The sequence below is a fragment of the Amblyomma maculatum genome, chromosome 11, assembly GCF_055883805.1.
Source record: "Amblyomma maculatum isolate TAMU_Amacu chromosome 11, ASM5588380v1, whole genome shotgun sequence".
NCBI classification, from domain to species: Eukaryota; Metazoa; Arthropoda; class Arachnida; order Ixodida; family Ixodidae; genus Amblyomma; species Amblyomma maculatum.
The window spans coordinates 47,513,182-47,657,360 of NC_139354.1; the positions used below are offsets into that span (position 1 = coordinate 47,513,182).

General features: G+C 44.3%; 2 protein-coding genes and 1 long non-coding RNA gene across 3 annotated transcripts; all 3 read right to left on the reverse strand.

Annotated features, from left to right (window-relative positions):
- Positions 1-4,005: 4,005 nt before the first annotated feature.
- Positions 4,006-66,192, reverse strand: LOC146173758 (venom metalloproteinase antarease-like TpachMP_A). Its single transcript, XM_084585260.1, has 10 exons — positions 66,105-66,192; positions 55,652-55,788; positions 54,572-54,643; positions 49,343-49,464; positions 37,798-37,844; positions 28,220-28,328; positions 21,493-21,660; positions 14,350-14,485; positions 13,274-13,387; positions 4,006-4,105 (listed from the first exon to the last, which is right to left on the reverse strand). Exons 1-10 carry the CDS (start codon positions 66,175-66,177, stop codon positions 4,058-4,060), a joined length of 1,026 nt encoding a protein of 341 aa, XP_084441386.1. The 5' UTR covers positions 66,178-66,192; the 3' UTR covers positions 4,006-4,057.
- A 4,600-nt stretch (positions 66,193-70,792) lies between these two features.
- Positions 70,793-78,693, reverse strand: LOC146173759 (uncharacterized). Its single transcript, XR_014701743.1, has 3 exons — positions 78,570-78,693; positions 77,179-77,280; positions 70,793-70,869 (listed from the first exon to the last, which is right to left on the reverse strand). It is a non-coding gene; the product is annotated as an uncharacterized LOC146173759 (long non-coding RNA).
- Positions 78,694-80,085: 1,392 nt separating this feature from the next.
- On the reverse strand, positions 80,086-117,371 carry LOC146173760 (uncharacterized). Its single transcript, XM_084585261.1, has 8 exons — positions 117,177-117,371; positions 112,642-112,768; positions 99,174-99,310; positions 95,091-95,162; positions 92,028-92,050; positions 89,760-89,806; positions 87,235-87,343; positions 80,086-80,257 (listed from the first exon to the last, which is right to left on the reverse strand). Exons 1-8 carry the CDS (start codon positions 117,369-117,371, stop codon positions 80,086-80,088), a joined length of 882 nt encoding a protein of 293 aa, XP_084441387.1.
- Positions 117,372-144,179: the final 26,808 nt, after the last annotated feature.

Sequence of the window (144,179 nt, forward strand, 5' to 3'; positions counted from 1 at the left end):
ACATGTGTAATACCCCATTTTGAACGTTTATTGATCTGAATGCATATCATAGGTTGGTCACACTGTCAATTTTAATTGCCACGGAGTCTCATCTTGCATGGCTGAATCATGATTCCCCTATTCAAGCTTTAACTATAGCTTTAGCTAGCTTTAGGTTTTAATGAGCCAAAACAAAAATAATAATTTATTATTGATTTCAAGGTACCATCGAATATTTTATGTGACTGTGTTTGCTTACTAGAAAGTAAAAAAAAACTATCTATAAGTAATATAATTGCCTGCCGTACACAGACATGTCTTCGTTAAGCTAGTTGCCTGAAGCTGCGACTGTCAGCTGCGTCTTCTCCCCACAGTAAATCATGTTGGCAAAATAAACATGTTAACAATTAGCACCACCCAAATATGTATCAGGGCTTACTGTCAGTGACCATTTAAAATGCCAGCGTAGCGTCGGACGCTTAAATCATGATTAAAACTCAGCGTTTGCCTTGAGGCGTTAAACGCCATAAACCTACCTAGTATCATACCAATGCTACTACCACTAGTACTACCACATCCACTACAACTAATAATAATACTATTAGGCCACAGCACTTTGCAAGCTGCAATGTCATATTGGGCGGCGACTTTGGTGAACAAAGTGGAGGCCATGCAAGAAACATTTATTGTCCCCTCTATGGTTTTGCTGTACGCCTTAATTTATTGTAACGCCATAGTATTCAAGGCCCTTCGCTTGTCCAGGCTGTTCGGTGTTGGCGTTGTTGGCGCCGGTGTTGAAAAATTGTTTTGAAACAGAATACAAGACGGAGTTCTTCTTTCCCCTGTCTGATTCAAACCACCTCGATCGCTAGACCAGAAATCGTAGACATCGTTGTGCAAGATGAAATTCATTCCTCCCATTCCGAATCAAACAGATAAATTAGGCAAGTTTTTGCGGTTAGTCTACCTATAAATATAGTTCAAAACAAATTTCTTCATATTCTGTGTTAGGACTCGTGCGGTTTTTGAATGCATAGAAAATAATATAAAGTAGCGAGGCAAAAACTGGGCAAGATGCAAAACAAATAAAACGCGCAGTAAAAAAAACAAAAAAAAAAAACAATGAGCACCGTTCTATAACCCCACTTTAAAATAACGATGCTTTTTTTATACCTTGCAAGCAAGAAGGATGATTATGTGCAAAGGGGTCGAGTAATGCGCAAGTCTATTTGACTTGTGCACATGCGAGAAACCAGAAAGGAGAAGCATTAAAGCTGAGCTGGATCCGTTGCTACTAAGACCGCGTAAGAGCGCCTACAGTTTCCAGTGAAAAACACTGGAGTCCTCGGCGTTGACACTTTTTGCGTCGTGTGCCCTTTCGGTATAGACCTAATCACAGCATTTGAATCGCCTAAGTGAGCCTTCACTTTGGTCATGTTTGTAAATTATCATAACAAGTGCGTCCAGCATTACCATATACAAGTTTTGCACTGCTGAACTATCAAGCGAAGCCTCTTTCGGATTCATCTCAAGTCGTCTCTGATTTCCCTAAACACCGCAGCTTGGTGGCCCAGATGCCGATGCTCTTCAATGCGTGGAGAGTTCGTATTCTGAATTCCTAGTGCGCTGTAGATCAGTTGTAAATTTTGAACTCGCCGAGCTTGTGTTTGATATTCTCACTATGGCATCTGCAAACGCTGCCATGGTTGATGTTATAGAAAGTAAACAAAACAAAACCAAGAAGCACGGGCCGTTATTCTGTAACTGCCGCTCACGGAGCGTGCTTTGAAAAAAAAACACAAAAAAAACTAGTCGATGCAATATGACGCAATTGCAAACTGACAAACTGACAATTGCCGCTGACAACCTTTCATTGCAGTTGAAAGGTTGTCAGCTGATAAGTGCGTCAATTTTCAAATGTTTAGAGCTTAAGATTTTTCTTCTCACTCCCTCCATGTGGCTTGTATTGCACCCCAGAATTTTAATTTATTCTGGTGAAGTTAATAACATTTTTGCTGCTGCCCTTCGAAGGGGTTGGACAGCCGCGATTACTGCATGAACATCGCTGTCAGGCTTAGAAGCACAACCACTGCGTTATAAACGTTTACCTAAAGGTATCAAGCCCCTCAAATATTTAAGCAGCTAAATTGCGGCAAGATGAAATCTAAACAGACATTCACCAAGACCTTTCCTAATCTTGAGCTTTTCACAATTTGATGAACCGTAAGACGCTGGGGAACATAAAAGGCCGCCGTAACGCATGCTAATAATGATTTGTGCGGCTGTTCATTTAGTTGTGAGTCGGTATAGAAGCGTCGGTCTACGGTAGAAGCGTTTTCGATTGTGGATTAGTACTCCCCACCGGCAATTCCATGAAAAAAAGATCCGCTGTTGCCACATTTTCTTCTCGTCCAGATCAATTAATGGACGATAAAATTAAAATTCGGCGCTCAATTTTTTTGCCATTTTCGTGTTTTTTTGCCATTTTCGCCAGTTTTTGTCAACACTACTTCCTTGCATGCATTAGTATTTTATATATCTGTGTTACTTGCTTGAGATTTAGATCCCGCTATAGGTTGTAATTCATTCTGTGCCCTTTAATTTTTCAGTTTTTTGAGCATCGTGATTTATTTTGTTTCCCTGCATTTGGCAATTTATTGCTCGTAGCTTCCCATTTCTGTTTTTATTGCATCTGCGTTGTTCCTCTCCCTTCGTGTTTCTGAATATGGAAGCGTCGGGCTTCTTGGGAGGGCAGTTGCCGGCCGTAATTTTTCACATCTTCTGCGGGTACGATATTTCATATAAAATAACGTAGTTTTAAAATTTTGCACTGTATAAATGGCTTATAGCCACCCGCGCAAATAGAAACTTTCCAAAGCAAATATACGCCATATTGCGCAGCCTCAATGCCTGGGGGGGGCGGCTGTGGGGCGCTTACCTGAGTTCCCGCGTGTACGTATGTGCGCGGCCGCCGACGGGCCCCACGCGTTCGCGCCGTACAAGGAAACGCGTCTGAGTCCGGCCTGTCCGCCCCTGAGTCAACGCAGAGACCTTGAACTTAGCGCCGCTCTGCAGCCCTCCTTCCCCTGCTGCAGTAGTCGCCTCGCTGTACGCGACGGATCTCGGACAGCCACCAAGCTGTGCACGCTACTGCTTGCACTGCTGAATCCTCGCTGTCACGCCCACAGCGGAGATGTAGGAGACCCTCGAGCACTGCCAACCTTCTGTCCTTTCTGCTTGAACGCTACCAAAGCACATGCGTGCCTGCGTGCGTGCGCATGTGCACGTGTGCTTGTGTGTGCGTGCTTGTGTGTGTGTGTACGTGTGTGTGCTTGCTTATGTGTGTGTGTGTTGGCACGCTCGGCATGTCAGGCACATGAATCTGCGTTTAAGAGCTGAATTGTTTTTGTGCGTTTCATCATAGGCGCATTTCTGTTTCGGTATTTTCCTGCTGCTAGTCCATGTTCCGCATCTCAGTTCATATTCTTTCGTGAATGGAACAAGTACACCGCCTGCTTGCTTCTCCTAGTGCAGGTGCTAGCCAGGTGCTTTGTGCAAGCTTGCCATAAGGCATATTATGTGCACAGAAACACTACAGTAGTGCACAGAAACACTACAGAAGGGCTCTTATAAAATAGAAACATTTTCTGCGAGAAAATGTTTTCTTCTGCTCAATTCAGCTTCAAAAATGGCGCTTGCAGCGAGAAATTAAAGATGATCCTTCCTGCTAGATTGCATTGCGCAAAAATTATTGCTTCTCTTTGTGTTGATCATATCATGGTGCTGAGCTAAGAGCGCTCCGGATATCTGCAGCAAAACGTCAATGCTTTTGAATCTGGCTAACAGGACGCGTCCATGCACATGACTGTGCGCGCAGTATGGCGGAAGCATTTAGACTTTGTCCACAGGGTCTTCACAACTACTTGTTTAAGTAAAAATGTTCCGGGATTTTATTGACATTTTATTAAAATTATGTTGGTTTTCGTTGTTTCGTCTTGTTTTCCGTGTTGTCGCTTTCTGCATGAATGGTTGTTTTTTCAAAATAATATTTGCGCTCCTGAAAGGCACAGAAGCATCACTAGGACTCATCCCAGTTGTGCACTCCGCACACACCTCGTTTGCATGTCTGTGAACAAAAAAAATAAAAAGAAATACTTGAAACATAAACCTGCAGAAGGGCTAATAACACAAGCCGTTTAAAAAATCTGACATAGTGGCTTTTTCTCGAATTTATTACTACATCTTACCGGCGTTCCGACGCATTTCGCCGCTCTATAAATGATTAATGTATTTTGTAGCGTTGGCACATGCTTGGAGGTGCCTCGTATTGTGAACATTTGTTCGATAAGCAACGCCCTGTGAAAGCACTGTAGTGCCTAAATCAGATTGGGGTATGCCTTGTCTCTTTACTGAATAATTGCAGTTGATTTTAATTGTGATACAATAAAAAGACACCCTTATCATATTGCCGCGAACTGTTTGAATCTTTATTTGTTCCTGTGCGACAGCCGCTCACATGCGGCCTTATTGTGATTCTGGCGCGCTTATCAATTCTGTATTTCCTGTTTGTTCATGCTCGTTGTCGCGATACGACGCGTTATCATTTTCTTTGTCGCAAACGATGCGCCGATATCTGTCTCGAAGATTCCAATCACTCGCGTATGTTTCTACAATGTTCCAGCTTGTGCTGGTAGCAGTTTGCGACGTTATCTAGATTGTTCTGAGCAGCCTTTAAATTGAGCGTTGACGAGTGCGCCAGGCATTCTCTGTGGTTGCACAGAGGCTGACTTTTTAAAATTGGCGTGCTGAAACAATAGGCGTCACATTCATACCTTCCGTTCTCTTATTGTCATTGCACTTATTTTTAATTTTGAAGGAAACCGCATCATAGACTCAAGAAACAAGGTGCGATGAGTATAGAGCACTGCGCAATATATCAGCACGCGCTTCATGAAGCGCGTAAACGCCGCTTCCTTGGATCCGCATTACTGCAACCAAACGGGTTCTCTTTCACTTGAGTGAAATATGTGGATACGTATGCAAAACTTCTTGTCCCGCCTCAGTGATTATACGTCACCGCCAGCGATTATGACACGCGGCGAATGGAGCGAAGTGGCGAAATGGAAAGCGGATGCGTTCCAAATCAGTCTTTCGTGGATTCGGCCCCAGTTCTCTGACCTCGTCTTACTAACGTCTACCTGTGATGTCTCGCTGCCTTCTTTATGCCTCGGTCTTAGTGCTTGGTATAACTAATCATCATGCTGACTACAACTGTTGCCGGACTAATGGCATCTCCCATAGCCATCCAGGTAATCGTGTACCGTGAGAGCCGCGGCGAACGTCTCGTAATTCTTCTAATATAAATCTGCGCACCTTACTGCATGCGACTACATTCTACGTTCGCATCGCCTTGGAATCCAGACAGTTGTCATTAGGAAACTTTGGTTGTACAGGCGTTGAATTAAATGTCATATCCATGGCCACTTTGTCCTAATATGTAAATAATATTATTATTCCGCTGCTGTCATGTGATTTATCGCTCCTCCCGACTCTTAACTGATCTTACCATTATCTTAGCATTCCTGACTGCCTGTGTGTAGCTCTGGATATGCACCCACATTCCAAGAAAATATTGTCACGTCTCGGTAGAAGACCAAGGAGAACCTAGCGATAGATGGTTTGAATGGTCGACCAGAACAAGTCTTGTGTTCAAGCTTCTTTCACCTCCAGGCTCGCGCTTGTCGTCATCTTTTGCGTCGTCTTCTATGCGGCATTTGCCCCCCTCCTTAGGAAGCATCGTCCCGATGAGAACAAAAGGAAGTAGGAGGTTAAGGTCAGACTGAGTGGTATGGCTTCATACGCACGACGTGGACGACGTCAGCTTGGTGCTGGCGTCGCTTTGATGTCGACACCCCGTCTGGCATCACCTCATAAGTGACGTCGGTTAAACGTCGCTGAACAACATAGGGTCCAAAGTATCGTCGCAATAGTTTTTCGGAGAGTCCACGGCGGCGAATAGGTGTCCAGACCCACACTTTGTCGCCAGGTTCGTACATTACATGCCGGTGTCTCTGATTGTAGCGTTGTGCATCGTGCTCCTGCTGATTTTGAATCCGCACACGAGCTAGTTGGCGAGCTTCCTCTGCACGCTGAGCGAATTCCTCGGCGTCCTGGTCGAGATCATCGGTGTCGGCATTCGGGAGCAACATTGCATCCAGCATAGTTGTTACTGGTCGCCCGTGAAGGAGGCTGAATGGTGTCATGCGAGTGGTGTCTTGGCGGGCCGTATTGTAGGCGAACGTAACGTAGGGAAGTATTTCGTCCCAATTCTTGTGGTTTACGTCGACGTACATGCAAAGCATGTCTGCGAGGGTCTTATTGAGGCGTTCCGTCAACCCATTGGTTTGAGGGTGATAGGCAGTAGTTTTACGGTGACTGGTACCACTGAGGCGAAGAACGATTTCCAAAAGTTCGGCCGTAAATGTAGTTCCTCGGTCAGTTATAATAAGTGCCGGAGCGCCATGCCTCAGGACAATGTTCTCAACGAAGAACCTAGCTGCTTCGGCGGCGGTACCCCTTGGCAGAGCCTTGGTCTCCGCGTAGCGGGTCAGATAATCAGTGGCGACAATTATCCATTTATTCCCGGCTGTAGACGTCGGAAATGGTCCCAGGAGGTCCATGCCAATTTGCTTAAAAGGTGTCGCTGGCACTTGAAGAGGGTGGAGTAGGCCAGCTAGTTTTACAGGGGGTGATTTACGGCGCTGGCAGTCAATGCACGTACGTACATAGCGTTTCACTGTCGCCGGCAGTTTTGGCCAGTAGTATCCGTGCTGTACTCTAGCCAACGTGCGGGTGTAGCCTAGGTGACCGGCGGTTGGCTCGTCGTGGCACGCTTGCAAAACTTCAGTGCGGAGAACCGATGGGACGACGAGCAGAAGACTGTTTCCCCCAGGACGGAAGTTCTTCTTGTAAAGGACGTTGTTGCGAATAAAAAATGAAGAGATTACTCGGGCGAAAATCTTCGGCACAACCGTAGTTCGCTTCTCCAAGAAATCAATAAGAGGGAGCAATTCCTGATCCTCTCGCTGCTGTTGGGAAAGCGTTGCGTCATCTATGACACCTAAAAACGCAGTGTCTTCATCGGTCATAGTGGAAGGTTCGACCGGCGCTCGCGAAAGGCAATCTGCATCTGTGTGCTTCTTTCCAGATTTGTAAATAACTGCCATGTCAAATTCTTGCAATCGAAGGCTCCAACGCGCGAGTCTCCCTGAAGGGTCCTTTAAGTTCGTCAGCCAACAGAGAGAGTGATGGTCGCTGACGACTTGAAAGGGGCGAGCGTACAAATAAGGGCGGAATTTCATAACCGCCCATACCACTGCAAGACATTCTTTTTCGGTTGCCGAGTAGTTCGCTTCTGCTTTAGATAGGGTCCTGCTGGCGTAAGCAATTACCTTTTCCACACCATCCTGGCGCTGCACTAACACAGCACCTAAGCCCACGTTGCTGGCATCCGTATGAAGCAGTGTAGGGGCGTCGTCATCAAAGTGCGCCAGGACAGGTGGTGTCTGTAGACGCCTCCTCAGCTCATTGAAAGCTTGTTGCTGTTCTTCACCCCAGCGAAAGACAGCGTTGTCACGAGTCAGTGAAGTTAATGGCCAGGCTATTCGTGAGAAGCCAGCAATAAACCGACGGTAATAGGCGCAAAGACCCAAGAAGCGCCGCAATGTCTTTTTGTCCGTAGGTGTTGGGAACTTGGCGACTGCGGAGAGCTTTTCAGGATCCGGCCGAACACCTTCTTGGCTGACGACGTGGCCTAAGAACTGCAGCTCCTCGTAACCGAAGTGGCACTTCTCGGGTTTTAATGTGAGGCCCGCAGATTGTATGGCCTGAAACACAGCTAGCAAACGGAGTAGATGCTCTTCAAATGTAGCCGAAAACACTATCACGTCGTCAAGATACACCAAGCATGTTTGCCACTTAAGTCCCGAAAGCACAGTGTCCATCAGTCTCTGAAATGTTGCTGGCGCCGAGCATAAACCGAACGGGAGGACTTTAAACTCATACAATCCGTCGGGAGTGATGAATGCTGTCTTCTCCCGATCCCTCTCATCCACTTCGATTTGCCAATATCCACTTTTCAAGTCCATCGACGAGAAGTAACGTGCATTTCGTAGGCGATCCAAGGAGTCGTCGATGCGAGGGAGAGGGTACACGTCTTTTTTGGTCACTTGGTTGAGCTTGCGATAGTCTATGCAAAATCGTAAGCTGCCGTCTTTCTTTTTAACAAGTACCACGGGGGAAGCCCAGGGACTCTGTGACGGCTGGATAACGTCGTCTCTAAGCATTTCGGCCACCTGGCGCTGAATGGCTTCACGTTCTTTCGGAGCCACACGGTAAGGATTTTGTCGAATCGGGCGAATCGAGTCATCCGTGATAATTCGATGTTTTGTCAAAGGCGTTTGGCCGATCCGCGATTCTGAAGCAAAACAGTCTCGAAATTGATCTATGAGATACAAAAGGCGGTCCCGCTCTGAAGAAGACAGATTTGGGCTCACATCAACGATGGTTACGGGTGTCTTGCACACTGATCCTCTCTGTTGCAGTAAGCAACAGTGCTGCGCATTTGGGAGGCTGTCGAAAAAGGCCACAGTTGTGCCTTTCGGAATTTGCTGACGCTCATCGCTGAAGTTTGTCAGCAGCAGTTCGGTATGCCCATTGGTCAAGTTGACCAGCCCTCGAGCTATAGAAACACCTCGGCTGAGTACCAGGGTAACTGCCCGTTCGGCGACGCCATCGCCTGTATGCGGCACGTCGCATTTCACTTCAACAAAAGAACATGATCTCGGAGGTAATGTCACCGTCTCATTGGCGACGCGTAAGGGCAATAGTGGTACTTGCGCATAACCAAGGTCTTCATGGTTATTGGTGAAGGCAACGATGCTGTCACGGATGCTGATTACAGCCCCATGAAGACGCAGAAAGTCCATGCCCAAGATGAGGTCTTTGCAGCAGTCAGGGAGAATAACGAAGCTGCCAACAAACACCGCGTTTCCTATTCCTATCCGGGCAGTGCATTTCCCTGTCGGTGCCAGTAGCTGACCCCCAGCACTTCTTATTACTGGCCCAGTCCATTCAGTTTTTACTTTGCGCAGGGTGTCGGCCAGTTTCTGGCTAATAATTGAAAAATCTGCCCCGGTATCCACCAGAACATGTACCGCCAGCCCATCAATGGAAACGGCGAGGTCAGCGCTAACAAAATTATCTGGGTTGATCGTCCCTTTCGGCATTTGCGGCGGAAGCGCGGCAAGGTCGGCGCTGTTAGCTTCGTCGTCATGGCTGATCATCTGGTACGGCATTTTCGGCGGTAGTGCGGAAATGTCAATGTTAGCGGCGGCGTCAGAAGCCCGGGTTGTCGGCAGTTGCGGCGGTGGTGAGGGTTTCGACACTTTTAGACTGGTTGCAACCTCCCCTCGCGAGGTTGCAGCTCTTAGTTTCCCCGGTGAGGGCTAGGAGACCGCCGTCCGCTAACGCCAGTAGTGTTGCGACGCGTCGGCGAATAACGCTGTGGCGATGGGGAGGAGCGGCGGCGGAAGCCCGGGGATTCGGTTTCCCTGCTGACCGGAGGGTCGTCGTCGATTTGGGCAGAATCAGTGTCGAAGCGGCGGCGAGCAGAAGCAAGCGGAAAGGACTGCCCCTCTTCGCGGTGGCGGCAGTACCGATACACATGGCCAGGTTGTCCGCAGTAGAAACAAAGTGGTCGGCTGTCATAACTGCGCCACCTGTCAGTTCGGCGCAGTTGAGAGCGCCTGGGAGGCGCCCACTGAGGCCCCTGGAGGAACCGAATCTCCTGACGGTTCGGTGAGCTCGGTGGGGCGTGGTCTGGAGGTGGGCGACGAAGGACCGCAGCATAGCTCTCGGGCTGCGGCTCGAGGTAAGCTGCAGGAATGTTGGCCGTGCAGCTGATCGGTTTTGGAGCGTGGTATGGTTCGGAAAGGGGTGCCGCGTTGTGGACTGGATGAGACTCGTTGCATGGTGTAGACGGTGATAGGGCGTATCGAATTTCATTCCTCACTGTTTCCATGAGGGCCCCTGACGACTGAGCCTTCGTAGTCGTAATTCGCTGCAGCTCCTCAAGGACAATGCCTCTAATGATGTCTCGAAGAGTGGTCGTATCTGTTGCAGTCAGCGCCGCCGCAGTCGTCGGGGCACAGTTGACCGGTCGGTTGTACTGGCGGCACCGGTCTTGGAGGGCTCGTTCGATAGCCGTAGCGTCCTTAACGAACTCACTCACGGTTTTAGGGGGGTTGCGGACCAAGCCGGCAAACACCTGTTCTTTGACGCCATGCATGAGATGCCGTAGCTTCTTTGGTTCACTCATATCAGGGTCGGCACGGCGAAAAAGGCGAGCCATGTCTTCCGCAAACATAGCCACGCTCTCATTTGGCTTCTGGATGCGCACTTCAAGCAGGCGCAGCGCATTGTCCTGTCGGTCAGTTCTCGCGAAAGTGTCGACCAGCTGGCAGCGGAAGTCATCCCATGTGGATAAGCTGGCCTCATGGTTTTCAAACCACGTTCTAGCATTATCCTGAAGGGCAAAATAAACATTACAAAGCTTCTGGTCTGCGCTCCACTGGTTGATCTTTGACACTCGCTCAAACTGGTCGAGCCAGTCTTCCACATCTTCAAACGCTTCCCCGCGAAAGCACTCTGGTACCTTGGTGTTCTGTAGAGTCACCGGTGTAGGATTGGTATGTGCCATGGCTTGAGAGGTCTTAGGAACTTGGGCGTTTGAGGAGTCGTTCGGCAGATGAGTGTACTCCGGCGCTAGGCCTAGAAGGCGGCGGCTAGCACGATGGACAGGCGTGTCGATGTTTGGGATCCGCTGTGGACTGCGGGAAGGAGTCCTATGCATACCCCAGCGCGCTCCACCAGTGTCACGTCTCGGTAGAAGACCAAGGAGAACCTAGCGATAGATGGTTTGAATGGTCGACCAGAACAAGTCTTGTGTTCAAGCTTCTTTCACCTCCAGGCTCGCGCTTGTCGTCATCTTTTGCGTCGTCTTCTATGCGGCAATATGCTCAATTGTTTTTTTTTTTCATCTCCCACGAGATTGTACCGCAATAAATTTTGTATCTTTATTAGATTTTACTGTAAATCTAGCTTCTATTTCAAGTACTATATATCTGTGGCACGTGGAATGGTTAAGTACATTTAGTATATTTTGTAATATTATGACCAACAACTACTCTTTACTCTTTTTTTTTTTGTTTCTGTTTATTGTTTTAGTAATATGTTCTCCAAGGCTTCTGCAAGACATCTTCCTCATTGAGTTCATTTTCGCCTAGACTGCTTTAAATGAGTGTTCAACCTTTTTGTGTTATTTAGTAATACCTTTTTTTTCTACTTGTAATGGAAGATTTTATGTGCATTTTCGTTCTTGTTTTTGTTGCTGGAGCAAGACCAGATGGCTATTCCTGTGGAGATTAAAATAAAGTTTTTTCGATTATTTAATATAATATTATTATAATTGCTACTACATAATCTGGTGCACCCGCTTCGTTATCATTGCTTCCGTGCATGGAATAAATACGATTTTAAATCAAGTTCATGAAGGTTAAGTTCCTCTTAATATCGATCATGACTGTACTGCCTTGGAGCAGTACAATCATGATTGCGGATGTAGCCAGTGATGAGACAATGTATATCTATCATTCAGCATGAGGCATGTATAGATAAGAGCTGTGTTCACGGCAAAAACGGTTTGCTTCAGCGGACCTGAAGAACTCGACGTGCGTTGTGCCAAGCCAAATACCTGCAAAAAATAGCTTTAAGAGCGCAAGCTAATACCACTTTCGTAAGCATATGCCGCGTCCGTCCGTCTGTCTGATACACCACGTGAACGAATTGCCACAGCATTTTATTCTTAGTGCTGCTGTTGTAGCGACGTTACCACGTCACTTATAACGTTTTCACATCATCGCGTAATTGGGATATGTATATAACATGACTAGGGTAGCCATGTTGTGCCGCCATAACGTAACAAGGGTACCCGTTATGGATAATTACGTTCCGGCGTCATCACGCATATCACATGACTATGGTAGCCATGGTGCGACGTCATCACCTAAGTAGAGTATGTATAACACATGGGAGGGGGCAATGTCGTGACATCCCCGCAGGTTCCTCCCTCGCGCGCATGCGGCCGCCGGGCCAGCAGATAACTTTGCGGTTGTTCCGCTATATATATGGAGCCGAGATTAGGCCACTCAGAGCTACCACAGTTCTCAAAAGTGTAGCCTACACGTTTGGTGCTGAGGGCTAGAAATGTGGTAGACCATTCATTACAATATGAAGCACAGAATTATTTGTCGAATAAAGACCCAGGTTATGTGAGGGAATCGTAGCGACCACTTTTAGTCTTCAAAACCGTAATGGGGGCGACTATTGAACGGCCTTGGCGGCCGAACCAGTGGTCCCAGAGGGAAGCCATTTCGCTGTTTTAAAGAAAGTCAAGCAACGCGTGAAACTAGCCGTCACCACATGCACGGCGATGGAGGCCCAGGCGAGTTAATTGAAAAGAGTGAGCTAACGGTCTTCAGTACACTGCCGAATATGCGGTTCTGGTGGTTTCATTTCCACAAATCGAGCGTTCCGTGCCGCGAGCGACCAAACGGAGGAAACTGCAACGCGGATGAAGGTGATGACTGCAAGAGACAACTTTCTTCGGATGGCAGCACAACTGCGATGGCTGTGACTCATTTTTCTGCCACTCGTCTCACTTTGCATTTTGAAATGTCTTCATTAAACTGTCTCGGAGCGCATCCATTTAGACAGAGCTATTAACCGAAGCATTAGAAATTTTTGATCAGAGGCACGCATACTGCATTCTTACCGAATGCAACGTTACAGGAGTTTTGCGGCGTCCCTTGCTGTGAAAACTGATCCGTATGCAAGAAGAAAATTTGCAGGTTGTTTGTTTAATGTGGTGTCCTTGAATATCATGCCACTGCTTGTTCAGGTGCTCTAGACTGATTAAAAGGATTCTCAGCTACGTATAGATTTTTTGACACCATTTGCTATCTAGAGAGAGTGAGAGAGAGAGCAAGAAAATAGAATAGCAAGACTCGGAGGTTAACCAGGCGATATCCAGTAGGCTACCCTGCACGTGGGGAGGGGAATAAAGGTAGAAAAAGGAATAAACGGCTATAAATGGAGGGAGGGTTTTGCACAATGAAGAAAATTTCAAGATCAAAGATTTATACACTTATTTGCTTTCCTACACATGTTTTCTTACCATGTTCGAGGCACATTTCATTCCATCTAACATATTGTGCTCTGTGCATTTGGGTCCATTTATATTCCGTGGAGGACAGCACACTAATTGGCACTCCTTGCCGGGTCTCGCTTTCTGGTGGCAAAGAGATGAGAGGTAGACAATATAAACTCAGAAGCACAAACTAGCATTCGTTTAAAGGAGTTCAAATCTTTCATCACATTGTTCTTAAAATTAAACATTAGCCCATCAAGTGATGCAATACCTTATTATTGGGGCATTTTATACAAACATATTCAGTGAGTAAAGCAATAAACCAAATAATAAATAAATAAAGAGTAAACAAGTTAAGTACAGTTTAGGGTGCTGGCCGATAAGACAAAAATGGTTTATTTTAGCTTTGGGCTGTTGTTGAGCTGTAATATTCAGGCTGATACATAAATGCAACATAACCTTGCGTTGAATGACTGCTTTGTTTATGTGTGGTACAAACTACAATAACTGTAGACTGATAAATAAAGATCCGAAGATAAAGATAAAGATAAAATCAGGTTATATACTTTAGTGTTACGAAATACAATAATAAGAAGTGGAGAGTGATAGATGAAGATGGCACCAAATCACGTTATGTATTTGAGTGTTTCGCCGTTAGTGGTCTGAAAACTTGGAGGGAGTCAGTAAAACATGGTCGCCGTCCTAAAAGCGAAGAGGAAAAAAGAAGAGGAAAAACAGAAAGTAGTGTAAGAATGAAAGACCTAAAAGTCATTTACGCTAAATCAACTTGCTCTTAAAAGCCATTTCTTCACCATAAGGGTGACCTAACAACGGCGCAGCTGGTAGAAAACTACTCGAGGCTTTAGCAGGGGTTAGGCTCAGCTACCGCCATAAGCACGCGTTTGTCTTCTATCTAAGAATCCATGAAATTCATGAACTGGTTAAACAACTAAACGTCCGGCCTAGTCATCATCAGACAACAGTAATATCGTGGACGTTTTCGTTTGGATTTACGTACTGGTGGCTTATTTTGTACTCCTCTCAGTAGAGAACTACATGCAGGGCAATTTAGCATTAGTATGAACGTAGATTATAATACATACTGTGAAGATGCGTTGCGTGACTCCTTTTCCGAATACGAGCTGGCAGAATTCATTAGCTGTGACGTCCTGACCAGGATATTTGTTGCTTGTGTGACTGGGTGGGCTGTGAACATGAACACAACCTGCTTTAAGGATTCTAAAGAGAAAAACAGAAGGGATTGTATGTTCATGAAATGCTAATTTACCAATTGTTAGACTGCTTATTTTAGCTTGTAATTTTCAATGACACCCCATTCGCTTACTAAGCATAAAAAAGAGACAGACGCAGTAGGAAATTTGCAGACGGGAGTGAGTATAAATACACCCGGGAACATAGAGCCAAGGGGTTTTGCTGGTCGAAAGCAATGTACAAAAATATTGATGCCAATCACTTTAGATTAGAACAAATCAGTGGCTTAGTTTTCTTATTGAGAATTTAAACCAACCTACGGCAACAGCAGATGTATAAATAGTATTTCACGATGATCGTTCAATAACCTAACACCGAAAACAGAATGGTCGGCTCTCAATCGAGAAACTTCCTAATCTAGTCCCATGGTTGGATGTTCCTCTGAATAATGTTACAGATCGTCTGCCCATGGACTCGACTTACACTACGCAAAAGTAATAGTTGTTAGCTTTGCGGTTACGCCGTTTCTCGTGCGACTAACGGGCTATATTTTAATATGCCATTCTTTTTGTTCATGTTCCCAATTTACATGAACAAAAGCATACATAGTTTTTCAGGAGATAAACCTTGATTAGAAGGTAAAGCTAAAATTGAAAAAAGCATGTCAATAAAAACGTATATACATCTCTTATTATCTTGAATAGACGAAGCGAAAGCATTGGAACACGCAAAGCCATCATATTTTTGCGGCGCGAGGACAGAAAGGGGCGTAAAGAAAGATCAATTTCGCTCTTCACTGCCTTCCATCCGCATTTATTGCTCACATCCTAATGTATCGCGTGCAAACAGGCACGCAGGAGAGATAGAAGGCTATACTGGCAATGCCGGCCTTTTGTCGCTTCTTACGTGATATACGAGTCGACTGAGGATTGTGGAGTAAGTTACCGTGCCTGTATATTTTTGTCACACTTGATCACCAAATATTGTACATCATCATCTCTCACGAAACCTCCTTCATGTACTATCCTTGTCCCCGGTACAGAATAGCACGCCGAATATAGTTTTCTGGCTGTCTTCCCTGTGTTTCGAAGCATTAAACGCTTACATCTAAAAATGGAAGCGCTTATCTCTAATAAAAGATATGAAAGAAGACGGGCGTCTCTTCGTCATGTTTTAACTCGGTGTAAATGTAACTTTTTACGTGATACTTACATTAAAATAGTGTCTGTAGTTTTGGGGCTGATAATACTTGTTTCAGTTTCCATATGACGCCACCTGGGAGCCGCTGCTCCAAATGATGGAGATTTAACCTGTTTATGATGCTCTGTGGCGACTCAGAGGTTTCAAGAGCAACTGTCCATGTTAAGGTAGCAGCATATAAAACGTTAGTTAGGCCATGTTTGGAGTGCGCTTCCTCTCTGTGGGACCCCTTCAGTGACAAAAACACAGCCAGGCTAGAAAATGTCCAAAAGACAGCGGCTAGATTCATTTGTAACAAATAGAAAATAACTGACAGTCCTTCAGAAATGATCAGGTATCTCGGCCTAGACACACTTAAAGCCAGTGGTAGTGAATGTCGATTAAGGTACCTATAGCTCATGTACAATAACCAGATCCTAATGAACAATCATAATTTCATTACCTTTAACACCTCGCGCGCAAGCTCCCGTTTCGATAACGGTAAAATGAATAAATAGTAAGCTTAATAACAAGTTTAAATTTCCTTTTTTTTTTTTCTATAGAACCATAAGGGACTGAAATAAATTTTTGGAACACATCGTGTATAGCCCTAGTGTTGATGCATTTATTTCAAGTTCGAAGAACATGCATGCGTGATGTTCTTGTACTCCTGCGTCCGATTTCATTTGCCTCTATTCATACTCCGATGTGAAGTAGTTGATGCTTATTGCGTGTCGTAACCTTTATTATATGTAATGATTATCCTGTGCTGATTCCGGCTTGGAGTATTGGTATTAATAAATAAATAAATAAATAAATAAATAAATAAATAAATAAATAAATAAATAAATAAATAAATAAATAAATAAATAAATAAATAAATAAATAAATAAATAAATAAATAAATAAATAAATACAGTTGCAACCCAGTTTAACGAAGTTGAGGAGAGACGTGAATTATTTCGTTAAATAGGGAATTTCTTTAAATCGATTGAGGCATTTCTCGGTCCTATAATTTGGTACATTCGATTAAAAGGTGCGGCGGCAAGCAAAAGGCTACCACGGCATCATACTTGCGAAGGCTTAATGCTCCCATGATGAAATGCGGCCAGAAAATATGACCAGGGCCGTTAGCGCACTAGAAACAAAAATTGTTACTCATCCAGAAGAGCCCGGGAGGACAAATTTATTTCTCCAGCAATCAAGTCGCTGATCTTTACGTATGCGCGCTTTGTGAGCAATGACCGCACTGATTTCTCGTAGGTCTGAAGTGCTACGTATAGCACTGTAGGCCTGACAAGCTGAGCTTGAGAGAAGCGTGCACTCAAAGGTACGGGGAAATACTACAACTCTAGTTTTGAGCCGCGCAGTTTGAATAAAAGCGGGACGAAAGTGCTTCACACTAGCTGTTACCTAGGCTCACAATCAATAAATTTCGGAGATGCTTTCTACAAAATAGACCGAAAAAATACGGTTCGCTAAATCGTGACATATCCCGGAATTCATCTCGTTATTTCGGGTTATTCATAGCATTGGGTCCTGTAGGTGTCTGAGGGGCAATTACAATATCGTCGTTACATTGGGACGTTCGTTAAATCGGGTTTGGTTAAATAAAGTTTTTTCTGTAAATAAATAAAAAAATCGTGCTAGAAAAACTGGCCACCCTGTATAAGCAGTGCCTGGTGTCATCGACGGTACCGGAACCATGGAAGAATGCAAACACTATCCGCATTCACAAGAAAGGGGACTAAGGACCTTAAAAATTACAGACCAATCAGCTTACTGTCTGTTACGTATAAGGTATTTACTAAGGTAATCGCTAATAGAATCAGGACAACCTTAGACTGCAGTCAAGCAAAGGATCAAGCAGGGTTTCGGAAACGGCACTCTACTATCGATCATATCCATACCATCAATCAGGTGATAGAAAAATTCTCGGAATATAACCAGCCCTTATACATAGTATTCATTGATTACGAAAAAGCATTTGACGCAGTTGGAACCTCGGCGGTGATGCAGGCTTTGGGAAATCAGGGGGTAGACGAGCCGTACGTGAAAGTGCTGGAAGATATATATAGTGGCTGCACAGCAACCATAGTTCTGCATTAAGAAAGTAACAAAATTCCCATAAAGAAAGGTGTTAGGCAAGGAGACACAATCTCTCCAGTACTATTCACAGCTTGTTTAGAGGAAGTATTCAGAGACTTGGAATGGAAGCAGTTAGGGATAAGGGTAGATGGAGAATAACTCAGTAATCTGCGATTTGCTGATGACATTGCCTTCCTAAGCAACTCGGGGGATGAACTGCAAATAATGATTGATGACCTAGACCGAAAAAGTAGAAAGGCAGGCTTGAAAATCAATATGCAGAAGACTGAGGTAATGTTCAACAGCCTCAGGAAGGAACAGCAGTTTACATTAGGCAGCGAAATACTGGAAGTAGTAAGCGAATATGTCTACTTAGGACAGGTAGTAACCGCAGATCCGGGCCATGAAAAGGAAATAGCAAGAAGAATAAGATTGGGATGGAGCGCATTTGGCAAGCACTCGCAGATTATGACTAGCAGCTTACCGGTATCGCTCAAGAGGAAAGTATACAGCAGTTGCATCTTGCCTGTACTCACCTATGGGGCTGAAACGTGGAGGCTAACCAAGAGAGGTCTACTTAAGTTGAGGACAACCCATAGGGCTATGGAACGAAAAATGGTAGGGGTAACATTAAGAGATAGAAAGCGTGCAGAGTGAGTTAGAGAAATAACTCAAGTTACGGACATTCTAGTGGAAATTAAGAAGAGGAAATGGACATGGGCAGGACATGTAGTGCGAAGAGAGGATAACCGATGGTCGCTGTGGGTAACAAACTGGATTCCAAGGGAAGGAAAGCGTAGCAGGGGGTGGCAGAAAGTTAGGTGGGCGGATGAGATTAAGAAGTTCGCAGGGGTCAAGTGGATGCAGCTAGCACATAACCGAGTTAAGTGGAGAAATATGGGAGAGGCCTTCGCCCTGCAGCGGGTATAATCAGGCTGATGATGATGAAATAAATAAACGACGCTCGTTTGCTGAACCCGGTTACTCGGGGCGAACCCGACTGTTTAGAATCCGCTCTGATATCATTTTCTAGACTGAAGGTGCTACGAAGAGTCATGTTTAGTCATTGTTTAGTAATAGCTTGCATCAAACTCTGTAGGCTGGTGAACTTGAAAGACCCGTCGGGGAGGACTTGCATGTTCAAGCCGCTATTTGGACTATTCTTGAATAACTCGAGTGATGTCGCGTGGTTGTGACCTCAATGACCAACTTAGGCAGCCAAAGTGACGCAATAGCAAGATTGGACAGGATTCTTTGTTCACGAGTGCTTTCATGCTAATACATGTACCACAACATGTTCCACAGTGCCGTTTAACAAGCTTCAACCAGCCTGATATGCAGCGCGTGCCCGGCAAGGGATTTGGTTCGAATTATAATGTCCACATTATTGAATTATGTTTGAAGCGAATGCTTCCCTGGGCTAGCTGCGGCGCGTTTCGCGCACACCGCAGTTTGACCATCATCCGAACTTCAGTCGCGTGGATCCGCCCGCTTCTGCTTCTTTGCACATGCGGTGCATAATGTGGGGGACACTTCATTCTTCTGCTGCTGCTTCGCTTCTTCTTTTACATAAAACACCTCCTTATTTCTCTTTTAGTGACGATATTTATTGCCTAAAGACATCAGGAGGGTATGAGATGAAGAATGAATAAATGATTAAATGAATGGAAAAAGGTTGGTTGGTTTTATGAAGTCTAGGAGTGTGCGATGATGTGGTCCCCTGTTAATTTATTGGTGCCAGTAAATATCGCCGATCTCCGCAGAGCGCCGCTCGAGACGTCATCACTTAGCTATTTGCTTCAATGCGCATGCGCCGTGCTCTGCCCTTGCTGCGCCACAGCAGCAATTACTAAGAATTGCGGCGAGTCTGCAGTGCTATGCCATGAAAGAGGCAACAACGCTTAGTGCTAACGTTCACTACGCTCGCCAACAAGCAAAATCTACTCATGATGCCGACATCGCACGTCGTGAAGAAGCGCACATATGGAAATAAAGCTTACGGATCTAAACGAACGATGGAACCTAGAGCAAGAAGAGAGGTTTTAAAGCGACGATCCAATTAGGAGGAGAAGAAGGGGCAACGTGGACAACAACCGAGTAAAGATTTTGTCTCATCCACTACTAGTACTGCTTTTGCTTTGTATATCCTGGGTTACCTGAGTGAAGCCTGTCAGTTTTTTTCGGCAGTTGCCAGTCGATGGCATATTTGTATAATTGACTTTTGTCCACAACGTTAGCAACTAAGCTACTAAAACAACTATACCGTCAGCCGATACACTTAATACCGCCACGTAAATGAAGCTGAATAATGACTCGCCCAATGCGCAGCCACGACGGCTGCTCTCGAATCATTTTCGAGGCGTTCATGGTACGCAGAAAAATGAGTGCGTAAGTATATTAGTGAGGCAGTGGTGTGGGCGAACCTGCAGTTCATCCTCATTTCGAGAAGAAATATAATGTGGCTGCACTAAGTAATTTAAAGCACTAATTTATGATCGATTGTGCACAAGGCTGAAACACAACATAATTCTCAGATTTTTGGGCCGTTTATTTAAAACGTAAATGAGAAGTTTTCGTTTCATATCGGTAGCACTGAGAAATCTGTCAAACTTCCTCGTAAAAAATCGAGCAGCAACAACAGATTGTGTACGCAGAGCTACGTCAACATGCAGACGATTGAACGGGTTCTGCACCCCGCCGACATACTCTAATATTGGTCGCGCATTTGCCTGATACGCACCGGCGTGCTTTAGCTCAATAAAGAAATTAATAAATTGTTTTGTAAAAAGCGCAGTGCATTTCAATTAGCATTTTCCCTCCCACTGCTCCACTTTGAGGGTGGCCGATGTGTTAGGTTACGTAGCGTGCTGAGGCATACGGTCGGCGGTATATATGTCGTCGGTTGGAACCCATTTTGCAAATTATCTCCTTCTGTATGTAAGCTGATATACGCGAGAACCTTACGCTAAATGTTAATCACACAAACCGCAGGGTTTCGGAAGGACGATTGCGCCAAAAATAGGATACGTAGGAGAGGAAACCAGTCAACATATCAAAATATATAATAAATGTCTACAACCAACGTCCTCGTTATGGGTCAATTATCTTGTTGAAAACTATCACAAAAACTGCAATAACAACCCCTGACGTATTTTAAGGCGAAAGCGTTTAATGAATCATATTGTCGTGGGCAAACTGTGTCCGCTTTTGCGGCGGCTCTGATTGGCCGAGGCGGGATGACGTCATAGAGGTCTTGACCAATTACAGATCACCACCTCAATATGCGTGCCTTATAAGGCCGTATGCCTATCAATGACCAATTAATAATCAATGACTAAATAATTAATGACCCAATTATTCATTAAGTAATTGCCTACTTAACAAATCAATAATTAATCACGAAGTAGTGCCAGTTGCGTAGCAGAATGAGGCACTCAGGCTTCCGCCTTTCACTACTTTAGTCCCTAAAGTCCCTCGTAATTTTTCGCATGAGGGGGCTAGCAAGGCTTCACGATAAAACAATGCCTCATAACCGACTACCACGAGCTATAATGGCAGTCGCATTTTGGTTTTGTATGTCGCATGTGTTTTGCCCTATGTACACCTGGCAAAAAAGAATCGCTGCCGACCTTGAGATTTTTTAAATATCATTAAAAAAATACTAGTTAATAGAAAATACGGAACGGATCTAATGGCAACGTCTGCCAGTAAGGACCTCTAGAAAAACAGCTCACGCAGACACTAAAGAAAAACAAAATTTACAGTACCTGTAATGCGCACGAATTTGATCCATAGAGCAGTTGGAAAGCATGTACTTTCTTTTGCCAAGGGTTCCGCTTCCCATAAGGTATCCCTCTTTTAGGTCACACCGCTCTGCTCCAGGGGGCTTATAGGTGAGATTAAGTGGAGCTGCGCCGTCGTGAGTAGCTCCTAACCTGGACAGGGAAGCAACATGTCATTCTGATTCAAACGAATAAGCTCTTGGCCGGACAAAAATAGGGTTCAATTTACAAAAAAATAGAATCCACCGGATGCGAAGACATAAAAATCATGCGAATTTACGATGTCTGACTGATATTGCCAAACTAAAATGTCGGGCTGTGTTCTCGACCGGGTTCGTTTAAAAAATTGGGCTGTATTGCGGTGCCAAGTTCAAACTTCGGTGCCTATTGTGTCACGTAATATACCCTAATTTCCTTCCTGACTTCATGGAAGAATAGAGTTTGTTCCTGAGGGTGAATCTGTGAAGTTATCACCCTTTTCAAAAAAACCTTCAGCGCCCGTTTACGGAATATCTGTTATGTGCCATTAAGAAAACACGATCACGAAAAAAACTAATTAGATGTTTTCTTGGCACAACCTTGGCTGAAAGGCCTAAAATTAAAGGCACATATGCATTCCCTTAATTTCCAATAACAAGCTGCTTCTTACTTGGACAGCAGATGTAAACTAAATTTGAAGCGAAGCCGTCTGAAGGCGCAGTATGCTTTGGGTGGATACCACGAAATGATGGACACCTCAATTTCTTTAGTTCACGGTCACATTACCTTTTTGCAGGCAAAGCGGCCAGAAAGCTTTACTTGCAGGGACACATGGTATAGGGAACCTTTTTTTTCTTTCAAAAAGTTTGCCACAAGGCATAAGTTGAGAAAGGGGGAATGGGATGCAGGAGATAGAAAGTTAAAAGAAGGAGTGAAGTCCAGTTGCGCTTATGTATTCGAGAAGGTTGGCAGTGTAGCGATTGTCCATTGTCCATTTCTCATAATCACAATCGCGATTCCACCGCAGGCCCACCTTCAAGATTATCCGTTGCCTAATGTGAGTCGTTGATGGACACGTCCACAACAAGTGAAGCACATCGCAGACGTCAGGTGGAGTGTCACAGTGAGGGCACCTGTCAGTCACTAGTAGATCTTTTTCCCGCCATCGATGTCGAACAGATGTGGTCAGATCCGCCCCTGCCAGGATCCGGCGCACTGTTATCTCCTCCTGCCGTGTAAGACTACGGGGGAGAGGGTGCCAACACGGAGGAATGAGAGCGCGTGTTCGCTGGCGCTGAACTTGCGAATCGGAAACGTGGGAAAGGAACAGATCTGGGGGAAGATGGGAAGGTGGTTGATCACCTGATGTGTTTATGTGCGTCACAGCATCCGCTTGAATATTATGTGGATCGCGAGCATGGCCACGAATCCAGTATATGCGCACAGGACATGGGTACCTTGAACAGAGCAAATGTATGGACTGTGTTATTTGAAATGTGCGTCGAACGGCCTTAAGCTGTTTAAGGGCAGTGAGAGAGTCTGTGTAAAGATGAACTGCATTGAATGTAGGAACTGGCGGAAGGGAATGTATGGCATTGCAAATGGCTTGAAGTTCCAGTGCAAGAGGGGTGCACGTATCCGCGGTATATGTCACGTGAGTGTTGAGATGCGGATGGGAAGGACTATACGCAGAAGTCCCTCCTCGCTCTGCAGTATGTGATGCATCGGTATATAATATGCACCCTGCAGGCAGATGTGCGGATGATACCGACGGGGAAGCAGTGGGGCGATTGTCCGTGAGCTGGCAGTACGACCATGGAGGTAGTGTCTTTAAATGATGTAGTTGTAAAGACTTTGCGAGCTCTGTTTGCCATCCGCTGATCAGCGAGTTCAGTGAGCGTATTTGGCTGGGCATACTCCTGAAGTACTGGTATGGGTGTTAGGCGGGGAAGATATGTTTATTGCACGCATAGCCTCACGATTGATGGCCTCAAGGGAGTCCCACTGTCTGCGGGTGAGACGTTGAAATTGTGTCTGGTATATTATACGTGGCTGGAGAATAGAGCGAACAAGCTGGCGGGCCGTGTGAGCACGCGCGCCGCAAGAGTGCATAGCTATGCGACGAATCAGACCTAGAGTAACGTGAGCGGTCTTACGGATGGCTATTCAGCCACGGGGTGCCAGTCCCAGAGGAATGAAGAAGACCAAGAATGCGAACGGTTTGTGCCTGAGGAATCGGGGTATTATCTATCATAAAATTTATAGTGGGAGCTTTCCGTAAGCCAGCTTTATTTCCAATGCGAATGAAACAGGATTTTGTATGCGAAAGAGTTAGACCCAAAGGAGGGAGGCGAAATGTCAATACATCCAGCGCATGCTGGAGGGCCGCCTGATGGACAAACGTATCTGGGTGACAGCACCATAAGGTTATATCGTCGGCATACGCAAGCACGCGTATAGAAGGGATGACGTCTAGGGCTCGAACAAGTGGAATGAAGGCTACATTAGATAATGTAGGGGCGAAAACGGAGCCCTGGGGCACTCCTCTGTTTTAGGGGAAGTGACCAAAGGGCTTTCCATGGACACGCACACTGAAAGTTCTATTTCTTAGAAAGGCGTGAATGGCAAGGAGAAACCTATGAGGGAGACCAAGGGTTTGTAGGGAGGCAAGAATGGCTGAGTGAAGGATGTTATCATATGCCTTTGTTAAATGTGTAGTGATCACAGTTATAACAAGATGACTGTGCGGAGAGTGGTGAAGCACGTCAGCAGCCAAAGTAGCAAGACCGTCCTCCGTTCCTATTAGCGGGCGGAAGCCAATTTGGGATTCTGGATAACAATCATGGGATTCCAACCACCACGATAAGCGAGTGGCGAGAATATTTTCGTAAAGCTTGCAGATTGTTGGCGTCAGGGAAATTTGACGAAGGGCGGAGAGAGATACTGGAAGATGACCTGACTTCGGTATTGGAACAACAACAGAATGCTTCCACTCGTGCGGCATGACACCAGAATGCCACACGTCATTGAATGCATCAAGCAGGGCCTGCAAAAAAGTCCATACCAAGTTGCGGAATAAGGAGTTAGGTATGCCGTCGTGCCCGGGAGCAGAGTTAGATTTGAGGCGTTCAATGGAGGCCAGCAGCTCTGCCATGGCTAGGTCAGAAGTACTCGCATTGGGGGGTTCGGTAACCGGTAAGCAAGGTGGAGAAGTCTAGGTGGAATCATAGTGGGGAAAAACCTGTTTGGCTGCCTGTTTTGCAAATGTGTCCTCATCTACATTCATCGCAAGGCGAATGCTCTCTGTGTAATCAGAAACTTGAGAAGAGCGCTCCATGGCATGAAACACTCGCCAAAGTTGTCGATTACTCTGCTTGGAGGACAGGCGCTCACACCATGAAGCCCAACGTTGCCTTCCTAGACGCTTTTCATACCGCCTCGCACGTGCGGAGCCCGGTGAAGAGCGGTGATTGCCGATTGGTCATCGGGGTTGCGAGCAGCATAATGATCTGCCTGGCGACGCAGAGCCCAAACATTCAGGAGGTGGATGTCCGGGTTTAGCTCGTCCTCATTTACAGTGGTGGTAATCATGTGGGACGCGAGAACAGCAGAGAGAGTAGACAATGCTGATGATGGGGTGAAATCAGATGAGCGATTGTCTGCGCGTACAGAGTCCCATGATGTTATTCGTATGCTACGGCGTATTTTACGTATCCGCGAAGGAGTGAGAGAGATAAAGATAGGACTGTGATAACTACCCCAGGTATCTGGTTCAACAGCCCAACGAGGGCTACCAAGGCCTAACCACCAAGTCAAATGAGGTGAATAAGGCTCACCTCGTGGATGGGTAGATGTATGCGGGTGGTTTAAAAGATGAAAAGAATTATCTGAAAAGCTGCTCTGGACGTGTGCACCCCTGGGAGAATCTGATGGGTAACCCACGAGATGTGTGCGCCGTTGAAGTCTCCACCGACTAGAATAGGGATACCTGAGTAGGTAGAAGGTAGTAAACCAACCCACCCAAGATTAGGAGATGCGGAACCAGGACAGCCATAAAAGGAAGCTAGTATAAGTGGCGTGCGTACAGGCTTAACTACAAGTGCCACCACCTCTTGGCGTGTGTTACACCCCCGTGAAAGGTCGATCGGTGCGTGGGGAACTGAAGTGTGAATATAAATTGCAGATTTACATGGGCTGAGAGAAGAGGTGATACAACGGCGATCAGGAATGGGAGGTGAATGGTAAGCGCAGAATGCTGAAAGGCGAGGAAGTGAGTTATGCTCTTCAAGTAACAAGGCCCACGCCTTTAGCTTTTTGTCGCGAAGACGGATGTTCACTTCAGAGGCCTTATTCGCAAAGCCTCGACAATTCCAATGCACCACCAGAGACAGTGCATTATCCATTGCGAGGCCGAAGAGCTTCTACGATGAGGGAGGTCATCTGCTCCATAAGGGCTAATATTTTATCCACTGTCGGGGTATTCGGGGTTGACGGGTTGTCTGCACGTAATTGTGGTTTGATGCTTATTGGAGGTGATTCATCTGAAATCTTATCACGAGGTATACTTTTTCGAGAGGGGTGAGAGCGACGCTGTTCTCGGAGCTGGGTGAGTTCGTCTAGAGGTTGGCGAGCCTCTGCAATGACATTGTCTAAAACAGCGTCTTCATCTGCGGCATCCACATGTGATTGGTGCACTGGCTGCTTTGGTGTACCATTTGATCCGCGAGGATCAGTCGCTTGTGCGTATGAACGATGCTCAGAAGACGTATGATGAGCAGGTAGGTCAAGTAAAGGAAGTGCAGGGAAGTCGGTTTCGTCACATGTAAGAGCAGCGAAGCGATTACTTGTAGGAATATCTGCTTTTCCGGGCGGCTTGCGCGACGGCCTCGTTCGTTTCTTCTTTGGACAAGCAGGGGAGCGCATGTCATGATCCGCCGATTTGCATAGGGCACAAAGCGCTATTGGTTCATTCATCTCAGCCACAGCTGCCGGATTAGGACAGGTATTTTGCACGTGCCCTTTTTTATGGCAGTAATAACAAAATACACGACGAGATCGGAAGGGCTGTGGTTTGATAATCGCACCATAATAGGTTAGGTACTCAGGCGAAGTCAACGGGCCTTGTAGGGTGAGTAGGTATGAACCCCGGCGCCCCAGAGGCCATGCTTGCAACACTGCGTGAGTTGAACAGCGAATGTTTGCTCGCCCCTCCTCAGAAGGACTTTGGTAAACGACGCAGCGGGGACATGCTCATTCGCATCGAGGGAAATTTTAGTAATTGCACACATTTTCTGGGCGTCCACCAAGGATGGCAAGTTCACCGTAATGGTGTTCGATGGGCGATGGACGACAATTCCACAGTAGTTCGTAGAACATAGAACTTGGTCAATTATGGCTTGGACGCACCGGGGAGGGATAGTCGTTATATCAAAGCGCAATATAGGCTTGATGGTGACGCGGAACGCGTTAGCAGCAAGTGGAAACGAGGCTCGACTCACTGGCGGCATCTGTGGTGGTGTCAGGGGCTGACTTGCTGTAGTTGGCCTTGGAAGGGAAGACTGAAACGGTGCGACGCGCACAGTTCCTTGAGGGAGGGTTACAGGCACAGAGACGGCGGAGCAATCCATGGGACAAGCCGAAGTCGAAGCAGACTGGGGGCATGTAGGCGTTGATGACTGCGTGGACGTGGATGCTGCACCATGTTGTAACACAGCGGAAATCCACACAGCTGTCGTCGGCGGAGCAGAATCCATGCAGGCGCGTAGCCCAGCCTCGCTTGGCAACGCCGAGCTAAGCCTAGTCTGCGCCTGAGGGATCCGGTTGGACTTTCTTACTTGAGAAAGGGCCCACCGAGGCGGAAATCGCTCCACAGGGGCGTCTTCGTCATTCGTTCTCACAGAGGGCACTGTCCTACCCACACAAAACGACAGTATATAGGCGAAACAAGATAAAAACACAGAGCTCTAAGCGGACACGTATCAGCTCAGGCGCTTCTTCTTTCACCTTTTCCTTCTTTTTCCCTCAAGAATTATTTTTTCCTGCAATTTTTTTCCCTCAATTTACTTTCTTTTTTTTTCTTCAAAAAGAATTTTTTTCCTTCAAGAATTATGAAATATCTCACAATCCAATTCAGAATATTTTTCATTCACATACTGTGCAGGTTAGAGATGTCTGAAAGGTTTCTAATGCCGGATAGTTCTATAAGAATGTTTTTCATAAAACGAATGTAGTTGTAACAATAAAAAAATGATTATTTTATATCAGTTTAGCTGGCTGATATATTGTTACAGACTAGATGGATGAATGAGAGGAGCTGAGAGTGTAGGAGGACGAAGAAGAAGTGTGTGGTAGCGGAGTTGCTGTCTGACTCGAGTGTATTGTTGTTTGGTCGCAGTAGCGTTGCCTTACGTTGTGCCATCAAGAGTGCTACATTTTGGTGGAGGTGCGGGGTTTTATTCTCCTTTAACAAATGAGAATAATAGTTTCTTCCATGTTGTATAGGTCGAAAGGCATGACATTCCTGCGGCGAAAATCAGATCACTCAAGATGTTCTCCCATAGGGTACCTGGAGTTGGCTGCCATACCGCAAACATACATAAAATATGATTTAATCAATATAATTGCTGAAATAATGTGGTTTTAATGAAGTTATTTATTGAAGACATCTTGGAATATTTGCGACAAAACGCCTTGAATTTGCTATGATCATCAATACGATTTTCGACAAACTTACGTATGAGCGAGCTCATGGGCTAAAGTTCGTGAAGAGTTGTATGAGTGCGGCATATCGTGCACGACCCCGACTCTCTTCGGTGTGCAAACTGAAGCAGGAACTGCAGCCCCTGAAAAAGGGTTTTGTTTAGTTAGATTACTGTCGCAAGATGAACGAACCAACTGCCCTTTCTTAGTGTTAGATTAGTGATGTCAACAAAAATATACTAACATCAGCATTTTGAAGCACGATTCAAACTATTATTAGCCACTCCGAAAAAAAGTTTTGGGGATAGAAAAAAGAATTTATAGTAAAATTTTCAGGACCAATGAATTTAGGAAATGTGAACAATGTCCTCGGCGAGATTTAAATCGAGATGTGCATTGCATGTAGAAAAGGATGAACGCAAAGAACAGAAACGAAAGATTTATATTGTGGTCCAGATAATTGTTACGTAAGCCACCATACTGTGAGATCCCCGGCACGGAAGCAGCGTAAGCAGGGGCACCGTTGGAAATGGCGCACATTTTGACAATTACAGGGCCATGTATACCGGAGTCAGAGCATCGTGCGGTTGCCGTGTGCAGCCCTATGGTATACTATAGTAACGGAAGCGTGCCATCGTCCGCACTGATAAATGAGGCAAGATATCAGCCATGAGCTATGTAAAGCGCAGAAGGAGCATAGAGTAAGAGGGCGGTTGTCACTTCGCTCGCGGAGCGAGGAAAAACGCTGTGGTGTCTTGTTCTGTATTTCGTTTCATGCTTTGTTTTCTGAGTGTCATGCTGTTTTGCTGTTGTGTCAGCGTGCAATGTTAAAGGGCCCTGAAATGCTACGTTATGTAGTATTCTAATGCAAGAAATCCATAGAGGTAGTCCTTATGAGTATTCGAGTCAAATTTGAAAGGTTTTGCGTTGATCGGATAGTTTACAAATAATTGATAAAGAGTGCTTTTGGTGACCGCTCGCAACCGAGTGGGACGACACATCCCTACGTGCACAGCGTGTTTCGCTAATGACGTCACGTCGGCTTGGTGAGCACGCCCACTCTTTGGAACCTCCCAAGTTAGGCAGACTGGACAGGGCGAGATGGGGGCATTTTTGACTTGTTTATTTCATTTTTGTTGCTCGCCGGCTTTTGTTGATTCGGGGAGGAAGAGGTGGAGCGTCATTTTAGATCACCCATATCTTGGTGCTAATAAAGGTAGCTTAAAAATGTTTGCGTTGCTGTGACGTTTGATGAAATACCTATTGTTCGCGTGCGTTTTATAGTTTTCGTAGTGAGCATTTTATCACCTCTTTAATTGAACAGAAAGGGGGAGAAAGGACGCAACAAGATATATCGCACGAGCTTAGTAACACGCAAGAGCTGTTGGTGGTTGCGGCAAGAAGCGCGCTTCGTCTTTGGGACAACGCTAGTTGCCCATTTACGTGAAGAGTTGTCATAGTACATGAAAAAAGGGACTACAGTTTTGTTCTGTACTGCTGACAGTTTACAGGCAATATCAGTAATCTTGAAGGGGCCGAATTTCTACTCATGTGAATGTTAAATGTTAGCAAGCTCTTAATATTTTACTTAGAAATGCCCAGACCTCTTTGCCCAAAGAGAGTTGACAGGAGGATTGGAAGTTTGAAAAAAAAGTTATAGCACATTTCACCTATGACCCATCGGTGCACCTGTACAATCTGTGCACAACATGAATGAGCAGCTTCCGTTACTCCCTACTTTTTCTGGGTATGCAGCCGAGTCTACGGTGGCGGAGCTTCCGTCACGGTGTTACGACACCGTTTAGATCTGGCTGCAGTTACAGTTTCGATTTCAGTTCAATCGTCGCTCGAAATCGGCCAACGAGGCATAAATACCTGACTTTATACTTAGGGCTTAAGTGAACATAAATTTGCAGGTTATGTACATCATTCGCAGCGTACGTTGCCGAAACAAGCGCATTGTGAAAGCTGACAGACACCAGTAGGTAGACGCAGCAGCAGCAGCCGACGCACAGTTCGGGAGATTTCTGATAGATGGCGCAACTATTCCGTTTGCTAGGCGTATTGCGCTGATTTGAAAATGGATTGCACTGACGTTGTGCTGGCTTGTGCTGCAGTACAATAGTCAAGTAATAATAAGGTGTGATATTTCAGCAATCGCATAATGTTCCGAGCACGATCCGCGAAATGTATGAATGGACTATATTCTGCTGCGCAGTGAACTGATGCCTTTTGGCTCTTTTGCTTCAGCGGCCTAGCAGGAAAATGTCAGGTCTACTTGAAACTCGAAGTCTTCATCGGTTCATTTGAACATGAAGCGCGGTTCTTTACTGCAGATGTGTTGAGAAAGGCTTGGAATATAACAATTTAGCAATACGGTTTCTTCGGCAATAAAGAAGCGGTTTCCATTCCAATCGCCTTTCTCATTTTAGTGGTTTTCTCCTTGCTGATACCGAAGCACAGCAAACACTAGCTTAGTTTCCAAAGTACGTTTTATGCCTTTTTCTGTGTCCTGAATGTGATGTTGAGGAAATAATAACTACAAACCAGGATTAGAAATATACTGACAGTATAAGACCTAGCTAGAACTTAACATATGTTTCACTTTCGTACAACACTGATATTTTTTTTAAACCCCAGAATTTCTTTACACGATTTCACTAATTATTCATTAACTACCATTACATATGGAACGCTCTCTGGACCTGAAGCAAGCGGTAGGAAGGTGCCTGCCGCAGCTGTTTCCTATTGCAGTGCGTGTCGTTTTTTATGCGTCGTTTTTAAACCGTAGTGTTTCTTCCATTTACTTTTAGAAATATGTACTTGTTGCTGAGTAAAATATATGCAACGCAGAGCTGCGAAACAGAACAAGTAAACTACCTAAAGAGAAAAGGTGGAGTTAATCGCTGTTGCGACAAAACATGCAGTTGTCTTATGTTTGGTGTATAACGGTAATTTGTTTCTGGTAGTTGTCCATTATCACGTCATAACAATAAGATAAATTAATTTGAGAGAAAGCATGCACCAAACCAGAGGTTAGCGCAGGCAGAAGCATTTCATAATGAAAAAAAGTGGCGGACGCGTGACCGGGAAATGTTTAAGAAAAATTTAATTAGACAATAAATACAAAATGTCACAGATGACAAGTGGGAAAATTGAGCACAGATGACTCAAAACGTAATCATTATGAAAGAAAAGAATAAAAGAAAACTACGCTACATCCAGCGTGCCCAGAAGCTTAACATGTGCTCAAAGGGGGCCAGGACGAAGGAAGGCGCGGGGAACTGTGGGAGAAAAAGGAGTCAAGAAAAAAAGACGAAGGGGAAAAACCATGGAGGTGGAGGATAAATGGTTTCAATAACGGAGAGCTTTATTAAAAGACAGAAAAAATGTCGACGGGGTAAAGTAAAGCGGGAAAAGTAACCGGAAAGAACAAGAAAAATTAGGCATAAACAGTGAAACAAAGAAAACAAAACGGAAGGGTGCCGTTGCAGAAGCAAAAAATATCGAACAACAAAAAATAATGAAAACTTTTCATCTTAGTAGCCATTACAAACAATTATATTAGGAACAAAAAAGGAAATAACCTTAAATAAAAAGAAACATATTTACTATGGGCACACACAGGGCGAGTGAAGCATAAAGTCCCATTGCCACATGTCAGGGTCAGGCGCGGCCCCCTATGATTGGCCATTTGGTGCTCCAACAACATAATTGACAGATATCAGACTGTCATGTAGGCCTACTAACTGTTGTGGCGGGATCGGATGTAATTGAAAAGTGGGAGTGAAGAGAAAGCACGAACAACGCAAATAAGCAGTGCACGAGAACGAGGGAAGAAACTAAAGAAGGAACGTCTTCAAGGGATGAGAATGTCATTAACTCGAATTATTTCTCTTATGAACTCTGCTCGCTTCCAAACTGTAATCTCAGTGGTTGCCAGTGTTGATGCGGAACTACTCGGGGTCACAATGTTTGACAACCCACTTCAAGGCACTGGCAGAAATGGATCTTGCATTGGTTACATCTCTGCAAGACACGTAGATGCAACCAGGATGAACTATCTGACTTCAGTTACCAAATACCGTCACTCGGTCGCCAATAGGAGAGCACGCCTTATGCGCGAATAAAACTAAATTGTCTCACATCTGAGTTTTCTGTATGCCAACAAAACATGGGCTAGCACGCATGCATGGCTGCAGTGTAATAATGTAGGCGTATTATGGATTAGACCGGCAATTTCTTAAGGCAGTTTAACAACGTTACACATTACTACGCTGATCAGAGTTGTTTTCCTGCATGCATCCTCAATTTATTTCGCGATCATGAGCTACGCTTGTAAATACTTTTATAGTTCGGCGCGAATGCCACGGTCATTACGGCTGTTACAATGACCATCACCTATGAAGATAACGGTACTTAATCTTTAAAATATTGAAATTAGCACCTTCGTAAGCACGCCAAACACTGTACTGGGACAACGATTTCATCAGAAATGCGGTGATGGAGACTGCTTACCAAGCAGTGTGCTCTGCGCGCAGCACTGCTTTTAGGCACAGTGTCTTCTCGTCGCTTTCTTTGCCTTAAGACAGCACACATATAGTATTGTTGTACATATAGTATTGTTGTACACTTTACTTTAAAATTTGAATACTACCAATCCGCGTCGAGGTTAACCATTTATACAAATCATTGCTCTCTCCAGAGGAAGCAGAGAGTTTTTTTTTTTTCCAGAAATGGAAGCCTCATGCGCTCAGCCTAACTTTACAGCAATATTTTTCTTTCTGATGCGTTGCACAAAAAGCAGTCTCAACGGTAGCACCATGGGCTTAGGTTGGAAGCTGATAATGCAGGAATGAGCTTAAAAATTTGCTCGCTACTGGTTTTCTCACTGAGGCAGGATGTAAATTAAATTACCTTGGTTTAGTGTTTCAAAGCGATGATTTACTTTCGAAATTAATTTAAAGTTTGTGACGCGTTCTTAGTGCTGCTGGACTGAGTTGCTGGACAAAGGAGAAGCCTAGCATTGCTTAATGGAGTTCGTTTTGAGCTTAACTGAGAAGCTGCGTTTTTTATCTCGTTGTAACGATTGCTATAAATGAAAATAAAAACTCTTCTTATGTGATTTTAGTATTCTTTGTGATCCTGAACGTGAAACATAGGGACAAAGAAGGGTGTCCCAGGCCCAAGACAAGCACAGTGCCGGCGGTCTTCTGTTCAGAACATAATCGCGCCTCATTTCTTTGTATAGATCATTAAGTTTTCAGCCTATAGTGATCTCGTTCCTCTCTTAGAACAGTGTCGCGCTTTGCCATTGTCATGTGTTATCGCTCTCGCGGCAGCAGCAGACTAAGTGCCATCAATCGGGGCGGCGGGCGTGTTGCTCTTTTGTGAACTTTGCGGACCAGCGTCCGAGGTTTACTACGCCTGGCCTTCCCTGGGTGGCATATTGTTCCAATGCCATTGCCAGTTGTCTTCTTCTTTGTTTACATGAAAGCTTGCAAAATGGCAGCGCTCGGGGAATGTACCACACCCGGCTGTAAGGCGAGGACCTTTTGGCGGTACCACCGAGGATGCCAGAGCGACTGCAGGCCCGTAAGTGTTCGGTAGACCGACGCGTGTGCTGCTCTGATCCTTTGGCTCTTAGCCTTTCGACGGCGAGAGCATATAAGCGGTAAGCGCTCCCCGCCTGTGAAGATTTGCCGTCAAGAGACTACCCGCTCTGTTAGGATGTCTTCTTTCTTTTGCCTGCTTGATGCGCTAAGCAAGAATAAACACGTGGTTATTGATGTCAGACGACGCCTTGTCTTTTGCACGGATCTTCAGATGCTTTCCGCTTAGCTTCGTGCCGCTAGCCGAACGCTACAGTCGGAACTCGGAAATACCTTGCGAAACTCATATTGAATAGGTTGGCGAGCCGCTGGGCGAGGCACGATATTTCAGATTATACAATTCTTGTGTTGAGAAGGGATCTAACAAATACTGGCAAGAAAAGCGCAGAGGCATTAAGGAACTCATTGCGAAGCAGATATCTCGCTTTAACTGCCATACCATCGAGACCTTATGTATCTAAACATAATATCAGCATCGAGCTTCATAGAGGACTGGACGTTATGAAAAAAATGTTTAGCTTTTTAAGTGTGCGCAAACCCTCTCAAATGAAAATGATCTGATCAAGAAACGTAGAATTTTCAAAATGCTAGCCTTACAAGTTAGAAACATTGCACACATATAAAACTTATTCAAGAAATGTAAAATAACCAACATTAGCAAGGTAATGTAAATGGCATGAAATATGCTGTAAAGAAAGGCGTAGTGTATAAGCTGTGAGGAGACCCTCCGGCAGACGGCGAAAATCATATGCACATGGCTGGTAATCTCATTGCCTATAAGAATAAGGTAGTTAATCCTGCCGCAGAGTTATACATAGTGTGGGGCCCTGTTCTACGGACCTTTAAAAGCAGCGGTGCACCGCATTGTATGTGAAGGGCACGCTGCTTCCCGGTATCCCCTCAACTGGCGAAAGGAAACCGGTCCTTGATCGGTCCCCGCTCGGAACCCATAAACCGAGGCGCGCGGGCGTCTCGCTCCCTCTTCGCTCTCCTGCTGCCCGCTCCCTGGCTGCTCTCCCGACCTGACAACGGCACGATCCCGTCACTCTCCGATCTGCCTGACGGACGTGCCTTCCCCTGAGTGAGATAAAGATGTTTGTTCCACTTTCTGCTGCGTGTGTGTCTTGTGTCTCTCTTGGGTAGAGGAATCGCCAACACTACGTGTATCTAGGCGGTATCCAACATGATAGGGACGACAACGACCGCATTGCTATACAGACCGATCACGTTTTTTTTGGTAACGAGGACAGAAGTGAAAATGACCACAAGAAAAATGACAAAAGAAAACCTCCTGATGCGGATGAGATAAAAAAATAATCCAGTGACAGACTTTATGGAGTCCGTGCTAGGGAAAACAGGGTATTCTGCACGCATGATGTTTGACGACCTCTAGGAGATCGGATTCTTTGTGACGGTCTACTGCAGGCATGAAGCGGCTAACTTATTGCCTGAAAATATTATTCTCGACAACTTCTCTTTCTCCCTCTGATATGTTAGCCATACATTGGAGTGTAGGGGATTAGGCTTAAAAATCGGCAGTTTTCTTGTCTTATAATTGCACGCCCTGGCTATGGTCATTCATTCCTGATTCGTATTAGGATGCCATCATTCGCGTTCACTAACCCCTTTGTTTTTTGAAGCGAAAAGCTTCACTAAGCGGGTCAGAGCTGAGCTTCGCGTGAGCCGAACTGGTGAGTTACGCGCATGCGCAAAACTGAGTTACGTCACGAGCCGCGCAGGTGGTCGCTCCTCGCCTCTGCCGCAGCCGTCGCCGCCGCTGACTCCGTCGCCTGACCTTCGCGCGCAGCCGCACGCTAACACGCATGTGCGTCGCCTCCTCGCTGCGCTGTTAGCGCAGCCACGACCAAAGGGAGCCTGGACTGAGGGTGCCCCCCCCACCCCCTGTCCTCTCCCCTTCCTCGCTGACTAAATAAATATATTTTGTCCTCCTCCTGCTTGCTGTCGCTACAAGTGCGCGATTTGGATCCTCGCCCACCATGTGACGTTTCGTTGCAACCGCGTATTTACCACAGATGCGCTGCTCGCTAATACGCATGCGCAAGGAGACTATATAATGCGCTTCCCATAGAATAGGCGTGCACAATCGACATTGAAGGGAAGGAGAGTGCGGCTGCTGCTAGACTACGCAGAAGAGCTGAGAAACTAAATTTGTCCGATCCAGAAGTACTCGCTTGGAAGTTGGCTGCACAACGGCAAAAAAATGATGAAGCCAAAGCTAAAGTCGTTAACATATGCCATTGAGTAACGAAGTCTATGCCTATAGATAAACAATGTATGCAATACCAGCTAAGCTGCAAAGCATAACCATGACGTCAAACCAAGCATAACTAAAGCTTTTCGCTTTTATATCTAGGATTAACCAGAGCTAAGTCACTGCCTAATTTTTTCTCCTCTTATATCTGGATGGTAGCGCGTGAGGTGTTAGTATGAGGCTTTTCATCTATCAGCCGCTGTTTTTGGAAATCGTTAGAAAATACCTTGAAGGTTAACCTGTAAGCCAGTGTCAAGCAACCAAATAATATCGAAGAAATTGAGCCGTCGTGATGTAAAACAGTAATAAACTATGAGGAACAGCAATTTGTGAAAGTTGCCTCAAAAGTAAGTTGCAATCATGAGAAAAAACTGGCACCAGCCCTCATTATTATATATTGTATTGACTAAACAAGAACCTTTGGGTATGGTCATTTGTTACGATAAGAAGTGCAGTCTTGACCATCCGTGTTTTTCAACTTTCACAGAAATATATATATTTTACGTAATATTCGTACGTCATTTTAATACTTTTAAATGCAGTTGTTACGCTATTATCTACGCACAAAGAATCTTTTAGTTCCTCCATGAGTTTTCAGAAAACGATTGTAATATGTACAGGAACTGCTTTTTCCAGGGATTTTGTTTGAAATGTTTTTTTCCGCTTTTTTATAAAGATCCTGTTGGCTAGACATTTTGTTTGCTTCCAACTCCGTCACATGCTTATGCGAAGACTTTCCGCTTGCTTGCCTTTGCGTGCCTTCTCTGCTTCGATTTTTCGGAGCTAGAGAAATATGCTATGCGTGCACTAAAATATTGCATCCGGTTTACAACCACAATTGGGACGCCATTGGTTTTATGTCTAGTGTCTCAAGGGTAGCGGTTTTGAGCTTAACAGAAACACATTGAAATGCTCATCCTCCATAGGGACTAACATGTGGCCTATCCTTAAATTTTCTCGAACTACAGCTTCAGGCAGGATACATATGTTTTTAACTTCTTCAAACAATGCTCTCATCGCCGCACATGGTTTTTATGAGGACTACGCGAAATATTTTTGTGAGAATGTGAGATCCTTAGCTAGAAAATGCCTCCAAATAATTATCAATAATAAGCAGTATGGCTGAATTCATGAGTTGGTATTTGAAAAGTTTGTCGGTAGAGAAACAGTTTTTTTTTAGAAATAATACAGAGCTTTAGACCTGCCGTTCCAGAGTTCATTTGAAGAATGTGTTAGCATTTTCAATGAGCCGTAAATCTTCCTGATTTCTCGCCATCCCCTTGAAATGCTAGATAGAGTGGGGTGCATGACTTATATACTAGTTAGTGCCCACCAGCACACGTAATCCTTCTTCGTGTCACACCAATATAAATATATTGAAAGGCCCCAGTTTGCCTCATAGCGATATCGTTCATGATAATGCGATAAGGTGTGATGAATAAGCGATGTGACAAACTGCTTTTATATTGCTCATTAAGTACAGCACAGCACCTGGCCATATGTCCCTGTAGGATAGCTTGTAGAAACTCCTTGTAGACAGTCAAGGCCCTACCGTAATAGTCTGCTTTAATCTTGCTTTCTTGAGGCAAGCCTCTCGACGTATTGCACGAGCGTCACTTCACCTTGTCGCCCGGATGCCTAAAATCGCTTGCTAGGGGCTGGTTAAGCTTTCTAGTGATAATGTTTGCGCCTTCGTGGAAAATGAAGTTTTTGTATTATGTTGCTTACCATGCACTCCATCGTATTTACCGCTTCGCTTAAGCTTCATTGGATCCCTGCGAATAAATACAGGATTACTTGTTACAATCAGAAATTTTGCGATGATTTTGTTTGCTTATCTGTCTAAAGCACTGCACTGAACGAGACCTAAAGTTGAAGTACAATTCGCCATTGAAAATGCCTCATTCACGTTCAAGTGGTAAAACATCAATTATGCCACCTCTGGAAATCGGGGAGGAATACCCGCCTAGTAAAATAGTGAGGGGTTTAACATTTCGCTACGTTGCAAGCTTTAGGATGCTCTTCCTACGCAAGGCAGACATTACAACTGTATACTGGTTTAGAATACGGCCATGATGATTGAACATTTCTAAAATTACTTTGAATGGACTACTTTGACTTTTTCCTGATTACATCAATATCGAACGGGTTCGCACGGCAGTACTCAAGCAGACTATAAAAAATTGGAACAAAACTACAGAACACTGTACAGCAAGCTGCAACTGCACACCAAAATGTGTAGGTTCAAAAATCAGACCCAAGCGTCTTAAATTGAAATCAGTAAATGCATTCCTTTATGAATTGAAACCGTCAGCACGCAACCTTCTATTTTATAGCAATGAATTGAAAAAAAAAAGAAACGTGAACACCATACTTAGAAGTTCTCATCAATTGAATCAATTGATTTGGTGGCGTCCAAAAATAATGAACTACAAAAAAATGTGGGAAGCACGTAATTTCCGTCATTAAAGGTGTGACACGATAGCACAGGCTCAGATATAAAGCTTCGCACTAGACATGCACTATCAATTTGCCTGCGTTGCCTAGGGCTAATGCGAATGGAATGCAACTGTCCTGGCAGGCTGATTCTGATATGACGTTCCCACACGAAACGAGAGGCCCGAGTTCGCAGCTCCTGTCATTGTAATATCAGGAAACCGTACCTTCACTTAGTTATCGGACATGTCAGCTGCCAGCTCCCTCCTGCCAGTGCCATGCACGTGAATGTTCACTCACAACACCAAAGCAGGTAGCCGGCCGCCGGCACTGCTCACCGACGCGGGATTTTCTGTGAACGAGGACTTTAAATCTATCGCGTTAAAGTGCTTCGCAGACATTGCAAAGATACAGGTAAATTTGTATCTTGGGTTCTTTATCTCCACGCTCGCCTCATAATCCCGCTATTAGAGTAAGATAATACATGTTGCCCCAAGCTATGTAAGCAGGGCCGCAACTGGCACAAACACAACTCTAACCTTCCATACTTGGTACTCAGGGCTTGTTAAGCGTCGCAATGTATTACATATAAACATTATGTTGTAACATTTCGCACATTGCTAAAGTATAGTGAATGAAACCAAATTAGATTTTTAGGGCTGCTCATGTTGCTGGCACATCTGGTGTAATTGAAGAGAATGTTACTTTTAAATTCATTAGTCGTTTCGTTGTCCTTTCTTTTCGTTACCCTATCTCTGATTGCAGTGTCCTAGACTAATCAGAGCACTAAAATCGATTTTGAACTTTAAGTGGGAAGGAACCTCCGGGAAACGTACTTTTCAGTGTCACGCTATCAGAAATTCTAACGTGTAGGGTACTGAAAAAAGAACATAACGTCTTTTAGCATCGGATTTTTGTTTACATATTTCTATCGAGCAAGTTTCTGGTGGCCAGGGTGTCACCAATTTCTCTGTTGTTGGTGAGGTTGTCGCAAGCCAGCTAATCACCGTATACGGAGATGAATAGCTTTCAGCAAGCACACGTGGTACCCCTGGTGAAAACTCTCTACGTAATAAAAATGGTTATACCGATTTGTCAAAAAAGTATTTAGCAAATTACAGATCAGCGAAGGTCCCTATAACACGCGTCTAGAGCGCAGGTACGTTTTTAAAATGTGTATAGGAGTAGCGGGGCAGATATATCATAGACACGTGTGTGCAGTTTTTTTCCTGAAGTCATCTCTACAGGATATATATGGAAATAGGAAAGGCATGAATCCGTTCGGCTATACGCATAAAGAGAGATGGTGGAAATAAAATAGAAAGGCAAGGACGTTAACTAGGCAATGCCCAGTACGCTACCCTACACGTGCGGAGCGAAACAAAAGGATAAAAAGGAAAGAAAGACTCCTAGGAAAGGAGTCTGTCACATGTCCAGTGATCTATAGTAAAAGAGGTTAGAGAGCCTACATTACTTTCCCAAATTGGATGGGGATGAGGAGTTCGACACAGGTTTGAGTAGGACGAGCCTGAGCTAGGTTAAATTTTCCATTGTTAGCCCGGTAAAGAATTGAAGTGAGCGCCAATTTCAAACAGATCTTGCAAATGTGCACCATTTGCCTGATTGGCCTCATGGAGCCAGATAATGATCGGTTTCAAATTAAACGTTAGCTTTGTTAACATGGCAAGAGTTTTGAAACCATTTGAGGTAAGAGCGGAGAGTATTTAATTTCAAAATGTCAGTTACTCAAATGCGTGATTACCGTTAACACAGGATAATTAAGAGTGTTCCACTACGAAGGAAACTGCAGTTAAAGCTGTGGCGGGAAGGTTTTGCGCGCTTTATGAGATGGTGAAAGTGATGCGCACTTCAGGAAATGCAGCCTGTCACGAAAAATTCCTGTTGTCAGTAGTGATGTTTAATTTTATTACATTAATAAAGAAAGCTAGAAATAGTTCAATATCGAGCAAACAAGACACCCGATTATACAGGAGGAAGATGAGGAGGAGGAAAGGCAGGGAGCTTAACCGGTAAAACAATCCGGTTTGCTACCCTGCAATGGGTGTAGGAGTTAAATGGATATAAAAGTGATGGGTAAGAGAAGGATGGGTAAAATCACTATAGTCACATCATAGCCACCTCACGTCACATCCCGTCACAGTGATATCACGTCACATAACAGCAAAATCACAGCCTATCGATCATGCCCGTCGTTTTCATGAAGCGGAGCAGGGCCTGGCAGGCCTTCAGCCCCGACGATCGCCGCGGCCAGTGACCTATAATATCCTAATTTCCCTCAGTGGGCGTCAGTCTACACGCTCCAGTGCACGGCAGAGACGCCGTCTTTCCGCACTGTGTATAGGGCACTCAGAAAGAATGTGGCATATAGTCTCGTCGCACCCGCAGGTTTCCCATGCAGGGCTATTTGTATACCTATCACAAAAGATAAGAGTTTGTGAACACTACACCAACCAACAAGAGGCACAGTACAATTTCTTCACTTCGGGGTAGGCTGGGTGGAAGTCTGAGCTTCAGGTCAGGGTCCAGGGATTTAAGTGGCAGTTTTCAAACTGGCAAGATTTTCACAAGGTGAGCAAGTGCTCTCGCCAAGTGTGTGAAGCCTGCCTGCTGCGTGTGTCCTGGAAAAGGGGATCAACACACAATCGCCATCTTGGTAGGTGGTTCGCGCGACCTCGCCCGCACGGAGATTGCCCGGTACGCCGCTGCGTCCTGGAAGCTATTGGTAGAGGATTTCATGTCCTTTATTTATGGCACAGTGATAAAGTTCTCATATTGTTGCGAATAGTTGCTCATGGGCTCTACAGCGAAGAGCCGCTTCTAAGGTTTGCAGGGCTGCTTTGGAAATTGTGAATATAGATTACTGCTAGGGGCTCTGCTGATTGATATGCCTGATTGCGACACGAAGAGCGGTCAGCTCTGCAGCTTTAGAAGAAGTCTAGTGAATTGTCCTAACTTTTATTTCTGTAGTCCTAGCGGGGATGACCATGGAACCTAAAGAACTCATGGCATTCACTGAGCCGTCGGAGTAGACGTGTAAATGGTTTGCATGGTACTCATGGAAGTATTAGAGAGCTACTGGTTCTAGTTCTGTCGGCGATAGCTCGGCCGTCTTCCTGAAGCGGGCATTGAAAAGAGGCACACGGGGTTGATGCAGGCTCCATAGTGGAGAGGACGGCCTAGAGGCGGGTATAAACTGGGATGGCAGAACAGCGCGATGTGCATCAACCGTCTCTGTAACCGGTGTACGTGGCCTGGTAACAAGAAGACTGGCCAAATGATGAGAATAAACCCGGAAGATGTGTCGGCCTTGGGCCATAAGGGTATGAAATGTTAGATATATGTATTGATATGATGCTCCTGGTCAAATAATATGGTAGCAGCCATAGAGGCACATTTTGGAAATTCCAGGCAGGTTCACGAAGCTTGAGCTTGAACGCGCTGTAGAAGTCTTAAGTTGGTTTTTCTGATACCTTCAAGTGCAGGTAAGCATATCGATTATAGAGAAGAAGAGAAATTATCACTGCACTATCGAAAGTATGCAAGGAACTACTATTTTTCAGCTGAGAGGTGAAGTGCTCTATTATTTGTACAAAGTTAATTGAGCCACACTAAGCGAAGCCTTCAGCAGATATACCGCAAAGACTTGCTGCGCTTTTTTCATAACAGTGCGGGTGATATGTCAGTTTCAAATTCCTAAAAGCAGGAAAGATCCCCAGGTGATTGAAATTACTCCAGTACAAAAAGCTCTCCCCTGAGAGGGGGCGCCGAGGAGTGAAGACGCTGCCACATCGAGCTCTACTGTTAATGGCCTTTTTCGGCGGCTTTTGGGTGCACCCAGCAACATCTCACTTCGGACCGATTTTCGGAAGTCCCGAGGATCAAGTGGAACCAACTCTCTAAAAGGTGGGACCACCAATTTGGTCTTTATGATACTTTGAAGTTCGGAGCAACAACGCCGCCAAGTTAAGCCTAGCGTCCGAGCCTAGCGTCGGCCTAGCCGCCCTCGAGGGAAGACCCTCGGAGCGTGGACGGCATGGACTGGCAGGGCGAGGAAAATCAGAGCTACCAGCCGACCTCTGACACTAGTAAGGACGGAAATATGGAGGCGGTATAGGCCTTAGAAGAAAATTCATGGTTCCGCATACAAGGAGGCAGATATGTGAAGGAATGCGACACAGCGTCCCAAGCGAAGAAGGAGGCACCCGTGAAGGGGAGCGAAGGGACCGAGGCCGCCAAATCGCGGCAAAAAGCGATAGGAAGGTCACTCGCCGAGAGATCCGTAGGCGCGGTCAGATCGAAAATACCGAAGGAGATGTTCCGCGTAGTGCTGCGACCGCACGGTGGCGCCGATCAGCTGACAAGGAAAGCGGGACCGAAGCTGCGCCAGGTCCTGGTTACGGCTGCAGGCCTCAACCTCAACGGGGAAGACAGATTCATCGCCAACCCGAAGAATCAGTCCCTACTAATTATGACCCCGGAGCTCGGCAGGGCAAAGCGGTACGAGCAAATTACGACCATAAAAATCGAGCCAGTTGAGATAGACGCAACTGCTCACGCGGCCATGCCGGAGGGCGGCAAGGGCGTCATATACGACGTTCCGCTGGACGTCACGGAGGCGGAAATTCGGCAGGGACTCAGAGATAACCCTGGCTACATTGGAGCGAGGAGGCTCGGGAAAAAGTCTAAAACCGTGCTCATCATTTTCGAAGACCAAGAAGTCCCGCGAGAGGTGTGGTTCAACGGATTGCTATACCGGTGCAACCTCGACAAAAAGAAATTCGATGTGTGCTACGCATGCGGCAACCTAGGACATCGGTCTGACGTCTGCCCGGACCCCACCAGCCCTCGATGCCGAGGGTGCAGAATGCTTAATCCACCGGAGGGGCACGAACAAAATTGCGAGCCGCAATGCCTACTGTGCGGCGGCTGCCACCCCCTGGGGCACAACCGCTGCAGAAGCATGTACCGGACCCCGCACATTCTCAAAGTCCGACAAGCAGAGAAAGAAGCCACCCAGGCTCAAAACAAGCAGCAAGAGCCAATGAAAACCCGGGGCAGATCGAGAGGAAGAGGCGACGCCGCGGGCACAACGGGCCGTGCGAGAGACTCCAGCGCATCCGTCACCAGAGATGAGCCCAGATCCAAGAGCAAGAACAGGGGGCCGCCACAACCACCGCCACCCAAGGACGACAAGAACCACTGGCCGAAGCCCGGGGAGACGCCGGCCGGACAAGCAAAGACGAATGAAGAAGTTAACGCAGGCGGTAAGTCGGTCAGCTTCGCTAGCGGGGTCTCCAAAGAAAAAAACTTGGAACTTTCGGAATTACAACAGACTCAAGCCGAGCATAGCAAATAAATCAGAATCATTAAAGAAGACATCAAAGAGATTAAAGAAACCCTCAAATCCCTAGTCGAGGTAATTAAAGAGTTAAAAGAGGCAAAAGCTACACCTGCACCGGCACCTCCGATGCTCAGGCCGCCCGTCATACGGGGCCCCGGTGGGGCAAGCGAGAGCAATTGTGGCAGGGACAGTGACGACTCAGATGAAATGAATATCGATCAGGCTAGACCCGCGAAACGCAAATCAGACGACACTAGTGTAATTGGACAAGCCAGAAAGCACGTGGCTTTCAGAAAATTAGTCAAGGATGAAATCATAGACTTCGAATTGAACCTGAATAAGAAACTTGAGGCGAGATTTGGAGTGCTGGAAAAGATGCTTCAAGCCCTTTGCAACGCATCGGGTATACAATATCAAAATCATAATGGATCCCAAAACGTCTAAAATTTGGCAATGGAATTGCCGGTCGTTGTCAATGAAGCGATGGCTCTTGCAACAGTACGTAGCTAGCCAGAACACACAGCCTTTGGCAATGGCTCTGCAGGAAACGCGAGGTGTATGGAAGCTTTCGGGGTACAAAAGCTACGATAGCGGGAAGGGAAGTAAAACACAGGTCGTGACGTACGTGAAAAACAACGTCGCCGTCGTCCAGCACGAAGTAGGTAACAGGGAGACCGAAACGGTCTTTGTGGAAATCCTGACCGGTAAAAAGAACAGAGGCAGCATATTTCTACTCAATGTGTACAGCTCCCCGAAGTGCACGAAGGCGAGGTTTGGCCCGATATTTAAGAGAGCGATTAGCCTGGCAGGTAAGAACCCACTAATAATAGCCGGCGATTTTAATGCCAGACATCGAGAATGGGGTTACACGACCAGCAGCCCGAAGGGTCAAACGCTGTTGGAAGATATCACTGAGTCAAACCTCTACATCGCTAACGACATTAGATGCCCGACGAGGGTGGGCAACAGTGTGTCAGCGGACACAAACCCGGACTTGACTCTCTGCCATAGAACTGGCATAGTCAAGTGGACGAACAAGCATCAGGATCTAGGTAGCGACCACTACGTGCTAGAGATAGAACTAAGTAGGAAAGTGAGCGTTAAGCGCGCTGTGTGTCGGACGGAAACCCAAGTGGATTGGGATAAATTCAGACAGATCAGAGAACGGGAAGAAATTGGAGATATAGAGTGCATTCAAAATTGGGCCGCCCAATTAATTACCCATGTCAACGAGGCCACCGAAGAAATTAAAGGCGAAGCTCTGCCTGAGGCGATGGATAGCAGGCTATTCGGCATGTTCAAAAAGAAAGAAGAGCTAACGAAGAAGCTCAAAAAGCAAAAGTGGAACCGCAATCTCAGGAGAGAGATAGCTAGACACAATGCCGAAATAGAAAAATACGCCCGGAAACTCGAGTCGCAACGTTGGGATAACAAATGCGACGAGATGGAGGGCACCATGAATGGGGCCAAGACGTGGGAACTGCTCAGGTTCCTGATAGACCCGACTAAGTCCAAAACGGTCGCCAATATAGAACAGGTCAAGGCGAGGTATAACTTTAAGGGTACGGACAAACAGCTCATTGACAAGCTCAAGTCCATGTACGTAGCTCCCCCCGCCACAGCGCATTACAGAGATTACAACGGACCGGCGAACAGTGAGCTTGACGCGTCCATAACAGTGGCAGAAGTCAGAGCGGAGCTGCACGGCCTAAAAAGACGCTCGGCCCCCGGGCCGGACCTCGTTAATAACAAGATGCTCGCAAATCTGGACGACGAATCGATCAATGCCCTAACCAAATATTTAAATCAGGTGTGGGAGAGTGGTCAAGTACCCCAAGAGTGGAAGAGGGCTAAGATCACCCTAATCCACAAGCGGGGAAAACCACCGGGCTTGGAGAATCTCCGCCCAATATCACTAACATCCTGCGTAGGCAAACTACTTGAGAAAGTTATTCAGAGGAGGCTAACCAAATACACCGAAGAGAATGATGCGTGGCCGGCTGAATTGGTCGGATTCAGGCCCGGCCTTTGTACGCAAGATACCATGCTCAGACTACATAATGATGTTGTCAGAGACTTCAGGAAAAAAAATACGAAAGCTATTCTAGGCTTAGACCTTAAGAAAGCTTTTGACAACGTCAGTCACGACGCCATTCTCGACGGGCTCGCTGAGCTTAGAGTAGGCGAAAGAACCTACAACTACATTAGATCATTCCTGCGAGACAGGACGGCGATCATCAGCTTTCAGGGCTTATGTTCGGAGGAGTTCCCGCTGGGTAACAGAGGCACTCCGCAGGGGGCTGTGCTCTCACCTTTCCTTTTTAACATCGTAATGAGGAAGCTCCCCAGTAAGCTTGGCCATCTCGATGACTTAAAACTAAGCATCTACGCGGACGATGTGACCGTCTGGATGTGCGAAGGGAACGACTCGTACATCACATGCAGGCTCCAAGAGGCAGCAAATATAATCAGCTATCACGCAGAGGACGTAGGTCTATGCTGTTCGCCAGAAAAATCGGAGCTCCTGGTAATGACTAGCAGTAGTGGGAAGATAACTCCAGATATCAAAATTAAAGTAAACGGAAACGAAGTCCGGAAAGTAGATGAAATTAGAATATTAGGTATGATTATCAACCGCAGGGGTAGTAGCAAAAGCCTGATTAAGAAATTAAAAGATCAGGCGGAGCTCGTAGTCAGAGTATTTAAGAAGACGTCCAACAGAAGGAGTGGTCTCACGGAGGCTAGTAGACTCAGACTCGTACAAGCTTTTGTCACGAGCAGAATGTGCTACGCGACTCCATTCCTAAATATCAACAAGACCGAAGAACACAAATTAAACACCATAATTAGGAGATGCACGAAGTGCGCTCTAGGACTCCCCATAACTACTTCTAACGACATTCTAGAGAAAATGGGGTTGCATAATGAGTGGAAAGAGCTGGCTGCGGCGGTCAGGCTGTCCCAGAGAGAGCGACTCGCAGGAACGGCGGCGGGTAGGCAAATCCTCGATTGGGTAAACCTACTAGCGCCCGGGGAAGGCGAAAGTGTCAGAGAAAGCATAGATAGAGAAATCAGAAAGCATCTATACGTCTCGCCCATACCGAAGAACACGCACCCCGTACACGACGAGGGGAGGAGGAAAAGCAGAGCTAAGCACCTCGCTAACAAATTGGACAAACTCCCGCCGGGATCGGTCGCCTACACCGATGCAGCGATCGGGAAAGAAGGCGACGTAACCTCGGTCGCCCTATTGGACACTGGGATCGCCATAGGAATAGAAAGAAATCGAGATATACCGCCGGTATAGGCGGAGGAGATTGTAATAGCCATTGCCATTGCACGACCAGGCGTGAAACACGTCATCAGCGATAGCAAAGCGGCGGTTAGAAATTTTAGCATGGGTAGAGTCAGCAATCGTGCTGCAAAACTTCTGAACGAGTCGTCTCTCGCCGAAAGCGTGACCATAATCTGGACCCCAGCACACGCCGGTCTTGCCGGCAACGAGGCTGCCCACATGCTCGCCCGCTCCTCGCTACCTCGGGGTGCTGCGGACGCCTCCACAACATCTAAAACCAAAGAATGTATAGGTACCTTTAGGGATGTAACCGACAACTTGAAGAAAGACCGGAGGATATATCCGCCACCGGTTAGATCCCTGAGTAAAGAGGAATCGTACGACTGGAGAAGACTCCAAGCTCGAAATTTCTTTTCGCCCCTGTGGAGGAGTTGGACGGGTGCCAGAGGGCGGAAGAAGGACGGTGCAGAAACCGAAATTTGTAAATTTTGCGGCCACGTGGCAACATTAGATCATATAATATGGAGATGCGTTCGTGCCCCAGGGCGCAATGCGATTAAAACTAGCGATGAATGGGAGACCACGCTAAGAAGCTCCGACGAAAAAACACAGCGATTCGCCGTCCGCCTGGCGGCCGAGGCTGAAGAGCTCTTCTCCTAGACGAGGCCGGGTGTCATCTGGCCGCGGTGTGACAGACTGCCTCCCCGGACGCCTGCGTGCGGACTCGTAGGTGGCTGCTGCACCATATTCGGCGGAAATAAATGTTCTTCCTCCTCCTCCTCCTAAAAGCAGAGGCCCATACGAGTTCTTCACAGGGGGATCGAGTGCTGGCTGAATGGTGCCTGTGACTGGATTGAGAGAATCCTGAAAAACCTGGTCAAATACAAACAAGATAACGCGGCAAGAGACAGCGAGCTTCAGGCGTTCATCGAGAAGCAGTCTGTTGTCTGTTCGTGCCGCATCTAGGACTACAACCCTCCTTCACTTTTCTGGCTGTGGAGGAGGCTTCCGCTACCTTACAGCATACGTGGGCCCGCAGCGCACCGACATAAGAATCGAACATAGGATAAATGCACTCGGAAGAGGCCTGAAGTGTCGTGTAACGCTTTGTGTGATGTGTGATCAGTTCCCGCATAGGAGCGCCCATTGACAATGGCAGACAATAAACGGGGACAGCGTTCCAAGAAGAAAAAGAAAGCGGGTAATAAAAAAACGAGGCGCATCCACTTGAACCATTGGTAAGAGTGGAAAACTGTCTGCTTTTGGCAGCTATACCTGCCGCGGCGGATTTGACGCATGTACTCCTGAGAAATACTCGTGCACTACTGCAGCTCCTCTACAAGAGAGCACTTTACTTCCTTGCCATTCTCAGTATAAGTAAAACCACCTGTACTGACCTCAAATATTAGAATACAGTGCTGGCCCGAGAACCATATCCTCTCTACAGTTATGTGATATGCTGCCAATCTTTACGATTTGAGTTGCTGTTCGACTGGCTAGCCTCAGTGCAGGAATGTTCGACCTGAGCTTTGAGTCGGAAATCAGTCTTTGAAGAATAGGTAAATGGTTCATCCAGCCCATTATTGAAATGAACTTATATCTCTTTTCATTTTGCTCTTTTATGTTCAGTTTTTGTGCAAGTGCAATTCCACCTGATAGTTTCGGTTTTCCGAGACTGGAAGCATTAGGCCTTTCTCATACAGCACACAAAGCACGCTACCAAGTTTAGCCTACGAAAGAGCTAGCGCCAGTGCCCGAAAAATATCTATTGAAGGATTTGAGATACCTCCTGGACCAGGGCAGTTAAGGCAGCAGGTCACATTCCTGGCCCATTTATTCGCGAAAGCTATGTCATTGTTATTGTTGCCGCATAAATTAAGTGCTCACAAACAACACTACAAAGTGCTTTGTTTCAAAACTAAATCAGGTACTAGGAACATTGCATGCTTTTTCGAAATATGGTGCCATACGTACGATGACAAATTGGGAAAAGTCCCTCTTATCTGTTTTGAGCAGGAAGATCAGTTTCTGACTTTAAAATTCAGTGATCCGTAGCGGTATTTTGTAAGTATCAGGAGGCAAAACGTCTGTTACATAACATGTACATGTATATTGAACGAAGGATACGCTAGCGCAGATGAGTAAAATGAATACTCAAAATTACCATTTTTTGTCCTTACCTTGTGACCAGAAATACAACATCGCAGGTTTCACAACAGCCACTTGTCAAGAAGTTCATGAGGCTGACTAGCGTTTGACCAGCATCCACAGATTTTCGGTGGTATTTAGTTACGTTTTGTTTCTAGAAAAAAATATATATTTCCACTACTAAAGTCCAGCTTCTATGCCACTCGTTGCACCGGGTATTTTAACAAAGTGCTTCAAAGACTTAAGAATAGGGGTTAAAAACTAAAGACACTATGCCTCGTCCACTTCTAGCTAGAACACGGTCACTGCTTTCAAGGTGTCATTGCATCCGACCCGGCCACGCAGTAATCTAAAGTGGCTGGCCATGTGAAGCAGCACATCCGTGTCTCTGTGTGCTTGCATCGCTTTGCATCGATATCTGCCTGCGTCAGATACAATGTTGCTTTAAAAGCAGTGACCGTGTTCTAGCTAGAAGCGGACGACCCTGTACATCTAACTTAGGCGCTCTAAACTATTCAGTTCACCTAGTTAGATGTTTAAGTTCGGATAGCAATTTGAAGCGGCGGATAAAAAACAAAGGAAAATATTAAAAAAAAAGCGGAAATAATTACTTTAAACCAGGCGGACAAGGAGATTTTGGGTATTTTCTTTTACAAAACTGGAAATGAAGGCTTTCAATTGCCATGAAACATCGCTGGAACGGTGGTGTCTGCTGATGAGGTGTTACAGTGACCCTGGCGTATTATGCAAATAATTCAGCTACGCACCATTTAGGATAATAACCACGTCGTTCCTAATTAAAGCTGTTTACTTGGATAGTTTTCAGTACAAGGCAGAATATTGCTTGCAGATCGAATTCGGTGTCGCAGTCTTTCCAACATATGCTCGGCGGGCTTTGCGCTTCACAATATCCCGTGCGTCAAAAGCCCTCACTTTCGGCTTTAGGCGGTAAATACAGGCGATTTTTTTTTACACTACATGACATTTGGGAATGCGTTTGTCGTTGTGAGCATTTTCTAAATTCTTGCATAAATCGGCGTAGCCAGCTCATACTCGATAATACTTGTTACGAATAGCGTATCTGTCGCATCGAACTCCACTTTCTCGTATTTTTTCTGTTTTTGTCAATGGCTAGTACAATAGCCATTTCTACTTTTATCTTGTTCAGAACCCATTTAATATTTTCCCCTATATAGTGCACTGCGCTGCAAGATTAAATGGCTCATGCGCAGCCAGTAGGGTCTGCGTCCTCTTTCCTACGGCTGACAGCTGGTGATGTAATACTAAAGGGTGGTCGAGCGGTGTGCGATGAAAATTAAAAAGAATATTAATTGAGTATATCTTTCAGAGAAATGGTCTTCTGTCTTCCCAGTACGCGCGTCTTTCCGGTTTCGCTACGTTGTAAGTATTTTAGGACAATTTAGCGCGGTTCCTACAATTTAAATATAATGGTTCCGACCCGGACCGCTTTGGTGCACTTATAAGAGTGGTCGACACTGTTTTTGCCTGCAAAGAGACGCCTATCTCATCACGCTGCCGTGCAGTATGGTGGAGAAGAGGAAAATCAGACTTGCTCAGCAGAGGGGGGATAGAAAAGCCTGGAGTTTCTGCTAAATGGAATGCGTAAATGTTTTTTTCTTGGCAGCATCGCTTGCTTATTTGTGCTGTAATGTAACAGATAATCTTGAATGTAATGAAAAAGTTTGGGAATTATATAGAATTGGCATTCATTCACAAACACTTTAGAGTCTCCAGCCTCTGTAGCGATAAGACGTCTAGCAAGCGGCATACCCTGCAATTATTCTTGAGGTGAATTTACCATGAAATACGATCGGTTAAATGTTCTTCTACACTTCGAATTCAGAAGGGTCGTTCACCCAGAGGAGATGACATGGGCCAGAAAGACTGATACGAACGTTGCTTCGCAAGTTTCTTTTCGGCCTTTTTTGGGTAGAAATTTGGGCAAGTCGGTACAAATCGATACCGCACGAGAAGTGCAACACCAGGACGACAGACACAAGGGGACGGAATACACACCACAACATAGGCGCTAACTCCGACTGACGACGAAATCCAGAAACAACCATGTCGGACGGAACCTGAGCAAAAGTAGCGCATGCGCTGATCTAAAAGACAAAATATAAAAAGGAAAACAAAAATGCGAAAACAATGGGAGATCCCGGTTGTTTTGATCCCAAGAAGGCCAGCTATCGTTTAGACAAGAAAATGGGTGGTGTACTAAGACAGTTATCTTGGAAGGCAGCAATCTGTGCAGCTTCCACAATTTCGCGAGTTAGCTTATATCTACCCTTGGCAACGACTCAGCATTTATCCATAAAAGGCATGTTTGCAATGCAGAGCCAGATTGCTGAGGGATAATCTGTTAGGTGCCTGAACAAAAGTCTTGGGTGCACAATAACAACATGAAGCCATATACCGGAAGAAATCTAGCTTTGCATTGCAAAGATTGCAAGTGCATGCCTTTTTTGGTCTACCACATGGTTTTGTCCTTTGTATTCACTAAGTAGTTAGGACATGTATAGCAAAGCAAAGGGGAGTATATTAGGCTGTACAAACCGTTATTAGCATAAACGGGCGAGCCTTTCGAAGGAAGATCTGCGGCTGAATTTGACGTTTGCAGAATGCTGCGACGTCCCGCAAAACACATTCGTAAACAATTAGCCCCCCTATGGTACACGGGTGCCGTCCGTCGCTGCCGTGATCGAATACACATCTTCGGGCTCAGGAGTCAAAAGCCCTAACTACTCAGCCGCCGCTCTGGGACAAAATACCGTCTCACTATTTCTATTAAGCATGGAATAATTATCAACAGAGTAACGAGCTCTCGCGACTTCTGCACCGAGAAGGCGGGTATATATATTTTTTTGCAAAGCTCATGTATGTGTGAAAGCTCTGCACGGCCGTTTGGGACAGCCTTTTAGTATGTATTTAAATCCTGTTTAGTTATTGCGTTTCGGACCGATACAATTAAGAAAAAGATTTTCCGATCAACAGTTTCTAGCCGACTTCACGATGAAATCGACAAAAAACAGTTGGGATTGCTGGTGCTCCTGCTTGCTTTCCTATAAAGGAACGGTAAAAGGAAGACAGGAACGAACCTGTGGTGATTGAAAAACATGCGCTTTGCCTAAGCAACCTTCAGCGCGAAGCACGCCTTTTCTGTTACCTCTCCCACCATGGAGTCAGAGAAAAGAAATTATGTCCTAATGCACAAAATCAAAACTAAAACAACTATGATATGCATTTGTCCCACGTGAAGGGAAGCCAAAGAAAAAAAAGAAAGAAAAAATGACTACGTAATGGCGGGTATATATTGTGATTTCTAATTCGTAATATTCGTGGTAGACTACCCTCGCGTGTCCCGTCAGAACATTGCGCTTCAATTTGCTGTGGTAATCCCTGGAACAGGAAAAGTTGTGAGTAGAGGTGCACAGCATACACCTACTAGCGTAGGTGGTAGAGCGCGTTAAAAAGAATTTATGGAACGCTCGCTTGCAAACACGCATTCCACATTAGACGCCCGTACGACCCGCCGTCCCAAAGCCGCACGTAGCCGACAGATGGCACGTGAAGTCGAGGAGCCTCCTAGCAGCTTGCGTGCGCGGGTAAAAATTCTAGTCTTTAGTATGTGAAAATCGCCCATAAAACAGAGGAACATTGAGGCGAGAACAGTTAGTAGGAAGTGAGGCAGTAGAGTTTTTTTGTTTTGTTTTGGAGGGCTGCTTTATTAGAACCTGAAGTCGATAAACATTCGCTATCATCCATAGTTCTTGAGCTCTGTTTTAACCCACGTTGCATAGACAAACATTTCCCAGCACTATGCTGTGGTATCGCGCATCGCGTATAATAAAACTTGACGCAGATTGAAATGTTGAGTGGGTTAGAGTGAACTACTTCAATTGCAGTAGCTTTCTCTGCAGCATAACATTTACGATCTTCCTTTGTAGCCACAATTTTGTTCTTTTTGTGTAAAGAACGTTAAATTTGGAAATTTTTAGGTCTAAAAGAATGCTTTTATTAAACAGCACTGCACAAGGGTAGAACGTGGAAGCCTTAGTTCGCAGGTCGAGCGAACGTTCCGACAAGTGGAGATGTCTTCGTCTGGGCGGGCCGAGTCGACTTGCCCAGATGAAGTCCACTTGCCCAGTTGAAGACAAGTTCAGATGTCGAAACTTTGGGTCGCCCTGCGAACATGGCCTTCCCCCCTCTCAACCGTTGTTCAGTGCTCTTTAATAATGTGTAGCCATCTTTCTCTCCTTCTATAATGCTGCTTTTATGTGACTTTGTAGCGTATACCTCCTTTCATAGCATATTCCTTCATAGAATAGCCCCAATGATAAACCTTTTCGCTGCCTTCTTTTCTTTCTAAATCCTCATGATGGCACCAGTCTGCGAGAAGCAACAAAGAAATATGGGAGCAGGGCTAGTGCAGTTATTAAATCCACCAAGGGTGCTATTTTCCTATGTTCTGTAGATATGTTCTATTTCATTTAATTCTAAGTGATTTCCACCCTCTCATTTCTTGCATTTAGAAAACACAATGTCATTGACAGTGGAAAGAACAAAAGCGTGTAGTTAGCAAAGTGAGTTCAGAATAGAGTCTAGCGTTAATACAAGTGCATTTCGTTTAGATGTGATAGCATTTAGGGCTATGTTGACTGAACTAAAGCTTAGCACATCTTTATGTTGCCTGAAGGCTTTTTACTTAGTTTGTCCTCGAAGTAGCCGTGAGCTTTAATTTATTCTCTTGCGCAATCTTTGAGAAGGCTTGCTTTGAGGAATAGAAGCAGCATGCAATGGCTCTCAAATTGTTCCATATCAAAGCTCCTTATGACCTCCGTATATCAATGCATGGCTGCATTTAAACTGAGCAGCGGCACGCGTTGAGATCGAAGGTTCATAGGCAGATATCAGTTCAGAGCAGTTGAGACATAGGAGCGTTCTTTGTATTTCGGCGGCTTAGTCAACTTAATTTGGGCTTCACAGCAGAGCTGTTCAGTTATTTAGGCGGGCTGGTGGAACACCTCAGCCAAATATGTTCTTTCAGTTACATGACAGCTTTTCTCTGTTTGGGTAAAGCTTTCTGACCAAAACATGAAAATTATTTCGAAAAATATTTAGTCACTGCACAACATTTCTGACCGTTCAATTCCAATACTCACTTGTGAGGTTATTAAAGATGTGGAGACGGGGAAAGGCAGAAATGAAGGCTAAAATTACAAAAAACGCAAAGAACTTACATCAGCCACTGTGACATTGTTTAATTGAAATTTTATCTTTGGCTTTTTCATATCGACGTATCTTAGGTTTACCTGAAAGGATATACAAGGCAAAATATTGTAGTGACATTTCTGTGGCTTTCCCGCTCAAAGAAAATATTAGGCATTAGATAACTGCTTCTGACGTGCCCCAAAAGTTGCTAAGGACTGATTGGCTGTTCAATAGCACACGAAAATGTGTGTGCTAGAAATGTCAGGGAAAGAACTGAACCCTGATGAAATCACAATGTGTAGAGGCGAGTAGAACCAAGACGAAGACGCTACATGATATTACCAAATGCTGCAACAGCTTTTCTGACAGGTTCTGGCTGTAAAACGCATTTGATAGGAAAGCTGCTATACTAGTATGAAACTTCGTACGTTTAGCACCAGACAGTTTTACATAACGAGAAGGTACAGAAAAAATCGACAAAATCATACAGATATAGAGAAAGTCCTCGGAAATTAAACACGCTTGTTGTTACACACACACACACACACACACACACACACACACACACACACACACACACACACACACACACACACACACACACACACACACACACACACACACACACACACACACACACACACACACACACACACACACACACACACACACACACACACACACACACACACACACACACACACACACACACACACACACACACACACACACACACACACACACAAACCCACATTATCTTATATGTTTTACCTGAACATACATCCGCACCAAAATGTCTGGACGCTTAGCTGGAATTTTTAATTTAAAACCTTTTTTACCTTTAGTTTACCCAAAAAACGCGCGTTTTGCAGTCAAAGGGTTGTATTCATAGCATTGCTGTATCCTTTATAACTATTTTGCTCTGGCATTTAGCCTTGCGAATCGGTATTTCCGATATTTAGCGCCAATAAAGTAGTTAACAGTGCTTGATATGTTTGTTCAAAATACTCGTGCTAGACGCTCACCAACACTTGCACATATGATCACCATCATGCCATATAATATGTAGATGAAAAAAACATTTTTGGAGCAGAGTCTGCGCATCTTACCGACTTTAGCAATGTAGCGAAGTAGGTAGTCATAGCGTCTTCTGTCGTAAAGGCCTCTTTGTATTCCTTGGTTGTTATAAGGCAAAGCTCAACTATAAAGTCTTCACGAGTTTCGCTTGGTATGTCCTCTGTTGAACCTGTCCAATTATAAGTTCCATGACCACATCAGAGTCTTTAGCTTGACATTCCGCCAAGCGAAATGAGAAGAATGAGAACATTATTACCATGACCGACAATTTGTACTTTCCTTTCGTTTTATAAAAAAATGTTAGGAATGAGCGCTAGAACCACTGACCCGCGACATCAGGCGAAATATTGTATGCACATACACCGGCTGATATGTTATAACGTGCAGTCGTGCAAGATATTTTGTTTTTTAAAATAGGGTGAAAAAATTCGCTGGAGCTCCTCGAGTTTTTTCGCGTGGGAACGAGAAAACATCATTCTTCATGTGGCAGCAGTTTCATCACAAATGCTTATAAATTTATTACTATTCTTTCTGATATCGTTTTTGAGAACTTGTTGCACAACCGACATGATATAATCGGATTTTGGCGTTAAAAAGCGCTCAGAGTTTTGGAGTTTGCATATCCTGATAGCAAAGCGCAGTCGAAATGCATTAGTGGTTTCATCTGCACATTAACACAATGTTTAGTGGTTCCTAAACTGTGAATATCAACCACTGCGAGGCGTAGAGATCGCGCTTCCCAACTGCACTCACCAGTTATTAACACTGCAACATCAGTACGCGTTCCAAGCACACATTAACGTGTTGTACTTACCATAACGCACTTTTTATTGTCCAGTTTAACACGCGTGAGTCACATATTCCTGGTGGTATAAGTGTTGCTTCCCCACTTAGGGCGCAGAAGAGCTGGGTTCGAACAACTGGTAATTTGTTGTGTTGAATTGGTTTTATTTTCCGGTCGTCCGCCTCGTCGCAATATTTTGGGTACATTCGATTGTTGAGAACTACTACTACAACAACAACACCAGAGAAGTCTTCGCTTAATGAGGGTAATAATCCTCTCCCTTTACAACAATCTTTTACGAAACTATAGATAAGAACTGATAACAGAGTGCATTCCTCTATCATTAGGTTTGCTTCTGGAAGAACATGGAATAGCTTTGCTGTTTATTTTTTCAATCCCACTTAACACTTCAATATTCTTGGAGAATCGCTGTCCCAGTGCAGAAGAACGATCTGAGTTCTGGACTTTCAGTTCAAAGGCGTTAAGAAGCTTGCAGCATAACTCCTCTTGCAGTCACTTCAAAACGCCAGGAATGTGAAAACAAAACTTCCGTTCATGGCCAGTAAATACTCATTTCTGGAAAAACTATAATAATTGTAGGCCTCGAGACTCTCCGTCAGTAGTATGAACCCTCAATTGTAGAGATAATTTCGCGGTCTGATAGAGTGAAGCCTCAATGGAATAGAGGTGGCACTATTCCTCTGATGCAGAAGAACCCCGGTTTCAATTCCTGTGGTTCCGCACAATCGCACTGTTAAACCACAGGAGCATATCAATGAGGCAAATCATTAGTCCGGAGGTTCGGCCTGAATTGAATGCCCAAAGCCGAAAGCACACCACCATGCCAAGGCAAGTTTTGGCCCCCCAGGCGGAATAATTAGCTACGACTTCCTATATCAATACTGCGTTGATTCCGCAGAATTTGGACTCATCTGGGATAGAGGAACTGACGAAGCTGGCTCTCATTCCAGACATGCTGAGATCTTGGCTAGTATGCTCGTATTCGGAAAGCCGGTCCTCGTTTCTAGCTATAACAGTACCAACAGTATATAGGAGTACTCTGCCTTGGCTACAGCATCTTTTCGCTTGTGGCGACATCTCAAGAGCTGCGCTTGAGCGGCTATATTAAATATTGGTACCATGATTACTACATTGAGCAAGACGCACACAGGAGTCCATGTAGTAGTGAACTAGTAATAATAAGAATATAATAAGAATACCATCGGATAGTTTTTATTGTAAATGGCAGTTTTTCACAATTTGAAAAAGGTTTTTGGGAACGCCGAATACTAAAAAACATTGCAGAGTCGTGTTCGCATCTTAGCTTGTGGAGGATATGAAAGTGCTCGCAAAGTTGTGACGTTCTGTCCTTGGGATGGTAAGGTTTGATTGGCTGATTTGCCTGGAAAGCTACAGCTATTACTGGAAAACAGGGTGTTCAACGAGTAACTGGCTGGAGGTAGAACAAACAAAATCACGATCTCGCTGAAAAACAGGTAGGTAATTTAGCTGTGCACATGCATGAGAATCGTGCTGATCAAAAAACTCTAAATTTCATAAATAGCATAACTAGGTGCGAAGTAGAAGTAAGAAAAAACAGATGTAGAAGAAAGGTTTTAGATGTAGAGGAGCCTGTAAGCTGTATCATAACGCGAAATTATCACGAGGAAAGGTAAAAGTCAAAAATCATCCTGGACGCGCTGGTACATAGATCTGTGGAGCAATTGTAGAGCATAGATAAGCGTGACACATAGGAGGTGAAAAAGTATTACATGGAGAGTGTTGAAAAGTGTACTACAAGAATTGGGGCTTAAAGAATGCAAAAAAAAATTAGGTATTTAATTGGTGAATGGTATTAAACGTTTAGTTACCAATGTGGATCTGATCATTATTAAACTGCCTTCATTCATTGCGCTTTTCTTCTGCGTGTCGACCTCCGCGAAGTTACTTTCGTTTAAACAGAATATAACTGAAAATCGTTTCCTTTCTTTTGTGTAACTGTCGAAACATGCGGCATGCTAAGAACGGAGTCCGTGTTGTGGATGTGTTATGGATGCAAACGCCCTTGTAAGAAACTGAGATAAAGAAAATATCGAGACACAAGTGATAATGAAGAATGAAAAACATGCACCGAAGAGGGACAACTACGGGCCACAACACGACGACACAAGTAATGAAAAACTGACTGACTGAAAAACTCTATTGAGCAGAGATACGGGAGGGGGATGCGGAGGTGGGGTCACTAGTCCCGGAGTCCAGCGGCTGCCGCTGCTATCCGCGCGCGTATCACGAGGGCCCGTTGGACCTCTAGTCCAGAGCTGAATAGGGCAGCCTCCCACCCCTCAACTGTTGGCCCTAGACTTGGGTCATCAGGTGAATTGTGTTTACAAGTCAACATCATGTGGTGCAGGCCTGCCCTCTCCACATAATATTTACATTTGGGGTCGCAGAACCCGGGGTGTACTGTGTTTAAACGGGCTGGTGTGTTATGTGTACCTGTCTGTAGGCGTCACCGTCTAACTTCCTCCGCTTTGGAGAGCCCCTTGGCTAGGGGTGGATATTTTCTGCGAGAGAGTCTGCAGCGCTGTAACCTCCCCGATTACGTCGCCAGAAGGCCGGGATAGGGGGTTTGGGGGATGGAGGGGTCGATCACCGGGGGAGGAGAGCTCGGGCAACGGCATGGGACCACTCGTTTCCTTCCACGTCTTGATATCTTGGTATACAGACGAGTCATTTGTCTTGTTAGGGGTGTCCATGATTTATTAATATTTTGGCAGCCTGGGCACATATTCGTCCTTGGATGTAGTTGCGGAAGGCAGCCATAGAGTCTGTGATTACATAGACGCAGGTGGTATGCAGGGCGGCTAAAACAATGGCTACCTCCTCCGTCGTTTTTATTTTATCATCGCAGACGATGAGGGCACCAACCACTTGTAGGTGAATCACAACCCCGACCGTGCACCCCGCTTCTGACTTTGTTCGGTGTACGTAGTAGGATTCAGCGTCCGTCCCGTACTTTTCATTGGTGTATTTGGCCCGCGCCTTCTGGCGCCCTTGGTGGAACAGAGGATACATATTAAGGGATATTGGATTGGCTATTGTTGTCACCGTGCATGGTCCGCGCTTGCGCGCATTATTGTGCGCCTGTGGGCATGGTATTGATATGTGCTGTTTGTGCACGGGCTCTAAGTGAGCGTGTTCACATGAATCTTTTTGGGTGAGCATGCTTTGCTTAGTCGTGACCCTACAACTGCCAAATTGGCCCTGTCAAGGGAACGTCAAGAAAAATAAAAAGAAACGTCGCCCTGTGAGAAATAGCCGGAAGTGTTTTTGTTCAACTGTTCACCCTTCTCGTCGAGAGGCGCTATTGTCAAGTGAGGAATGCCTATTGTCCAAAGGAGACGATCGGTGTGACACGTCCGCTGACGTACAGGAGAAGAAAGGAGCATGAGGATTACGGCCATTAGAGGATTTTCCGTGAATGCAGGAAAGAGTTGCAATTGCCGGAAAGGGACAATGGTGGGAGCAGTATTCGTGGCGCGCACGTACACTTGGGTTTCTGAGAAGGAAATCCACTTGCCGGAACCAACATAGCGGATCTTTGCAGAAGGATAGAAATTTACCTCCTCGTCGTTCCCAAGTTCTACCCGACACCACGTGACCACGCTCGACGAAACAATACTGGACCAGTGAGTGCATCAGACCATCAGTGCAGTGATGTGTTCGATTGGTTGCCGATATCTGAGGGGCGTGCCCTGGAACTGGTTGGTCAGCATCTTCAGAGAGGGGCTGGACAATAGGGGGTTTTAAGGACGTTTCAGAGCACGTAATGACGCTCTGAGCCCTGGGTAAACGGCTCATCCAGACGCTTCTCGCTATGAACTCTTAACGCTTGCCATTTTGCTGATATACCCTTTTTTTCCTGTAAATAAGCTTTCTCAAAGTGCCATTAAACCTGCGTGTATATATTTTACCAACTTTGAAGATTCAATCCTTCATCAACCCGGGGTCTCTGCACGCTACCAAGTGAAGGCCGGGTCGACTTAGTCCCAGTGTCACGACACTATGAACGAGTCTGGCCACTCGGGTGGTATAGCCGGTGTTTGTACGAGACCTAGCGGGCTAGTCAGGTTAAGGTCCATAAGAACGGTCTGGCCCGAGCGGGTTGCTGCTAGTCGATTAATCTGGGTTTTGCGTCGGGCGGCAAGGAATTGTTCGGCTGTATTCTGCACACCTAATTGCAAAAGGCGCTCTGTGGAACTGCTTTTGGGGCAGGCCAAGCGCCTTTTTAACAGCGTTTCATATCATAACATCCATTTTCTTATACGTTCCCGCGTTGAGGTGCAAATACGGTGCCGAATAACCATTTCTCTCCAGGTTCAAGCATTCATCATTAAAAGTAATGAAGAAAACACGCGCAAAACAACTGCGTGGCACGCAACAGATCTTACAAAAATACGGAAATAGATTTCCCGTGCAGCGCTCAGTGCTACCCGTTTTCAGCCTGTTCCACTCATTGATGCAATTGGAAAGAATATTGTCAATCTCGATAGAACGCCAAGGAGGGCCGAAAGATAAGACGGGTTGATTAGTAGACTAGAACGAGTCTTGGGCTCAAGCTTCCTCCTTCTTCTTTCAACTCGCGCTTGTGTTCCCAGTCGCCATCTTTTGCATCGTTTTCTATGCGGCATTTGCCCCCCTCCTTAGGAAGCATCGTCCCGATGAGAACAAAAGGAAGTAGGAGGTTAAGGTCAGCCCGAGTGGTACGGCTTCATACGCACGACGTGGACGACGTCAGCTTGGTGCTAGCGTCGCTTTGATGTCGACATCCCGTCTGGCATCACGTCATAAGTGACATCGGTTGAACGTCGCTGAACAACATAGGGTCCAAAGTATCGCCGCAATAGTTTTTCGGAGAGTCCACGGCGGCAAATAGGCGTCCAGACCCACACTTTGTCGCCAGGTTCGTACATTACATGACGGTGTCTCTGATGACTGAGCCTTCGTAGCCGTAATTCGCTGCAGCTCACCAAGGACAATTCCTCTAATAATGTCGCGAAGAGTGGTCGTATCTGTTGCAGTCAGCGCCGCCGCAGTCGTCGAGGCACAGTTGACCGGTCAGTTGTACTGGCGGCATCGGTCTTGGAGGGCTCGTTCGATAGCCGTAGCGTCCTCAACGACCTCACTCACGGTTTTAGGTGGGTTGCGTACTAAGCCGGCAAACACCTGTTCTTTGACACTATGCATGAGATGCCGTAGCTTCTTTGGCTCACTCATATCAGGGTCGGCATGGCAAAAAAGGCGAGCCATGTCTTCCGCAAACATAAGCACGCTCTCATTCGGCTTCTGGACGCCCACTTCAAGCAGGCGCTGCGCATTTTCTCGTCGATCCGTTCTCGCAAAAGTATCTACCAGCTGGCGGCGAAATCATTCCATGTGGATAAGCTGGTCTCATGGTTTTCAAACCACGTTCTAGCATTATCCTGAAGGGCAAAATAAACATTGGACAGTTTCTGGTCTGCGCTCCATTGATTGATTTTGGCCACTCGCTCAAACTGGTCAAGCCAGTCCTCCACATCTTCAAACGCTTCCCCGCGAAAGCACTCTGGCCCCTTGGTGTTCTTAAGAGTCACCGGCATAAGTTTGGAATGTGCCATGGCTTGGGAGACCTGACCAACTTGGGCGTCTGAAGAGTCGTTCGGCAGATGGCTGTACTCCGGGGCTAGGCCTAGAAGGCGGCGGCTAGCGCGATGGACAGGAGTGTCGATGTCTGGGATCCGCTGTGGACTGCCGGAAGGAGTCTTATGCATACCCAGCACCTCCACCAGTGTCACGTCTCGATAGAACGCCAAGGAGGGCCCAAAGATAAGACGGTTTGATTAGTAGACCAGAACGAGTCTTGCGCTCAAGCTTCCTCCTTCTTCTTTCAGCTCGAGCTTGTGTTCCCATTCGCCATATTTTGCGTCGTCTTCTATGCGGCAATATTATATACCTTAGTCGGTCACATCTTTTATTGATAATGAAGTCTTCTAAAAAAAGTGAGGTTGAAGCAGGTATCGGTCTTTGTTAATGCTCAATTTTTCAGAATAGATGCTGTATATGATCTGTAAACCGAACTGTTTTCTGCGGTAAGCTAAAGATTCCAAGACGAAAGGGTCTTTAAGGTACTTGACACCACTTGAAAAGCTATAGTTACTATAGCACAAATCTGGGACTACTATTTTGGACGCGTTCAAGCTTGTCAAATAAGTAAGCAAACTGAGGATCCCATACAGGAAATACATATTCAAGATTTGGCCTAATTTAAGTGAAATAAGGGAGTCTTGAAGGTGCATTATTGTGCATTATGTGCACTGCGCATAATTAGAATTATGTTCAAAAATTAGGCATTGTGCCTTATTTGGTTTGAATGTGGTTAATGTGCCTCGTCTACGTGTGCCTAATGTAAAATATACGCCAGGATACGTACATTAGGAAATATTTTGCAGCGAAATATTATTGAGTACCAGGTATATATAGGTAGACGCATTCCAGCGAACCAGATAAGTTGGCATTGAGAAGTGTTCAAAGACATTGCCCATTTTAAGCGCAATGACTGAATATAGCCTGTCTCGCTGCAGACATAACCCACCAGAAAAAACTTTTCACAACATGGTACAGGGCACAGTCGTCAGCATTGAGCTGATTTTTCCAGGTAAGCTCGGGAGTACTGTCATTGATATAAATAAGGAATATAAAGGATTCAATGACCGATCCCTGCGGCACACCCGAGGAGACATTTACATAATCGAAGAGGCAACCAATTATCAAAACACGCTGCATGAAACCCTTCACTGAAGCCAGTCAGTGAAGTGCAATGAAGTAATCGAAGAGGCAACCAATTATCAAAACACACTGCATGCTACCCTAGAGAGAAGAATGAAGCCAGTCAATGAAAGTGGAATGAAGACTGAGACAGCGTAGCTTATATAATAATAGCACATGAGGTACGGAATCAAAAGTTCTTTTAAAACCTAGAAATACACAATCTACGATTCAAGACTGTGTCCGGCAGCTTAGCTAAAGTTGAAGAACGGAAAGCCCCCCGTATTGCATAGTTGATGCTCCGTATGTCTGGAGTGACCACTGCGGCTTCGTGTCTTAGTTGTTGCGCCCTTCCATAACGGTGCATATCCATTAGGGAGATTGACCGCAAATGTTTACATGATAAGTAGGTATGATATGCGCGGTACGATTAAAAACTGCACGTGTAGAACAAAATATTCGGACAATGCCCACATGATAGAGAGCGAAATCAGCATCCCTGGCAGAGAATCCTACAAGAGGCGTTAGTAAATCTGTGTTTTTTATTGCTATTTTGTTGCTTTTTTATTTTATTAGCCAACCGTCCAACTACGTGTTCATTTTGTGTCTTGCTGATTGCCTTAGGCAGCAGACATGTCGGATTACCTAGCAGCAAGCCCAGCTTAGTGTGGTCCTGTTTGCGCGCATGTTTTGTAGAGACAGTTACATGGGCTACCTGTCAAATATTTCGCTATGCAACTACTCTGGAATGTGTGGACTACGCCGCGGAGAGGAGCAGCAGGTGCGAGGGGCATGACATCAAAGCGTCGCTGTCACCTGCGGCCGCCGTTGCTGCGCGCGACGTCACGCAGATGCCACGTGCTAGCTATATGCATTACTCGCATGCGCGAATGCGCGAATGCGCGAATGCATCTATAAACGGGAGCAAGACACGTCTGCCGAAGCACAGTCGTTTCGCATGGAGAAGAAGAGTAGGGCCGCTGCTCAGTGGCGGTATCGACAAGAAAGGCTCATTTCCTCAGATCCAGTATTTGTCGCCTGTTAATCGGCCATTAAGCAGAGAGAAAATGCATACCTGAAGGCCAAGCAAGTAGCAGAGATGCCTAAACAGAGAAAAGAACGTCTCGCCAAGCGGACAACCCAGGATGCAGAGAGTAACTGGTGGCGCATAGCAGCTCAAATGGAGCCTTCAGAAGATCAAGGGGAACCGACGACAGCGACTGAAGAGTATTTAAAGGCCCGTCGTGTATTATATCATACCATACTACCGTCAGAATGTTCATCTTCGACTCAAACATTTGAAGCAGCCTTCGTGAACGGTACTACTGGACACATATGCTTGTGTGTGAAGGACTGTGGTCGCACGTTACTATAATGATCACCGGGCCGTATTTCTTTCTGCGCATGAAAGAAAAGAAGTAATGTGTGACGACCAATGTTTCGGTATTGCTTATCAATAAACCTAAATAATAGGCTCAGCATTATGCCGTAACTAGAGGAAAGTAGCTCTCGCTACGTATATCCTGGCGTAGTCGCTAAGCGTAGCTAAGCCACCTGACAATTTCTTTTTCTGCTTACTGTTTAGCCAGTGTGTTAAAAAAAAATTCCTGCACACCTTATTGAATATCGAAAAAAATATTGAAATATCCCTCAGCTATTTCTAGTGCTTGGTATTACGTGCATAAATCCAGAGGTGCACATAATCATTTATTTGGACTCAAATATACGTAATTATTTGCAGGTTTGTAAACGTTTGTATAAAAATTGAGATTTGAGATTGATTTCAAGCTGTCAATTCAATTTACTGTCTCTGCCTATTGTCTATGTAGGATATTTATGTTCAATTTTAGTCTGTCTAAGGTTGCAATTTTATTGCTGTTACTCTATGCTCCGAATTGGGACCTAAACACGTTATAAACAAACAAATAAATATATAAATTATTAATAAACAAAATAAGGGACAGAGTAAATAAATAAATAAGATTTTTAAAAATAGACGTTTCGGGAATTCAGTTATTTTTCTGCGCAATTACGGATAATAACGGGTGCCAAAATAACGGTGATTCTTCTGGAATTCGGTCGTTGGCAGGTGAGATGGTTGGACACTGAATAGTCCATGGGTCGCGTAACATCAAATCTTCATATGACATGGCTAAACTGGCATGAGCTTCAAGCTCAGGCTGTTATCTTGCATAGATAGGGCACGTACGCTCCCAGTATTATACACGTGCGCTATCCTGCGTCCAATCAGCAGCGTTCGTACAGAAGAGGAAAAGCGCGGATTTATTTCTACATCATAGAATAGCGTACATATTGCGATAGATGATGACTGTATGTAATAAGTACGTCCGAAACCTAGTAAATAAGGTTTGGTTTGGTTTGTGGGGTTTAACGTCCCAAAGCGACTCAGGCTGTGAGAGACGCCGTAGTGGAGGACTCCGGAAATTTCGACCACCTCGGGTTCTTTAACGTGCACTGACATCGCACAGCACACGGGCGCCTTGCTTTTCGCCTCCATCAAAAAGCGGCCGCAGAGGCCGGGATTCGATCCCGCGTCCTTGGGAACAGTAGTCGAGCGCCGTAACCACTGCGCCACCCCGGCGGGGCCCTAGTAAATAAATAAATAAGTTTTTTAAACAAGAATGTTTCAGATAATTCAATTTTGGATTATTATTCATGGTTTACACGAATATATATTACTACTACTATTAATATTGTAATAAGAGGGTTACTCTGCTAATTATGGTTATCTTATTTGTCCCGTGAAGTTGGAGCTTAGGTCAGCATATTGATCTTTTCTTTCTGTTCCTCAGACTAAAATTAGATATCAGCGAAAAACTGCGTGATGTGCTGTCACAGGTGCTGCTCAATATTAAGATATTAGGTAGATTACTTACCCCCTATTACGATGTTGGCGAAGAATGCAGATAAAATGAGCGCACCGGACACTATCTCCATTTTACTTGACATAGTACGCAGCTATCTCACCATGCTTCTAGGTGGGCTCGACAAAGCTTAAAAAGAATTCAAATAAGTTACGACAGTAAAAGCATGACGGTTTGGTTCGATTTCAGCCATTGCAAATGAATTTTATGCGGTATTCCTAAAAGAATGGTTATTAGTGAATCAGCGAAAAAAGGTCTGCTCATTGCTTTCAATACAGATTTGTCGCTTGGTATAATATTCAGGCGTAAAGAATACGGCGATTTTTCTTCTCGCGGAACAAAATTTGCTGCAATAAATGAGGCTAATATTTCTATTAGGCGCGAATTACTTCAGAAATTATCAAAACCATGCTATCACCATGTATAATCATACAGAGTTGACGTCACAGATGTAGAAATTGGAAGCAATTTTCATCTCAAGTCTACAAAGCTAACATATGCCACTTAAAGAATATTAGGAACAATAGCTAAAACATGCCATTTTGCCAATTACTTTCCGACTAAATTTTATTTCCTTCATAATTATTAATTTGTGAGAAATGCATATCGCGGGGCTCTCGCATCATAGATCTTGCTCATTATAGTGAGAATTGAAAGAGGGAAAATATGGGCAGGCACACACCTTGAGATGTCTGTCGCTAAAACATCTTAGAAATAGGATGCAACGCCATCTGAGAATTCAGCGCATAAGCCGCCCGTGTTGCGATGAACCGTTTAGCGGCAGAACAAAGCATCGGTTGAGGGACATTAAAGAGCACTAATGAATCTATGAATATATTGAAATGAAACAGTTGATGAAGATAGTTAGACTTCATAAAAAACTCGCATCTCTGGTGCGAATGTAATGATTATAATTTCCAACTTGCACTAAACTACTGTTAAGTCGTGAGTTTCCACGGCAAATGAGCAGGAGCGCATGCGCAGTGTATCATTTGCCTGTAACATCTGCCAGGAAGGTGCTTCGAATTCGTGGTGCTGCATGGCCCTTTGCTCGCACTTTTGGAAACTTCGTTTACAAGGAAGAATATTAAAATGAACTTTATGTAAGCCAGTCGTTGATGTCATTGATATGAGTCTTACGAAATACACGTTGTGTCAAATATGATGCGTATAGAGTTCTGTCTACCTGAGGCTCATTAGGGAGAGGCTGCGAGTTTATATGTGTAAAGTAAAAAACAACCAAACAAATCAAGCTCACCTCACGCAGTTTTGCGAGGATAGAGAAACATTTTATGACATAGATAAGTTGTTACCAAGGAAACATTAAACGCCCGAAGAGCAATCCCACACGACCCCGAAATGTGGAGTTGCATGTGTCATGATAGCAAAAACCAAATTTAATTTACTAGTTGCGTTTTGGAGCAAAGTAAAAATTGTAGGTAGCACAAACCACTGACCTCCTTTTAAATGCCGAAGCCTAAAAACCTTCTCACAGTGTCTTAGATAGATAGGTACGGCCATTCGAGGTGACTGCTACTCTTAGTATTTGCAGCAGTAACAAAGTAGTGAACGAGGTGTGTGGCACTGTCAAAAGCAGAAGCCTTGCTCCGCCTCCTTTTCTAACAGTTTTTTAACCAGTCTTGGAATGCCTTTATAGGCAAATACAGACCACAGAATCTTTATGAACAATTATTTAATCAAGAAAATAATTTTTTAAAGATGACAGTAATGCCTTATTGTTTTAGAATATATGATTTTATTAATACTTACCCCATGCGTTTAGGATTGCGGGGAGATTCTAGCGCTGTATCGTTCGTTTACACACATATACACAGACACACACGCGCGCACACACAGACACACACGCACACGCACGCATAATTGGACTTGTACATGCATGTTCTAATAACTGCCATTCTTCTATCGTCACAAATATGCCTCGGTACTCACTTTTATGTCCGCTAGAGTGAGGCATTATAACTTTGTTCTTTGTGTTTCCAGGTGTACAGCAACACGTTTAGCACCTACAAAGTCATTGTTGAAAGTGCGGTCCTAGAGACAGCTGCGTGCTCAGGGTTGATGCTTGGTGGGTTGCTGAATGTGTCCTGTGAACTTTATTAAGCTCGTGTTTTCTTTCCATCACATTATTCTCAAAAGACCCTTTTATTACTAATGGTAATAATTGGCTTCTTATATCTGTGCCTGCATATGCTGTACATGTTGAGGAACCGCGACTTTTTCGGTGTCATTCTTGCCTCACTCTTCACCTTGTCAAAACTTGCCGAATGACACAATCAAAGGAACTGCTACCACATATCAAGGAAAAATCACATGTTTACTATGATTTCTAGGTGAAAGTGCAACAGCTAGGCAGCATTACTTGGGCCCACCTGAAATGCGGCAGATGTACAGCCGCTAAAGTTTTTTAGTCTGTGCGAGTGGCCGCTTCTGTAGCGTCAGCATCCCACGACGGAGCCAAATTGAAACACGTTGAGGGTAAGCATATGCCCACAAAGTGCTCTCATCTATTTTCCTGGTCTGCTGGCCTGTTGCCTCTAAGGACGTTACTGCATATTAGGGCACTTATTTGCAAGCAGCTTGCGCATGCGGATGATTTGCTTGCATTATATGTACCGAAGATTAGTGCCGCGTATAGCAACCACTCAAGGAAATAAGCAATCGTGAGATAACCCGAAGAAAATTATTGTTCAGTTCTTACTTTCTGGCTTGAATGCTTTTTTCAGCTGTAGAAAAGTCAGCTATGAACAATAAGCATGCTTTATAGCGGCAGTATCGCCGTGCTGTTTTTTAACCACATTTAAAGCCAATTTTTGGCTTCGAAGAAGTAAAACAGCTATTTAGGCAATGCTTATAGGAAGGGAAGCTACTAAAAACATGGCTCATGAATTGATTTTTGAGGTCATGAAGAGTATTTTTTGTGGCTGTCAAAAATAATACAAACGTCCTAGAGCTTCATGAAAAAGCAAAAAATACTTTCGGAAAACATTTTAGTGACGTGATGGGGGCTTTCTGAAACACATACAAATTAAAGTGTGGACCAACACTGGGTGTATACAGGAAGTTGAAAAGATGTGAAAATCATCGCCGAGTTCGATGACGGCAGACATGCATTATGGCAGGGAGTCAAAGAACAGCGGTACGATAGTGTTGTGTCGGCTTCAGCTCTTCCTTGTCCTCCCATAATTCAACCGAATTTACAGTATGCAGGCCCAGTATTCGACTAACTGGCTTTTAACGCCGCAGATCTTTTCAGTGGCATTCATATCCGTGACTTTAGGCAGCCAGTTAGTGCAATTACTGGGCTATGAAGCTTTTCATCATGGCCATTCACAGCTTGCGCCGTGTGGATAGGGGTAAGGTAATGCTGCACCAGCTAATGTCCCTCTCTATAAGGACGTTCTAATAGGTGAAGAAGGAGCTGGTGGCCAATGTTTGCTAGTAGCTTGGCAGCACACCCACCCGTCAATGAACAGGAGAGGTCAGGGGTTGTCTTTCGCAGTCCCCCCCCCCCAACCTTTTTACCCTTCACATGTTTATCGATTTTTAGACTCTTTGCCTAATGCCATTGACATAACGGGCACCGTACCTCAAAATAGCAGTAGTTATAAAAAGTAACAGAACCTTGGCAACCAAACAAATATGGTATAAAGAAAGCAAGCCACAGGTCAAAAGGCGAAGGTATATTTGTTCACTTTTTAGCGGCTAGCCCCAACTCTTTTTGTTTCTCGTTGCACTGCGTACAGAAGTCACCTTTCTCCTTAACTCGACATATGTTCAGTCATTAACGTTTTTTTTCAGTTGCTCTTGAACGAATATGAGCCTTTTGCGCTGGTGCTATCTGAAAGTTAGGTCATTTGTGTAGCCACCCTGTTTCTGATTCCTGCTTTGTTATGCTTTTTGCCTAATAAATTAATCAGTCGCATTAACCCTGAGGGCAACCCATATCTTACTCGTTGTTATGAACATGCTGTCCCTAACACAGGTAACAATCTGTGAATTCTTTTTGATGAGGTACAGGGAAGCGTATTTGATTCGGACTTATCTCGGTAGTACCTGTTTTTTGCGCTCTGAAATCTCAGCCCCATCTGTTGCTTTTCTGCAGTGAGCTGTCTAGTGGCATACCCCTGCAATTCAGAACCTTGTCTCCTGAGGTATCACGGCAGTCTTGTAGCTGCATACCCAAGCTGAAGCTAATGGACATGAATATGCAAGAGCGGCCTCAGATGATAGTCATTAGCAATACCTTTCAAGACGGCGGATGCCTATATGCCCCCTTCCCCTTCCCCTCCCAGCCCCCACAAAAGCTGCAACAGAAGTGTAAAACCGGTGGGGAGGAAATGTTTAGTATATGCGCATTTGCCTATCAGACTCCGTTCGTTCTGTTCGAAGCTAGGACATTCCCAGCACAAAATAATTAAGTTAGTTTGGCATGTGTACAATATAGAATGCGCTTTGACAGTTTTTACTTTCACAAGTGCTACACTAGAGTTGCTAGTTAGAGTACGGGTTTCTAAGAAAATATCGGCTGTCAGTACTAAAGGTAATGATGGACACAATAACTGCTGTGAAAGTTATGGGAGCGCTCTAAAGAATGCGACAGAATCGTTCGCGCAATAGTTAAATGCAGGTATTTTTATTGAAGTTCTTGTTCCCACTGGCAGACAAAATTAATAACCCGTTTGGAAGCGGACAGAATAAATTTGGTTAGTTATACTGCACGCCAGTCATAAACTCCACAGATGCCTTTCTTGCAAGTCTGTAAACAAATACAAGGAAACACAATATTTCTTCTCAAATTTGGTACAGTGTACCAACGCAAGAACACAAATATATTTGCATATATGTAGATATTGTGTTAAGTATGAAATATATACGTTTTAGATCTAAACGATGCTAGATCTGCATCTGAAAATGAATCACAGGTGGCTTCAAATTTCCGTAAAGTGTAATGTTTCAACTGAGCAGTGAAGTGAAGTACTACTGACGCAGCCAGAATATCTTGTAATGATCACTAAAGGGTCAGTTCGCAGTGGTGAAAATTACTTCTGTTGCATACTTCTGCGTGCTGCAGAGAGCCCATAGCTGCCTTACTACTGTAGAGATGGATGGATGGAAAAACTTTATTTTCGTCAGAGAGCATGTATGGATGGTTCCGTGTTAGATGGCCATCAACCCATGGCTGACGGCGACCTGGGTGGCCCACTCCACGGCCCTGGTCTGGACGACCGGGTCTGAGCTGGCCAACACGGCCTCCCACTGCTCGAGGGAAGGATCACGCATAATATCCGCCGGTGGCGGTGCTATGCTACAGCTCCATAATATGTGGTCATAGGTTGCCAATTCCTGACACCATTTGCACTCCGGCTGAATGTCCGGGTAGATTTTGCTCAACACGTATGGGTTTAAGAAACATCTAGTCTGCAATTGTCGCCAGACGCATTCCTGCGCCTTCACCAATTGCTTGTCCGGGGGTGGGTAAATCCTCCGCTCAAGTTTGAAATGGTTAGTAATGTCATGAAAGGATACCAGCCCATCTCTCGTGGACCTTCCCGGAACGTCCGGCTCACCTACTCGGCTGACGAAACCTCGAGCATTCATGTGAGCCGTCTCGTTCCCAGGATTCCCAGAGTGTGCTGGTACCCAGACAATTTCCGCCTCCGTAGTCCCTCGCCCCGTGGCCCGATTCAGCAATCGCGCCGCTGTGACAGATATTCTGCCCCTCGCCAAATTTCGGATGGCTGTTTTGGAATCGCTGAAGATCAAGTCAGCATTACTACTAGTAATAGCTAGTGCTATCGCCGCTTCCTCTGCAGTTTCTGGGGAGCGGGTTTTGACTGATCCGGAGGCGATCAAGCGTCCCCGCCCGTCCACCACCGCAATTGCAAATGCGTCCTTGTCCCTATACTCGGCGACATCTACATAGACTGCCCCGTTGTAGAGAAATGCCCTCCTATTAGTTAACCTCATAAAAAAATTTTCTGCCTTACACACTTCAATTTGCACATCACTTCAAACTTCTCGTGCCGGAAGGTCTTTTCCTGGCTTCAAGAATTTCGGTACACAAGATGCTGTAAGAAATTTGCAAAGTAATGGCTCATATAAAGCTATTATAGGACAGAGTATATCAATAAAATCATTTAAATGAATTTTGGTGTTGCTTACACATATGGTCGTCATTTCTGCATACTGACATTACAGCAAACTGCACAAAGGATCCAGTAAAGAAAAAAGACAGTTATAGATTACTGCACACAATACCCATCCTTCCTTAAAATTGCTCTCAGCTAGGCGTAGCACGCCGCTATAGTCGAATAAGTAATGATAAGTATGACTGAGAGCGTGACCACGTCGTTTTTAATGTCCGTAAAGTGCAAGTATATTTAGGTAGCAGGGTAAGAGAATATATCAATAAACATTAGCTCTTAACCCGACTATTTCTGGATGAAAACCGCATATGGCGGTGTTGAAGGAGTTAGCAAATATCCTAACCGAAGGTCATCACGCTGTAAGGAGGTGTGATACTGTGATACTGCTGCTACAGTTAAGGCCTGTGGAAGTTACAATTAGGCTCCGACATTGGCAAAAAGAAGGCCTACAGTAGCTTAAAGTGGGCTCTGATGTCGTTAAAGCTAAGTTGAGAGGAGTACCCATTTGTTAACATTGTGTTTTGCTTCCTCCAAGACGCGACGAAGAGGTTAGTCAACAGTCTTTTTGTAAAGGACGGCAGCTAAACATGCCTATTTGAACACTATCTTTGTTTCTCCTTCTAAGTGACGTTTTATAATCAGTAGGTAATCTGAATAGTGTAATAAAAGGTACTGATATATTGCGTAACCGCTCCAAGAGCATTTTAAAGTTTTCCTCTGCTCTCGTTGCGAATACAGGAAGATAAGAAAACTTACGAAATCTACGGATGAAAACTACAATAAGAAATAGAGCTCTAGCCGTATTTCTGACTTTGTCTTTTGCTGCTGCTCTGGTTACACAACCTGCAGCTAAAAGTGCTCACACCTATTACAAAAATTTGTGTTTGTATAATTGGAGTAGCGTTGCAGATAATATATTTCACATTTTTTGACTGTATGCTTTTCTGAAATTTCATAAATCGTCGTTATCAGTAATTTACGTTAAGAGCCACCAGAAAGATTGCAAAATTTCAGTTCATATCAAGAAACGCCTCAAAACAAGAGGATATCCCTGCTGTTGGAGTTAATATGCCCAAAATGGGGAATTGTTGGCATTACATTGTATAACACAGTTAAGCAGAATTTAGATCAATGAGAGCGAGATTAGGTGTTGTAGAACATCATTTTAAATCGCTTAATCTGCACGTACCAGCTGTAAAAATCTTGTCAGCACTTGCTGATGGCAGAGTAGCTCAAAGCAAAATGCACATCTTAACAGAATGATATTTATGGCTATCTTGACTTCCTTTTTTTTTTTCCTTTTTCTACTCCTAATTTGAAAACAAGTACATTTTCAGACTCTGGTATTAGAAACAAGTCGAAAATAAGGACGGCGGAAGTAACGACCGTTATGATAATGTGAAAATAAAAGACATTGTACTTGTAGAATATCAGTTATTTCGACCTTTAAGGACCGAAAAAATATGTCACAATTCTTAGAACGTTTTAATTAACAACAAGGCCTAAAACTCTCCGAAAAGTATATTTCATCACATTTCCATACGTCGCATATTCTAAAATATGGGAGATTTTAGACGAAAACGTAACGATTACTAGAAGGTTTGGCAATTCTGTTATCAACTTTGCGCACAGCGTAGAGCATGCGGAATACGTTTTTTTAAACTGTTCTTGCGTCCGTGTCGAATTTAACCACGTGGCTCACTATCAGGGGTGATTCTTGACAAAATGGCTTATTTCCTTTTAGAGAACCTGCTCCGTACAAATTGTGGGCTGAATCTTCTCCAAAACGCGATGTTTCAGCAACTCGATGAGCGAAATAAGAAAGCGCATGCAATAGAGTATTATGCGTAAGCCTTAGAAATAAGTAACCCCGTTTTAAAAATAAACTGACTTGCGGCACTCTAAGCAGTGTGCGCAACGACATGACTAGCAGATCCGTACGCCAGTTTGTTGCGGCGAGATGGCGCGACTGTTAAAAAAGAAATATGAATTTCCGCAGTAAGAGACTTTAGATCGTCGTCATTGCTTCCATACCTGGCATGCGTGCGGTGCACGGGCAATAACATCAAGCAAGCTATAATCAAGGACGTCTATTCGGTATAACTGGGATCGTAAGTATTATCACAAAATCACCCCCCTCCCCTTCACACCTTTAGTTGAGCAGTGGAGCTTTGCCATGCGCCGAAGTACGAGCGTCCGGCATAACAGACTCCTTCGAATCATGTATATTTCAAAATTAACGGTGTCTAAATGCCAAGATTCTACTGTATGAGAATGGTCCTAATTCACTCTATGATATTTTCAGCCAATATCATTCAAGAACTGGAGGAATCAAAATTCAAAAGTGAAAATAAGCTCCGTTGTCAGAAGAAATGATTTTCCTAATAGGCGTACAGTGCGAAGATTAAATCTGCTAAGAGGGCGATTTCAGCCCTCCTCTTGTCGACTTCATTTGAGCTACGTAGTCATTTGCTAGCGCATATCGACTGCTGATATGCTGCGTCTGCAGCTACGGCTGCGGCTGCGGCTTCTCTACCTGTAGCTGCGGCTACGCAGAAAGAAAAGCAACGCCCCCGTGCGCTGCGCAATATCGTGCACGTTAACGATTCATAGTTGATTGAAAGTTCTGGACTTCTCCACTACGGTTTCCCTCATGTGCCTGAGCCCCATCAGAACGTTAAACGTCGCCTTCTCGTAATACCAATATCGGGGGCACAAAAACGATATTTACATGAAGCGATTATGACAAACTAGAGTAGAAATGTCTATGCGCCGTCACGGGTGAGGTTGTAGTCTAGTTTCCGCCATGAACAAATTCCTATCAAACTCTATCTTTCGCCCTCTTGAAGAACCAATGCATCAAACAACGGCAATATACAGGTAGCTGATATATTATAGCAAGTTTGTCTTCTGACTGACTACGCTGCTACATAAGAACAATCGGCAGAGCATTACTAGGATGTTCTTCGGCCGCTCTCAGTATTTTTCTCATATGTAAATGGCAAAGAAAGATAATTGCCGAATATGTAAATGGCAAAGAAGATTAAATGCCTGCATGCTCTGACTGAGAGTACAAAAGTCGTAGTAATAATGCCACCCGGTGAATTCTGGTGGCGTCTGATATAGACGAAGAAATTAGAAACTCACATGCGCTTCTTCTATCCCTACATTCGGGACAGTTTTGGTGAAGGTTATGCTATGAGCCACAAGTAGAATGAAGCAGCAGTCTATTTAATACCCAATTTCAACCCAATCCACCTAAATGTGACGCCTACACAACCACACTGAAGTCTTTCCAAGCAGCTATAGAAATGCATAAAATCTCATTGTAGGTCCGATTAAACCCACTGATGCGGAAAACCCTCTACCATATTCTATATGAGCCTGGTCCTGTGTGAGCCGCATTCATATAATCCTCGCAAATGGACTAATCTCATCCACCGATTTGACTTTGTGCAACGCACTTGTATGCTTGCCTTGCTTTAGATGCAGTCAGCCACTTATAGAGACCGCAGGTTATCATTACTTATTACATTCTCAACCCTTGCTAATCTCCTCTTCGTGATTTTGAACAGAATTTCACTTAAACTTTTTCCCTAAACCTTTATAAACGCCTGTGCACCTAGCACCGAAACTAAAAGCAACAATTTTCAATACTCACATTCTGAGTGTAATGTAGAGGGCAACCAACGAACCAACGTGGCATGGGCCGTCAGCAGAGGAGTAGAGTAGGAGGAGAAAAAGGAAAGAAAGCTATGTTTGGTGCGAGAGAAAGATGAAGGAGACACAGGAAGTGGAAGGCGCTTCTCACTGTCCCGTGCCAGGACTCTAAAAGTGTAGACGTTATCGTCGTTGTTTTCTGAAGGCGGCAGCAGTACAGCTGAAGAGATGATTGGGGATCTGAGGTGTTCAATAAACGGTGCCTTCTCATACAAAGAGCTAAGATGATAAGAAAAATGAATGGGCTTCAAAACGGTTGCAACTGCTTCAGGTTTTATTGCGAAAGCAATACTACTCTAGGTTTCGAGCCTTCAGCGTGGCGCGGCCGCACCAACGTGACGCTGTGACGTCGCACCCCACTTGATACTAGGGTGAGAGCTGGGCTACAAACTCAAGCGGTCGGCGTAGCGGGGTCGCGGCCAGGGCGCAGTGCGCGACGTCATACCCCACGTGACACAAAAGAGGTCAGCGTGGCGCGCTATAGGCACAGCTGGTGCTCACGCGATACGTGATGTCAGGCAAGTTTATAGGGCTTGGTTAAGGCGGGGCGTTATATGTGGACTGGCAGGAGCTGAAAACTTGGGTCTCTAGTTTCACATGGGACGGTTATGTCAGAATCAGCCTGATAGGACCCTGGCATTCACGTTACCCCTATAGGCCATTAAGGCACGTTCATACGGCTTGGTTAAAGCGGGGCTTTATATTTGGGCTGAGGAAGAAGAAAACGAGAAGAAGAACAACGCTCGGTCACCCGTAGCTAAAGCTTTCGCTCAATATTTGGTTCAGCAGCGTTGAACCCTTGCAATTGTTTTTTTCAGAGGCCCCTCTTCACCCTTCGTTCTCTGCTAGCTGCCACAGACACATCAGAGCCTGCTGAAGTTGATTTTGCTTTCACCATAGTTTAGGTGAAAGCGCTTATGTGTAGAAACGTGCTCAAGTCAAAATGAAATAATGTACAGCCTATAAAAGTTACAAAGCGGGGTGCAAGAATGCATCGGTAGAGAACACCAAAATGTGTGCTTGAGAAAAAAACGCGGTAGACCGCCCATATAAAAGTGATGACGTTCTCGCTCGAGAAAGACAGGCGCAGACAAAATGGGCGAGTGGATGCCGAAGGAACGTTTTAGATGTCGCAGAGATTCAAGGTAGTGCATAGTCATAAAAATTCTGCCAATCTCTTTTATGCGCAATTCGCTCACCTTGTTTTCGCCGCATTCCATTCCATCTAGCATGGTGTACGTTCTACAAGTCCATTTCTTCTCACGTTTTTGGCAACATTTCATTTGGCATTTAGTGTACTCCTGCGTAGAAAATAATCAGTGTTGCTAAAACGGAGTGGCTCAATGCGGAAGGGCGAGAAAACCCGTTCTAGTGAGAATGTAGAGAACATATTATCAATAATAGAACGTGATGCGTGAAACAATCTCTTCTCTCGCCCTTATATATTGGCTTGGCATGTAGTATATTTAAAATAATATATTTGGAAAATGTGTGAGTCGCTTGTCGATATTATCTTTGGAAGAAAAATAATTTCGCCTCCTTCTTGATATATTGAGTTCGCCGTACCTCCGCCATAGACATTGGTATAAAAATCTTTTAGATGTTTAATCTACTTACTGTGCATAGTACTTTGGGGTGATGAGCAATTGAACAATTGAAAGAAAGCGGCATATAGCAAAAATAATTATTAAACCATCAGCGTTGTGAGCTCGCGACACAGCGTTGACATGCATGAGCCTTTCATTTTCCCAGTGGAAATGATTTATACTTTTGAAATTTGATAGGTGTTGAGTGAAAGTCAAAGTGCACTTAATAAAATTGAAGATATCCGGGGTTTTCTCCGGAAGTTATGCTGCGTTGAAAATGCATTGAATGCATTATTATGAAAATTACTGCCACTGAACAACAGAGGTACTGCAGAGCACTCGAGACACATAATTGCAGCCACATGGAGAATAAACAATTGGCGAGCACTAGCTTAAGGTAATCAGTAGTGCTAAAATTATGGTGGTCTTTCTCTCCAGTAATCTGCAACAAACATAATGATTACGAATAGTTTCTGATGATCATGACAGAATTACTTTAATAATGAGTAAAGTCCTGCGTCAAGCAGGAATGCTGTGCGATGTCAGTGCACGTAAAGGAAGCCCAGATGGTCGAAATGTCCGAGGGCCTCCAATTTGGCGTCTTTCATTACTTGAGTCGCTTCGGGACTGTAAATCCCATAAACGAAACCAAACTTTTGTGTCGGCTCCCGTCATAAGTCAAATGGACGAGAACCTCGAAGAACTGAGGTGCAGAAAAAGAATCTATAATTTTAGTGCAACAATTATTTCAGAATGATTGTTAGGTATATGTGTGTGCCTTCGTTTATATTCGTACCTAATTCGCAGCAGGAAGTTATGCACCAACGTCCCAGCCAAAGAGGTGTTGCATGGGGAAGGGTCGAAAGCGCGTGTCACATTTTTACTGCTTCCTTCTCCAGACTACACGGTTAAAGCCACCCGTGCGACTGCAGTATGATGTGCGTGATGTCATGTTATTATCGCATGCTCTTGATGAGGCAGGCAATGAACCCTTCGACACTTACACTGATCGCCTTATGTTCGGCTCCTTCATACACTATGTTGCAGAATTTGACGGGACTCATTCCTTGTCCAGGGTAGGCTTTGATTGAATTGTTTGAGGAACGCTGTATTTGTATGCAAGTGCTTGAAAGATTCCTGCAATAACATTGTAAATTATTAGTTCTTTTAAGTTTTGACACAACGTAGAAGTCATATTTTTAAATGATCGCTCTATCGCTATCACAATGAGTGCAAGGAGGCGAAACGATAGGTAGATTGCCTGAAAAAAATTCTGCAAGACATCTCAGCCGTAACATGAGAGTGCGAGTTTTCTTACGAGTATTGCGCGCATTAAAAAAATGTAGAAAGAGCCTGAAACACTTGTATCAATAATTTTCCGTACACTATATTAGTTGAATGGTTGATAACCTGTACAATATATTGCAACAGCTGATGTATATGGAAGGCATTTTTCACTGAACGTAGGTTCGTATGACCTAAAGGTATTTTGCACGGGTGCACTTGAAGTGTCTTGGCTACTCATGAGAGTTGGAATTAAAGCAAATAAAAGGCTAGCATTATGACTGAGTGCGTGCTTCAGGGGGTATCCATGCCTAAAGAAGAGCAGCATCTTTTCAGCGGAACTTTTTTCTTCAGGATGTCATGAAATAATTGAAAACAAACTCGGTTGCAAAAGAAATTGAAATAAACGAGTTCAACGGAAGTTTTTACAACTTAGGTGTAGTTTACAGCGTTAATGGGTGCTTAATACGCATTAACACTGCACAATAAGAGCTTTAGTATAACGTTAAGGCGTTATACCAAAGCTTTTTGAATACGTAATGTGAGTATTGTCTAAACACATTCTAATAAAATGTCTTTATATTTTAATTATTGGGAATGTGTTGTAAAGTGCAATCAATAAACTATAATGAGAAGGATGATCATACTTCGCCTTAAGGGTAGGTGCGACAGCTTCTTTGGCACCGCCCTTTCCGCGATTGCATTATATTTTTCGTTCGGCTGGTTATTAAAGAAACTAATCGCAGTATCTGTCTCACTTCTCGGCGTAAACCTACACTTAGAATCAACGGCATGCAATTCCAGGTACATATGTTGTTAGTTCGAATCCCGGTCGCCAATTAGCCTGCAACTACACTAGAATATGGTTCCTAAATAGATAGCGAAACGTTGTGATACCACCTTGAATGCTGCACAATAGGCGCTTCCATGTCATTTCTGAGGCTAAATCGCGTCTATGTTTTTCCAGCCAATTTTTCTCGAAATATATTTGTGGGGAATGACGAAGACGTTTCGGCTGAACCAGCCCAATATGCTATCGCGTAACAACTTAAATATTCTCGTAACTTTAGGAGGATACATCTAGTATTCTGCAAGTTTTCAAATCATAGTATAGTATAGTTACCGTGTACATCAACCTCCTCTAGCCCTTCAATCCTGCTGGTTGGTAATTGAAAAAAATAAACACAAAACAAATTTTTTGATGTCCCATGCAGGGAGCGGAAAAAAAAGATTTCATTACTTGTATATTATCTGAATTTGCTCCTTGGTGCATTGCGAGAGCTGGTACTTCCTGGCACCGTATTGTCCTTCTCCCATCAAGTAACGGTCACTCCATGGACATTTGTGTGATCCCGGATGACCAGGTATGTTAGGAGCAGGGTCCGCGCCGTCATGAACTGATCCTAACCTGAAACGTAAAGGAAACGTATCGGAGAAAGAAAATGCCCACTTTTATTTTAAAGGTGGGCATTGAAACAACAGTGCGTTCGGGACAAGGTACTCCGGATATTCGTAAGGTGTATTTACATGAAAGTAGCAAGTAGGTTAAGAATAAAAAAACTGATTTGCGAAGCAGCTTTAATAGCTTCATTTTAGAGAAACACAAATTCGGTGTCATCAGCATCGGCGTTGTGAGGAGAAAACCACTGAAACCCCAGTGGTAGACGATATTTTATTAGACACCTGACCGGGCAAGGTTGGTTGAGATGTTTTGGTGACATGAAAACAAAGCAGAACATGGCCGAGTTGTAAGCACCGCCTACGCCAACTTTTCCTTTGAGATGAGAGAGTGAAGTAGGAATCGAGGCCTCAAGGACCCTTGGTTTCGGAGTCGGACAAGCTGCATCTAGGGCGTGCCGGCGTGCTAGTACGGCTTGGGTGGAGTGCACCTTTACTCAGTATGGTGGCGTTTCAGATAAAGCGGTTTGGTCGATTCTATGCAGTCTGGCTGTCTGAAGTAACATAGGCTAAATTATTGATTTAGGAGCTAAGTTAGTAGCAAAGTGCATGCGCGGAACGATCACGCACGGCGCTATTTGCAGAGAGAAACCAGCCATACTCTTGCGTCGTAGCCTTTAAAGCTAAGCTAAAGTAATATGGATATTTTTTTCAAGTACGAATCGGTTGAAACAATGAAGCCAGCCGGCAAGCTATAAAAGGCAATGTTTTCCCATGTTTTTACCAGAGAGATGACCTCATCGGCGCTGGAAGATATACTAGTTATCCCTTCAAGTTGCTTTTATGGTACAGTGCTCAATTTCCGTTCACGGCTGAGGATGAATACCGTACTGCTACCAAGATTTAGGAAGTTATTGGAGGCCCATATTCATGCCTATCGAAAGCCAGGAAACCCTTGTTCCTATTTACTTTGTTACTTCATATGCACACAATTCTACACTTTTAGCTTTATTGAAGCGTTAATAAAATGGGAATATATGTCGCAATTGGTTACATATCAACAAAAGAATATGCTGACTCCTCTAGCTTTAGCGCAGTAGCTGTACGCCTTCCGCTATATAAAACATTTTAAAAACTATGTGTTATAACAGAGTGAGAGTCGTAGTGAAGACCCTAAATGTTTTCTGGCTAAAAGAAAAATAATAAAATTTTGTCAATTCTTTATTCAAAAGAAAATAAATTTTACTGGAGTCTAGTTTCTTCCTAAGACTATACTGGTTGCTGTTGTTTGCAGAATTGAAGTAAAATGTTTCTGGTTGGAAAAAATAAGCAATATAATTAAGCACAAAATCCAGATGCCAATAGTTATGAAGTATAAATATTTAAACTTCGTCGGGCTTTTCAAACACTTGAACACAAAACTGAAAACACACGAAACACTTGAGCGAAACACTGGTGTCCAAGGTTTTCAAAAGCGCAACGATAATTGAACATCTCATTCATTAACTAGCACAATTTGAAATCCTTTTGATAAATATTGTTTAGCGTTTCAGTTTCTCAGATGTGGTAAGTTGGCAGCAGGGCTGGGCAACATACTTCAAAAAAGTATCTTCGATACCGATACTCGATACCTTGAAAAATTGTATTTCCGATACCGATACAAAATACCGAACCAAAATATATTTTCGATATAGATACTCGATACTTTGATACTTTGATACTTCAATACATCTCTGAAATCCCAATGTGATAAAGGTGGTAATATGATTAGTGAAGCTGGAAGATTTCACCTGCTTTCTAGAACTTTCAATAGTACCTATATCGCAATTTTTGTTTCTCTGAAAGGGCTTAAACAAATTCCACAGCACGGATTTAATTGAAGCCCCGCTGTCTGGGCAGCTGACTTTGTCAGAACTTTGAATTGAAGCCATGGCTACTTCAACAAGCAGCCTAGCGAACAATTTTTTTAAGCTATAGTGGTCTTCATATGAACCACCCTGTGAGCACTTGGCTACATACAATTAAATCTGGAGCTCCTTTTTCCGCTTTGCATTATACTACATGTTAATTACCCGATGATACCCTCCATTTTCTCTTTACTATAAGGCTCAGTGCTGATTGCGCTTGAAGAATTGAGCAGGTATGTTGATTTAAGTGCGATAGCAGAATTTTGAAACTCGCATTCTGTGTTAAAAGCTAGAAAATAAAAAAATAAAAAATAAAACGGCTGAGTGTTCTTATTAGTTAAGAAATAGTTCCGCCATGTGGGCGTTCTGTAAGTGAGGCAAATAAGAAAAGCTTCTCTATATAATTAGTCGAGCATGCCGCACTATTACATTTGATTAAAGGGCCCTTTATCAGAAGATAAGAGTGAAGCATAGCCGCGTCGACTGAGGATCTTGAAGGTAGTTAACAAAGTCAATATTCACTGGCGTCTCTTGATAGCTTAGTCTGGTTTAGACAAAAGAAAGAATTGTTCTTTTAAGAGAGAGTGGCTAATATGACGTCAATCAATTTGCATATTTCAAAACCATTTTAACAGTTTATAGCTTTATCAAACAATGGTATGTTCACAAGTTTATGCACGTTTCGCTAAAATGTTTTAGGCAAAAACGAAATCTTTAATCATGTTTCTGTTTTTCAAATTTATGTGCTGGAAAAGTGTAGTTACATAGCTTTTACTTCGGGTATTTTTTAATGTTTTAGACGTAATAGTTTTTACAGAGAGGGCCCAGTGGAAGCCTCTTCCCAGCGTAGTTACAAAGAAAGGTGTTAAGTTCGAATCAAACGCTGTAAACTACATTAATGGCGACTGCATCATGCCCAAAAGAGGCCATAGACGCTCATGTTCTTGCCGCCAAGCAAAGCCGACATGCGAAGCTCAAGGGTCTCGAGAGCTATGGTCGTGCTTATGTTACTGAGTTCTTCAGTACACTTAGCATGCTGCTTGACAAGAATCACATGCTCAGAGACGGACAAGAAGGCGGATTGCGAAGGGTGGGAGAGCAGCTAGGGATGAAGTGAGTGTGCTTCCTACTCCCTGTTTGTCTTCTATGGTGTTTATTTGTCGATTTTATTGTTTGCTTCTGCGCGTCTGTTAACTGCTTTGCGGTACGCACTCGGTGCTCACAAGTAAACAACCCCATTAGCGCCTACTTGCAATTGGCTCCTTTAGTTCTAAAGAAATCAAATAAGGATAGATGGAGGCTAAGGAGACAGGTTACTTGAAGACACTTCGAGCAGAAGGGAAATCAGGAAGCACTGCAAGAAAAGATGCCTCCCGGCTTGTACTAGCGCCTGAGTGAGCGCCATCAGCAAATTGTCTGACACAGTGGCTTCAATATTTTGCGGAGTATCGAGTATCGTTAAAATACACGATACACCAAAAATGTATTTTCGATACCGATACTCCGATACTTTCATTTTCAGCCCTCGATACATGATACCGATACACAATATGTATTTAAAGATAGTATCGAAGTTACATGTATCTTCGATACTGCCCATGACTGGTTGTCAGTATTGTTCACGACGTGAAATATATTATCGTCTCTATAGAATTGTGAGGTTATTCAAAATAAATTATTATTAGAACATTGCGTGCGGTAATGTTTTTAGGCCGAAATAGGTGTCGAGAACACGCGCCGTTTATTTATGACACAAAATTCAATTCTTTATAGGAAGTTGAGCTCGGAATTTATGTGCCATGGCCCTACGACGGTAATAGAAGCGTAGCGTGTGTTGTGGTACAGGTAACCTTACTGGAATACACAGGGCGTGATTGCGCATGCGCGATTCTACGGTCGTTCATAAGATCAGGACGCACGTTTTGCCGTCTATTCCTGTAGAAGTTGCGACTTGCTGCAAGTGTAGTCACTTCACTGGTCCCGAAGCCTCATGTGTAGGATCAATTTTGACTTGCTAAGAGATCGAATCTGGTTTTGTATAATGCAACATATGCCACAAGAGATAAGTGAGTGACGCCTTGGGCAGCACCCTGGCTTGCTAGCGAGTGATGCCAACGCACTTTACCGAGCTACGCACTTCATTGAAGCTTTGCCACCTACAAGCTCTAGTGACAGAAAACATTGTTTATTATGTACAGTCATAAGCAACATCAGAAAGAACAAATGTTTTGCACAAAATTGCGAACATTCTCGGTATTTCTCTATTAAATATGATGACGACCTACAATATTATGCATCCAAAAGAAATCTCTTTAAAAACTAAATGATCAGTTCTTGTCAAGTAAAATTGCACAGTAATCAATAAATGAATGCCCAAGCTTTGTTCTAGCTCATATTGCTCATGACTGTACATTCTGAATTTAACTATTTTAGTTATCGCGATGAGTCAAATGAAAAATTTCACGCGCCTGCCAGGCCAGGGCCTGTTGCTACCACTTGCAAGCTGTGAGAACACCAGGTGCATTAGGGTCCATGAGTGCGTGCACCCTCGAGGTGGTGTGTGCTGACAGCTTAGATGGAACATGCAGGTGTGATCGTGGACCGCACAACGCTAAACCTGCTTCACGACATGGGAAGAAATGTCCATTCTTTTTTAGTTCTCTGAGCCGTGCTGCCAGCGTATTGTTATTTATGTACGGACAGCGACGATGTTGCCGCTGGCCTAGAAACAGCGGCCCCTTTGTCACCGCTACGACTTCGCTTACTGAAATAACAGACAGTGGTGAGCTAGGAACCTTTTCCGGCACGTTTCCGTGGCACTTGGGGTTGCCTGAACATCTAAAGGCTACGTTAAGTCATTGAAGAGCACGTTAAAGGTTTTATTGGATCCTGTATGCATAGACTTTCATGAACTCCCGATCGCGTTCAAGCAATATTCTACTCAACTAATAACTAAATCATTATTTTGGCCTTATTTATTTTCTATATAGCTATTCGCATATAGTGTTCATTTGCCGTACTATATGAAATACCTGACCACATTATCGCAAAATCCCACAGAAAGTACGAACCTCTCTCAGGGTCTTTGGATGTCTGACTCATATTCCAAGGACCTTGGAGGGCTCTCACGTTTCTTACTCCATATGTGATAGGCGCTATCTAATTTGGCAGCTTCTGACAAGGGAACCATGTTATGCAACCTAGTGATGCCGCACAAGCCCACAAAAATTAAGTGCCCTGCAATGGCGCCTGCCGACTACCATTTGCCTGAGGCATGCTCCTGGTTAGCCCCTAACAACGCTGACAGCGGCTAATTTTCTAGAGGACAAACGACAGTGCCATAAACGTGACAGCATGGCGTAGAGAACAAAAACAGAATGGTCGTCTTTTTCTATGTCATGAAGCAAGTTCAGCGTAGTGTGGTATACAGGTGCGGTCCGCGACCACACCCATATGCGCTATCGAAGATGCCAGCCCACACTACCTCGAGTGTGCAAGTACTCATAAACACAGATGCGCCTGGCATGCTAGGAGGCTTAGGGCCTTGCCTGGTAAGCGCGTCAAATTTTTCATTTGACACATTGCAATTTGTAAAACACATAAATGTAGGATGTGCATAAAATAAACTGTATGTTTTCGGTTGCTAAAGCTTGTAGATCGGAGAAACTTCGCTGAAGTGCGTAGACCTCTTGGGATCACTCTCTTGCAAGCCAGGGTGCTGCCCAAGACATCGGCGCTTATCCCACGCGGCATGAGTGTCATTACATGGAGATGTACATACCAGATTAAATCTCTGAACAACTCAAAGTTGATCCTAAACGTGAGGATTCGGGACCAGTGAAGGGACTACGCTTGCAGCAGGTCCGACCTTATACAGGAATGGACGGCAAAACGTTCTTCCCGATCATGTGACCCATCGTAAAGTCGCTCATGCGCAGTAACACCCTCTGTATTCCAGTAAGGTTACGTGCACCACGACATACGCTTTGCTGTGCACGATGACGGATGCTATGCTTCTATTACCGTTGTGGCGAAACGAAGTGTGCACTCAGCACCTACTTCGAGCTGAAAACACCGTACTCAAATGGCTTATAATAGTTATTTCAGAGTAAGCTCACAATTCATTACACACGTCAATAAGTTCGGCATCCTGAAGAACACTGACGACTTACCGTGCCTATTGCCTATTGCCTACCGTGCCTATTGTGAGTGAAAGAGAAGTTGCAATGCGCGAGGCAATTTCTCAATACTAGCCCTCTAAGAGCTAATAGAATCCTCAAGCGGCGTATATAAGAGCCGACAGCCCTGAAGGCTTCCCAGGCATTGTTATTTTACAGCCACCGGCGTGACTAACAAATTATGCTGTGCTCATCGTCTCTTCTCTATTCCTGTCTTTATTGCACTCGTCCATTTTCTTCAGTGTAGAATAAGCAACCGGAAACTTGTAGGTTAATATCCGCACCTGCCTTCTTCCTCTCCATCTAAATATTTATATGTGGCACACTATGAAGAATAAAAAGCATAAAAAGCTAGAGCTAAAGCTTTCCTTAACTTCGACATTCAGGTTTTAGAGATGCTATATGTGCTTCCCAAGGCTGACAGGAATAAAACCACGGTGCGCGGATGCTTTAACAAAGGCTACAAATATCATAGCGGCTCATGCCTCCCTCTTATAAAGGAAAACGAGAAACCAAAACACTAAGACCTTTTATTGGTTCTTTTATTCCTGGCAAGACGTTCTTATTTAACTCCTTTCCGCTGTGAGATACATGTCTTCAGATTTGACAGCTGACAAACCTAACATTCCAGGTAATTTCAGTGCTTACTATAGGGCACCTGCAAGCGGCAACTATCGTAAGCAGGAAAACATTCTTCAGAAAATTGCGGAGCTTTATAGTCCACAGGTTAAACAATTGTCATATTTAAGATATAGATTAGAGGGAACGTTTATTCTGAGCGTAGGTTGGCTAGGCGAGTCAGTACAGTACTCACCCTTAATTTAAATGAATGAGTTGTATTGCATTATGAAGATACTGAAAAGTGTCACGTCAACAAGGGCTTTTTTGAATCAGAAACTCACATGTGACCCATTTCATGGGCTATCGTCCGTAGACCATTGTAAGAAGGGGGAATATCGTGCGCTATCGCTACCCTGTTCGCATTGCAGACGGCGCCTGCATTAGCAGCTCCTGAAAGCAACAAATATAGAAAGGACATCTTTGAACAGTGTAATACTTATGAGACCGGCATGATGCTATGGTCTGCAACACAACATTCGTTGGTGTGCCTATGGTGTGACGTGTTTAATATTGTTACTGGGTAGTTCAGCTTAGGATTAGAGAGAGCGGACATTGAAAACAAGACTTTCAAACAACAGGCGTTTGCTGCAGGCACCAGCCGACTCTGTCCGAACAATATATACTACGGTTAAAACAAAAGGTGTTTTCAGTATGATACCTTAGACGGTAACATTTTCGCTTTCTGAACAATCAATACTTTGGAATTAACAATCTCCTTTATATTTGTAGGTGAATTGACAAATGTTCACAATTTAATTGGCGACTTGGCACTGCTTTAGTTGATCTATTTTGCGCGATCCTTAAAAGCAGAACTTCCCATTTCTTCCTTATTCGGCGATTTACGGCTTGTGTAAAACCATTGCGCTACCGACACATCAGTTACTTCTACTCATCCTGGTAGTAGAGGCTAGATCTACTGGTCGTACTGGTCATGTGGTATCAAGACTTCTAGGAGTTCAAAAGGCATCAGTAAAAATAGAGGTTGTTGCTGCTGCTTAGGTGACGAGAAATATTTTCTGGTGTTTTAGGGGGCTGGCATAAATGTATTGTTTTCTATGTAAAGTTGCCTTCCAACCGAGATGTTTAAATCCTTAAGGAATTGACAAAATTTAATGGAGAGTATAGATAAACCGGTAGTTTCTCGGATATATCCGTGAGTCCATGTAAGGTTGCATGATGTATATATGCCTTAAACGAGCCGAGTGTACATTTTAATGAGTGGCCCAGGAGGAATGTGTGCCTAAAGTGTGTCGCCATAAATATTATTTATTTTATAACAGAGCAGCACCCTGTACTGTGTAGCATCTTCCTTACGTGTTACTGGTAAGCTTTGTTCGAGCTGTTTCTTGACGTGAAGAGCCCATCGTATCTGTCAGTCTTAATTTACCAAACAGAACGCAACCTAACTGCTCTGGAACCACAATGACGAAAAGCAACAACTTTTTAAATTACTGAACATTTCTCGTAGCGCATAAACATGCTTTCTAGAGTCCACGCAATTTTTCAATAATATACCAATGGGAAGAAAAAGCATTGTGGTTTGATGCCTGCCGTAAACACTTGTGGCTTGTCGTCATTCCTGGGATCTGCTTCCTTTAGAGGGAGAACATTCCATACAAAGATTTTGATTATTATTGCACCTGTTTCCATCATCGTCTGAGTGTCACCAAGTTATGTGATAACATTTAGCAGCCTTAGTGATGAATGAATTGAATAGTCGATCCTGTATTTACCCGCATTATAGTTTCAATAACGTTCTTTTGATTGGTACACAAGGAAGATATTATAAGACTTAAATGGGATCTGATACAGGAACAGCTGCTATAGCCTATCATGTTATGTATCTACATTTTGAGGACAGGAAGCCGATATCCTTATAAACTTGCAAAAACAAAGAAGGGTGAACTGAGTTGAAATTATTTGTTATCGAAAGCCAAATATTTAGTATACAATGAATGAAAGGGGAGATAACTGTGATACCTGTAATTTTGCATACGTACTGCTTCATGCGTCGAAAGCTGCAAATCAGTTAGAAGCCTGAACAATCTTGCTTTATCGAGCACATTTTTGCATCAAATCCTGTATTGCGCAAGGCTTAACTAGAAAATCAGGTAATCGAAGACAAAATATAGCATCGATCTTTGTTCCTATTTTGTCATTTGCCAGCTTTCTAATTCAATGAACTTGAAGATCATAATTAGAAGATATTTATTAGCGTTTGTTTTGCGCTCTCCTGCGCATGAGCAAATTTTCTTTCGAGAGGTTATAACACTTTTGTTTTTATTTCATGTTTGTGGCCAGAAAGCAGGAATTGTTTTGAGCGGTGTTCTTGCTCATTGCCATGAAGCTATGTTGTCTTGAGCCGGGATTAATTTCCGTTTACCAGAGCCCTGTTCTAGTCTAAGAAGACTTTGTGCATTTCGATAAGTGTGCAAACAGTTTTCCGAACGCGACTGTAAAACTGCATTGTTCAGCGAGAGCGCTCCGCTTAATTTTTGTGCACGTACATTCAGCATTTGTAAAATGTTTCTACATACGACGTAGATGTGTTCACATGCGAAGAGGCACATAACACTTTTGTAACAAAACGCTGATGGTTTACACTGGCAGTAAAAAGGTTTCATTTGGAGACACCGTATCTTTCGGGTAAATGATGAATGTGATTCGGAATGTAGGTTTATAGTAGATTATTATTAGTATCAATATTAAAGAATTAAGTATCAATGTTTATGAATTTCCACAGCTGGTTTTGCTGGTCTTTGACTCGCTAAATTCCGCTAATATTGCTACAAGATGTTGAACTCACCATTTGCTCTTGTATACCCACTGCGAACTTTCTTTGTGAGGGTCGCACTGTAAATGAAATAAGTTCTTCAAACACTAATTTTGATGTCGAGGATCGCTAGTAAATTTTTGCATCTGCTGCTTCATTAAAATGAAGTGGGTAGTAGAGGAACGGTGAAAGAGCCATTTTATGTTAACAAATCTATTTACGAACACGTAATAACTGCTATACATCATCGGTTACGTCCAGTATTTGTAGAAAGGCATATAACGAATCTGTATTTTTTGTATTACCGACAGATCTTGTGCTGGATAAGGTCTTCAAATACTAATTTTTGATGTCGAGGATCGCTATTAAATTTTTGCAACTGCTGCTTCATTAAAATGAAGTGGGTAGTAGAGGAACGGTGAAAGAGCCATTTTATGTTTTTTTATGTTAACAAATCTATTTACGAACACGTAATAACTGCGATACATCATCGGTTACGTCCAGTATTTGTAGAAAGGCATATAACGAATCTGTATTTTTTGTATTACCGACAGACCTTGTGCTGGAGTGGAGGTTGGTCAGGCGTGAATACACAACGCTTTACTTCAAAGTGCTTTGGAATAGAGCAGGGCCTTTACAACTAATCGACCTTTTTTAGAACTTGTTGAGAGGCTAGCGTAATGAAAAGAAAACTTCAGTACAAACAAAACGCGAGGACCTTGTAATCTAGTGTGTTGCTGTGCCATTCAACAAATTAATATTCATGATCCTCGCGCTAGATATTGAATTAAAACGCAATAAGGACAAAACAATTGCAGTGAGAGCATTGTTTGCTGGAAATACAAGAAACTGCATACATGGTAAAAGATTTTCATTTTATTGCACATGGGAACAATAAAACGCCTTACTGGCATAGCAGGTTATTATTCTAGTAGGCTTCACACACGAGGTCTCCTTGGAGTTGGCGCTTGCTTAAGAAATTTGGCATAGAAATTCTGACATCGTAACACTCTGTGTCAAATATGCGGTCTTAGTAATGATTATATTCAAGTTTAGATATTACCTGAAGACCACTTACAGGGCCTTCATCAGCCAATTTATTATTGGTGTATTTATTTTTATCTGTGACACTTGGTATGCGATTGCAGCTCGTGTTTTCCTTTATAGCTGAGGATGGCTGTATTTGCCGTATTTATAGCTGATGACTGCTTAGAAAACCACCAAATAAAAATTCACTCTAAGAATCTTCGCCCTGGGTTAGACTAGAATGTAGGGTATGCTTCTGGGCTAGTTTGGTGGTGGTTGTCGAGCATTATTGTTCTGCATTGCTGGCAGACAAGGACAAAAGGACGAGAGACACACACAACTGCGCTGAACTTTCAACTTTATTTTGAACGTTTTTGATTCGCGCATTTATATTTGACAGAAGGATCTCAACGCGCAAGCGCACTCACGAGGCAGATATCGCAATCTTAGTAGCCGCATGATGTTTGTTTTGTTTTGAAAAACCAGGACGCAAAAGTAGTAGAACAAGTAGGAAGTAGTTTTTGACCTGCAAATTCCGCCGCACTTATGATATCCATTTACCTGATTTTAACGACTCACTGAATTTTTCCTGTTAATTTTTACCTCATTTTAATTATCACCTCACTGATGTCATCTGTGCACCTGGTTTTTAGCTCTCATTGAAGTTTTGGTTATTAATCGTTGCCTCTTTTATGAATTTGTATCTGTTTTTATCTTTTGCCTCATTTTGTGGCCCTATTTTAGGCTTACTTTCATGAGTGTTCACATGTTCATGATTTTTGTCTCGTTTATTGTTGGCTCTTCATTACCACCTTTCACTTATCATCTTGCATTTTGTTTTTTACTTGCTTCTATGCCTTGTTTTTATAGCCCCTTCAGTGTTCGTTGCGCCGCGTTCGTTTTGTTGCCCGGTCTGTGACTTTTTGTTCCTGCTTTTTCAAGAAAAAATGTCATGCGGCTACTTATATTGCAATATCTGCCTTAAGAGTGCGCTTGAGCGTCGAGTCTCTCTTGTCAATAATAAATGCGCGGATCAAAAACTTCCAAAATAAATTTGAATGTTTAGCACAGTTGGGTGTGTCTCTCGTCCTTTGGTCCTTATCTGCCAGCGCTGCGAAACCATTAGGCTGGGATGTTTTAGACTTTTAATTGCACTTTAACTTCATAGGGCACATTGTTCGCCGTGCTTTGACATGAAATTTATGTGGATGACATGTTTTTTAAACACAGCTCTTGTTTATGTTTTGTTTAGAAATTGAAGCATGCCACACGTACCCAGGCCTTTCTCCCGCACCGTCCTAGAATGTCATGTGGGTGCATATACAGCGTTCTTTGAAGTATATTTTGTTTTATTTTTTACATTTAAGAGCAGTCATTGCCTTGGTTTGGGTTATGGAGTTTAAAGCTCCACGGCGACTCAGACTATGTAAGAGGCGCTTTAGTCGAGGGCTCCGGAAATTTCGACCATCTGGCGTTTTTTAGGTATCACATACCTCCATTATTATATAGGGAGCCTTAAGAAGTAGACAGGGTGCTGGTGAACAACATTATCGAGCCTTCCTGCAGTCCGTGGGTGTCCCGAATTGGTTTAGTCAAAGTGAATGACAAAAGTTCGAGATTTCGTGTCGGTTATCGCCACGTTAAGTAGGCAACGACTAATGATGTTTATCCTCTTGCGAGAATTGGCGACGCGCTTGCCTGCTTGCATGATGCCAGCTATGTTTCGTTCATCAACATCCGTTCCGGCTGCTGGCAGACTGCTGTCGGCAAGCAGGAACGAGAGAAAACCGCAATTGTCCCTTGGCGGACTTTATCAATTCAAGGTGATGCAATGTTTCCTCTGCATTACTCGTGCTTCATTCGAGCGCATCATTATCTCGTTCCTCCGTGGCTTCAAATGAACGGCATGCTTATGCTACTTAGATGACGTCACTGTTTTCTCCTTGATGTTTGAAAGCAAACTTGAGCGACTTTTCAACTTCCTAGCTGCTTTTCGCCGCGCAACTTCAACTGAACCCCGAAAAGAGCAGCTTTGCCCGGCGCCAAATTATTGTCCTTGGTCATTTGGTTGATGCAACTGGTGCGCAGCGTGGCCCTGAGAAAGTTCGAGCCGTGAGCGAGATCCCTACCTTGCGTAACTCAACTGACGTGCGAAGTTTCCTCGAGCTTTGTTCCTACTTGCGCCGCTTCACTCTAAACTTCGCAGACATCGCTGGTCCCCTTACCTCTCTTCTACAGAAGAACGTACCTTTTACATAGTGTCGCGACCAAGCTCATACCCTCACAACACTAAGTTATTTCCACCCTCACCACTGCTGTCCTTTACTTCCCTTGGACACGTTGCAGCCTCTTGACGACTCTTCCTGCAGTTATGCTTGGAATGCTATCGCACGCTGATGTCGCTGGCCACATTGCTAGAGACTGGCTTGGTGCATCACAGCGCCCTCAAAAGCACAGTTACGACCTTCATTATCGTGATGTCGACTACCTTAACAGGCTCCCTCGTGCTCCCTTGGCTCCCGGCCTGCCGTGTGGGCATGTGCGAGAAACGACTGCCTCGCTGCGTGGCCCTTACCGCGTCTTGAGGCAACTCACCGATGTGACCTGTGAGATAACCCCTCTGCACCCCAAGTATCCTTCCAAAACCCCTAACCCAGAAGTCGTTCATGTCGCCCATTTCAAACCGTACCATGTTCTACGTATACCACGCTCCGGGACTGTGCTTCGCAAGCGCGGGGGGTAATGTATGCAGTAAGGCGCGGTATGCAGTAGGAGGCAATGATGGCATGCTGCTGTCATGCGGTGAGAAAGACGACGCTGAAGCTAGGCTGGGTTAGTGTTGTGGTAGTGCGTCTCTGTTGCCTTGTTAAATATTTAAACATCACTTGTTCTACAATTGTAGTGTCAATCTCCCGTGAGTGTTACCACTTTTCATTTTATATTTCACTTATTTCCCGTTTTGTTTCCTTTGCTCTACCCCTCAAATCATTTTTTTTATGCAAGTATATTAAAAAAAAATTTCTTTGCTACCCAATTCTTGGCCGATCCCCCTCTGTGGGTATGTGCCATAAGTTATTTGGACAACAACAACAACAACAACGACAGTGAACTGCCGTGCCATGTTCGGTAGCACGTGCTGTTCGTGATTTAAAGGTTATGGATTCTATTTCTTTCACAACCTAAATATTTTCTTTAGCTGGAATGAATCATTTTATGCGCTAATTAAGGTTACACGTTCAGTAACCTCGGTTTTACGTTTCATGTCTAGTTTGCAACTTTCCCTCTAATCAAAACATCTAGTTTACAGTTAGAGTTGTCGGGTGATTGAAATAGCCACGCAATGCAATTTAGCTGAGGTGGCACTGGTCATGTGTCCGTCATGTGCCCATATATTGAGTGTCTATGTCTATGAACAGAATTAGTTTTTACTTTATCTCTAAGTACAGCTAACCCTCTCAAAGCAGCTTTGTCTTTGAAAGTGGACATCCTGCTTCTGTTTTTTTTATAGCGGACATTGTTACTAAGATTGTAGTAAGGCAGCATCAGTAGACTAGCTGTCGTTTGCTTCAAAAGAAAATATTGCGAGCTAGATGGTGCTGGCTAGAGTACAACAAGAACGAATGTACAAGATGATATTCAGTTCTGACTCCTAATGCGTTTTTCGTATGTGCGTTGCACAATTACGCAGACACCGCAGACGAAAGTCTTGAAATATGTCCTCAAAATCTCAATTTGAGGTCGTTTCTTGAGGTCGCCTCCAGCTTAACTGGGTATACTAGGTTGCCTGGTTTAATAAGACATGGACCTAATATGTTATTCGTGAAGACAAGCTTATTTTCCATGCTTCCTTACCGAGTAAGAAGAAGGACCACATCGCAGTGTTCATATTTCCCATTGCTTATGAAGTTTTGCAATCGCTGTAATGTCTTCGTTATCTCAACATGACCATCCTCGTGCACAAAAAGCTTGCCGCGCTAAAATAGAAATATGTATTAGCGAATAAAACTGTCGGGGAAAAGCATATTAAGGCAAGGCCACATATCTTAAACAGATAAGAAGACAAAGAAGACGACATAAGTAGAAGAATGCACCAACTCCTCCCATCATGGTTTAGGCAATTTAGTGAAGTTGCCGCCGAAGTTATAAATTTTTCCCAGTTCGTGTATGCCTCACTGATTGGCTTTGATGGGGGTGTCAATTTTTACAATGGATGTAAATAATATTTCTGCTCTTTTTGATTTGAAATCAAAGTTGATGTTCTAACGTACAGCTGCAGATTTACCATTGGATTGGTTAAAATACACGAAGGTTTTGCAATTGGACCGAAATAATGCTTACTTCAGCAACTGTAACTCCATTCAACTGGAAGCTGATCTTCGGAGACTGCATATCAGCGAATCTGAGCACCATCTGTTGTCGAAAAAAAAAAGACATTGACACATTTATTAGTTTGAAAATTTGACCGCTTCAAAATGTAAGAAAAGCTTCAGTACCGAAGAGGTAGCATTTAATTTAAAATCGATGCATACTTCTCTACATTTGCCTGGGTATAATACTGCCCATCTTTGGCTTTACTCTGTATAGAAAACGGCTCTTCTATTTTCTGCTTAATATTTATATAAATTATTTTTGATAATATGATGTCCACGCTTGTTCTCACGCATACATAAAAAAGAATTTGGAAGCAAAGTTTCCAAATTAAAGAAATGTAACTAGCTTTTCCGAAATTGGCTATCTATTCATTTAGATATGTCACTTAAGCACCACAAAAGTGGCTTTATGCTTCAAAGAGGTGCTTTCATATTCTAGTGACGAGCCATTTCTAATAATTAAAACCCTGTGCTCATTGACAGAATTCATTCGTCTGATCACACATGACCTTACCTCATAAGGACACCTTATGCGCTCTTTTCACGGATCCTCATAGCTGTCAGTTGTTGATGAGAAGCAGTATCGGAGCTGCGATATTTATTAATGTTTGACGTAGCCCCGTGTTTTGTGCTTTTTCATGGATTCAGGGTATCCAGCCTCACTGTACATATACCTTAGCCTAAATCAATGAAAGCAGCAAAAAGCACAAAATGTGCTAGATTTAAATACGGTGTTCTTCAGGCGGTGGTGCTTGCCTACGAAAATAGAAATTTGATATGCATTGTAAAGGAAGCACTGTAACTAATATTTCATAAAACGCACCTAAAATGATGGAGTATTTTGGACTTTTAATTTTTATCTCTATCCGCAATTCTGAATATTGTTTACCCAAGTGTGTCTATTAGCCTTACTATCCTCTCCTGATGCTGCCACAGGAAACCGCATTGCATCCAAACTTCGAGGGGGCGCCTGAATATTTTTTTTAATAAATACTCCTTTCTCCTCTACCTTCATGTAGGATCAGTGGTCATATTTCCACTTTCACAGAAATGCTTAGCAATAATCTGATAATTTCTTCCTGATGATTACTGCTTTGCACAGGAGTCTAGTGAAAAAGGAGGCACTTCAGGTATGCGATAGCGCAGGTAACACATCGAGTGCTCCTAATTTTTGATCACAGGGTGTTCCGACCAGGCAAACTCCAGGGAAAAAGCTGCAAATGTTATGCTCTGCTCATTGAAATAACAAACTTCTACGTGGTAAGAGGAGCCATTGCAGTACGAAGCAGTATGTTAATGACTAAAGCTGCACAATGCAAGAGGTGGGGCTTTAAGACAGAATTGCAGTGTTCCAATGAAACCCCGAAAATTACGGGGTTCAAATATTCTCGAACGTAAGCCATCGGCCACGGCAAGCGGTGTCTGCTGCTTCTTAGAGCTTGACACGTTGGTTGAGCTATTGGCAACAAGCTAGCCTGGATCTTCGTTGCTCGAGATTCTGGGCAGCCTGTCTGACATGTCTGCGCTATCTGTCGTTTGCGATATTGACGTCCTCTATGCTACCCAAACTCTTTTTGTCTCGGCGTCTGGTGGATCCGCGCCACAATACTCTCACCTATACGCTTACACCATACACATACACCCAGATGGCGTGTGTGTATGGTGGGCTATATAGGTTAACAGATGGAGGGCCGCATATGGAATTTAATGAAGACTATGATATTGACTACACAGCGAGAGAGTTTTGCAGTTGTAACTTGTTGAGGACTAGTGTGTTTGCTGCTCAGCTCGAGTGTTCAAGGTCAACTTTCACAGCCATGTGATCACGAGGCGACGAATAGGAGAAGTAGAACTCCCGTTGGAAATATTGTAGAGCATTATCCAACATAAATCTACTTATCTGAGCGTAAGCTCTGTTGACCATAGTTGAGGTTTCACTTTATCTAAACGTGGTTATAACGAGACTGAGCATAATAAAATTTTCAGATTAAGGGTGGGAGATTGAGGCAAGTTATATAGCTTGTCAGAGGCTGTGGATACCTTTGAAGACGGCGGAGAATGCAGCCGCAGTGACTCAGTAGCTAAGACGCTCGGTAACCAAACCCGAGTAACAGATCCGAACGCGGCGTATTCGTACCAGCGCTGGTCTGAGGCTCTTTGTTTGTGTGTGCAGAAGAACTAGTTGCTGGCTAGCTGAATTGTAACCAATTCTAGTAAGTCATAGATTCACTTTGCGAGGCTTTAAGGCCCCAACATGCCGATCACTCTGTAACCCTGCGTATAGCTACGAACAAGGAACACGAAGAGGGCAGTTGTCTTGGTAGCAGAGCTCGGACTAGGCCCACTCCAGCGTTTCAAGGTAAAAGGCGAGGATAGATGACTTTAGAAGTTGCAGTCTGTAGAGGAGAGCTACGCTCTAATATCTTCGTACTGTGCGAGCTCTAAGCCATTTATGTCTCAAAGGTAGCGTGTACGTAGCATCATATCTATCGCTGGAACGAAATGCATTAAGTATTTTATTGTCATTCTTTCATACTGTGTATTCCATAAAATCATAATCATCACGTTCCATTACCACCTAATGTATCCAAATATACCGCTATCGCATTGTCTCCGTGGTTTCGTTTGTGAGGTTCGACGTCCCGAAACGACTCAGGCTACGAGGGACTTCGTAATGGAGCCCTCCGGAAACTATGACCACTTGGGGTTCCTTAACGTTCACTGATATCGCAACGCACACGAGCTGCTTGTTTTTCGCCTCCGGCAAAAAGCAGCCACTGCTGCCGGGATTCAATCCTGTTTGCTTGAGTAAAGCAGTAGAGCGCCCTAAACACTTAGCCACCGCGATGGTGTGCATTGCCATTTTAAGGTGCCATAAAGGTAAGAAACATTTGAAATAATGATTTCGCCTTCTCTCAAATGTGGGTAGTCAACCAGAAGTATGAGTTCATCAGTTCTCGCATTTCCCGAACTTAAATTACCAAGGTAAATTACCACACCAAAATATATTGCTCCCCACTCCTCTAAATATTTTGGTTCTCTGGCGACAAAAGTAGGTCACAAATTCACGAATGTGAATGAACTTACAAGATTTGGGGTCAAGTTGCGATATTCTTTGTAAGGTGGCAAAGTCAACCATGTGTCATTCTGCTTAGAGCTACCACTTGCAGAATGGGCACGATGACTTCCTTTTTTGCGAAGCTAGCCGAATTCCTGACACTATAACCAATCAAAGTATATTGCCGTTCCCTCTACTGAACGCATGGTGCTGTTTCATGAGTAAAGTGTGAGTGGTGAGTGCAAAGAAAGCAAATATTAAAAGTTAAGTTTTTATGATTTCAACTGCAGTGCTCACGGCACAATTACTACGCATTTAAACAAAACTTTCAGTTTAATATCAACAACAGAATACGCTCGAGGAGTATGCTGCTAGCATATCTGTCAGTTTAGTCCTGCAGGTTACATCAACTACTGCGATTCCCTTACTGGCAGGGATTTAGCTCAGTGAATTTCTGCCGCATCCAGACTGCCATCTCTGCCGTAATTGAGCTAGATACTATCTTGGCTATTTTTAAATTATTATCACAGATTGCTATCTCCCTGTTTATGTAGCAAATGAAATGTAAAAGAAAGCCGCGTGCTGGTAGAGTATCCATAAAACCAATAAACTCGTGATATGCCTTTATCTTTTATATTTGCTACTTGCTTCCCGAAACTGCCGTAGTACTATAAATAGCCTCCGCCTATCTAGACGAGAAAAACTATTGCTCCAATGAGAACTTTCCTGGGGTATCATGAGTACATATACCCCTTTGGCGCCATCTCTGGCATCTCTGCACAGCAAGTAGACTTTATCGTTGGTTTTGTATATGTAACCGTTCATCTTAAATTCCTAATGCTTGGCTCTGCAGCTAAAACATGAGCACACGCACTGGCTTTTCAGCAGGTCATCCATCATTCCAATCACAATTGCGTCGGACCGTGCAGCAGTTGTGGACCCGTAGCATAGCGTAGCTAAATTAGCTCTGTACATTTCATGTGTCATGCTTACCGCATTCAGAATTGTGCCGAAGTAGGTAATCATATCATCTAACGTAGCGAACGCATTTCTGTACTCATTGTCTGTCACAAAGCAGAGCTCCACAGTAAATGTCTCAGGAATCTTTTGTGGGGTTTCCTGCGCCGGCTCTGCAAAGGATGGAATGTACATTTTATTCATTGATATGTAATGGCGATCGAGGAAAAATATTATAGCACAACTCTAATCTCGACGAAGAAGAATTGAGAGATTGTGCTGGGAGACGGCGACGCTGAAGTGTGTGTGCTCTTCACTGGGCGGTACTATAATTCTCGGTCAATGAGATTCTGGTCAAAGATATCGCTGAGCCTTCGAGTTGCCCATGGGCATCGCCTGTGGTGCTCGTAAAGAAGAAATACAACACACGGCGTTTTTGAGTTGATTACTGGCGCCTCAATAAGAAACCAAGGCACGATTTCTAGAATAGCTGATGCAATCAGCTGCTTACACGGAGCCAAGTAATTTCCATCGACTGATCTACGTTCTGCTACTGTCAGATTACGGTCGACGAATGCTGCCGATCAAAAACTAATTTGATCACATCTGATTGCCATTACCAGTTCAAGGTGATGTCGTTTGGCCTATGTATTGCTTCTCTGACCTTCGAATAGAGGATGGACTCGTTGCTTCGGGGTTTCCTGTGCACAATTTGTATACGTTATTTAGAGGATGGTATTGCTTTTCGTCCACTTTAGAAAGCCATCTGGACCGTATTTCTGAAATTCTGGCAATGTTTCGACCAGCCTGTTCTTCAGCTCAACGCCAAGAAATTCCGCTTCGGTCACTGCTAATTTCTGATTCTTAGCCAACTGGTTAACCCAGACAAAGTCCATGCAGTCAGTTCATTCCCAGGTCCTAGCTCTGCGCTTCACATCCATCCGAAGTTTCCTCGTTTTGTTGTCCTATTTTTGTCAGTTTGTGCAAACCTTTGCAGTCATTGCTAGTCCTCTCACCAACCTCTTGAAAAAGGAAGTGTCCTTCTGCTGGGGCCCTGACCAAGCGGTCGCTTTCTCAGCACTCATTGCAGCACTTGCCACACTACCAGTCTTATCCCATTTCTGCCCCTCCGCTCTAACAAAACTTTGAGCCGACGCAAGTCTCAGTTGCATTGGAGCAATCCATGCTCAGTTACAGAGTGCTCACCACCGAATTATTGCTTATGCAAGTCGTATCCTATACGACACAGAACAAAAAGTAATCAATAACTGAGCGTGAATGCCTTGACTTCGTGTGGGCCTTTTCCAAATTTCGTCCTTACTTATTTGGTCGACATTTTATCATGGTTACAGACCACCATGCGCTTTGCTGGCTTTGTTCTCTTAAAACCAAAGACCTTACTGGCCGCCTTGGATGCTGGGTGTTACTGCTGCAGGAGTACACCTCGATCACTTACTGATCCGGTCGACATCATGATGCACACTGTCTCGCTGTCCAGTTGATTCCCCGCCTTCTTTGCAGTGTGGAGTTGACAGTTGCGTAGTTTTTATTTCCTATTTCTCTAATATCACCTGTGAACAGCACTCGCATGTCTCCTTTGGGAGAATCGTCGACCAGATCACCACCAGCCAAACAGATCATTCTGCCACCCAGTTTGTGCTCTAAGGGGTTTTCCTGCACTTCCGCTATCTGCGCCCGGATGGCTCAGAGTTGTTGCTAGTTGTGCCTCACTACTTTCACTCTATCGTTCTAGAATAGCTGCGTGACGCTCCCATGCTCCCACCTGGGTGTTACTCGTACTTATGAAAGCGTACGCAGACGTTTCTTCTTCTGGCCTAGGCTCTACAATCTGTATGGTGCTATATAACAGGGTTCCAGCTTAGTTAACGCAAGAAGAAGCCCTCCGTATTTGCCTCCAAAACTCTAACCGATTCCCATCCCGTCCACATCATTGTCGTGAGTGGTGTTCACCTGCTTGAACCGTTTCCAGTTTGTGTATCAGGAAACAAATGGATTGTTGTTGCCACAGAATATACGACGTGCTACGCTATCACCCAAACCATAACAACAAGATGTGCAACACACGTCACCGACTTCCTGCTGAATGACGTCATACTGCACCATGGTGCTCTCCGACAACAAATAGCCGACCGAGGTCCCTGTTTCTTGGCCAAAATGGTAAACTAAACTCTTCTTTCATGTTCTGTTCGTCATAAATTAAGCACAGCTTACCACCCCCACACTAATGGCCCTACGGAATGCTTGAACCGCACGTCCACGGAGATGCTCTCTATGTAAGTCCAGGTGATAATCGCAATTGGGATGCGAGTCTACCTTTTGTGACCTTCGCATATAACTACCCGTCACAATACCGCTAGATACACTCTTTTCTTTCTTCGTTTTAGACGAGATCCAGTGCTTCCCTTCAACAAGGCCTTGTTTGCCCCTGATTCCGCCAGCAGTTACACCCAGGACACCATGGTCCCAGCAGATGCCGCCGGTAAATTCCCCGCAGCCGGCTTTCCGCTTATCAGGAACCTTGGACATTCCTTTACGGCAACCACCATCTGGACGTAAAAGATGCACCTGGCTCTCATGTGTTGCTGTGGTACCCGTTCCGTTGTGTTGGCCTAAGAAAAAAGCTCTTGCAGCGGTACAATGGACCTTGTGTTGTTCGCCAAGTGACCGATGTTGCTTGCGAAATAGAACCCTTAATACATAACTCGTTGCCACCCACACCACCGTCAAAGATCATCCGTATGATTTGCCTCAAGCCTTACCAGCTACCTTCTCCGAGCCTGCAGTAGCAAGCACCGGAGCTGTGCTCCAACCAAGGCCTCAGGTGACGAAAAAGAATTGAGAGATTGTGCAGAGAGAAGATGATGCTGAAGTGTGTGTGCGTTTGGCTGAGCGGTACGATATTTCCTGCTGTGCTAACTGGGCTGCTCTGTGTTAACTGGTCATATCAAGGGCCCCCGTAACAATATACGCAATGGCGAAACATTCCTAACGGTCATCAGGCTTGAAAAAAATTGGACGAGGTCACGTGAACCATACTTTTTGCGCGCATGTAAATGAATAAGGCAAGCCTGATGAAGCAAGAAATAACACATAAGCAGGAATATACTCCTGCTTTTACCCGTCACACCAAATAATTAACAAGCACAGCGAACTGCACCAGCCTATTTCCCGACTGGGGACGGACGATAAAGCGGCAGTAAATGATTTCGCAGTAACTTTCGATCACATGTTGTCTCTCAGCCAAAAAAAAGAAGGCTTCGGCATATGTGTTACATTAACATATCCCATAACAGAAAACCGCAGTGTGGTTTGGTAAGTGATGAAACTTAACGAAGAAAAAAAAAACATTAAGTTTAAGGAGTCGCATCAGTTGAACAATTATAGCAAAAGAGCATAAAAGAAAGTAGTCAGTGACAAAAATATAGGCACAAAAGGAAAGAAACAAATATCGCGAATGCTGGAATCACTAAAGGAACGGTGAGCATTTCAAATTAAAATGTATGTTATTCAGTGGCCAATTGTTTTTTTTTTTTTTTGAAAATTCAATTGTTCCTTGAAATAACTGGTATTTTCCTTAGCGCGAAGTTCTTTTGCAGAAAAGGAAATTACTTGTTGGAACTATTTAGGCTTTTTTCAATGCCAAGTAAAGCAAACGACAATTAGAAACAAAGTGAAACGTAGTAACTTTCAGTTTAAATTGCATTGAAGAAATTTAAACCATGCGCTTTTGCTGAAAAGTGACTTGACATTATCATTTCACACGACAGTTTGCAATGAACTGTAATGCTGGGTTTCCGCTGTTCTCAGTGGATCAACGAGGTGATTTATTTTGTGACTTCCTGGTGCACGATTTTTTAGTGGTCATGGTTCTGTTTTCAAAGGGGGCTTTTTTGAGTGCTCAATGTGCCATCAAGTTTGCAGCAATACACATGACTACGTTTACTGTAATTGATCCTAGCCTTTCATAAATTAGCCATGAGGATAACATTTCTGTGTGTTCGAGTGGCTGAGAGTGCTTCGTAGTGTGTATTGGATACAGACAACAAATTGGTTGGCGCGGGCAGCAGATGACCTCAAAACGAGTTCTTTTTCTACTTGAAAAAGAGTTGCAAACTTGTTTCTGTATTTTACATATCGTTACTTTTCAAAGAAAAAAGCTGCATGGAGCTAATTTACTGTGGAGGATGCTAAGTAATGCAAATGGTCACTGAAGCTGACTGATAAAGGCTTCAAGACTTCCAGTGCATTGGCGTTGAGAACTGCAGGCAACTATACAGTTGCAAAATGGGCAGCTAGTTTACCCCTTTTAACGCCAATGAATCATGCTGCCACTTAGACTGTTGGCCCCTAGAGTTGTCAACTTGAAGTAAACTGCTGAGCAACATTCTCGTAGCGATGAATACGTAGGTGCCTGCCCCTTCTTGAAAAGATGGCATCGCACGCGCAGTTTAGTTGTACCAAGCTAGGCTCACTTGTGTAGCGTTCTATCTTTAAACTATGGTTCGGATCAAGATCCAAGCAGATGTTTGCGCCCACAAGATTTATTTCGGCATGGCCATATCTGGGCCTCTTCAGTAAGAGCAAAATAATGTAGGTGGCCGCTATAGGCCCCTCTCTTTCGGGAAAACACAATGATTCAAAACCATAGTCAATCAAAATAAGTAGTGCACAAAGCGAAAGGGCCGCCGCAACTATAGATGGGATGGCCATTTTAGTCAGGCAGATTATGCCAGACACGCAACTCTTCACGAAGTTGCCAGTGGTCGAACCAGATAATTCTTACCGGCAGTGTCACGTTGCCCGTGTTCTACTCGTTCCTCTGCTTCACCTGCTGCGAAAAAAAACAAACAAATAGCAACAGCATGACGACAATAAAGTTGTCAAACACGTTGCTCAGAAAAGACACTCTTCAGAATAGAATAGAATAGAAGAATAGAAAGTTCAGAAATCTGTGAGAGGAAATTCAAGGCTAGACGCGCAAAGGCAGGCATCGGAGGCGAACTGTCTCCAAGCTACAAGCCGACGGCCAGGCAAGCGTCACATACCAAGTCCAGGTTTGGGAAAGTTGTAACGGCGTGTGAACACACGAAAGCGCAATTGAAAACGGTGGCAGAAATATGATGTCAGATGCGTGAAAGAACTTCCTCTTTGGGCGCTTTCCGTCCGTCTCACTGCTTCGATCCCAAGCAGTTATCGGGGCTACGCAATTTTTTTCCTGCGTGCCGATGGACTGTGCAGCCGTACCCTTAACTTTAGGAAATGTGTCTACGAAGTGAAGAAACATTGCAGGGATGCACATAATTCTGCTTTGCTGCCGTAGTGCAAACGTCTCTACTCATCATTTACACACACACACACACACACACACACACACACACACACACACACACACACACACACACACACACACACACACACACACACACACACACACACACACACACACACACACACACACACACACACACACACACACACACACACACACACACACACACACACACACACACACACACACACACACACACACACACACACACACACACACACACACACACACACACACACACACACACACACACACACACACACACACACACACACACACACACACACACACACACACACACACACACACACACACACACACACACACACACACACACACACACACACACACGCGCGCGCGCGCGCGCACACACACACACACACACACACACAAACACACACTTATATATATTATATACACGTATATATAAAAATGCTTTGGTTTAATTTTTACCTTTTTTTCTGGAAATGGTTTTATTTGTAGTTTCCTCAATGATGTACAGTGTGCTTATGCTAGACAGACAGTTCTGGACGCGTTCGCCGTAAGTTTGCGTGCAATAGTGTTTATCGCGGTGGACTAGAGCACAGAAGGGTCATGGTTCGATTCGGGCCATGGGGTAAATTTTTTTTATGAATTGTTATAGCAGACGTTCTTGCCTTTATGACATGCTATGGCGGCACATTCTGCTGACAAACTGTGGTGACGCCCCTCATGAGACAATGACTTCACCATGAAAGTGCAAAAATGGGAAATATATAAAGCTTGTATATTATCAGCTAAATTTTGAAGACTACCGATACCTCTTTAAGATGCCCTTTGAGTACAAACGTTGCTTTCGGAGCGCCGCTTGTTTTCGTAAAGGAAGCTTGAAGCGTTTTAATTAATAATTTAGACGATACGATGTATTCCTGACTTTTCAGGCTTCTAACCAGCAAGAAAGTAGTCGAGTAATACGTTTAGAAGTTTTGTAAGAGAACTATGTTAGTTTTGGTTACTACGTGTGTCGTCTAAAATAATTCTCCCTCCTTTGTTCAGGTTATCTCCTTCTGCCTGCTTTGCATTTTTATTGTGTGCTGACCTTTTAGAAAAGGGGAGCGGAGGCTGACTTAATTTTTCGGATGAGGTGATTGCTTTCACATGACGTAGATCAGTCACAGAAAGCTGACCTAACTCAGCAGCGACAATATGTTTTGTTATTTGCACTCCAGGAGAATATACCTGCATATTTTGCATGGCAAGGAGGGGGGAGCTTTACAGACTTAGGCTTGTTTTTTTTTTTATGTCATCTGCACGATGCGGCTGGGCTGGAAATTATGGCAAGCAAAATCATGGCGTTAAATTTGCATGCAGGCACAGGAGATAGGTTACCAATGCGCCCCGAGAACTGTCGAAACGGTGTTTGATCATGGACAGTTTACAACCGGGATACTGACTGCAACAAAACGTTGATACGTGTGGAATTTTTGAAGTTTCCATTCCGTCGGAAAAATATCAGCAGCATCCAGTGAAGTGCGGTTCAAAGCCTTAACTAACATCAATTATTGCTAAAGTGCAATAATAAGTTGACTAGTGCTGGGATAAGCTGGAAGATTACAAACGTATTAACGATTTTGCACGAATGCACATCGACGATTTTCTAATATCAATCTGCTGATAACCTACAACCTACCATATCAGCATTTTTAAATGACTGGCTGCATATTTGGGCGGCAGAATTATGTGGGAACTGTGATTTCGAAAGAAGCTACAGGCAACCTTTCATCAGCCTTTCAATTGCCAACCTTCGTAAAAAAAATTGCAGAAGCAGGGATCCACTGGCGCCATGAACCCGCGTCCTCCGCCAGTGTTTTTGTCTTTAAAAGCCCGACTAGAACAATATGCATCCTACTGGTATTATTGATTGCAATACAGAATGATATACTGAAACACTTGACTTTGAACAATACTGAACACTCAACACGGAAAATTCAAACTTGATTGAGATAACCAAGCATACAATCAAACATGGAATGTTGAAAGCGAAAAAGTAATGACCGCACTCCATTACGCTTCCATGCACTATACACTCCTTTACACTAATCAATACCAACCATGACTTACGTTATCAAAATATATGCTACTGCTAAAGAGCAATGAAAAAATGAGCGGACGCGGATGAAATAGCTTGCAAACGCTTCAGGATTTACTGACTGGCGGCGCTGGCGTTTGAATGAGCACTGCTTATAAGACTCAATCATCCGTTTCATGACTATTACTGCGAAGACTGCAAAAGTCTTCTAATAATACAGCTACATTACTAAAACTCTAAAACGAATGTTTGATTGGAAGCGGTTGTGCACTTAGCGGCGGTGCGGGATTCCAAGCCGTGTATAAACATGTCACATCAGTGTATGACATGAGCAAAACTTTCTTCTGAAGCTGCACTGCGTGAGAAAATCACGTGCTTTAGCCCGCACAAAATGGATGCTTGGTGCCATAGTCGCAAACGAAGCATCTGAAAGCATGTGCGCTGCTCTCATGTTACAGTAACTGCGCGCCGAATTTGAACTTTATGCTCCGCAATGTCTTGTCAAGTATTTAATTTGCTCTGTCGCTCTAAAAACAACAACCTCGGAGTTGGGAATGACTGCGCTCTTCTTTCCATTGAGCTGCGAAACGTAATGTCGTAGATGTTCTGACACAGCTACCCTTGTAGTTCCAATTGTGTGTTGCGTTGATAACAAGACATCATGAACGTACGTCGCGACAGCGATGAGGTACCTGCGCATCTAATAAGCTCAAAGTAGATATTATGTAGAAATCATCTTTTCTAGCGCTTCTCTAACCCACAAGGGACATTAGATGAAGGAGGAACACATAAGAACAGGACGGACGCTAATGTCATCTAATGTCCCTTGTGTGTTAAAGAAGCCTACCGTCCGTCCTGTTCTTATGAGTTCTTCCTTCATCTAATGTCCCTTTTGTGTTAAAGAAGCGCTAGAAAAGATGATTTCAAATGCTTTCCAACTCGCCCAAGTTTCTGCCTTATTATGTAGAAACATCGCAAGAATTCTATTTGTTCCTTGGCTTTAGAAAATGAATCTGTAATCATTTTGAAACCTGCTATTGCATCGCGTCATGTCTAAAGCATCCAGTCGCCAATAGGCACTAACAACTGGACTCCTCTAATCAACGTGTTTACTGCGTGTTGGTTAAGAGCTGCATTATTAGGATAGTTTTGGTAAAATTGGTCTAGATAAAGCAAGGGAGATATATCATCATCATCATCAGCCTGACTATCCCACTGTAGGGCGAAGTCCTCTCCCATATTTCTCCACTTAATCTGGTTCTGTGCTAGCTGCATCCACTTGGCCCCTACGAACTTCTTAACCTCATCCGCCCACCTAACTTTCTGCCACCCCTTGCTACGCTTTCCTTTCCTTGGAATCCAGTTTGTTACCCTAAGCGACCATCGGTTATCTTCTCTTCGCACTACACGTCCTGCCATGCCCATTTCTTCTGAATTTCCATTAGAATGTCGGTAACTTGAGTTGTTTCTCTGACCCCTCTGCACGCTTCCTATCTCTTAATGTTACCCCTACCATTTTTCGTTCCATAGCCCTCTGAGTTATCCGCAACTTAAGTAGAACCCTTTTGGTTAGCCTCCACATTTCAGCCCCATAGGTGAGTACAGGTAAGATGCAACTGTTGTATACTTTACTTGGCGATGCTGGTAACCTGCTAGTCAGAATCTGCGAGTGTTTGCCAAATGCGCTCCATCCAAATCTTATTCTTCTTGTTATTTCCTTTTCATGGTCCGGATCCGCGGTTACTACCTGTCCTTAGTAGACATATTCGCCTACTACTTCCAGTACTTCGCTACCTTAGGTAAACTGCTGTTCCTTCCCGAGGCTGTTGAACATTACCTTAGACTTCTGCATATTGATGTTAAGCCTACCTTTCTACTTTTCCTGTCAAGGTTATAAATCATTATTTGCAGTTCATCCCCCGAGTTGCTTAGCAAGGCAATGTCATCAGCAAATCGCAGATTACTGAGGTATTCTCCATCTACCCTTATCCCTAACAGCTCCCATTCAAAATCTCTGACTACTTCCCCTAAGCAAGCTGTGAATGGTACTGGGGAGATTGTGGCGCCTTGCCTAACACCTTTCTTTATGGGAATTTTGTTACTTTCTTTATGCAGAACTATGGTTGCTGTGCAGCCACTAGATATATCTTCCAGCACTTTCACGTACGGCTCGTCTACCCCCTGATTTCGCAATGCCTGCATCACCGCCGAGGTTTCAACTGAGTCAAATGCTCTCTCGTAATCAATAAATGCTATGTATAATGACTGCTTATACTTCGAGCATTTTTCTGTCACCTGATTGATGGTATGGATATGATCGATAGTAAAGTATCGTTTCCGAAAACCTGCTTGATCCTTTGCTTGATTGCGGTATAAGGTTGCCCTCATTCTATTAGTGATTACCTTAGTAAATACCTTATACGTAACCGACAGTAAGCTGATTGGTCAGGAATTTTTAAGGTCCTTAGAGCCCCCTTTCTTATGAATGATGATAATGTTTGCATTTTTCCATGGTTCTGGTACCGTCGATGACACCAGGCACTGCGTATACAATGTGGCCAGTTTTTCTAGCACGATATCCCCCTCCGTACTTCAGCAAATCTGTAGTTATCTGATCCTCTCTAGCTGATTTCCCCCATTTCATAATTTCTAATGCTTTCTTGACCTCTTCCTTCGTCACTGGTGGAATGTCTGACTGTTTTTCCCTACCGTTAATCTCTTACGGTTCTGACTACTTTGGCTACTGTAGAGATCTGTATAGAACTCCTCGGCTACTCTGACTATATATGTTGTCCATATTCGTGATAACGTTGCCCGCCTTGTCCCTTATCGCATACATCTGGTTTTTGCTATGCCCAATTTCTTCTTTACAATTTAAGGCTTCCCCCGTACTTTACAGCATGCTCAATTTTTTGCATGTTATACTTCGTTATATCGGCCATCTTGCGCTTATTGATTAGCTTTGATATCTCGGTCAATTCGATCTGGTCTGTTGCATTGGAAGCTTTCATACTCTGCAGTTTTTTAATCAAATCTTTCGTCTCCTTAAGCGGCTTACCAGTATCATCTATCCTATCCTAACCTATCAGCTATCCTACCGCCTACTTCTACCGCACACTCAGTAATGATATTTGTGAAATGTTTGGTTTGGTTTGTGAGGTTTGAGTCCCAAAGCGACTCAAGCTATGAGAGACGCCGTAGTGGAGGACTCCATAAATTTCGACCACCTGGGGTTTCTCTAACGTGCACTCACATCGCACAGCACACGGGCGCCTTGCTTTTCGCCTCCATCGAAAAGCGGCCGCCGAGGCCGGGATGCGATCCCGCGTCCTTGCGAACAGTAGTTGAGCGCCGTAAGCACTGCGCCACCCTGGCGGGGCTGAAATTATTGTTCATTGCTTCTAGTGTAACGTCGCCATCCTCGGTTAGAGCTAAATATCTATTCTGTAGCGAGATACTGAACTCTTCTGCCCTCCCCCTCACCGCTAATTCGTTGATGGGTTTCCTTCTTACTAATCTGTTGTGTTCCTTTTTCAGAGTTCGGTTAAATCGGGACCTCACCATCCTGTGGTCACTGCATCGCACTTTCCCGATTACCTCTATATCTTGCATAATGGCGGGTGTTGAACACAGTGTGAGCTCAATTTCATTTTTAGTCTCCCCGTTAGGACTTTTCCATGTCCATTTTCGGTTCTTCCGTTTGCTGAAGAAGCTATTCATAATTCTTAAGTTATTGTGCTCTGCAAACTCCACTAGTAACACCCCCCTGCTATTCCTAGAACCAATGCCATAGTCACCTACTGCCTTGTCTCCTGCCTGCTTTTTCCATACCTTGGCATTGTAGTCGCCCATTAGTACAGTATACTGCGTCTTTACTTTTCGCATTGCCGATTCTTCATCTTCGTAGAAGCTTTCAACTACATAGTCATCATAACTGCATATAGGTGCATAGGCCTGTGCAACCTTCAGTTTATACCGCTTATTAAGCCTAATTGCGATGCCTGCCACCCTCTCATTAATGCTATAGAATTCATCTATATTAACCGCTATATACTTATTGACAAGGAAACCTACTCTTAGTTGTCGCCTATTTGGTAAACCTCGATAACACAGTACATGCCCATCCTTCACTACAGTATATGCCTCATTCGGCCTCCTAACCTCACTAAGCCGTATGACATCCCATTTCATACCCTCTAGTTCTTCTAACAGCGGTACTAAACTTGTTTCACTAGCTAGGGTTCTGGCGTTAAACGTTGCCAGGGTCAGTTTCCAATGGCGGCCTGTCCAGCGGAGCCAGAAGTTCTTAGCACCCCCTGCTCCGTCACAGTTATGACCGCCACCGTGGTCATTTGTTCCGCAGCCGCTGGTGACTAAGGGCCGGGGTTTTATGGAGCTTATCATAGGAGGTTGCGGCCAATTACTGCACCAGGGTGGTCAACTCCTGTTCTGGTGAGGGAGTGCGCTGCCGGAGGTGTTCACCGGCATCAGGTGGCACCCCAAACCTGGTTATGCAATTCCATCGACACGCGGATGTTTTTTTTTATTAATTCGGTGGAGAATCGCGTGGCATCGGGATTTCAGCCCCGGTCCTCCAGCATGCGAGGCGGATGTTCTACCGCTACGCCATCGCTGCACCTTATTTGGGATATATATATGGGAGATATATGAGGCAGATATTTTTCAGCTTTGGAACATTTATGTGAATAATATTTTAGATTATTTGCGAAAATAATGGGCATAGGTGCCGTGAGCGGTACTTTTGTTTCGCTTCTGCTGCACATTTCTTTTACGTCTGTGTTGGAACTCGTCGTAGTACGCTGCAAAATGACATGGAAGCTCAATGTTTTCAGAGATTATGTTTCTTGTCGTCGTGTCAGTATTTATAAATTCACAAGCTTTAAAAGTTTGTCTCCTGTGCAGTCTCTTTTACAATTGTACTTCCATCCTAGTGTTTCACTGCGTACAAATGTTGCGCGTGTTTTAAAAACGGCAATGGTTTTTCTGACCAATGGCAAGCTTCCCGTTAGGAAATATTCGTCCAGCAAACTATTAAAATACTCGACAAATAAATCAAATATTGTTATCTGCAGCAGCAGCAATCACTTCAGAAAGCGTGATTGTTTTCATACGTTAGACTATTCTTTCGCTTCCATTTCTTTCATTTTCTTTTTATGTGCAGGCGCAAATTATAGTGACCCAGCTGGGATAGGCATTTCTTCACTCGGTGCATGGACGGTCCTACGGATAGAAAAAGTGATATGAAAACTAGCATGAAACGTATTAGTGCAATAAAGTAAGTTCAAAAAATATTTATATTGATCAGAGAGGGAGTTGGAAAAGTTATGGCTATGAGATTAACCTTAAGGTATTGGCTATCTATAATACCCAGTAGGGGGAGGGGATATACAAAAACGAGGGAGGCGAAAGAGTATGTCCACAAAATAACGGGCGAAAAGAAGCTTGCGTTAAAAATGAAGTACTCAAATGATACATGCTGTCTACGGCGGACAGAATCATATTTTATACCACCCGTTGCCCTCAACAAAGGAAAGAGCGGCAGGCGGTTCTGAAGAGGCCATGATTTAAAGATATTCTCTATCTTGATGCTGGAAGAAAACATTCAAGGTGTCTACTTGAAGTGGAAAATGAGAAAGAATTGTTGTCCATGGCGCATAGGAAAACTATAATAAAAATGATGTATCCGAGATGTTAGAAAACCATGGGATATGTAATTGGATAGCTGCGAAAAGAGAGGGCATATTTTTGGCATTTTTAAGAACATTGTGGTCAATAACGAATGCGGCAAGAATTCGAGGTGCGCTAAAATCGCACAAACGCATTATAATTTCTACCGCAAGCAAGCGCACAATACATTTAGCCTGCAGTTCACTGTTAGCTAATATCTTTCAATGTTAATGGGTATCATACAGGCTCCTATGATTTCTGCTAAGAAATTCATAGCCTTTGTCTATTTGTTTATCGTGCTGCCAAATGTTCAATCAATAATATTTTCTCACAATTACGGGCGGTGTTTTTCGTGAAACCATAGACGCTGTCGGCACAACAAGCATAAACACACATACGTTGCGCCGCTGAGGGGTCATCGCTTCTTTCTTTGACCTCGTATATCTTGTGCAAAACCAAACCAGCAGAAGCATGATCTTCAATTTCAAGCGGGGTAATCCGCAGCTCATCGGTCAAGATACCCCTCTGCAAAAGAAAATAAATCCGTTCGTGTAAGTTATTACTGCAGTGTGAAGGGGATCAAATATGAGGTAATCATTCCTCATCAGCTATGACGCTATAACTTTTATAAAAGTGGTGACCACGCACCCATGTACCTGGAAAGTTTATGGAAGCTTTCAGTCTTTAATTATGCGCTTTATTTGCTGAAAGGCTCGCAGCTAATCGCATCTGCGACATGCATTCGAATATGATAATCGTGCGCCAGGACTTCCTTTCATGGTGAAGTATACATTCATTTCCTCAGCGACATTCTTCACACATTCCAACTATGACGATAAAAATAGATTACTCACTCTCGGTTCTTAATTCTCGGTTCTTTCCCATCGCTTGTGATTTTCGCATACGATTTGCAAAACCGAGTAGACAAATTTGTTCTTGCATTTTCGGAGAGGTTTCATTTAAGGCATTTTTGAAACGAAATGTCCTGAATAAAAGAAAGAAAGAAAGAAAGAAAGAAGGAAAGAAAGAAAGAAAGAAAGAAAGAAAGAAAGAAAGAAAGAAAGAAAGAAAGAAAGAAAGAAAGAAAGAAAGAAAGAAAGAAAGAAACCCGCCGCCGGACACCCACCGGTAAAATTGGGTACAAGCGTCCCCCGGCCCGGCGCCCGGCTCTTTCAGAGGTGTGCGTTTGGAAGAAGTTCTGCTAACCCTGCTGTGCTCCTTCGAGGGCTTAGTTTCGAACAACAATGGCCTGCAAAGGCCGTGATAAAAAAAGGGCCACATAATGGGCTTTTGCCGCGCGAGGCGGACTTATTGTTGTCCGATGGCGGAACGAATCCCTGCCACATCGGCGCAACTATATGGGAAGAAGAGTTTAGCTCGCCAAAAAGTTTCCCTCGGGCTTACATGGAATCGCCCAGGCCGAGCCCCTTCCCAAGAGCTAAGTCCCACAAAATGGCGGACACACACGCCGGGGTCCGCTCTTGTCCCAGTTTACGTCTTGTCATCGTCGAGCTGTAAAACTCACCCTGCAGCTCTCCCATCGCGCGTGGCGGACTTTTCAACTACTGCCACCGCGTTGGTCGTGTTGTGGGTCGAGCCCACGTGCTCGGGCAGGCGGGATCGCAACACCCGTGGTGCACTCCCATGACGTGCACCCCTGCCAGACGCCTTCGCGCTCCCGACTTCGGTAACTCACTTCGTGCTGCGCGAGCCCGATTCTACCAAGTTTTGGTAAGCGTCTTGGATTGGAAGAAAGAAAGAAAGAAAGAAAGAAAGAAAGAAAGAAAGAAAGAAAGAAAGAAAGAAAGAAAGAAAGAAAGAAAGAAAGAAAGAAAGAAAGAAAGAAAGAAAGAAAGGAAGGAAGAAAGAAAGAAAGAAAGAAGGAAAGGAATGAAGAAAGACAGCAATAAACTTGTTTGTAATGTCAGGCGTTGCTGTTTGTACGGAGAACCGATCAGCGTAAAATCCCGAAGGTGTAGTTCCGTCATTTTTCTCTTAGTAATTGTCATCATCGTAGGTGCCATTTCCCCAGCTTTAAGAGGAAGCCGTGTATAAGCTATTTCCGATTAACTTTGGCATACACTGGCGGAGGCTAACATATCTGATCAAATTTCCCTGTTTTATACTGCAACTTGAATGTCAGCCCTCTGCTAAGCTTGCCTCTCTTCCGCTCTGCTCCCTATAGAAATTACCGTTCATTTACTCTCCTCAATAAACTCCTTGGCCATTTGGGTCTGTGATTAGCTCTGCTCAGCCTTTCTGGGGGCGCTGAACTACAAATTCTCGAAGCAATTAGCTGCTAGCTGGGAAGCTAGCAGCTAAGGAAGCTAGCCTGCTAGCTCTTCGTTCCGCTGGCTGCCTGGCTCAGTAATGCTTTGTAGTTTTTGGTGCTTTCTGGATTAAATTACGATGCTGGTTTCTGGCCGACAGTTGCTTCTAAGGCATGGAGGAACGGATAAAAAATGGCAATACAATTCTATGTTACTTTTTGATTCCGCTAGTGCAAAGAAATTGCAAGGAAATTTAAGCACATTCAAAGGAAATTAAGACATCTGATTGGGGCGGCATCTTCACATAGTTATCATGTAGGCCAATTTGTGCGGACCATATATATTGGTCACAGCAAACAAGTGGTTTCACAAGAAGATGAGATAATAAAACAGCGGTTTTCCAACTGCCCAGAGAGATCCAGCGCAGTCGTATGTGTTCCTTCTTGTGATCCACTCTGTTTGCTTGTACAAATATCTTCTTTCTTTTCCATTCCATTTCGCTACCTCCGACGCCAAGCTCTTGTTTGCTTCCAGCCATAAAATCATTTAGCAGCAATGACACCCTTGATTTTGGAATCAGGAGGAGGGTTAGAAATAGCACGTGATCTTCGGCATCTGTTTTGCAATATATCTGGAATACACGAGGACTTTCGTCATATTTGCTGCAACGGTGATCTCAGAGCTCCTAAAGTTACTTCGCCCAAGGGCTGATTTCACCGGATATAATTTTTGTAAACGCTTCCAAATTGACCAGATTTGAAAATTGCTGATTTAACTAAAGTTAAAATGATTTCTTTAAAACTTGTGCACGTGTATGTCGATGAAGCCTCGGCGAAAAGACGTGCGCACTGTTGGGCAATATTTTAGTCTACGCGTTGCGAATAACTGCGTTGAGACGTTACTTAAAATGGCTTTGGCTCGTCACTGAATACATTCGCAACAAATAAGCTGAGGAAATTTGAGAAAGACAGCGAGTATCGTCACAAATATCTTAACTCTATCTGACGATAAACTACGCAGTGTTGTGCAAAGCGAATTATGCAGACTTACAGTAAACGCATGCAACTGCGCAGAGCATGCTCCATCTCCAGCTATTCATGTAAAAGGTACGCTGCTTGTTACTCAATGTTCTATAGGGCAAAATATATGGTCCATGAAAACCAATGAAATATCTTATGAACTGTGGTATTCGATGAATTAACAGTTTGAAGTCGCCGCTTGAACAAACAAAACTAAGTAATCTGTAGTGGGCAATCGGGCGACTCACAATGCGATTATCGTCTTTCTTACCTCAGCTGCTCTAGCAGGGTTTCCTAACTGAGCGTGCTGAATCAGCACAAAACTGACTTTGCCTCGATGCGTGATTAAAAAGATACCAACTCTACAAACATAAGTTATGATTATGCACTGCTGAAACTGCTTTATTTTTAACCGCCTGGTGGCTTGCCTTACGTATAAAGGTAAGCTTAGCTTCACCAACAGAAACATTTGAGAAAAACTAATTGCGAGAAACTACTCCACAAATACACTTCCTACATGCGGAAAGGGTCTGCCTAGCCAGAGTGAATAGCGAAGCAGATCAGCTAAGACTCTTTATTAGATGTCCTGTACGTGCCACTTTCGTGATATTTTTTCACGTGACTGTCTTTTCTCTCATTTCTCTACGGGTGACAACTCGAGATATTGATCCCCAAAGGGCATGCATATTTGAATGGATCGAGGTATTAGACCAATTGCATTTTGCTCGGGATCCATATCTAGCGAGGCAACCATAGCAGCGCAGTGTGGGAAGATACAATAATAAATGAGGTTTCATAGTCCTTAGTTAGGTTCGTGAGTTATATTAACTATGGCTAGTGCTAAGGTAACGAACCTGTAGAATAATGTTTCGGTACAGTGGACACCCGAGAAATAGGTGTAGCTCTACCTTCAACGTAAAGGAAATGTAGCTTTAAGTGTAGGGGGGTGAAATAACTAAGCTGAATAACAAATACAACATTAAGATCCTGCAGGACAACGGGAAGCCTTATTTGAACTATAAATGGCTGTACCTACTACTTTATACCACTACACCGACGCTAAAGCCTGATAACGGGCGCTGGACGTCCGTTGTTTGAAAAGTGCGGTATAGCGTATGCTTGGTTGATTTCAGAAAACAATTGGGCAAGATTCATGATAGGTGCGAGGCAGTGTGTGCCTATTGTAAAGGTTCTAAAAATACCAGAAGGTAGTTAGTGATGGAGTTCGCAAAACATTGAAATTTACAGGTCATGCTTGCGTTCTTCAGCAAATGAAGGAACCTAACGTAGACATGAAAGATCCCCCGAAAGGAGCGCCTGATGACTGCCCTTCCGTTCCGTCTCAAACGAGCAGCAGCTTCCAGAATGGGCGACCTCTGATCCCTGCACTCTGCAATTTTTGGAGACTGCCCACTCTACAATATCGTCAAACTATCATCCATCCACCTTCCCTCAAAAATCCCTGATGCAGCAAGCGTCACACTACTGTGGCAGCCCACCACCTGGCAGTTTCGTCCACCCTAGTGAAGATCCCGAAACATGGAGCCGGAACTACACCGACGACTCTGTACTGTCGGCCACAGAACAAGCTACAGCAGCCTGTACCAGTCCTGCTTTGGGACTATAAAGTACCAGCCTACTGACTTTCCCATCCAGCTGCACTCCTGCAAAACTGGCAGGACTCCACTTCGCACCGACCTCCTGTCCGTCATCCCGCTCAAACAGGCAGCCGTCATCCTGACCGATTTCAAGGCTGCCCTGCAACTCCTCAAATGAACGTGGGGCCACAAAATATGTCTGACTTCTGCGGGCCCATCTCCTGGACATTCGGACTACCATGGCTGCCTTGTCCCTCTGATTATTCGCGGGCCACCTGTGTATGTTCTAGGGTTAGCATAAGAGCGGTGTATTGAACGTAGGATGCAGAGGTCTCCAAACCACCTAGACGTGAGTAGGAAACGGAGAAACCAGTAGTAGCGACGCCTATCTAATATGAAGTGGTAAGATGAGTTATTGTTGAATAAAACATCTTTTTAAATGATATTTGGACTAGGTCAGGGACAAGAACCATCTGTTTGAGCAAAAAGTGTGGTAAAAATGCATTTTAAATTTATTTTATTTGTTTCCTATTAATATTCTATTATTTTGCCTGTAATTAAAATTCAGATCAATAAATATAGGTATACTAAGTGTACAATACTAGATATTTACAAATATCTGAGAAATACATTTTTCGCCCGCTTAGTATATTTCTAACATATAAAATGTACTTCCTTAAGTACCAATTGTTGTACAGGGATGAATGTTCTACCAATGAGATGACAGTGTACCGTAAAGCTTTACTAAAGTACTTATGACTTTTTTATGCTAGCAGAATGGATAGTAATAATGTAAATACAAAAATACATATTTTTAGCATACTTCTAATACCGTCAAAATGACGAAGAAATAGGATGCACTTTTCGCAACGTCAAAATAATCTAGAAAATGCGCCAAAAATATACTTATGAATGCTGTAAGAAAATAAAAATTCACCAAGCATTTTCTTTGTCTTGTGTTCATGCCTCTTGCTAACGAGCTCTGCAATATTTACACGAGTTGGCATTCCATACTTTTAAACCGAAAGAGCTGAGCCCAGTGAACTCAATTAGGCGGCAAATATTCAATCTTCGTTGCGCGGGTGGAAATGCTAAACACACAAAGTGAGCAACACAGATCATATAGCAGTAGACGTCATCCCTTGTTGACGTCAATTTTCCCCCAATTAATCAAGTTTCATATCAGATTTGTTCTTCGAGATCATTCTTTAGGTGGTGTTCCGAGTTCAGTCCTGATCACGCGTTTAATGTTGCATGCTGCTGTTAGCCATGTTAGACGCTACATGCGGCATATATTACCGCTGAAGCAATAAGTGCGCATTCTAATGATAAGGTTAAGCGTCTAGTAATACATGAAGTGTACTTCAAGCGAACTAATTTGATATTTATAAAAGCACATTTAGAATGCATTGCCAGCATGTTAAAAGCGCTTATGGATATTTCTCGTATTCGAAATATGCTTCAAAGCGCACTTTTAGTTCTAGCGTCTTCGACAGATATTTAAAACATATTTAGAATATTGGGCAAAGCTTGAAATGTAGTTCTGGCGAATTATTTTGCTCTTACGAATGTATGTTTTGAATACTGAATACATCGGCAACATGCTAAATATACATATGCATTTTTCATGGATTGAAATTACGGTTGAAATATATATTAAGAACCAGCATTTTCCGTAAAGATTAAAGTACATATAGAATATAAAGCAAGACAAGAAATGTACTTTAGGTGGATTGTTTGTATATTTATTAAATACATTTTAATTCATTGCCAACATGATAAATATACATATGTATATTTAATATATTCGAAATATTCTCAAAGTAGTGTTTTGAGATATATTATTTTTGACATACAGTCAAACAATACCGGTTTTAACATTATATCGGATATTATAATGGGCAGCGGCGGCGCCGCCAAGTTTGCATGTGTTCTATGGTCGAATAAACTGCTTACTACAATCGTGTCGTATTATATTATTAGTCATAAGAATAAAATACGGTCACTGAAAGCCAACAAAAATGCAGAAATGCAGCGACTAGAACAGCGCGCGCGTACGCGGAGACGCCGACAATGCCGATGCGGCGACAATAAAAAAAAGAAATCGGGACAAAGTGTGTCTAGCCCATTCGTTGGTCAGGTGCGCCGGTGAAGCTAGCCTGCCGCGGAGACAGAGGGGAGGACGGAACCGACGCCCTTTAGACTAACTTAGGGCTTGCGGCTCTTGCTTTCCCCCCTGAGCTACGTCACGCAAAAGAGGCCCACACAGAAGTTGCGTGCAGCGCGTTTCGAAGGTACGAGCAGCGCACGTGCGTTGAAAGTGAGGCCAGGAATGTATACGGTGGTTAGCCCCATCAATTCGGAGAAGTCGAGTGGGGAACGACGGCGACGACATTGCGATCAGCTTCAGTAAGAAGTGACACTAGGGGCAAGAAAAGTGGTGGCCTTCCACGACATCCTTCCGAACGCACTTTTATTCTAGACGCCAACCATTCGTGCACGCATAGTATACGCTTCGTGCTGCGCTTGCTGCCGTGTCCATGGAAATTATGTGCTATTGCCTTCGCTGTAGTGGGATGTAGATTGCGCTTCTGCCAGGAGATGCCTTGTACGGGCTGCGTGCCCAATTGGCGCAGCAATTACGGATGTGGGTCCAAAAATCGTGTTTTCAAGTTTCCGAGAGATGAAGAACAACAGAATGCCGGGATCAGGACGGTATATCGCGAGCCCACCTCGTTGTGTCCCTGCGCTCTAGTTTAAGTTGTTCGAAAATTCTTCAAATTATTGATACTTTTTAAAAGTACGATAAACGTAAGCGTTGTGTTATAAAAAGTATTTACACTAGGAAGCCGGTTAGAATTGCAGGCGGCGAATGCAGCCTTTCAAGAAAACGCCCTTGACAAGTTGCAGTTACTATTTAAACAAAATTTAACTTGTCTCTAAGTTCGCGAACTTCACTTTACTGAGGCCGACATCGTGCGAGAGGCATCCTTCATTGACAAGGTTACAGCAAATACCACTACTGCACCGCTTTCGCATCTACGCCTTCGCCCAGGCCCAATCCCTCTAAAGTTTACACAATGCCCGTCTTGTCTAACAAAAGCGCCTCAAGGGATGCCGCTAGCTGGTTTGTGGCTAGTGGCTATAACTTAATGACAGGTGAAGTGCCTGCTCTTTTTTCTAGCATATTGACCGAAAAAAAACTGTGGATTGATCAGTGGAAGCTTGTTGCTGCTAGGTGATACCAGTCGCGATTTCTTCAACCCACCGAAAGCGGTGGTGACTGTGGGCCTCTTTTCCGTGACGTCACAGGAATAGCACTCAGGCCTCCTCAACTTTTCTAGATGGTGTTGACCGAACGCTTCCTCATACGGAGGAAAAGGGAAGATGTAAGGGGCTGGTAGACACGGCCGTTCTGAGGGAGAGTTTCAGCGCTCCCCCTCGAGACAGCCCGTGGCCTAAGGAACTCGCGTCCTCTGCCTCTGCACGGGGGAGCAGTCCATTCTGAGAGTGCGCTGATCGCGGTGCGCTGCACTTTCCTGCCCTATTTGCTTTGTCCAGGGCCCCGCTTCGCGGCTGCACATGTTTTGTGGCAGGCATGTAGCAGCGTTTGTGCACGTGTCTTTCTAGCGTGGTTCTCCTAGTCTGCCATCATCACTGCCACGATCTAGAGGGCCCTGGAATTTCGGTGACAAACAACGGAGGATCATTCAGGAAGTACCACACGACCGGAGCAGAAGAGGAAGTGAAGGGCACTACCACTAGAAGTTGAGCGGAACATTCTACGTGCGCACAAGGATGACGTAAAAGTACACAACTTCGTTGCGAAAATACTGCCTGACGCAACCGACAGTACTGCCGCGAAACCTTCAAAAATGTATAACAGCCGCCGGCATACGGCCTTATCACTCTGATTCTGGATCGCACATCAGTTCTGTATTCTTTGTTTGTTAATGCCCGATGTCGCGAGTCGCACCTTTATCAGTTCCATTGTAGCACAAGACGCACTGAGATCTGTCTCGAAGATTCCAGCCACTCGTGTGTCTTTCTACCATGTTCCAGCTTGTGCTGGTAGCAGTTTGCGACGTAATCTAGAATGTTCTGAGCAGCCTTTAAATTGAGCGTTGACGAGTGGGACAAACATTCTTGGTTCGTCGATCGACGAGCACGTTTGTTGCTATCGCCGCCGCCGAGTTGCTTAGTTCTTTTTCGGGCGCAAGTCAGCCCAATAAAGAGTTTCTTCAGGGAAATCATCGACTCTTCATTTGTGTCATCGACCTTGTCACCACACACTTGACAATATCAACAATCACCCGCAACGCGCTCAAGATTGAAAACCAAAGCGATGCCAGTGCGATAGACGGCGGCCGGAAAATGGTTCGACACGGGGCCTACAGAGTTAAAAATGGCGCTCTGCCAGTGGTTCCTGAATTCCAGTGCAGCGAACATGCCAATTAGCGGCCCGATTTCAACGGAGAAGCGAGGCACATTGCATACATCGTGCGCTACACTGATTTCCAGCCTGGTGGGGGTTGTGTTCAATGGTTCAAGGAGATGCATAGAATCGCTTACAAACCAGTCGTGGGCGAGGCAGGATTGCTAGATGTCAACGCTATGCAAAAGTGGCTTGCAGAAACACTACCCTGCACCCGAGAAGCATACGCGGAGTAGGGCTTGCACAATGGAGACGGTACTGGGCTCTCTTTCTAGATACTATCGTCAAAGACGCACGCTATTAAAGGCGGTCACTGTAAGGGTGGCAAGCAAAGGAAATTGCGCGCGACCGATTTTCGTGTGTGCGAGATGGACGGCAGCGAAAAATGCCCCGCCTTCGCCATAGGGAAATACGAGAATCCCCGTCGTTATCGTGGTACTTTGAGGACTTCGATTCGCTACCATTATAACGGGAACTCATGATTGACGCGAGAGCTTTTCCGCGAGCGGCTGGTCGAGTTTGATCAGCGGAGGTAGAGCGAAAGCAGGAGGGTGGCATTGATGCTAGACAGTTGTGCTGGACACCAAACAGCTCAGAAGCTCTCACACGTGGAAGTTTTTTGCTCCCAGGTAACACCACTGCCAGCTTGCAGCCTATGGATTACTTGTTTAAAGTCACTGTATCGCCGACGTGTTTTGAGCAGGCTCGCGCTGAACCTCGACATTTCTGTCCGATAACGGCGACTGGCGCAAGACTAGATCTCGTTCCTGATGACAGTGCAGTTCATTTTCGAGCATGGGTAGAAGTAAGCTCCTGCACCATCATGAAGTGACTCAGGAAGGCGGGCTTCACTGGAGATGTCGGGGACGCGGAAGACCCAGACGGTTCTGCCGAGGCAGTCGACTTTGGACCCCAGTGAGCGGTAACGACGGCGACTCATCGCGACTTCAAGAATATTTACATGCCGACGATAGAGTCGCGATAGATGAAGAGATGAAAGACGAGGATATCATCGCAGCAGTCATTGGCGTGCAGAACAGTGACATTAGCGGTGACGATGAACCGAGACCTGTGCAGGTTGCGTATCACCAGGAGGCTTTGAGAACGATCGACTCCCTGTGGGACTGTTTTTGCTAAAAACCTTCCACTGTACTATGTTCAGCATTTGGATGCCCTGCAGAAAGATGTGAGCCAGATTGGCGTGAAACAGACAACACTTACGGGTTACGGGATTCTTCCCGCTGCGAAATAAAAAGGGCAAACTACCTAGTAATCAATAAATTTTTGTTTTCCTAGTTGTTTTGGCGTAACCCGGTTATAACAATTATCGTTTGTAACAATGATATTTCCATAGCACTTCAAAATTGTTGTAATTGAGTTTGAAGATATAATAAAGGTATATTTCAGAAATTCCCACAAAATCTTTCTAAATTTATTTCTAATGCAATCCAGTGATCAGAATATGGAGTGTGCGATTGAATTATACGGTATAATATTTAGACTGGGTTCCAGTTATCTCTTTGAGTGTAAGCGTGGCAACTAAGGATAAAAAATTTGGATACAAAAATCTAGCCCTATCTCAGCTGACATACTAGATTTGGCACATCTGTGAAATATGTTTTATTGGAGGGAGTTACGTTATATAAAGACGTATATTATCAGAGAACGTATCATGCGCTAAATAAACTGTGGAACAGTAAGAAAGATACGTTGGAAAACAAGGAGCAGGCCATGGCCAGTAAGGATGACTTAGGTAACGTATACAAGGGAGTCCACACAGATCTACAAAGTAGCCGTAGCAATGGTAATGACCACACTATTTGGCAGGCGCTCGTGCAGTACAAATAAACGTTACGCTGGACTACAATAAAGACGCAAAGAAGGCTTGGACGCAATGAAAACTGTAAATCAGGGGATGAGGATCAGATTTGATTTTTTTGAGGGTTGGTGAGAGATCGCATATCTAATACTGCCCGCACCCTATACGCCGGGGCTCGGTACATCGAGGGTAGGAATATGTGAGAGGAGCTTAATTATTTCTTTCCCCTCAGGAATGCAGACTTCAGGGACTTGAAACATATTGTGCGGAATAGCTACTCCTTGAGAACCAGAAATTTAAAGCCAGAGTTGGCCCAGGAGAATAAAGCCGCATTATCTATAATAAGAACCGCTGGGCGGCAATAACAGGAAAGAAGTTTCTCGATCACTAAATCAGTAGAGAAAGTGTATACTGAATTCTTATATCAAATCGCTCAACATCAAAGCGTCTACTACTTATTTAGAAACAGTAATATAAAAAAATGCTCAAAATAATTTTAAACTCTGCGAAAAATTATAAATTATCAACGCAGTGCACAAGTGTACAATGCCAACTTTGCAATTTATGTATGACCACAATGTATATAGCATAAGCGGCTTTGTATGCGGGTCAAATCAATAAAACATTGTACCTGTCCCCGCTCATGTCAGTGCATAATGTCTAACAAAACGTTTTCTAAAATACGTACGCTGTAGCTTGTTCGTAAATAAAACATAAGATTAAAGGCACTAGCTGCTACTTCTATGAGGCTCGTTAAGCTTTATTCTTCCTAAAATGGATACAGGGACATTGTCGGCTCAAGACACAGCCCCCAGCACGTCTTGAAAACTTATTATAGATACATTACTACAAAAGCTGGTCTGTTCATGTTATTCGTGTAGAGTCGCAAGCATAATGCGACTCCTCTGCTCTTATCGACCCTCTTGGGCAATACGTTGTCGCTAGAGTTATTGAAAAAATATTAAGTGACAACGCAAAGAAGTAGGGCAGTGCAGATTAATATGACCGAGGCGCTGCGGGTGCGGAGAGTTTCAAATAATATTTGCGGATAAATTTTTAAGTATCTTCAAGTACTTACTATTTCCAGACTGTTTTCCAGCGTACGAATGAGAAGGGAAGAGCGGTTTTCGCTACTGTGGTACAAATTCTTCTCGAATTCGGTTCCATTAAGCTGTTTTGTGCGAAATGAATAAAGACACATTAGAATTTCACTTAATGAACAAACCGATACAAACTGACCGAAAGAGCACTCTGCAACACCCTCAGGATCATTGCTGATAGGGTTTACGATAACCCTACCCTGCCCTTATCCACCCGATAATATATGAATGTTTTGCCCGGTCTCAGAATAATTGCCTGCAACACCGTCTGTCCCTCGTGCGGGAAGCCAGATGCCAATTTAAAGGCAAAAGGTTCTGAAGAAAAGTTACTCCCACTCTTTACAGTGTATGATGACTTTATTAAGTTAAGCGAGTACTTTTATATTTAGTTATAGTTTTCACACAACACAAAATTTTGGTTAGAAGGGGAGCACAATTGGGGACATGAATGGTAGTAGGTGGCGTTTTTGAAGTGTTGTGGTGAAGTGCATACGTAAGTCAAGAAAGTCTAATAAGGTGAGCAGGCAGCTCCATAGATAGTGTAGTGTGGTGAAGGAATGGATGGCTTATGGAGATTCTCGGCGTTTAAAAATGTGCACTTCGCATTTTCACAGAGTTTTTGAATTCAGTAGTCTCGCCTATGGTTGAGAATTACTGGCAAGCACGCACCTCGCCAGCAGCAATATTGTTTTTCTGTGTCCATCGCCATATTTGTATCTTTGACGCCTCGCGAGGCGTTTCCTCTAGAGAGCAGTTTTAACGTGTTGTTTCAGCAACCCTTGAAGGCTTGTTAACTCGCGCACTCTTCTCTCGCTATCTAGGCGCGTGTGTATACTATTCTCGACACGGTAGTGAGTCTGATTAAGCGCAGCGAGATCCATGAACATCGTGGAGTTCGAAAGGAGTTCTGCTGAGGCCTCTTTTCTGTGTAAGCGAACATCATGAGTCTCCCTGATGTATAAGGACGGTGGAGCGATGCTTTACTAGGATGAAGATAGAAGCAAGGTGAAGCGTTAACATTCAAGATGGCAATGTGTTCGGAGTGAACTGCTAAAACACAGGAATCTCGGTTTCTTGGGGAAATCAGAGCATTTTGTCCAATCTCAATCTCATGGCATTATTTGCATCGCAGTATTTTTGACTCTCGGCTGAAGAACTGTCGGGATTGTAATGTCGCGAGCCTGTACTGCATGCTCTCTATCACAGGTGTGTATGATGTGCCTTCACTTGCTTCAGAATAAACTGGTAATTTACAAAGACCGCGTCAATGGCTCCCAGAAGCGAAGGTGCAGTACAAATATTTGTATTTGAGAGTTTAGCTGGAAAGTGGCCTGTCTTCTGAAAGCTGATAGGTAACATCGGAGGATTCCAAGGTTGCCTCATAGTCAATAACAGTGCCAAATTGTGCCAAATAAGTACCAAATAATATTGCAAACCGACTTTGAGAAAGAAAATGGCCTCAACTGAAAATAAAAATAAATGCACCTAAGCAGAATTGACCAGAGGCACGAACCGAAGATTTTCTGTTCCCAAAGTTCCTGGTATTCAAGATTTTTTAGTTCTTGGATACTCGTTTCATATTCCTTGAAAAAGTACACTCTGCACAACTCAAGAAGCGCTCGTTCAGCGCAATGACTTATAAGCATTGTGCGAGCGCGTTAAACTAGATAAAACACAAGAGTTTGGTATTGTGGGAGCGAAGCATATAGATAAAACAATAAACACAAATTAGTACTAGCCAGCATCCATCTAAGTGGCGCTCATACCTAGCTGCACTACTTAGCGATTTAAGTATTACAGTACTTAACCTTTATTGCTTGTTGTTCAAATTATCTTCACTTTTTAGTAATAACAATTGACAAGGAAACAACCATTATTAAATATGCATACCTCTCCATGAGGCAAAATTATCTCGAGGATTTTGAAGGATATTTTAGAGTTCCCTAATATTTTTTCGTTCATATCCTATTTGGGTCCCAAGGGGGTAGGGAGCCTTGTGCACAGAGGACGTAGAAATTTCAGAGTCAAGTGGAAGTTCTGTAGCGTGAAACTGGCAAGTGGTTCGCACTTTTTGAAGGTAGCTGCTTTATTCGCAGACGACTCAGACGTACGGCGCTGGTATTTTGGCCAAACGCTTCTCGTGCAGATACGCAGTGAAACGCAGCAGCCCTATTTATGCTCCATCTAGGAACGCGTGCAGAATAACAACATGACTGCGGGAGTGCATAAGAATACATTTTACAAGATGTTTTTTTTTTTTTTTTTATAAATGAAGCATTGGTTCAGCTGCTAGAGAAGCCATAACAACCAGTGATGAAATATAGATATCCTTGAAGCATGCTTAGTTTATATACATGCCGCGCTGTATGTGATACGTCCTCCAGCACGCACGCACGCACGCACGCACGCACGCACGCACGCACGCACACACACACACACACACACACACACACACACACACACACACACACACACACACACACACACACACACACACACACACACACACACACACACACACACACACACACACACACACACACACACACACACACACACACACACACACACACACACACACACACACACACACACACACACACACACACACACACACACACACACACACACACACACACACACACACACACACACACACACACACACACACACACACACAGATATATGTGTGTGTGTGTGTGTGTGTGTGTGTGTGTTTGTGTGTGTGTGTGTGTGTGTGTGTGTGTGTGTGTGTGTGTGTGTGTGTGTGTGTGTGTGTGTGTGTGTGTGTGTGTGTGTGTGTGTGTGTGTGTGTGTGTGTGTGTGTGTGTGTGTGTGTGTGTGTGTGTGTGTGTGTGTGTGTGTGTGTGTGTGTGTGTGCTGGAAGACGCATAACACAGAGCACTGCACACACAAACAGAAGACATCGACCAGAAATTCATGCTACGTACATAAAACCTCACTTTACTAGACCACACGCGCTGTATTCTCTTACAGGAGGCAGGATTCCTGGGATTAAAATGATTTCTCATCGCAAATACTCGCAATACTGAAATATTCCTCCGCACATTGTAATAAAATGTAAAAACATTTTTGCTCCACAGAAAGCGTACATTTATGACATCGTCTTTGATGAGCGAACTAAATGGAGAGCATACTTTTCAGGGAACAGGATGCTCAGCAGCTCTGTGCATATAATTGGTTTTAATTTAGGCTCTTAAGATCCATTGCCTTTATGCTTTAAAAGCGGATCAAGTGTCATGTAGGCACCTCTTACTGAAAATTGAAAAAGTGAAATGAAAGGAGAGAAACTCACAATGATTGTTTCAGATTCATTTTGTCTTGTTATAATAATGTCTAAGTATTCAGCCATCACACAACTTCTCTGCAAGTCAAGGGTTAAATCATCCTTAACATAAAGTAGTAAGGTACCGTCGTTTTCTCTGCTTTCGATAGCCTTTGGATAGACAAATATTTCTGCAAAGGAAATTGTGTCAATTACTCGCTTATAAGCGGCAAGACCAAGGGTGCACCAAAATATCGAGATTCATTTTTTTGGGAAATAAAAAAATATTATCAGAATATATGTTATGCTCCTTGAGAAAAAACTTTAGTGACGATGCAAACGTAACAATAGCCTAATTTTCATAGTGATGCAAAAATATCCATGCTTCAAGCTTTGACCAAAAATTATTGCTCAGCTGAATTGTTCAATTTTTGGACCATGTACTTCTGCAGTAGCATGAAAACTTCGTCAGTTTAGAAAGAGCGTGAGAACTTGTCCCCAAAGTTTCTGGAATTGAAAACTGTTGTACTCATATTCTTTGAAAGAGTAAAGCTCCCGAAATATAATACTGGTGGTAAAACGCAGACATGCGCGCTTTCCTCCAGATTCCTTAACCTTTTATGTAGCGTTTTGAAAAGCTTTAAAAAATTGTATATAATGCCTGCTTCGTACAAAAAAAACACACATTGGAAATGGTTGTGTTGCACGCGTGTTAAGAAGTGATCTATTAGGTTTACAACTGCCTTATAACCCGCATTTCCCTCTTACTAGCGGTGTTAGGCTTTCGCGTGATATTAACATGTTACCGATATAAGCTTCGCGATGTCTCCAAGAAACCCCAGTGATTACCTTGCCGAAAACAAAATGAAGCAAGCCGAGTTTCCGTAGGGCAGAAGACCTGTGGCACGTCTAGCTGTGTTTCACTGTATCCAAAACTGCCCAAAAGTGATGGGGGAGCGAGTTTCAAATCATGCCGACATTTCTGTGCTTCATTGACGGCCGTATTCTGGCAATGGTCGCTTCGTGTTTCTTCCCATCGCTCATATATATATATATATATATATATATATATATATATATATATATATATATATATATATATATATATATATATATATATATATATATATATATTGTAAGACAGCTATTCGGCTCTGAAATGTTCGGCGCCTCATGCTAAAGAAAGCGAATAACGACCACCATGTTCAACGCCGGACGGTCATGAAAGACAACGACGACAATGTTCGCTCTGACGCTCGCGCGTTTGTCGACACAAGCTCTACGACTGATCGGCGAACGTTGTGTTGACTGTTCATGGCGTAGCGCCCTGTGCATAGGTCTTCAATTATAAGTGGTGGAGGTGACAGCATCCCCTGAACCTGGAGCTCCGGAAACGAGCGTTGCCTACCACTTCCGCGATGTCTGAGACCGCCAACAAACCGCCAACCCCATCCCCTCCATCGCTTGTCATCTGTTCCGGCGCAGCGTGGTCATATGAAAGCTTAAGTGCCTAAAACAAGTGGGACGACACCGGGAAGCTCACAAACGTTATCTTTTATTTGAGCGACGTTGGCAATGTATAGTTTCTCAAACATGAGACTTACATTTCTACCTGCATGGCTCTCAAAAGCAGCCTCACCGAAGTTTTTGGCTGTGCAGCTATGCGCAAGCTTCGCGCCGAGCAACGCTTGCGAAGTCGTGCACAACAAACCAGCGAAACCTTCACCTGTTACATAGAGGATGTCATTGACATCTGAAAGTGCGTAGACCCTACCATGAACGACGTCGATAAGATAAGGCACATTATGCAAGGCATTGACGATGATGCCATCCAGATACTCGTCGCCAAAAATCCACAAGCTGTATCCTATGTTCTCAGCTTCTGCCAAAGATTCGACGAGCTGCGCAAACAGTGGCTTTCCACACCACATGCTAGTCTTCAGCAGGCCACCCTTTCCACCTTGGCTCTCTCGGGGGACGGTGCCCTGGACCAACAGTTGCCCATTGAGCACAATCAACAGTTCGTTCGTGTGGAAGTCGCACACCAACTTTCCTTGTTTGCCTGCCCGCCAGTGCCTGCTTCTGCGCCGCCGTTTACTACCACTCTTCAGCGTGTCATACAAGAGTAGGTTGCTGAGGTTCTGCCATCACCTCCTCAGAATCCCCTGGTCGTGGCTCCTCTCACGTGCGCTGATGTTTTGGTGCGGCCACAGCCCTTACCTGTCGCCCCTGTGTACAGCCGGCTTACCCCTATACGAACCTCAAGGACCTCAGCAAACGCAGAAACCTTCAATCCCTGCTTATCGTCCGGTTATCCGCCGTCAATCACAGCCACAGCCTTCCAACCCCTGGCGCACGCAAGAGAACCGACCTATTTGCTCCGCATGTGGAGTCGCCGACAATGTGGCTCGTTTGTGCTGTAATCGTGGCTCTTGTCCCTACGACTATACGCGTGAGCCACACGTATAATATTCCCCATTCCCCTCGCCCGTGTTTCCTGAGCATCCTCCGCGATCCTCTTCAAGTTACGATCGCCGCTCCCACCGCTCGCCGTCTCCCGGGGGTCGTTCCCGTTCTCCGATGCTCCGCTGCCAATCAGCCGTTCACGCGGCAAACTAACGGCCGCAGTTCCGGAGGCAAGAAATGCGCCATCAGGGATTAACTCAGCCCCGCCGGGGTGGTGCAGTGGTAAGATGCCCGACTACTGTCCGGAGTTCCCGGGTTCGAACCCAACCGCGGCGGCTGCGTTTCGATGGAGGCGAAACGAAGTGGCGTCCGTGTGCTGTGCGATTTCAGCGCACGTTAAAGATCCCAAGGTGGTCGAAAGTACTCCGTAGCCCTCCACTACGGCTCCCCCTTCTCTGTTTCCACATTCACTCCCACCTTCATCCGTTCCCTTACGGCGCGGTTCAGGTGTCCACATAGCAAGTGTGACAGATACTGCGCGTTTTCCCTTCCTGTGAACCAATTATTATTATACATTTTTAACTCAAGACCAGTTTCTGTACCGGCCAACATTGTTACCGTATTCATTGAGCGGGTTCCTGTTGAAGCACTTATAGATACCGTCGCAGCCGTTTCAGTTCTTAATTACGCCCTCGACTCAAAAAGGTAATGGCGCCACTTCTCCGTTTCCTTTCGCTCCGCCAGCACTCAGGACAATCAACCATTTGCCGCCTGCACCGCCAGCCTTCTCATCGACGACGTTCCATACACAGTAGAATTCATCGTCCTCGCTCGCTCATCACACGACGACATCCTTGGTAGGGACTTTCTCTTATATAATCACACCATAATAGACTGCGCCCATGCTCAACTTGAATTATCGCCCGTCAGCGACACCTCTTTAGACGTATCTGTTGCTGCAGCTGCTACTGTGCACTTTGCAGAGGGCCCTTAAGCTCCGCATTTCTCCTCAGTGCTTGTGCTTCTTTCTTGGGCTGCTCTTTCCGACGCTGCTGTTATCTACACACCCTCGTTACAATGCACTGACCAAAAATCTGTGTTGCTGCCCCATGCTGTGCTTACAAGGTTTCATGGCTCAATTGCTATTTATGTTTACACCCCTGCCGCCCCTGCCCTACCACTTTGCTCCGTGGCCAGTCGCTGGGTAGCGCTGCCTTGCTTGATTCCACTGTCACCTATTCCTTCGTCAATACCACCACCGGCCTTAACATCAGCGCCATATTGCCTCTTCCAGTCGCCACTCCATCTTCCCTAGAACTTTTTCACTGGTCCATCGACATTGGCCTGACGCTCTTACAACGAGCCCAGCTTGCCATCATCCTCCAACGTTTCGCGGCTTCGTTCGACTCCTAGCAACCTTCGTTGGGACGCACAACTACTGTTACCCACCGTATTGATACCGGCACCCATGCCCCTTTGCGCCAGCGTCCGTACCATGTCTCAGCCGCTGAGCGCCGCATTATTGATGAACAGGTGACCGACAGGTTCCAGCCCAATGTCCTCCAACCGTCGCACAGCCCTTGGGCGTCTCCGGTCATCCCGGCCGAGAAAAAAGACGGTTCCATCCGATTCTGTATAGACTACCGCCGACTGAACAAGATCACAAACAAGGACGTTTATCCTCTCCCTCGTATCTACGACGCCCTTGACTGCCTACAGGAAGCCGAGTTGTTTTCGTCCTTAGACCTGCGTTCCGGTTACGGGCAGGTGCCGATGGCAGAGGCCGATCGCTCAAGAACCACTTTCGTCACACACGACGGGCTTTATGAAATTAATGTCACGCCATTCGGACTGTGCAATCCCCATTCCACATTTGAACCCATGATGGAGAACCTACTCACAGGGCTCAAATGGCACACTTGCCTTTGTTATCGGGATGACGTTTTCTTCTTTACCCCGGTTTTTTCACCTCACCTCCTGCGCCTTGATACAGTTGTGCGATGCCTGACAGACGCTAGACTCCAATTAAACTTAAAAAAGCGCCGTTTCGGAGCACGGCAGCTAACCATTCTCGGACGTGTCTTCTCATACGATGGCGTTCTTTCCGGTCCTGCAAAATTACGCGCTGTGGCAGAATTTGCCAAGCCCACTACTGTGAAAGAAATCCGCTGCTTCGTCGCCTTGTGCTCTTACTTCCACCACTTTGTTCGCAATTTCGCCGCAATCATCGAACCTCTGACCAAGCTTCTGTCCAGCCAAGGTCTTTCAGCCTGGTCTCCACACTGTGATGAAGCCTGCGCGACACTCCGCCGCCTTCTGACGACTCCGGCAATCCTGACGACTCCGCCAATTTTTCTACCACGGACATCCACACGGATGTCAGCTGCGTCGGCCTCGGCGCAATACTCGTTCAGCGGAAGTCTGGCTTTGATGAGTACGTTGTCGCTCACGCCAGCCAGACCCTGGCAAACGCTGAAGCAAACTATTCAGTCACCAAGAAAGAGTGTCTAGCTATCTTCTGGGCAATTGCCAGATTTCACCCCTACTTGTATGGCCGTTCTTTTGATGTCGTCACCAATCATCACTCCCTCTGCTGGCTGTCTCCTTTTAAAGATCCTCTTGGGCTCTGATCCTTCAAGAATACTACACTAACGTCGTCTATCGTTCTGGCCATGAACATGCCGATGTGGATGCCCTCTCACGTTCTCCCTTGCCGTCTGAAGTCACTCCTGCTATATCCGTCCAACATCCCACCTACATGCCCACCGATATGACTTCCGAGCAACGCAAAAACGAATAGATAGCTTCACTCCTGGATTTTTTTATCTGGCCGATTGTCACGACCTCCTTGCCGCGCTCTCCGTCACCAGCCTCACCATTTCGCCATCACAGACGAGTTCCTTTATAGTAGGAATTATCTTCGGGATGGTCGAAAGTGGCTGCTTGCTCTTCCGACCAATCTGCACTCTTTGGTTTGCTCCCACTACCACGACGATCCCCAGTGTGCCCACGCCGGCTTATTGAAAACCTTCACTCGCCTGTGACAGCGGTACTACTGGTGTGGGATGTACTGTTATGTTCGCCGGTTCGTCTAGTCCTGTCCAGAATGTCAGCGCCGAAAAAAATCCCCTCGCCAGCCCGCTACTCCTCTGAAGCCGCTGACCTGCTCAACTCAACCCTTTGAGCGCGTTGGAATTTACCTGTACGGCCCTCTTCCTAGCACATCAACATGAACTGCTTGATAATCGTTGCAATTGATCATCTCACACGCTACGCCGATACGGCGCATTTACCATCTGCTACACCCCAAGACATAGCCTTCTTCATCCTCCACGATATCATTCTTCGCCATGGGGCTCCCAAAGAGTTGCCTTTCTCTCTGAAGCTGCCGAAGCTGTTCTTCGAGAATGCAAAATCGTTCACCGCGCCACATCCGCGTACCATCCGCAAACAAATGGTATGGTTGAGCGTCTCAAACGCACCATGGGCGACATGCTAGAAATGTATGTTACTTCCGACCACTTCAACTGGGACCACGTTCTTCCATTCGTCACCATTACTTATAACTCTGCCACTCAAGCAACCGCCGGATTCCCGCCATACTTTCTCCTGTACGGCGGTGAACCCTCTTGTACCATGGACACCGTCATCCCATACTGATCCCATTCTTCCGAATTCACAACTTTTTCACAAGCTGCAACTTATGCGGAAGAATGCCGCCAGCTTTCCCGGTCCATCACTTCTCAAAACTACCAGAACATCGATAGAGATCAATCTCCACTTCTTCCTGCTTACCGTACAGATTCTTTGGTCTGGCTATGGGTACCTTCCTCCAGTTCCTGCCTTTCATCAAAACTTCTCAGCAAGTGCCAGGGCCCTTACCATATTGTCAAGAAAACATCCACCGTCAACTACCTGATCGAACCCCTTACGACCTCCATTGACCACCGTAGCCGCAACCGGGAAATAGTACACAGCAACCGCCTGAAACCTTACTATGATCCTGTCATTATCACATCGCCATTAGCCGCCAGCACGGCGCCTTTTGGTCTTGGAGAAAGTGTAATACAGGCATCAGGCTGTGAAATGTTCAGCGCGTGATGCTTAAAAAAAAGAGAATTACGAAAACCAAGTTCAACGCCTGACGGTCATGAAAGACGACGACAACGGTCGCTCCGACTCTCGCGCGTGTGCTGACACAAGCTCTACGACTGATCATCGAACGTTCTGTTGACACTTCACGACGTATCGCCCTATGCAAGGTCTTTTATTACAATATATAAATATATATATATAACTCTAGAAATTACCAAATACAAAGAACAAAACATGACAAAATAAAAAATCCACAACGTTTGCCTTGGACTCGTAGCGAGTCAGCTCCTTTAAAACTCTCTTTAAAACCGTTTCTATTGTCTGCACATATATATATATATATATATATATATATATATATATATATATATAAACAGGATGTCACACAACTTTCCCTATTATTTATTTTACTCCAACTGTTTCGGACGGTGGACCGTCCTTCTTCCAGGTCCATTCTGGCCCATTAGTAACAAGCAAACCATGTCTATATATATATATATATATATATATATATATATATATATCTGATGGGACATCTGCAAGATACAAAATTTCTAAGATGATATTGAGACATGGCTCAATATCAGAGCGCGCACAGAAATGGCGTCGATGCGGCAGGTTTTCGTGGAGCTTGCGAGCAGCTTCAGCTCTGTAGAACATTTACGTAAATGAGTGCAGGCGCATTTGAGGTGGCGTTTTGTGTTAACTAAGTCTGAATCTTTGCGAAAGTGCCCATGTAGCCTGATCTTTCCTCAAAGCATACAGCGTGTGATCAGTCATCACACAGAGCAGCCTCGCCTAGCAACAGATGGTAGGTAGCTGTTATGCCGGCCGTTTTTCTGACAGCTCTGGCAATTGTGATGCCAGGCATTGTCTAACACTAGAAACGACCTGCAATACAGGTATTTTTGTGGCAGGAATCCTTTCCCAAACTACTGAGCAAAAACCGAAGTGCAGTATATAGATCCCGAAGGCGTAGCCAAGCAACAATACCTCAAGAACATGTATAAGAGGCTGTATATTATAAAAACTTCTCTAAACCCTTGAATAGACTGCGAGCCTGGAGGCTGACTATAATTGAAGGCGTTACAAATAGCTGGCCTACCGGAGTTTTGGGATGCTTGCCTTGAAGTTTTTTAAATCTAGGAAAAGGCGTGACAATGCTTCCATGTCCTGATGCTTGCTGCCGGGATGGCAAAGTAATGATATTTTCTGACCATTGAAGAACAAATGTGAAGTATGAAGCCAACAGACCGGAGTCAACTTTTTGCAAGTTTGTTTGCTGACGCGAGAACAGAGATCAATATATTTTGTAAGAAACACCTGAGCAAGAATTGGAGACAAATTTGGTGCAAAAATATTGGCTGGAAGGCAAAATGGTTTGAATACGAACAGTAATTGATTGAAATGAACTATTGATTGAGACAGGTTATTCACAGTAACGACGGTTATGTACAGAGTGGGGGTACAGCTGAAAAACCAATAATACATATCTCAATGAATCAGAATGAAAACTAAAACAAGGACAAAGATAAGTGCGTCAGCATCGTGACATCATCATCAGCCGGATAATGATAATATCAGGAAACTCGCTCTCACATACGCCTCCAGTGATCCCGGTTGCAAACTGTGCAAACTGTGTGTGCAAACTTCAGTGCAAACTGTGTCCGCTTGAAGTGCCCTCCCCTATACGAGATAATCGGTAAATGTTTCTGTTTCATGGACAGATCGCCTTGGCTGGAAGCCTGTAGTAACTCGCATGGCAGGCGTCAGGAACTTGCGAAAAAGACGAGATGGCTTCGCCAAGCGCTAGAGAAAAACCAAGAACCCAAGAGGTAGGTAAATGGACAGGGACAGCAAGACAGACCCAGGCAGACAAACAAAAAGATATATAGATATGTAGATAGGCGCCTATATATATATATATATATATATATATATATATATATAATAACGAGGGAAAGAGACAGATAGAGTACTGTTCAGATTGTGCTGCTGCTCACATATCGACGAATGGTTACCTGAAAACAAGGCGGTGTCGCAGAGCTCGAGAAGAAAAAGAGTACAAAATGGAATTTTCCTCATTTTGACTGTTGCACCGGGGCCAAATATAACAGGATGTAACTGTTGCAGTAGCAGGGTACTGCAAATGATCCTTCAGAAGGACTGATTTAAGTTACTCTACGTGATGCCCTGAAAAGCTATGGCTGTTTCGATGAGTTGAAAGCTCTGTGGTGGCAGTTGTTTGTATTCAGCATTTATAGACGCGAAAATTTTGGAAAGAGGGAAATTGTTGCGTAAACTTTTGCGCGTCTGCGCAGATGTTGCATTCATACTTCTTTGAAGACGTGTAATGCTAACATTGCTTTCAAACTTTAGAAACTTTATTTTGCTTGGTAACAATTTCTATATATCTTTTTTAAAATATATTTAGGTGATCGGATGGCACAATTTCAAATAGCGTGTTTCCTAATATCTCGCTAACTTATCGCAAACGTTTATAACAGAGAATTAGAAACTACTTTTCGGAGGAAATGATAGATGGAAAGATAGTAATGGATCGCAGTCTTAAAAAGACGATTTGCAATATGTTATTTGTCTGTACAGAGCCACAGTGCTAAATCATCAAGTTTGCAGTTGTATCCCTCGGGAAATAGTTAGCACTCGAATCATTATTTAAGCAGCATAAGCAGCAAGAGCTTCTTGCTATGGTATATATCTCCTGATTGGGCAGGAATAAATATGGGCATGTTTATTGGTAGTCGATATTATATGGTGATCAGAGGTTCTTGCAAATAGATACTGTGCTTGGATAGGTCAGCCTTTCTATATAGATGCGATTCCTCCCTATGTTGTTGTGAGTTGGTATGTTTTAGACAAAAAGTCATTGTGCAATAAACTTTAGAAAGCATATCAGCTGAGCTTCCCGTCACCTACGTCACTGGTTCATTTAGGAAAACGAGGTTTTTTTCACCAAACGAAATTCACAAATAATAGCGGGCAAATGTTTGATTTGTTCTTAGCGAATCTAAGCCTTTATATTAAAATTCAATTGGCGAATATTAATGACGCTATTCGGTGTTAGCTTTGGCTCCATCGTATTCAGATATGTAGCGCAAACAAACACAAACACAGGAGAAGATACACACCACCCGCGCACTCTACCATCTGTAAGAAGAATCGGAAAACACTTCCTCTTCTACACTCAGGCACGTCTCAACTTCCTCTTCTTCTCATTTTCCTCTTCTTTGCCTAGGGGGAAAATGGCACTCACTTACTCGCAGACCTTAACCTTGTCCAAACATGGCGGTGACCAATCTCTTCTTCCTCTTCTTCTATTCTTCCTCTTCTTTCCCAAGGGAATATTGACACTTTCTTCCCCTCAGCCCGAAAACATCAACCAAACATGACAGTCACAAAATCTATACTGTCTTGTAAATCCACACCTCTGCTTTGCCCAGCAACTCCTACCACGCTGGAAAGGCAAATATCACCACAAAGTCACAAGTCATTCACTAAAAACACCACCACACATATACAGTAGGACATGTCCATCTACACCCCATAACTTAAGTAGTCCCTATGTAATGAGAAACTTTATCTTGCCAACATCTAAGAAGCCACGAGGCCCATGTACTTGAGGGGAAAAATTCTGTAAACTCCCATGGCCCCAAAACGTAAGATGAGTCCAAGAATAACAATTTTAGGCCAAGAATAACAGCTAGATGCGGGTCTCGGCTGCGGGAGGTGGTTAGTTCGAAACCCACCGCCGGACACCCACCGGTAAAAATGGGTACAAGCGTCTCCCGGCCTGGCGCTCGGCTTTTCCAGGGGTGTGCGTTTGTGAGAAGCTCCGTAAACCCCGCTACGCGCGCCTCCTCCGCAGTGGGTCTAAACCTAGTTTCGAACCTCACAGCCTGCAAAGGTGGTCCTGTTTGTCTTGCAAAGGTACTTCCTTTGACCCTCACCTGAAGTGCTCCCTTAGAGCCTAGTGTTAGTTCTACTATTCCCTAGTTCTACAAACCCTAGTCGAGGTGTTTCGCACTAGAAACAAGGCTTTTCTGAGTTTTCGCGTGTGCAGGACACGACTCGTTTTCAGTTTTGAACCCCGTGAAACACGGTAACTCGAACCACCTTTGCAGGCTGAAGTGTTCGAAACTATTTTGCACCAGAGGGAGCGCAGCGGGGTTTGCGGAGCCTCTTCCAAGCGCACACCCCTGTGAGAGCCGGGCGCCAGGCCGGGGGACGCTTGTACCCATTTTTACCGGTGGGTGTCCTGCGGCGGGTTTCGAACGAACCACCTCCCGCAGCCGAGACGGACGGTGAGCTTTGGCTCCAACTCGCGCCCTATTCGTTCTATATGCATGCTGAAATGATTGTCGATTCTTTCTAAAGCGGCTGCAATTCGATGGAAGCGAACTGTAAAGCGCTCAAGTACAGACAATTGTCATTTAATGTAAAGAACCCCAGACGACGAAAACCTCTGGAGCCTCAATTACAGCGTCTCTAAAGCTAATATCGCTTTGAGAATTTCAACCCTAGTTCCGTGCGGCACAATTACTGTGATATGGCCCAGTGCTGAGGGCTGTTGAAAAGAACAATTAAGATTTCAAACTCTCTCCTATATATGACAATATGACAGTGAACACACACACACACACACACACACACACACACACACACACACACACACACACACACACACACACACACACACACACACACACACACACACACACACACACACACGCACACGCACACGCACACGCACACGCACACGCACACGCACACGCACACGCACACGCACACACACACGCACACGCACACGCACACGCACACACACACACACACACACACACACACACACACACACACACACACACACACACACACACGCACACATATATATATATATATATATATATATATATATATATATATATATATATATATATATATATATATATATATATATGGATTTTTGCCGCACGAGGCGGACTTATTGTAGTGCGATGGCGGAGCGGATCACTGGCGCACAAGCCTGGGGAAATCTTGCACAGGCGGCTACCAGCGGCACCAGGTGTCGAACCTGGCAACTCCCAAATGCGAGGCGGATGCCCTGCCACAAGGCCACCGTTTCGGTAGCATTTATGGTCCATAATCCCGTTCCCAAACATGTCGCCTCAAACAGCCGAGCACCAGCCCGGAGTAAAGCTTGTACCCAATAAAAAGCCGGTGGGTACCCGGCGACACCAGGGATCGATACTGGTACCTCCCGAATGCGAGGCGATCCTCTACCACACGGCGCGCAGCATCTACTTCTTCCTTGTTACCCCTCTTTGTTCTCTTTCGATACTGCGCTTAGCAGGTTAAACTTCACCTTTCGCAGATAAAACATCAGCGCAAGTCAACCGGAATGTGGGATGAAACCTTTCGAGCCGAGCAACATGTACACCTAGCGTCTTGCGAGACAAGGGGTCATTCTTACTAACCTGTTCCATTTCCTCTTCACATTTAGGTTATTTTGAGAGCTTAACAACTTGCAGTCATTGCATCACACTTCTTCGATTAAGTCTATATCCTGCACATGTCCAGGTTTAGAGGACGGCATGAAGTTACTTCATTCTTCGTCTTCCCGCTCGGCTTTTCCATATCCAATTGCGTTCTGCCACTCTCTGAAGAAGTCAACCATGATTCGGAAGTTATTGCGTGCTTTGAACTCAGCTTATCATCCCTTCTGCTATACCCAGAGAAAATGACATAGTCCCCTAGTTCCTAGTCTCTAGCTTGTGTTCTTCCTACCACAGGAAAGCCACATAAACAGCTCAACGGGCGATTGTGTAAGAGTAAAAAAAAGATGCTCAAATATTCTTTTGACGTAAACCGTACCAGAGAAACGGTTATCATGGCGCATGGAAGCAGCCAATTGAACTGTGGCCTTATCTGAAAATTTATTAGGTGATTCCTGGTGTCTTCGAAATTCTAAAGTTTTTTCACAACATATATGGAAAGCGGCCATGATGTGGAGATGGCGTCTAGATGTGAAGCGAAAACGAGATTTTTTCTACCTAACATAAATTTAGGTGCCCAAAGCTCCTGACAAGTATGATACACAGGCTTGACGCTGCTATGATCTTGTACAATAATCAGTTTCGAGTCAAATTGTGTCATCTCTGTCATAGTTTTTTTCGCAGAAACAAATTATCACGCAGGGAACTTTATTAATATTACAGCAGACACTTGAAGTTATTATCCGCTCAAATAATCTGAAAAATTTAGATATTGCGCTCATTCTTATGAATTATAAGTGTTTGCTGTGCTCTTTACGTGCTATATAGACGTCAGTATTTGCAATACCATATGGCTGGAAACTAGAAGCGCTAAGCATGAAGCCCCGAGTTCTACCATTGCCTGAGAGATACTCGACATTGGGACATGACAATCAGTTACTGCACTGCCGCCATGACTATATAGGAGGATGCCGGAGATTGTAAGAAAGCTGCGTGCAGTGCCATATAATGACACCTACCCGCTCCATAACCTACTGCAGGTATATCTGCATGGACAGTCCTAATTTACGCGCGTCGTACTGCATCATACCCTGCCACAGGTATTACTTCGATATCAAGCTAGCATGTGCGCCAGCCTCTGCGATGGGGACGTCAGCAATATTGTTCTCTTTGTTTCGTTTCGTTAGCGGCATGAGCGACACTTACGAAAATAAGAGTGTTTATAGCGTCCGCTGTCCGGTGTGTGAGCCCCGCTTGAATGAAGCTTACCCCTTCAAATGGAGTCATGCTGCCCTCATCTTATGCTCATACCATATAGGATGCAGTTTCCTTTTCCGTATCTGCCCGCCCATCGTCGCCCTCTTAATGCTCCACCCCCCAAAAACTCCATTGCTACACAGGCTGTCCTCACCTCCTACCTATCTCTACTAGCCACTTACCTTCCACAAGGGGTCCACCTACTGTCTTGTCATCTAGATAGTATTAATTGAATTTAAGTCATGGCATGAGAGTGATGAGCTTCACATTTAATAGGTAACTACTACTGTTAACCCAGATTTCCGAACTCACAACGTGCGAGCGATGCGTGATAGGGCACGTTGGTTGACAACAGACCAACTGGCTGCAGATAGTATCGGCTGCTCCCATTTAACTGGTTAGTGTTTCATAAGGTTGGTACAAAAACGGTTAAGAATTTATTAGAAATAATGTAATTTTTTGCTTTGTCTTCCATGATCACATTTTCTTTGAGGGGATGTTAAGCGTAATTGCAGTTTCGGAAAAGAGATCTACATTCAAATGTTATTCCGAACCAAGAGCATTTAACCGCCCAGGTATCTGGTATCTTCTGCTAACATTCAGTCGGCTTTCGCGCACTGGAAATTCGTGACTACACCTGGAAGCTAATTATAGTAGGCCTCTGGCCGTCAAGCAAATTTGCGATGCCACGAAAGGCGGTACGCAATCTGCTTTTGTCCATCACAATGGCTGGGGCATATGCTAGCCGGATATGGTATCGGCACCTAGCACTGGTTCCCATCTAGTAGGAGGCGCTTAAAGTAGGAGTGAAAAGGCAGCTTTTCGCGATAGCCGAGAGAACGGGCGGGTGGCGTTAGATGGCGTAGAATTCACTTTTGCTGCCCTCTCCAATTGTGATAGGATAGTATTGTGGTAGGATATTGTGATATCATAGTACGTGGAGTAGAAAGCGTGCATGCAGCAGAACATAAAAGGCATTATTGAAGCTACGTATATCACTCTGAGTCGATACTGCGCGTGCCCCTTGTGGATTTCAAACACAGTAGACAGACGCGCAGACGCCTCTTATTACTATCAACAGAACACCGAGAATCTTAGTATCACGGCACGCCTGCTGTTTTCAAAACTATAGCAAGAAGCAGCCTGTTACGCTAGTTTCCGTCGCGTAGATTGCATGTCTTCTCTTTAAAATGTCATTCGTCTATGCCCGCTCGGATACGATCTACTCGCACGTGGCTCGTTCTTATGCCAAAGCGTTTATTTTTTTCGATCCCGATAGAATATATCAAATAATAAGATCAAGATTATGTTTGCACGCTAGGTGTTTTATTGTGGTATACATAAATCAGTATAAGATGAGAAAAGAATAAGGCGAACGCAGAATATTTGACAATTTTGGCTGCGACTTGGGACAGAAAGCCCCAGCAGGCCGGTTGGAATACAGAGTAAATACATATTCAGCCAAGATGGTAGTTGGGCATGCCCACCAGACGAGACACCTCGCTGACTAACATGTCTCCGCCGAAGCAGTTGTGCTGTTATGGTTTCCTTCCTCCACTAGGCAACACTGCATGACTGCTAGAGGCTGATTTTGTTAGCTTTTATTATTTTTTAATACATTGTTACATTCACTCCATTTCCCGATTCCTTTCTCGACGCAGCGCTATTGTATGATTTGCGATCGAAAAATGTGGCTTTTTACAAAGAATGCGCTCGACTGAAAAAAAAATTAAGCAAAATACTACCACTCGCTAAAGCTTTTGAAACTGGTGGAATTCCGTCGCAAAAATACATTATAAATGCGTTTCAATCTGGTACCTACTAGTCAAAGGCCTAAAAAAATGATCGATTAGCTAGTGCAATTGATGAGGTCAAAGAAAACACTTCAATTATAATGTCATAGGAAGGTTGCACGTTTTAGAGCAGATGCAAGATAGCGACATTTACAAGGCAGTGTGGCAACGTTTGTACAAACTCTAATAAATAAAACAAAGTTTCGCTTAGCTCAGATTCCTTACTTATGACGACTATGAGCACTGAGAGAGATAAAAGCAGCAAAGTACGCTTTGCGTGCGACATCGCTGAAGCCCAGTGATAGGCTGAATTCCTAATCCAAATCCTTTATTCAACATTTTTTGTCGACAAATATAGTACGTCTGAAATAAAAAGCTAATGTACTAGTAGCATGGCGTCATTCCTGCCTCTGCCTTGACATTTCTAGCTGACAAAGAAGATTCCATTTGAAGTCAGTAGCCTCGCACGTAGATTTAGTGAGGGGCGTTCTCTATTTAGATGCCCTGAAAGGTAATGCTGTGAATATTCTGAATGGTCTTAGCGGGTAATTAAAAATTATATAGTAATTTTTGTATAGCTCAGCTTATCAGCCTTGTCATAAGGCTTAGTATGCTCAATGCCGGGCAAATGTCTCTCCCCTGTCGCTTGAAATACCTGTGCTTGTAGCAGCGGCATACATTTACGCTTGTAAACTTCCCACTCTCAGGCGACCACCTAATTTATGCTACTACTTTCTACGCTTGCGCAATCTTGGTATCATCCACACTATTAGCGAATATTCGCTGCCTTACCTTCGCAGGGCAAAACCACATATATGTTTTTGTTTAGACAGAATTTCAGCGTGCTCATTGACATTGCTGCTGTTATTAAAACAGAAATTTTAGTACTAACAGCAGTATTTTGCAAATTTACAACAGAAACGCACGTAGTACAGAATCACAGAAAGTCTCAAGTTGTGAGAGTATTATGAAATATTTTTTTGGAGTTTTAACACATTTCTGTGAAACCTTTCGACTCGCTTCCAGTTAGACATTTAGCCCTTCGCACTTCTTGTTCACCATTTCATCTAGAACATCTACAACTCGCTTTTCTTCTTCAACCTAACCCGCACGCTTCCTACCTTGTAACGTCGGACCTGCATTTTTCATCCGTCAGCTTCTGATGTGTCCTGATTTCAATTGAATTTGCTCCACGTTGCTGCTGCTCTGGTGAGCCTTGTACAAAGCCCCTCATTGGTTTAACTCAGCTAAGCCAGGATGTACAAAGTGAAAACATGTATATTCTTTGATGAGACCGAATTGTTTCTCTGGTGTTGTTCTTGGCCCCCCTTTTTTTACGCCGCCTTGC

Bases quoted from the DNA above. Each gene is read 5' to 3' on its own strand.
- LOC146173760 (XM_084585261.1), bottom strand. From the start codon at position 117,371: ATGGTAGTCCGAATGTCCAGGAGATGGGCCCGCAGAAGTCAGACATAT. The intron at 92,051-95,090 runs GTAAGCATTATT...ATGACATTCTAG, and splicing joins ATGGAGTTACAGTTGCTGAA to GACGGTGCGGGAGAAAGGCC. The intron at 89,807-92,027 runs GTACGTGTGGCA...TTTCATTTACAG, and splicing joins GGTGCGGGAGAAAGGCCTGG to TGCGACCCTCACAAAGAAAG.
- LOC146173758 (XM_084585260.1), bottom strand. From the start codon at position 66,177: ATGTCAAGTAAAATGGAGATAGTGTCCGGTGCGCTCATTTTATCTGCA. The intron at 37,845-49,342 runs GTAAGGACAAAA...ATTTATTCGCAG, and splicing joins GTTGTATTTCTGGTCACAAG to GGATCCAATGAAGCTTAAGC. The intron at 4,106-13,273 runs GTAAGAAAACAT...TTTTGTTCACAG, and splicing joins TGAAATGTGCCTCGAACATG to ACATGCAAACGAGGTGTGTG.